This window comes from Pteronotus mesoamericanus, unplaced genomic scaffold (genome assembly GCF_021234165.1).
Source record: "Pteronotus mesoamericanus isolate MK-2021 breed Mesoamerican mustached bat unplaced genomic scaffold, CSHL_Meso_final contig_105, whole genome shotgun sequence".
Classification (NCBI taxonomy): Eukaryota; Metazoa; Chordata; class Mammalia; order Chiroptera; family Mormoopidae; genus Pteronotus; species Pteronotus mesoamericanus.
Window position 1 is genome coordinate 16,189,138 of NW_026555006.1, and position 115,820 is coordinate 16,304,957.

Sequence of the window (115,820 nt, forward strand, 5' to 3'; positions counted from 1 at the left end):
TAGTAAGAAAAACGACAAACAAATACAAATAGGCACAAGATTTGAACAGACTGTTTACTAAAGAAATACAGCAAATAAACACATGAAAAGATGGTTAAGAGCCACCATGAGCCCCCATTAAAATAAATACCTAAATCCTGATTTGCACTGAACTCTCCATCAATCTCATCTCCACTGTCCAAATTCCTGAAAGATTACCCAATGTCTTCTTGTTTATTTTCTATTCTGATTCACTGCCATCTCGTTTCTACCTCCATTTCTTTTCTGAAACTGTTCTCAGGGAAGCCTGACTATTGCCAAATCCAACACTTCCTTTTAGTTCTTATATGTAATCTCTGATCATTTCACACTGACCACACACTACTTAGATCTTTTCCTATCTTTTGGGTCAACATTTTCGGGTTCTGACCACCCATTCCTTTCCCTTATTGCTCTGTGTGTTCTCTCTGAGTCCTCATATTCTAATCTTAGTTCAATATTTTTGACATGCTGAAATCATCTGGATTTAGATCTCTAGCTCAAAACTTTTCTCCTGAGCTTACCAAAGTCTACAAGAGCCTACCAGATAGTTCTTTCTCAATATGTGATAAGCACATCCAAATCAATATACCCAGAACCAAATTCATCACTTCCCCACCATCACACCTCCTTCTGTGTGTTCAATAAATGTCATTATCTACAGGGTCAGCAAAACTAGTCAAGTAGAGTCATTCTTCCTGTCCTGAAATCTTAACTATCCACACACGTTGTTGACTGCACATTCCAGAAGTCACCATTTCTTTATTGGTCACAAATGACTGTCCAACCTGCCTCCACATAGCTCTCAATTCTGTTTTCTCCTCTCAGTTCTTGCTGCTTTTGCTTTGCTTTGGGTCTTCATCAGCTTTTGATTTTTAATAGCCTCTTAACTGGGTTTTTCATCTACAGTCAATTCTCTATGCTATAATTAAATTATATTTCTAAAAATCCAATCCAATCATGCTATTTCTATTTGACAATCTCTGCTATCTCTTGACTGACATCAACATAAAGGTTAAACTGCTTAGCAGGTGTAGAAAGCCCATTGCATTCTGCCATTGACCTAATTTTCCAGATCAAATCTTATTCTTTTCACCCTGGAAAAATACTTGCCAGTCCCAAAACATCAACATTACTTGCACATTTTGTTCTTGGTATGTGAAATGTTTTCCCACACCCTCTTCTTCACAGGTTAGAAAACTGTTACAAATCATTAAAACCCACTTGATAGTCATTTCTTCTGTGTGGTCTTCAAAAACAATCTTATTTGTATATTACAGTGATTCTCTCAACTCTGGCTGTTCATTATATCACCTGAGGGGGGTGCATTTGAAAAATATCAATACCCAGCCTCCACCCACAGTAATTCTGACTTCATTGTCTAGAATGAATCTAAGCATAGGAATATTTCAAGTATTCTTCCAGAGTATTCTAATTTGTGAAGTATTAAAGACATAAAAATAAAAAAGTGTGGATTTTCTGACTTTAAGAAGTTTGCTATAGAGAAAACAAGTAAATTAATTGTAATTTATAGTAGGAAGGAATGTCTATAGTGAAAGATAAGCATGTAGTACAAAGAGAGGAGGCAGGAAGGGAACATATGCATGGAAAAGCCCCTGGAGATGCCTACTATAAACCAACCAAATATTTGGTAAATTTTTTTATTTGTATGTAGAATCTTGCTGAGCTGTTCATGGTAGGTCAAAGCAACCAATCTATAGTTTAATGACTGTACACAATACAACAAAGAAGCTGATACGTAATCAATCATCATTATATCCTTAACACCCAGAACAATACCTGGCACATAGTACTGAAAAATACACATTAAACAAATTAATGGTCAACAGTAGCACTTAAATTTCCTTTTCTTAAGAAACACATTTATGATTAACATCAATGTTGGCTGCAAATTTAAGCCAAGCATCATATTCTTGGTGTCAAAGATTTTGACCAAGCATGTATATGTTTTCTACTTCTTGAATGAGACAGGTAATTTTAATTTAAGCTAAGGGGAAAAAAAAGTACTGACAAAGCAGTTCACTTTCAGTAATCTGGGTTTTCCCAAAAAGTGACAAAAGAGCCAGTCATTTTGAACTGGACAGTTTGAGTTCCTCTTCAAGAATCTGAAATGTAGGTCAAGGCTTTGCTGACATTTCCATTTGTCTCATAGCTGAAAATCTGAAGTGATCACTGAGAGGCAGGCAGTGAGGAGAGAAGACACAGATATGATGGGCCAGGCTCTGAAGTGGAATTATGTGCTTCAAACAGATTGAAAGGTAAAGAGAAAGCGATCTTCCAAATACTTTAAAGCAGCTGTATTTCTTTTTGAAAATATATGGGCAAAGTTATTTTCTCTTATAAGTTCTTGTGATATTTTACACAGCAGTTACTGATGAAAGTTGAATCTATAATATTATCTGACATCACGTCACCTTAAATAATAATCATTGTGTATATTCTATCAGATGAGTAGTTAACTTCTGACTAGAAACATTTTAGGATTTGTTTTGCCTGTTATTTATAAAAAGAAGACCTACTATTGTTAACAACTATCAAAAGAATCCCTATATTCAAGAGTCATGAGAACACCAGTTTTTAAAAATGTTACCAGATATTTTATGCTATTTGATGAGACATGAATTTTTTTGTTTGTTTTATATGGAAGGCCCAAGTTTTACTAAACAGATAAAGTAAGTGAATAATGTCGATTATTGAATAACTGAATTATTAATAATGTAAGAAACTAACTGAATAATGTAACTCCAGTTATAAATTCATGGAAATTTCTGGAAATTCATGGAAATAACGTGTTTGTTTTGCACTTTTTTTTATGGATGAAAGAGCATTCTATAAGTTTAACTGGTGATAACATACACAAATGTCTCACTTCATCTTTCTTCATTTTAAATGCCTTTTCTCTGGGGACCCTGAAATTTCTGGTTGTTCCAAAATTTTAGTCATCAAATTCTGATATTTCTGGAGATTGGTAGGTGCATAACCTGGTCAGGAGGAAAATTCATCATTAGGAATTACAGCAGAAAGATATTTCTGATGAGAGAGACTAGATAGGAGAAATGTACTATATCAAGGGTCAAAAGGTCATATTGAGGTAATTCATAGTGGTTTTTGAAGGGCATAAAATGCCATTCTTCTGCTTTACTTCTCAACCTAATTATACCTCCACACACACCAGTGACTTTTTACTGTTTTCTTCCTTCTTTCCATCCTTCCTTCTTTCCTTTCTTCCTAATCAAAGGTTTTCATCAGAAGATGATAATAACTGTTAAAAAATTGCAGTGCCTTTTAATATTTTATTAAAATATTACAATTTAAACATTTTTCATATTTTTCCTAGAGGAGAACAAGGAGCTTTGTCCTGCTTTCAGTAATGAATCAGGTCACAATTCAATGGGATGTGGTGATAGCTCTTTACATATTCTTCAGTTGGTGTCATGGAGGTATAGTATCTGAATACCTATTGTTATCTTTTATATCTTTTATTCAAATAAAGCAGAGTGTCTAATGTTCTCGAGGTATGTTAGGATCTCTGAAGAATCAAAAATTGTTATATTGGGAAAAATTATATGCACATAAAAAGTACGTGGAATGAAATAAAGAAGTCCGACCTCCCTCCTAACGCAGGGCTCCTTCTCAAGTATCCATAACGGGCAGACCTTGAACTCATGTCTAAACGTTTCCATGAAGGAGTGTATTACTCTGAGCTGGCACGGTCTATCTCTGAACTATTACAACTGTTATATGATAATCCATCAAACATTTTCGATTTAATTTAATTCCACAAACCATATGTTGATGGTTACTCTGTGTCAGGAACTGTGCTAAGGTTTTTATTCCTCACACCAACAACTTTGTGCAGTAGTATTATGTGTTACTATTATTCCCATCTTATAATTTACACAAACATCTGGCACTATGACAGACATAAACATTTTTGAGGACTCCAGGAGAGGGATCATCAGAAGTTCAGACAGGACAGCCATTGGCATTTAGGAGGTTTATTTATTTATTTTTTTATTTACAGATTTTATTTAATTTATTTTTAGAGAGGGGGGAAGGGAAAGAGAAAGAGAGGGAGAGAAAAATCAATGTGTGGTCGCCTCTCATGCACCCCCTACTGGGGAACTGGCCCACAACCCAGGCATGTGCCCTGACTGGGAATCAAACCAGTGGCTCTTTGGTTCACAGGCCGGCACTCAATCCACTGAGCCACACCAGCCAGGGTGCACTTAGGAGTTTCTATTGCAGGCAATAGTATCCTGGGTCAATGGCAAGGACACATTTACTGAGTGACATACAAGATCAAGGCAGGGCTCTTGACCTTGAAGAAATCTTTGCAGATGATGCAAGTTACTCAGAGTAGTGACAAGTGCAAAACTTCTCTACAGGTTGGGACACAATTATGTTAGAGATATAGAGATAGCTTCATCATCAGAACTAGAATCCCTCCAGCAGGATTCGGGACACTTCCAGAGTCAGGCCAACACTATCTAAGAAAATTTAGGGGAAATAAGTCACCAGTTACTTTTTTTGGCTTCTTGAAAAATGTAAGTAATATGGCATTAGAGATCTTTCAGCTGTCCATTAGAAATTATTTTATATATTTTTTGTTCAATCTGCTATGAAAAAATTAGTATCATCCAGAATACCTCTTCAAAGTTTTCTATTAGAATGCTGTTACCCTTTTTCGATAGCTTTGCTGAAATAAAAAAAAAAATATATATATATATATATAGTACCATGTTTAACATTCCTCTGTTCAATCCAAGAACCCTATGAAGAAGAGAAATTAACATATAGAAATATGACTTATTCTTATGTAATCCATGTTGACTCCTTCTGATAACTGATTTTTTTCTATGTACTGAAAAATTATTGACTTACTAATTTATTGTCATTATAAGTCTATTTCTCTTTGATTAACCCATCTATTCATTTCTAACATTGAACACAATATGTTGTTTTGGAAATTTTTAACCTAAAAAAATTCTGAACATATCCCATATTATTAAATTAAGGATGAATTTTAAGTGGTTACCAAGCAATAGATTTTTGTCACAAGTTAAAAGTATAGTTTTATTCTTTAAACTCAGAATTTTCTGGTAAAAGTGGCTTTTATCTACCAAATAATGAATGGTGACCTATTGACCGATAGCTAAAGAATGGAGTTTGGATTGTATAGTGTCAAATGTTATGTCTAATCTTACCTTTTAAAAAAGGTATATCCTCATAATGCATAAATTGTCTTCTCTGCTATAAAATAAAACAGCTAATTATATTTGCTCTTTAGACAGAGAAACTTAAAGGCTGACACTAGTCTTATATCATGCTGCTGAATCTTAACAGCTGCATAGTGAAAATACATAATAATGAACTAATCAATTTAAAGATACACTTAGTCCCAAAACTTTTCCCAATGAAACTCATTTAATTAATAGAAAAGAATAAATTTTAAATGTAATAGTCTGTTCTTTTAAGTCTCTTGTTTTAATGTTTTACATGGAATTTATTGCTTTAATCTACTTATTTCTAGGAATTACAAATATAAAATGTTCTGGCCACATCTGGGTAGAACCAGCCACAATTTTTAAGATGGGTGTGAATATCTCTATATATTGTCAAGCAGCAATTAAGAACTGCCAACCAAGCAAATTTTATTTTTATAAAAATGGCATCAAAGAAAGATTTAAAATCACGAGGATTAATAAAACAACAGCTCGGCTTCGGTATAACAACTTTCTGGAACCACACGCCTCTATGCATTGCAGTGCTGAGTGTCCTGGAGATTTTCAAGAGACACTGATATGTGGAAAAGACATTTCTTCTGGATGTAAGTGTTGGGGGTGCATTCAAAGTCCAAATGAAAGCTGGTCTAACAATTAACTGGTAATCACCAACTTGTCTAAAAATAGAAGTAAATTGATATAGTTCACTTCTTATATTAGTTTAATACAAGAGTTGCAAACTGAAACATCTCCACGGGCCAAACTGGTGAAAAATACGGTTACAAAAACTGGCGGGATCCGTGCAGAGAGGAAAGCACATACATGGTCTGCAGCAGACAGCCACTGCCCAGCTCCCACATTGTGAGGGCTCAATGTTCCTAGTTTTTTTGACTCTTCAATAGAGGACAGAAATATGGATTTTTAATGTAAACTCTACAAATTTTACATTGTTACCAGTGCATTCAAACACACAATTTTTCAACACCTGCCTGGCCAAACACAGCACACACAAGAGACAGCAACCTCAGGTCGTAAATGTCCTTTTCATCTGTTTTTCACTTATGTTTTTTGTTTTTATTTTTCCAAAGTAATATCATCAATCTTGAAGCAGATCTTACTGTGAAATTTTGAGGTTACGATTTAGGGAGAAAAAAAACAGTTGCAAAACTAACTCTGTGCTCCTGCTATATACCTTACCAGTTGTGTGACCTTGGGCAAAGTGCCTAACTAATCTGAGCCTCAATTCCATATCTGTAAAATGAGGCAAATTACACTGACTGTGGTAAGCACTCAATGTTAATAATTTATTGTAAAGCATATTTTATACTGTAAAGTACAATGCCAATGTGTCTAAACCCTTAAAAATACATCCTTTGGATTCTGATATAATTCCCTGATTCTAATCTCACTGCCCCAATTGTGAATCATTGTGTTTATTACTTTAATTACTAAGAGATAGAATTTTCAAGTTCATCTTAAAAATATTTGCTAAAGTCAATTTGTGTTCACAGTATTATGAAGATGTTTAAATTATTAGAGTAATATAGGCTGATTTACTTAATTATATATTTAATTATTGTATCTGCTATTATGAAGGATAGATCAGTAAGTTCAGCACTGTTCTCTTCCTCCATACTTATAAGAATCAAATCTGAGTTCCTCCTTCCTCACTTTCAGAACTTACCTAGTAAAAGCCAAACCACTCGGCCTCTAGAGTGAATAACTGAAAAGCATAAAGCCTCCTTGTTTTAAAATAAGGCCGTTGTCCTACTTAACTCTGGTTACCTGATTTTGCAAGATTTTCAAAAGAGAGAAGAAATATGGAAGGTAAACTGAGGAAGATGTGTAAGTAGTAGAAAAGAAAGTAGAAGTTTTGGAGTCAAAGAACAAGGTTGGCAAATGTATGATTAAACTGATAATAACATGCTAAATTTGCCCTAAATTGTGGGAATTGAAACCACAGGCAGAAGTCTTATCTGATATATGAGGACTCCTTACCTGGTCCACATCCTCAGGAAATATAAATAAGCTTTGATGCTTACTTTACTATATTTATCATTTGGGGTGAGGGTGGGGGTGCTGAGATACTATACAATTTTTTTGAAGGGCAAATAAGCAACTTCCACAGTTATGATGAAAGGTTGGTTTTTAATTTAAACCTGAAGAAGAAAGGAGGCAAAAGAAACGTCGTCTCCTTCTCTGCATTGCAGTTTGGGTGAGACATTACTACCAGTAGTTCTCCCAGTGTGGGCTGAGGGCCTCTACCTCCCCCCACCCCCCAAAAAACACCACTGGGTAGCATTTTAGGTCAGGGAATAACCTTTTGCTCTCCTTCTAGGACAATGTAATAGAAGCACTTATTTTCTGCATATGGATGCTTAGAAAGAACATCACTTTTTCCATTTATTTACTTTGTGAGTTGTAACTTCTCATATAGACCTGTGGTTATGAGTGTGAGATTGTAACTGCCAGGTAAGAACTTACTCAAACCCCTGGATTCAAGAACCCTTGGGTTCTGCATTCTTAGCAAAGCAAAACTTCCTATTTAAGTAGGCCAAAAAAAGATTTTTGAGGGTTTTTGTGGTACTCTAGAAATTATATTGCTTTCATTGGGTTACTTTGATCACAGGATACTCGTCCTGTGAGCTTCACTATGTCAACTTATTGTTACTGTTTAAAACAAAATGATTATATGTATATTTTAAAAACTGGAGACAAGTCATAAAAGAGAGAAGATAAATGAGTCATTGCTTTCCCTGAAAAGTTATCCATATATATTTAAAATGGCCGGTCCTTTAATGCATAATTTGTGAAATACAAACTATTATTATCTCAATTTTCATTTTTAGTCATAATTTTAAACATTTCTTAGATTTTTATCTGTGATTAAATGCATGCTTATTATGGGAAGTTTGTTCTATCAGAATAACACCAATTATAAATCAAGCACTATTAGATGTCTTTATGCATTTAAAAATACCAAATTAAAATAAACCATACATGGAACAGTCACATTATCACTTAATCATTTATTCAAATGTTTGAACATCATTGACTTAAATTTTAATCATCTTTGATCTCTCCTTATCTTGATGAAGCAGGCTTGTTATCCAGTTAAAGGTCTGGATATTCATCTTTAACATTGCTTAAGTATCGTTGCTAGCACAATTAGGTTGATCTGTGCTCTCCTTTGATGAGAAATGAAAGAGTGATCTTTGCCAGAAGCGTAGGGTCTTTCTTCATTTTGTCTTATTATTATTATTTTATTAAGCCAATCAATTCATGAAATACACTTTATTTAAAGTTTGCTATGCACCAAAAGTGTGTTAAACGCTAGAAATTCAAAAAAGTGGGAATCTCAGGTTCTGCCTTCAAGAAGCTGTCAGTAAAAAATGATCCTTGGCTAGACTCTGAATTAATAAAAAACATGGCCTTTGATTAAAGAGTGCCCAGTAACAGGGGAGGGAAGACATTGACAGGAAAGAGCAAAAACTTAAGCCTCATCTGTGTGTATTTTGGAGTATTCTCTAGTATCTGGCTGTAGAGCAAGTTTCTATTCTTGAACATTGAATAACCTGGCAATGAGATCTAACAACAATTTGGTCTTACTCTCATTACCATACTCACATTCCCATCTTTATATAGCTTCACATTAATATTACAAATATTGTATTTATTTGCATGTGTGTATATAATCTATTTGATCTTCTGCAAAGGTATTTGGTAACCACCAGATATTTATAACCCTGAGCATTCACTTCATATAGAATGCTATGGAATAAGTAACATATCCAAAGGATTGACAGTTGTCTTTCATGATTACTAAATTAATGATACTCTCTATCTGAAACCAAAGAATAAAAATAACTACAGCACAAATCACTGTAATCATCGAGTGACCATAATTCAATCGATATTCAAAACAACTTAATGTGTTTCCACAGCTACCTCCTTTAAGGCACAAATAAAACTTAAAGATTTCTTTATACTATTTGGTGTCATGTTTCTCCCCATTGTAACTCAAAGCTACAACTCACCAAAATGTTATAAAGTGTGTTAGCGCATTCCTACTGTTTGAAAATAATTTTTAATTATAAAATCAAATTACAGTCAATGCATAAAGACTTAAAAAATTTAGACCAGCAAAAAGAAATACCATTTCTATAATCCCATAATCTCACACTAATAAAATTCCTCTTTAATAATTTAGATTATGTCTTTCAAGTTTCAGTCTCTCTCTCCTCTCCTCCCTCCCTTTCTGTGCCTCTCAAATGAGGCCACTCTACTACACTATTTTACAATTTGCTTTTTTCACTTTATCATATGGCCATTACTTACTAAGCTAATTAAACATATACTTAACTTGCAGTCTACATTGTTTAAGGATTCATTTTAGCAGTGTATTATAGTTTATTTAATCTTATTTTGGGGTATTAATGTTGTTTCCAATTTTTTTTTATTATAAATGATAATTTAAGGGGCACATTTTTAGCCAAATATTTTGTGTATTTATAAATATTTCATTAAGGATGCAATCTTGGATGTAAAATTGCTGGGTTGCAAGGTATTACTCCAGCTTTTAAAGACTGTGATATGTAAAGTGTTCTCCATAAAGGCTGTGGCAATTTGCACAAGTGTGTTAGAAGATTTTCCTGAATCCATTCCAATACTGGGGATTACCATTTTTCAAAATCATTGCTATTTTGCTAGGTGTAAGTGATATCTATTATCATTTCAATTTGCAATGAAGATACATTTTTTTCTATATATGTATTTCTTATTTTATGAGTAATTCTTGGTACCTGATTTGCAGGTGAAGTGCAGGAGTATATTTAGATTTAACATGAATCTTTGGTATGACTTCAGATGCATAAATGTCTGTACTTTTATTCTTTATGAGCCTCCATTCTGCTATTTGTTTGGTCGTTCTCTGAGTAGCCTACTTTCCCAGGGAGGACTGCACAGGTAGGCACAGTCCGAGAGAGCCACACCAGAAAAGCTAGTGTATAATTAGCAGTTAGTATTTCCACACTTCTTTTTTAAAATCTTTTTCTTGGTAATTTATTATTGGAAGATGTAACTGAAAATTCCAAGTGCTATTCCATAGTTGTTGGTGTTTCATCCGCTCCAGAGGCCCTAAGAGCTCCAACCATGTCATCTGAATTCTCTGATCTTTTCCCATCTCTTGGGTTTTGTTTTCCCCTGTATTAGCTTTATTCTTAAACAGACAGTTTCACTATGACAGCAAGATGGTCACCAGCAACTCATAGCTCCATGTTACTCAGAGATAACAATTTCAGGGGGGAAGAAACTGCCTTTTTTACAATGGCTCCTGAAAAACTCCTTTGGAGAAATCTGATTGGTTCATCCTGAGTCATGGGTTCATTCCCAAGAGAAATGCGTATTTGAATAATCAGCCTAAGTCAAGCGCCTGTTTCTCTGTGGAGCCTAGTGATTGACAGCCCTTGGGGTAAAGAGGGGATGAGGCTGGAAGTGAGGGAGATGGCGGTTTTGAAAAGGGGAAAATGTGAGCAGACAAAAACGAACAATGTTCTCTATAATATGGCCACTCAGAGAAAGCACTGAGAAGGGTAGGGGAAGGGAGATAATCTTGAAATAGTATTTTGTGATTACTAAAATTTAAAAAAATTTTTTTTTCTATGGTAAAATAGACACAACATAAAACATGCCACTTTAACCATTTCTAAGTATACAGTTCTGTGGTACTAAGAACATGGTCGTGCAACCAACAACATCATCCATCTCTAGAACTCTTTCATCTTGCAAAACTGAAACTCTGTACCCATTAAACAGCAACTTCCCATTCCTTCCTACCCCCAGTTCCTGGCAACCACCATTCTACTTTCTGTCTCTATGATGGACTATTCTAGATATCTCATATAAATGAAATCACACAGCATTTGTCCTTTTGTATCTGACTCCTCTGTGTTGTAGCATACATCAGAATCCCCTTTCCCTTTATGGCTGAATGATACTCTGTTGTAGGTATGAACACTAACCTTTTACTTATTTATTTTATTTAATCTTTATTGTATTTCTTCCATCGTCATATAGTCCCCTTATTCCCCCCCCCCGCCCCCAGCAATCGCCACACTGTCGTCCGTGTCCATGAGCCCTTTTTCCCTTTTGCTCAATCCCTCATCCTCCCCCCACCCCAGCTCTCATCCTGCTCTCCATCTATGAGTCTGTCCCAATTTTCCTTGTAAGTTCAGTTTGTTCATTAGATTCCACATGTGAGTATTTGTCAAATCATATGCTATTGTCTTTCTCTGACTGTCTTATTTCACATAGCATAACATTCTCCAGGTCCATCTACACTGTCACAAAGGGTAAAATTTTCTTTTCTTTTCTTTTTTTTTTTTACAGCTGAATAGAATTCCACTGTGTAAATGTCCCATAGCTGTATTGTCCACTCATCTACTGATGGATACCAGGGCTTCTTCCGTATCTTGGTGACTGTAAATAACACTGCAATGAACATAGGGGTGCTTATGTTCTTTCAAATTTGTGTTTTGGGTTCCTACAGATATATTCCCAGAAGTAAGATTGCTGGGTCAAAAGGCAGATGCATTTTTAATTTTTTGAGATATCTCCCTACTGCTTTCCACAGTGGCTGCACCAGTCTACATTCCTGCCAACAGTGCAAAGAACTCTAAATGTTTAAAGTGGAATAGGAGCCAGAGGAGAAGAAAATCTGCCATAGTAGCAGGAAAACACTGTGGAGAGCTCTTGCACAGGAGCCGAAAAGCACAGAGGTTTCAAGAAGCGTGTGGCTAAAATACTAAATGCTGCAGATGCCAAGGTCAATAAGGACTGAAAAGAGATCATGGGATTTATTGATGAGAAAGTCATCAACGACCTTAGCAACGGTGTTTTTGGTGGAATTGTGGACCAAATCTTGGTTGTTAAGGGTTTAAGAGTAAATGTGAGATGAAGAAAAAGACCGGTATAATGATTTTTTTTTTAACGTTTAGCTATTAAGTAAAGGAGAAAGATACAGTGGTAGATGAGAGGAGAGACTTAGGGGTTTATATTTCTTTTTTTGATGGGAGGCATTTGATCAAATTAATATCTCCAAAGGAGTAGAAAATATAGAAAAATATACAAAGGAAAGGAGCAACGTTTGACACAGAGTGGGTTGCAAGGTGAGGTGGTAGGGAGTAAATGAGAGAAGTGCTGAATGGGGATTGACCTGTTCTTCCAAATAAAATGGAAAGTTTACCAACTATTTTATGAAGAACTCAATGTTTCTATGGTAGCTCCTAAGTGATACATTTTGTTGCAGATCCACCAGATGTCCCTGACAAGGTAACCTGTGTCATTTATGAATATTCAGGCAACATGACTTGTACCTGGAATACTGGGAAGCCCACCTACATAGACACAAAGTATGTGGTGTATGTGAAGAGGTAGGTTCCTTCCCCAGCACTTTAACATGAGCAGTTCTGTCGCAGTTCAGCCAGGGGTTTATCTCCAGCTGGGAGCCAAGAAATGAGCCTCAAGCATTAAGCGCACACTCTGATTATCCCCAGCTCCTTCGTTACGATCAGTGACGTGACCAAAACCTTTTCCAAGCTGTTAATATTTTCACTCTGGGGGACAAGTTTTTCTATAATCTTCCTAATTCATCAGTAAGGAACTAGGGGCAGGGTCCTAATGGTGACACAGCATGACAGTTAAAGAAGGACATTTGCTGAAAAATCCCAGAACTATCTTTCTTTTAAGGTTTAGGCAATTTGCCTAATTGCCTTCTCCAAATTACCTTCTCTTTATCTTTGAAATGGGCCTAAAACAGAAATTATTGCAAGGGTTTGTTCTAATTATTTATGTGGATTTTGGCTTTTAAAGTGTGTATCACAGTGCTAGGTTCATAGTTAGCACTAAATTCATGAAAGCTATTAGTATTAATAATGATCTCTCAAACTTAAATTTAGTGTCTATATAGGCTGAGCAACTTTCCTGGTTTGCCTGAGTCTAAGAAGGTTCCCAGGACACAGGACTTTCAGTTTTGAAACTGAAAGTAATAATTGAGTGAGAGTAACCATTTTCCACGTGGAGTTGAGAAGGGCTTTGTGGAAATGCTCTTTCGTTATGTTCTAACAATACCCAGACTACAGGAGCCAAGAAGACCATGCAGCCAAAATCTCTTAACTTTTATGCTTAAAGACAAATGGTTGATCATAAAAGTTACATTACTTGATACTAAATTAAATTTTGGAAAAATGTACCTTTAGTTTCTACTGTACGGAAACTGCAAAATAGGAAATGGTTGACATAAAAAATCCCTTTCTGTTCCTCAGTATACATAGTTCAAATATTTCTAAGTTACATTTAAACTATATCCATGTATGCCTGTTTGGACTCCTCTGATAGTGTTAAAGATGGAAATAAAAACATTAATTTGAATAAAGTAGGCACATTGGGATAAGTTGGTCACCTTATCCATGTTTCTTGTTTTCTTTTTTTTTCTTTTTATTGTTGTTCGGTTACAGTTGTCCTGATTTTCCCCCCATTCCTCTCCCTGACTCTACCCACCCCCACCTCCCACCTCCCACATTCAATTCTCCCCCCACCCCCAGTTGTCTTTGTCCATGGGTCCTATAATTTATAACTGTTTGTTGATGATCCTTCCCCTTCTTTGTCCCATTATCCTTCTCCCCTCTCCCCTCTGGTTATTGTCAGTTTGTTCTTTATTTCCATGTCTCTGGTTATATTTTGCTTGCTTGGTTGTTTTGTTGATTAGATTCCACTTATAGGTGAAATCGTATGGCATTTGTCTTTCACTGCCTGGCTTATTTCACTTAGCATAATGCTCTCCAGTTCCATCCACATTGTTGCAAAAGGTAGGAGCTCTTTCTTTCCTTCTGCTGCATAGTATTCCCTTGTGTAAATGTACCACAGTTGTTTGATCCACTCATTTACTGTTTTCAGTATTTCGCTATTATTGTTTTCTTTGTTTCTTAAAAAGAATGCCTTCAGTAGTATATTTGAAGTACCATTTTTTCTCTCAAATAATTTCACAAACTACTTATTTTAAAAACATTTATTAGACCATTGCTGTTTGCCAAGCACTGAGCCAAAAGTTTTATATGTGTTACCTCATTGAGTTCCCTCTACAACACTGTGAGGTGTATAAAATTATTTTATCTGATCTTCTTAAGCAAGGCTACTGAGGCTCAGCAAGGTTAAGCAATAAATATGTCCAGGGCCACAGCGCTACAGAGAGGGCTGGCTTGATTGCCTTATATCTAATCTAGTTATTTTCTGCTGAAATGGTGTAGAGAACCAGATCACAGGGCATATTTAAAAGATGCTATCGAGGTCTTATCATGAGGGAAGAGAATAACCTTCCAAATTTGCTCCTCTTTTCCACCTGTTAGATGTGTGGAATAATTGTGATTAAATGAAACATAAAAAGTAACACCTTCATTCAAGAAATTCTGGGTAAAAACTAGACATTTTTATGAGCACATTGCTAAGCCAGGCTTCACTAGCTCTGTGCCAGGAGCAAGAAGCTCACACCTCTCATTCTGAGCAGGAGTTAAACAGAGGAGTGGCCAGGTATTAAAGGGATGAAGGTAACACTGAGATCAGAAATCGGTTGCACTGGCAAATAATACACAATATGCTAAGCAATGTGCTCTGTATGTAGTTCATGTGCATTATGTCTTCAATCCTCAGCCTTGTGAGGTAACTATTATTACTGTTCCCATTTTATAGATGGCTTAGTGGGCTCATATGGTCTCTCCAAAGTCACTTGGCTAAGACCTGGGGAGCCAGGATTCTAACAAGGGTCTGAGAGTTAATCTCTACCCTTTGCCTCTGAGGTAAGATAGTCTCCATGAGATGAAAAAAAGGTCGTGAGAACAAGACAACTAGAGTCTCATTGCTAAGTCCACTTTAGGAATATGAAAATGAGGGTACTGTAGGAGCAAACCCCACAGTTCAAGCTCACTAGGAAGTGCCAGATTGAAAGAGAGACTGGAGCCTTGAGAATTTTTGCTATTTCCTGGACCTCTTCACTATCTCTGGGCTGATTGTGGCTTGCTGGTTACTTTTAAAAATATAGCAGTTTTGTTGAGTATAATTCACATACCATACAATTCACCTTATATAAATTATATAAATCATTCAATGATTTCAGTATATCCACAGAGTTGTGCAACTATCACCACAATCAATTTTAGAACATTCTCATCATGCCAAAAAGGAAGCCCTTATCTATTAGCAGTCATTCACCTTTTCTCAACTTTCCCAGCCCTGGACACTCTGTGGATTTGCCTATTTTGGAAACTTCATATAAAAGAAATCATATACTACATAGTCTTTTGTCATTGGCTTCTTTCAGTAGTCATATTTTCAAGGTTCATCCATGTATCAATACTTCATTTCTTGTTTCAGCTGAATAACGTTCCATTGTATGGATATATCATACTTTATCCACTCATTAGTTGCTGGAATTTAGGTTGTTTTCACTTTTCAGCTCTTATGCATAATGAACAATGCTTCTATTAATATTTATGTACAATATTTTGTGTAGACATAGGTTTTTGTCTCTTGGCTCTATAGTTAGAAATAGAACTGCTGTGTCATATGGTAACTCTGTTTAACCTTTTAAGAAGCTGCCACACTATTTTCTAAAGCAGCTGCATCATCTTACATTCCCACCGGGAGCGTATGAGTGTTCCAATTTCTTCACATTCTTGCCATCACTTGTTAGTATCTTGTTGGTCACTCCCATCTTAGTGTGTGTGGATTAATCCTCTCAGTTCCCACTTAACCTGCCTTTACAGCTTCTTGACAATAAAACTGCATTGTTAATTTGGAACAAACGTAACACAATTTGAGAAAATATATTTGTTAGCAAAAACTTACCAACCACCACTTAATTTCCTATTTAATGTCATAAAAAATATTCTCCAAATAGCTGATAAGATTATTTATTATTGATTTCTTTTAAAATTCATTAATGCATTCAAAATCATGTATGTTTAAATTTTTTACATGTGTTTTTTTGTTTTAGTTACACATGGCTTTTGAGGGACACATCTTCTTTATAAATTGAAGAATACCAGTAGTTGAGTTATGAGTACTGAGACTGTTTCATCAGAAAGACCAAGGACTTAAGAGTTTTACATTTGGTTTCCAGTTCTGAGACTTGCCAGTAAGGTGTCTTTTTTGATGCAAATATGAGAAAACCCAAATGCTGTGACTTGAACAGATGCAGCTTTATTTATATCAGGTCATAGGTGAAGGTAGTACAGGGCTGGCATAATGACTTAATGAGAGCCAAGGAGCCAGGCTCTTTCTTTCTCCTCTACAATCTTGTGCATTGGCCTTCGTCCTCAGATGCTGGACCTCCAGGCTTCTCATCCAAGTGCATGGAGCTTAGTGCTGTTATCTGACATTATCAACCATAGTTGTTAACTGTGGGATCTTGGAAGTTATTTAGTTTTGTTGAGCCTCAGCCTCCTGTGAGAGGAGGATAAGTAATACCATATTGGGTTGTTATAAAACTTATAATGAAGGAAATTATAGCAAATGGTTTGCAAATAGGAAATGCTTAAGACACTAACAACAAAAAGGTAATGTTAAGGTATTATGGTAACACTCAAGCTTGACCTTCTAGCTTATTTAATTTGGTCTTACATCAAAACCTGACTGATTTGGGAGAGGAGTTTAATGTAAAGCCATTTTTAAAAAAATGGTCATTTATAGAATATTATAAACAGTAGTATTTTTTACGTTCTTTCCAAGTAACAGTAATTCTGGACAGATTACTAGAAAGAGATGTTAAATATCTTCTAATAAGTAAGACTAATTTTCTGACTGTTGTATATATGTCAAGAGCAAATTCACTAAGTCATTCAAACTAGAACGTAAACTCAATATGGGCAATAATTTGTTTTGTTCACTGATGTGTTACTTGAGTCTAGCACATAGTAAGTGCTCAATAAATATTTGTTGAGTGATCATTCCGATAGCTAGAAATAGACATTTCTTTTATTTCCCCTTCCCCATCTAGTTAAATAATAATAATAAAAGGTCACATATTTTTTTAAGATTTTTTTCACTCTCTTTCCTGAAATACAAAAGTAAATTACAGCCAAAATCAAATAAACCTAACCAAAATTTTAAATTAATGGAGTCCAGATTAATGGGATTTTATTATATTTTAAAAAGGACATAAAAGATTAGCATAAACATGAATATTCTCTAGCAAAATCAAAGAATGACCTCTTTAAGCACAGCCAAATATCTGCTCATTTTATGATTAAAAACGCACCCATGAGTTGAAAAAAAATAGAGAAGACAAAAGTCAATTTTTCTAACGAGAAAAAGGTCTTATCTCCCAGGAAAAAGCTGACTTATAATGAATTTTGTGGTTGAAATAGTAAGAACCAGGTTTAAAAGGGCTCTTCTTGATCCTGAGTTCTTAGTGTATTTTCCAGTTTTGCAGATAGGTAGAGATCAGCATTTGCAAGGTTTCACTTCCAACTCGTGTGGTTCTGTTTTCCAGTAAAATCACATATACTGGCAGGCATTTCATCTCAGCCCACCCACTTGTTTTACCAGTGGCAGAAAGGTGGCATTTCCTCCACCTTTTTTGCTTTACCAGAAAGAAGCCCTGATGGCTTCCTTCTGGTGTTGGGTTGAAGTTATAAAGTAGAGGAATTGTCTGTATTACCTAAGAACTTTCTTTCTCCACAGCATCTTTATAGTGACCCCATCAGCAGAGTTGCATGGCCATTCACACACCCTCCTGTACCCTTCTGTGTTTTGCTATGTATGGATGGGTAGTGATAGAAAAAAAAATGAACCTCTGTTAATAGGTGCCTACTGTTGTCCCAATACTTGCAACAAGTGCGTGTAAATATGTTCTTTCTTTATCTTGGAAGCTTTTGTAATATCTGACACCGTCCATTCTACTCATAAATATTTGTTGAATGAAAATTAATGAATGATGGTGTCCCTTCATTCCATTCCATTAAAGTCAACTTAGCAAATATTTATTTAGCATTTCTTTGTTTTCTTGGCATTATGCTCAACTCTAGAGATTACAAAAAAAGAGACACTGCCTCTGTGCATGAAAAGCTCATAAATTTTTTAGGATCACTAATGCTAGAATTTTTAGGCGTCATGAAAAACCAATAGGGCTCTTATTTTTAGATGATTTATGAGAGGGGACCTCTAAAAGCCAAAGTTACCCTCTGGGCGGGGCAGGGGGGTGGCCCTTGTAGTACAGGCTTCACCTGTTAGGTGAATGCTCTAGAAACCCATCTGTATCAGTGTACCAGCTGGCTTTATTGTGAGAGGTTGCGTTCGGCTTCTGTGAATTTTTTGAAGATTTAATGTGTTTGCCCATTTCATGATGGGTGATTTATGAGTACACCGGCCTACACTGTGCTGAGTGTTCTGCAGTTTTTGACCAAAAAACAGCATGACCCTCATACCCCACCCTCCCTATTCATCCAATCTCGCCCCCAGTGACTTTATTTTTGTTTCTCTGGATGAACTAAGTCCTCAAAGGGAAATATTTCGCTGATGTAAAAGAGGTGAAACAAAAAAGAACAGAAGTGCTAAAAGGCATTAAAATAAATGAGTTCAAAAACTGTTTAAGCAGTGGAAGAGAAGTCTTGATAGTGTACTGCATCAAATGGAGAGTACTTTGAGGGTGACTGAAGTTTAAACATATAAGAATAAATACACAATTTTTTAAAAATAAATAAACAAATAAATAAATTTCAGGGTTTTTGGGGTCCCCCCTCATATAATTTCAGACACTCTAAAATCATTTATTTTGCCAGTTCATAAGATCTGCTTGTTTTGGCCACATTTTCTTTATCATATGCATATTCCTAACAACCAGAAAGAATTCTTAAGATATGATTCCAAATATTTTTAAAGCTCTGATCTTATGTTTCAGTAATTCTTTTAGGACTCGATGAAGAATTTACATTTTTTTTTAAACATCTTATTTATTTATTTTTAGGGACAGGGGAAGGGAAGGAGAAAGAGAGGGAGAGAAATATCAATGTGTGGTTGCGTCTCACGCTCCCCTCACCGGGGACCCGGCCCACAACCCAGGCATGTGTCCTGACTGGGAACGCAACTGATGATCCTTTGTTTTGCAGGCCGGCACTCAGTCCACTGAGCCACACCAGCCAGGGTGAACAGTTTATATTTTTAAATCCCTTTCCTCACCAATTCTTCACCTGTACTCAGAAAGCTAATTGTGGCTGGGGCAAACACAAACTATTGATTGATATTACTTCATATTCATGACCACTAACCTGAACTGAGCCCAGAGAGCCACCCAGCAATGTCACTGCATTTCACTGGCTAAGTCACTCCCCTACTAAGCCAAATAATTATTTCATTATGTTTTCTCTCATCTCTGGTCTCCAGCATCTTTCGTTCTCTACTGATGACCTGTTTCTTATTTCTTTGAGAAAATAGGAGCAATGAGAAATACCACAATCTCCCTCATCTGCTGATGCATTGACATCTGAACACACACATTTGGTCTTCTCTTCTACTACTTTGATGAAATACCATTGCCTGAGGCCATATCTGCACTTGCATACTAGATCTTCCCCCTCCTGCCTCCTGGAGGAGGACACTGCTCCAACAATGTTCCTCTCCTTCTTCTGTTCTGCATCATCTTCTTTTCAATCTTTCCTGGACTGTTCCTTTCAGGTTTAAAACAGGTTATTGTATCTGCCCTCTTGAAAAATACAAGCCTCCCTTGGTCCCTCTTCTCTACTACCCCATTTCTTTGCTCTTCTGTGTGGCAAAACACCTCAAGAAAAGTTGTCTGTATTTTGTCTCTGCCTCCTCTCTTCTCATTCTCTTTACTCTAGTTGAGTCAAGTTTTGCCCTCCGCTGAAACGGTGCCGCTCTGACTTCCCCATTGCCCAACCCAATGGCTTATCCTTAGTCCTTATCTTCCTTATCAAGAACATTTACTATCAGGAGCATTTAATTTAGCTTTTCACTTCCTTCTTCTGGCTTCCAGGACAATACCTCTTTTGGTTCTCTTGCTACCTTCCTGCATGCTTTTTCTCTGTCTCTTTAGCTGATTCCTTTTCATTTCCAGTAGCGTAATAGCCATCCACAGCACTATCCTAGGATCTCTTCTTATCTCTTTTTAAAACTTTTTACATAAAAGATCTCACCCAAATTTATGGTGTAAAACTCCCTAATTTATATGTCTTCAAATCAGACTTCTCTTCTGAACTGCAGCCAACATATATATATCTAACATCTTACTCGATATTTCCTCTTAGAAATACAAAAGGTAACTCAAAGCTAACATTTTAAAAATCAAACACCTTTTCCTCTCTCCAGGCTTGCATTCCCCTTTTCAGTAAATGGCAGCTCCATCCTTCACATTATTCAGGTCAAAATCATTGACCTCCTTCTGGATTCTTCTTTACAAATGATCAGCACAATGTATTGGATCTATCTTTAATATTTGACCTGTTTTTACTGGCTACATAGCAAACCTGGTTCAAGCCACACCATCTCTCATCTGAGTTCATACAAGAAAGTCCTAACTGGTGCTCTAGCTAGCGGTCTTCCACAGTTCACTATTCACAAGTAGCCCGTGTAATCCATTTCACATGCAGGTTAGATCCTGTCACTCCTCTGCTCAAAATCTCCCATTTCACTCAGAGATGAAAACCAGCATCCTTCAATGCCCAATGTGTCTTCTCAATCTCCCCCTTCTCCATAACTCTCTGATCTACTCTAATTACTTCCCATCTCCCTCACTCTACCAAGCCTCCTTGACCTCCTTACATTTCTTTGAACCAGACAAGCAAGGTCCTGACTCAGGATCTTTGCATATTGCCTAGAATGTTCTTCCTACAAAGAGCCACAAGACTTGATTGTTTTCTGCTCTAATGTCACCTTCTCAGATACGTCTTCTCCATCTCCTGAAAACAAAAAAATTCCCCCACCCTTCTAGCACTTCCTAACCCCTTTTTGCTTTATTTTTCTTCTGAATATATATCACCACAGGACATACTATATATTTATTTGTTTCTACCAGAACATATGCTCCACTAAGTTTAGGACTTTATCTGTGTTGTTCATTTTTGTTCATTTATATAGTATTTTAATTTATAGATGCATCTATTACTTGGTAACATAAAGCTGGTTTTAAATGAAACCTTCATTTAAAATAGTGCTTTGTAATCTAGATGCTAATATGAGGGGAGGTTTTAAAAGAAAACTTAAATTACCTAGTAATCATGGTTAATGTTGGTTAAAGAATCCATTTTCATTGTGACTTACATTCTTAAAATGTGCAGTAAAAAAACTAGCCACAAACCATTTAAAAATATGTATGTGGTTTCTCTAACTGGAAAATATTTAAAGATGCCCTACTTACTCTTACACATAGTTGCCATTTTCTTATTTTCACATTTTAAACCTTTTTTAGCATGAGGTTAGCGTAACTTATAACAAATTTTCTGCTAATTTATTTATATATTCCACCTTATTTCAGAAAGAATATAAGGCAACTATGTAAACACTTGAATTTATTTATTTTCTGGCTTTCCAATAATGCCATAAAATTTTTAATTTGTGGCTCATTTCTCTTTTTTTAATTATTGTTATTGTACTTTTTCCCATTACCATTCAGTCCCTTTATATTCCCCCTCCCCCAGCAGTCACCACACTGTGGTCCATGTCCATGAGTCCTTTTTCCTTTTTGCTCAGTCCCTCCACCCTCACCCCTCCCCTCCTTAGCTGTCATCCTGCTTTCTGTCTGTGAGTCTGCAAAAAGCAGATTCATTTTTAATTTTTTGCAATATCTCCACACTGCTTTCCACGGTGGCTGCACCAATCTGCATTCCCACCAACACTGCAAAAGGGTTCCCGTTTCTCCACATCCTCGCCAGCACTCGTTTGCTGATTTACTGATGATGGCCATTCTGACAAGTGTGAGATATCTCACTGTGGTTTTAATTTGCATTTCTCTGATGACTAGTGACATTGAGCATCTTTTCATATATCTATTGGCCATCTAAACACTTGCATTTAATGGCATCTTTGACCTGACCTCACATACAAGCAGCAATATAAAATTTCACTTGTTGAAATATAGCAATGTTTAAAATTTCATTTTTATTCTTTTAAATGTGGAAAAGTCACATGTCATAAGTACCTCGTAAGTCATAATAATAACTGTTTTTCTAATAATACCCCCTTATTATGTGTGAAGGCACCTACCTGCTCCATGCTTTCTTATTTCATTTACTAATGATAACAATGATGTTATTATTTCTGTTTTACAGATGCACATAGAGATTAACTAACTGGCTTTAAGTCTCACAATTTATCAAGGGCAGAGCTGAAATTTGAACCTAAGTCTGTCTCTAAAACCCAAGCGCTGTGCTTTTCATCACTATGATATGTCCTTCTTGTCCTCTCATGGTGTTCATAGTGACTTCCTTGCAGGTGAGAGAAAAGAGGCAGTGCTGGAAAATATGCACTGAGAGTTAAAAACCTGGGGTGAACTAGGCAGAGTAGCTGCTGCCACCTGCATGCTATATATCCCCTTTATCCACCCCCTACGCACCTTTGTCAGTCTTAGAGAGGTTTCTTGATTCCCTGCTGAGGTTGTCTTGCTCTGCTGGTGGCCGTAAGTTTAAAAAATAGAAATATAATTTATGTAGGATTTTGATTTATAAATGCATGTACTACTTGGTAGTATAAGGCTGCTTCCTCCTTTCTTCCCTGGAGTTTTGTGTCTTAGCAAGCAGACCACTCTGGATTCCAACAAATCTAAGTGGCTGGCAAGTTGTAATCGTGGCTGGGAGACGGTGAGGCTGGAGAAATTCGGGAGTTGCTGTGTAGACACGTAATAGAAGCAGGACCTGAGGTGGAACCCTAGAGATGAAAGGCCAGTGATTTTATAACTGTTTCTTCCTCACAAAGCCTATCAAGTCAGTTCCCCAGGACGGAGAGCAGTTGATGGTATTAGATAAAGAAATCGAGCCCATGCTTCCCTCAGAAACACAGATACTATAATGGGGACAGTGCAGAGAAGATGGACATGACCTCTGAACAAGGATGACATACAAATTTGTGAAGTATTCTATTCACTGAATATAAGAATGTAGGGTACTTGTCTTTTCACTGTTGTTCAAATTCCAAGGTTATATCCCTTCTAAATTAGAGTATCAAGTTAGGTTTCAAAATGCAATATATTTACTTAAGAATCTACAAGCAACATACCAAACAGATAATGAATATAGAGATAGAACTAGACCATGGCCACAATGACCAAAACAGGAAAGAAAGATAAAATAAGATAAAAATATTTTTAAAAATGCCATACCTTCTTTAGATGTCTCTAAGGGTGATGGAGAGAAAATTATTAAAAATGGCAAACTGAGTATATCAGAAAGACAGCATGCTGTTGACAATAATGGAGTTACTGGCAAGAAATTCTGATTTTCACGGAAAGATAATTTAGTTGGAAATGTGCTATCATTCTGGTTATAGACATTCAAGTGCAGCGTTCAGTGAGAGGGCCGATATGTGGTAGCCACACAGGTGGAATAGCGACTGAAGCCAGGGCAGTGAGGGAGCTGAAGGAAAGAGCTAAGGGAAAAGGCAAGGGCCAAAGGCCGACCCTTAATTTGGTGGGGTAAGAGGAGGGAGGGGAACCCAGGTGGCAGGTTGGAGGAGCGACGATGTCACCAAGCAGGTGTGAAAAAGAGATATAGGAGCGCTCACCCAGAAGATAGTACAGGTCTAGTAGCCAAAGGAGGTAAGAATTTTAAGTAACTAAGAAGGACAGATGCTAAAAAGAGGATTTAGAAAACTTCATCTTGGAAAGGATACCATTTTAGAAGAGTAGTTTTATGGGAAAAGTGAAGACAGAAATCACAACGAAGGGCTTAAAAAAACAAGTAGAAATGGTAACTTGGATGTAGTAACCCAGGATGTAGAAAATCTGGCTGAGAAACTCAAAAAAGGGAAATAAAAGGGGTTGGCAGTTCAAAGCGTTCAAGAAATGTAAACTTAGTGAAGTCTAGTGAAAACACTTCATGTTATGATAGGTCCTGATCATAGGTCATGGAGTGTTAGAGTCTGAGGGGGCCCTATATTGACCTCAGCAGATTTCCCTGAGCTCTAAATCAACTGAGAGGAACCACAGAGTCAGGTGGTGAAATAAATGAGGGAAGAAACATTCCCCAGTACCCTCCTCTCCACTATCCCCAACTCCTACGCCCTTAAAATATTACAGAGTAGATGTTTTTAAAAGTCTTAAAAGAGAGGCTCACACTTTTTGTTCAAAGCTAATGCCAGTTAAAAAAATTTTAAGTTTTAGCTTTAACAAATAACATTTGAAATTTTACCAGGTTTAATTGGTGGGTTAGAGATCTTCAATTACTCAATTATAAAAACTTAGATAAATATACTTTGAAGTAATAATTTAATAACTCTTCTTGTCTCTTGTTCCAAACTGGGTCTCTCTACTCTAACTTCTCCATCCTCTTCGGCAGTGACGGACTTCCTTTTCCCTCATCCAATCAGCCGCCAGTCCCAGTCATTTCTACTTTCAAAGTCCATAGAAGGCCTTTTTGATTTGGTCTGCCCTACCTCAAGTTATTTCCTATATTTTCATGCTCCAGAGGATTGAACGTGTTGAACTTTCTCAAAAATGGCATGTCATTTCATTTATTTGTTTCAGAACATGCTGAGTTTTTTTCTATCTGGAAGGTTAGTCTTCCCCTACCCTACCAGATCTATACCCCATTACGACTCCTCATCCCAATCTTACCCCCATTCTACATCTCGTAGAAATGTCTCACTCAAAGCCCTTGCACTGAGCCTACACATTGCTCCTTCCCAGCGACTGCTCATTTGTTTCAAGCTACGTCCAGAACCGACTTATTCAATGGACACAGTAGGCATAGTGCCTAAGACCCACAATACTTTCAGGAGTCCATCAGAATGTTTAATTTAATTTAAAATCAAAAGGAAAAAATGAACTGTAAGTCAGAGAAAGTGTTTTAAATGTGATATTAATATATTTGCCTTTATAGCAACAGCTGTAAAGCATCATAAAAGCATAGGTATGTACGTGTGTAAATAAACATATACACCATTTTTTTCTCAATGGAAGGATTTCATGAAGGCAAAATTGCTTAGGGCCCATGAAGGTCACACTGTGGCCCTAGATAGTCTTAAATTTGTTTTTTTAATTCTCAAAATAAAATAAATTTTCATCCATTTTTCAGTAAATGTTGCATTCTGAAAGCAGGCTGAAAATGTAGCATCAAAAAAAAATAAGGAATAATTAATTCAAGTCAAATGTAATTGGTAATTCTAATTTTTTAAAAAGTTTAGAGACAGAAATGGAACAACAATATCTCACCTCAAATTATATTAACATCTCCACTGAGTCACTACAAGGAGGCAAGAAGTATTTGGTTTGGGTCCAAGCTGCGAATGTACTCGGCATGAAGAAGTCAAAACAACTGCAAGTTCACCTGGATAATATAGGTATGGAATAAGAAATTCTACCATATCTTTGCAAATAAAAACCAATTTGTGTTGACCTAGTTAAGGGAAGTCTAGATCTGAAAGGACTTCCGTGAAAGTTCCTGTAAATCATGATAAAGAAAAAAAGATTTAACAGTACCTATAATTTCTACATGGGTGTATGTGTTTTAAAAAATATTTATTGATAACTTTCTATGTTCAAGCATTGTTCTAAGGGCTAGGGGGAATAAGACAGACAAGGTACCTACTGTTCTAAATACCTTACCATCTACCAGAGAAGATGAAAAGAAATAAGAATTAGGATGAAGTGTTATGAGTCCTATGTTGTGAGAAGTGCAGTATAATAAAGAAGTCTTCGGTATGCACTGTTGTGAAAGCTATGCTTTTATTTTTATTTTGATAAATTTTATAAAATACATAGAAAATTGTGGAGAATTATGTTGACATCACTGTTTATCAGCCAAGTTTAATAAACGTTAAAATTTTTTGCTTCAGATATTTTAGACTTTGCCTTTTTAACTTATGTATAGAATAAATATTTCTATTAATATGCAGTAGTATTTTTAATAAATGTCTTTAACAGTCACTTATTGTTGGAGATTTAGACTGTTTTCAAATTTTCACCATTATAAACTATTGCCATAAACAACCTTTTGGCTGAAGTTTTGCTTGTAGTTGGTTTTCTCCTTAAGATAATTCCAGAAAGTAACAGCCTTTTACAACTACACCCCAGCTTAAAGCCAGAGGTCATCCAAGGGCACAGTCACCCTCTATGTGGAGATCCCAGTGTCAATTATTCCTGTTTTTATCACAGTAGTCCACGCTTATTTGTGGTTTTGCTTTATGTGATTTCAATTAGGCTTGGCCAACAATGGCCCAAAAACATTAAATAAAAAATTCCAGAAAGAAACAATCCATGACTTTTGAATAGTGTGTCATTCTGAGTAGTGTGATGAAATCTTGAGCCGTCCTGTTACACTCTGCCAGGCTGCGAATCATCCTTTTGCCCAGTGTATCCACCCACTGTGAATACGCCACCTGCCTGTTAGTCATTAAGTAGCCTTCTTGGTTATCGGATTGACGGTCGCAGTATCACAGCGTTTGTGTTCAAGAATCCCTTAATTTACTTAATAATGGCCCCAAAGCACAAGAGTAATGATGCTCGCAGTTCAGATATGCCAAAGAGAAGCTATAGAGGGCTTCCTTAGAGTGAAAAGGTAAGTATAGTCCAAAAAGATACTATGAAAGAAAGAACACACATTCACATAATTTTTATTACAGTAAACTATTACTGTTCTATTTTATTATTAGTTATTGTTGTCAGCTTCTTACTGTGCCTAATTATAAATTAAACTTTATCATAGTTGTGTATGTACAGGAAAAATCATAGTATACTTGGGGTTTGGTACGATCCCTGGTGGCAGGCACCCACTGGAAGTCTCAGAAACCATCCGCCACGGACAAAGTGGGGCTACTGTGTGAAGGATGATTTCAGCAAGCTAACATTTATGCAGCACTTTATTCAGTGCTAATTGCTAGTACATACATTATCTTATTTAACCCTCACCGTGGCCTTATTTTGTAGAAGAGATTATATGTATATAGAAGAAAACTGAGGTCAAGTTCCATTAAGAGATTTGAGATTGCAGAGCTAGGGAGCTTCTAATTCCAACATCCTCAACTCCTATCCTCAGTTTTTATTTAAATGCACATGACAATGTGACTGACAACTTCCCTGCTGTCTAATGATTTAGGGGATGTGATGCCTTCTTTTGGCACACAACACGGGTATTTTGGGGAGATCACTAGGGTCTTTAATTGGAACTTATGTTTCAACCTCTGTCTTGACTAAAAGCAACTGTCTCAAATAACAGGATTGGTCTAAAATTCCATCATCATGCTCTGAATATTGGATTTGAAAAAAAACACTGCTGACTATGTTGGTGAAAAATAATTCAATAGTATTGTATATTCTGGAAATTATCGTTCTCTTGAGCATGCCCTGCACATTTTTGTAAATTTACATTTTGAGGTAGGATGGGGTAATATGTCCTTTTCTTATAACAGATTAACCTTGATGGATTAATGCTGATTAAAGTTACCATGTCTACTCTCTTTTTGGCAATATCATTTTTAGTAACTAAATTATTATTAGTAACGTTACTATTATCATCATTGTGATGTTATTATGATCTCAGTATTATTGAGTTGTGTTCCAGACAACAAGCACGTCGCATTAAATTCTGGAAACAATCATATGTGATATGTGTCTATTTTACAGATGAAGAAAGAGATGAAATAATTTGCTCAAGGTCACATAGCTAGTAAGGACAGCTAGATTTCATCCCAGACTTGTTGACTTGCCATAGTCAATTACCATCTCACTTTCCATAAAAAGAAAATCTCATCTGGTCACCACCTGTAAATCTGACTTCTCACACTGTGAACAAGGGAGCCTCTTGTTTGCAGTTGTTATTTCTCCTCCTATTCCTTTCTCTTCTCTTTCTCCTCCTCCTCTTTCTCATTATCCAAATAATTTAATGGTGTAGGGGACTCCACCCAATAAAGCCACCAGAATATTAATAGATGGGCTATTTTCACTTGTGACACGTTAAGAATGAAACATTTCAAGTTAGATAAATGAACTGTTCTGTGAAATTGAGGAATGTGGACTCTCCTGGGAGCAATTTCCACATAACAGCTATGGATTGGGCTTTAATTAAGTCAGAGAGGCTGTGCTGAAAGGCAGGGCTGAGTTAATAATGTAGTAACATTATGCCAAAATGACATGTGAGGGTAGTGCTTAAACTTCTCTTGTAGAGAAATAAATTTGAACAGAGGAAGTGCAGTGTCTTCTTGCTGCCATTTTGAATATTAATCCTCCCAATGAATAATTATGGGTGAATTTTTCATGTCAGTGGAAAGATACCAAGAACTATAATCTGTTTATTTCAATATAAATGGAAACTTTAAATATGGTATCTATGATGATAACAATTTTGGGAGAATCTTTGCTTTTTTTAAATAATGGTAGGCAAACCTGAATAATATGTTGTTCATAGATAAATACATATGATGTAAAAAAAATTAAATGAATAGAATTATTACCATACAGTTAAGGACAGAAGTTACATTTGCAGGGGAAGGGAAAAGAGGTTTGGGAATGCTTGTTCAACCACCAATTAATGTCTTTCATAGGACCTAATTTAGTTTGTTTTCCAAATGGACAGTCAGTTATTTCATAATGTTTTATCATTTACTTCCTATTATAAATATCTTTATGGTTTTATCATATAATTTTTTCATATGCTAAGTTCTCTTTTACAGTTGGGTCTTGATTTGACAGTTCTTTTAAAAATGTGAAATCTGATGGGAATGTTTGAAGCCTAAGCAACGACAGCAAAAATTTAACACTTGAGTCTTGTTTAACAAACAATATGTTCAAGTACATGTTATATAACATATTTATTTGAAAAAACACAAATTCATTCACACCTAAAGGCTTAGATCTCTACTGTGTTGGCATACTCTATGCTAAGACTCTATCTTAAATCTGACTTACTGTGATCTGCATTTCTCATAGGACTAAACAGGATTTTGGTTCCTTCCCAGGATATTTCTTTCAGCAAAAGAATGCTTGTGCTGCTATACGAGTGGCAGGCCAAACTTAGAGGCAGGAGGCAGGAGAGGGTGAATAACTTACAGCATTGAGGGTGCTTGAGTGGCTCCAAGGGGTCTCAGAGCCCCCAAAGAGGTCCGCTTCCCTGTATAACGTTAGCTTGCTCAACGCCTCTACATGGGGTCCACTTCCCTGACTCTAGAAATCTCTGAATACTGATTCTTCTCACAAGAAGCTTATACTGGTTAAAGGAAATCAACTGTAGGATTCAGATGATAAAAGTTCAGTATAGTAAGCTCTTTAATTAGACTAATTTTGCTAACTACTACTTCTGTCCTATGCTAGGATTAGCCCAAGGATTTTAAGACTGTGTTACTGGAGAACAAATTTCTAATTTTCATATTTCTCTATAAACTATATACCTGTGCACATAATTTTAGATAATAGTTAATAATAAAATAACTTTATTATTAATAAAGTACTTACTTTATTATTTATAAAGTAAGGATTACTTTATAAATTTAGAATAAATGAAAAGAAATTCATAGAGGATATTACACTGTAAGAATGGTCCTTAAAAATACACATACAGGCTCTTGAGTTCTTTGTTAAATAACACATCTAGCAAAGTCATAGGTTTTTATTTTTCTAAGTGTGCCTATAGGAGAAATGGAAAGTGCCAATTATTCTATTTTGTTCAGACAGAACCCACTTGTAAGTATTTATACAGTTTAGGAATATAGGAACTTCAGTTACACCTTACTCCTAGTACAACAAAAGTACCATTAAGATAACCAATCAGAATTTTAGTTCCATTCTGAAAGTTATTATCATAGAACAAATCAGTAATTGGTGAAGTCTTAAAGAGTATTGTGAGACTTGCTTTGTTCAAATCTACTTTCAAGTACAGATTTGTTTAATGAAGAATAAAACAAGTTAGCAATAAATGTAAAGATTCATACAAATTTCCATGTAATACCATAGAATAAAAATATTATTGTAAAAGGTTTAAACTTAACAATTTACCAAATCAATCTCTGAACTAAAGTTAGGATGCAAAATCATCTCTCCCTAAAGAGATGCAGGAAAAAAGAGCTATCTCCTTTGTTTCTATTTTATACTCTGTAAATAGGCCAGGCTCTGGAATTGCATTAGGATTGTAAGGTGTTGGAGGTGTCAGGGAAGACAAGATTGTTAGAATTCCTTTTAAAAGAAATGAAGAATGGGCTGAATAGAATTTAACTTAATACCCAAACTTTTCTCCTACTTAAAGAATAGAAAACCAGGAAAAAAATAATTAATTATTAATTAGATCACAAAATTGTTTTTTTAGTACTTTGAGTTTTAACATGTCTGTAGATTGATGAAAAGTTACATGTTTCTCCCTAGGTAAGTTTTAAATTGCTGGGTTTCTGTTTTTGTTTTTTTTCTAGTGATACCTTCTGCAGCCATCATTTTCAGGGCTGAGGATATAAACACTACAGTGCCCAAGACCATAATTTATTGGAATAGCCAATCAACAATTGAAAAGGTTTCCTGTGAAATGAGATACAAGGCTACAACAAATCAAACTTGGAATGTAAGCTATCTTTCACTATTCTTTAACATGTAAGTGAATGAAAAAATAGCCAGCCAGCAGTCAGCAACCACACTGGGCTTACAATGATCTCTTTTACATGTTTTTATCTGATTCTTTGTGAAATATTCAAACCACTCTAGTTTTAATAATGATTACACTATGCTTCCAGAGAAATGTTTTCTGAAAGGGTCCTCGTGCCTTTGGTAAACAGACAAATGTCCAGCTAAGAGATTTCCATCTATTTACTTCCTTGTACTTCAGTGTCCTAAGGTGAAATGTATGTCAGTGATCATAGATATAAAATTTAAGGATCCTATGCTAAAATTTAACAGGCAGCCAGAAAAATAAAAACTGTTCAAAAAGAAAGTCAGATTTATGGGTGTCTCTTTTTAAATTAAAAAATGTGCAATTCAAAATGTAAGATTTGTAACCAGTACAGGCCTCAGGCTTAGATAAGCATAAGGTGAAATAGTGAATATCTAGACAAAATAATCACCCTTAAATATCAATGGCAGGTTACCAAGTGTCTTAGGAGAGACATAGGTAAGACGTTCATTAATAAAATCGTATCACATTACAGCATCTGTGAACGTCAATAAAAACTCATGAATTTAAACTACAGGGTAACACTAGCCTGAGAAAAAAGTTCAAATTTGAAAAGAAATGCAATTTTTTAAAATTACAATTAAATGCCATTTAGTCAAAATAATTAAGAAATGGAGTTATCTGGCTTTGCTTAATTGAGAATTACTTATCATGTATGATGGATACATGGATTAAAAAGATGTGTAATATATATTCAATGGAATATTACTAAGCAATAAAAAAGCATGAAATCTTGCCATTTGTGACTACATGGGTTGGCCTAGAGGGTATTATGCTAAGTGAAATAAGTCAAACAAATATACCATTTCACATATGTGTGGACTCTAAAAAAAAAATAAAGAAAACAACACAGAAATAGACCCATAGATATAGAGAACAATCTGATGTTTGCCAAAGAGGAAGAAGTTGGGAGATGGGAAAGAAAGAAAGAAAGAAAGAAAGAAAGAAAGAAAGAAAGAAAGAAAGAAAGAAAGAAAGAAAGAAAGAAAGAAAGAAAGAAAGAAAGAAAGAAAGAAAGAAAGAAAGAAAGAGAAAGGAAGGAGGGAGGGAGGGAGAGAGGGAGGAAAGGAAGGAAGGAAGGAAGGAAGGAAGGAAGGAAAGAAAGAAGAAAGAAAGAAAGAAAGAAAGAAAGAAAGAAAGAAAGAAAGAAAGAAAGAAAGAAAGAAAGAAAGAAAGAAAGAAAGAAAGAAAGAAAGAAAAGAAAGAGAGGAAGGAAGGAAGGAAGGAAAAAAGAAAGTTCTGGGTAAAGATGGTAGATTGAACACACTCAGCCAAATAATATAAAATAATCCCCTTTCAAAAACATAGGTATATATCATGTATGAATTTACAAGTTTTCAGGAATGAAAATGACATGTATTTAACACTAATCTTTGATGACTCCAAAGCCGTCTTCTGCCTCAACCCAATCATTCTTAGCACCAGTTTTGCTGTAGAACAGTGTGCTTAAAGAGTGTGAAGATGAGGGTCAAACTATACTGACTTCATGACAACCCTTTAAAGATTGCTCTTTAAAAATAAATTCCTGATGTCAAGTTGTTTATTTACCTTTGTTCATTTAAATCAGAAATGTGAACTTCAGAGTTGTTTAGATTACTCTTTGGCGCAAGTCCATGTGCTGCATCGTGGTCAGTAACCAATTGGCGATGCCATCGGACTCCTTCACTGAACAATTGTGGCTTCTGTGTTGCACACAGTAGCCCTGGTCTTAAAGACTGGGACAAGTGAGGTAGACACTAAACAAAAATCCAAAGACAGTCTTTTCTTATGTGGAACTTAGGTGAATTCAAAAACAGCCTGAATGAAATTCTTGAGTTGAAATTCTTGAGTCTTAGATTTTGAATTAACAGTTTTGCTCACAAAGGACATCTGGGACCCTTGTGTAGTGTCACAGTCATAGGATGATGCTGAGAATATGAAACTCCCTTATTCTGTATAGCCGGAGGCGGTAGTAGGCTGTAAGAATGTTTAGGAAACATAAAGGATTTACATTGTAAGTATCTCTGAACAGGTTTTCAGCAACCAGCTGCTTTCCGGAAGAAACCTTTGTTCTTTGCTCCCCCTGGTGGAGCTACAAGTGCCATTGTGAGAAGGGGTAACAGGTACATTTGAGCTCAGTTTTCAAAACCTTCTCTTCAGTCAGGAGCAGGCAAATGAAGGAGCTGAAAGAGTATTTGTTATCCCATTTAATCTTCATGACAATCTTTTGTGGTGGGCAGTATCAGCTCCATTACAGAATGGGCTCAAAAAAGTTTAAGTCAGGTTCTCCAGACTTTACACTCTTAGTAGCTAGGTGCTTACATAGTTTGAGCACCCCAAAAATATTTGGAAAATGAAAAACCCAGTTTCAATCCAAAACCCCTATCCTATCCCTTTTACTATGATTCTTCCAAATGTAACTACTCACACACAAAAAGGTGAATTATTATGACCCACGTCCAGTCAGTAATAGCCAAAAGGATGTTTTGTGTTTTACATTTACTACCCCACCAATTTTGTCTGGGTTATTCATAAGCTGTTGTCTTTGCCTCCATGTAGAGAAACAGGAAGTTAGAGTCAACAACAGCGGGAGGACACAAAAGATTACAGATTTGCCCTTCAACCTTGGCTCTGTTTCCATCAGATATTGCTGGAAGGAGTTTCTTTATTTCAAGTGACAGGTCTCCACCAAGAAAGCCTTGTGGCTCAGCACACAGGCTCTAGAGTTCAAAGCCTGGCTCTGCTTTTTTAGTTGCACAAGCTTGAACAAGTTCTTTATCTTCCCTGTGCCTCATCATTCCCATAGCTACAATAGGAATAAAATAAGCACTCACCTCATAGCCTTGTGGGGACGATCAAATGTTGTGTGAAGATAGCCCAGAGCTTGGAATAGAGCTAATATCCAGTAAATGCTGGCTGTTAGTGTTACGCTTCATCCTAACCTCCAGGGAAGCTGTGTGCTGGCTTAGTAGAGCAAAGGAAGCCCACCTGAGAATCAAATCAATACATTGAGAATGCCTTTCAGCCCCTCTTAGCTAAGCTGCATATAGGCTGTGAGGCATCAGCCAGCCCTTCAGGCAATCCTGCAAGGCTGATACCATGGGGAAAATATTTACCTACTTGATTATCTTCATGGACTGTCTCCCTGACATAGCAAATGTGTGTCAAAAATTGAGCTCACAATCCTCAGCAGCAGCCCTTGCCCCCTGCTGTGTGCCCTGTCTCAGGACCATTCACCACGTTGTATATACTTACCTGTTTACAAGTGTATCCCCCATCCTTTAACTGTAAGCTCCTAGAAGACAGTGCTGTACCATAATATTTTTGTATCTACACTCATTCTTGTAATGCCTACTTCACATAATTTTGAAACATTAGCTATTAGTATTATTATTTGCTTTGAAGAGTGCCCAATAGCAGAGACCGTAATTTAGGGAAATCTTCCCTGTAAGTTCGAGTAATTGGATTAACGGTGACTCATTTCTCTAATTACACGGGACCAAAGTATTGGCAAACTTTATTCAAGAGCCAAACAGTAAACATTTTAGGCTTTGCAGGCCATAAGATCTCTGTCTTCACTACTGATCTTTTCAGTGCAGCATGAAAACAGCCACAGACAATAAGTGAGTAGACATTGTGGCATTCCAATAAGATTTTATTTTTGGACACTAAAATATGAATTTCATATAGTTTTCATGTATCACAAAATAGTCTTCCTTTGATTTTTCTTCCAACTGTTTAAAAACTGTAAAAACCATTTTTAGCTCTTAGGCTACACATAACCAAGCATTCATTCTCTTCCTGGAATTGCAAATAGAACAGTGTCCAGAGAGCAGAGGGTCAAATCTTGGCCTTTGCATTTCAAAAGTGTAAATGCTAGTATAAGACAGAAGACTTGGAAGAACATGTGATTAGTCATGACTATGTTTTCCAATAATCATGCCCCTTCCCCGCTCCACCAAACTCTAGATAAAGATTACTTGAACAGAACAAGAGGTAAGGGGCTGGGGTAAGAGGGATGAACCAAAAGAATTAAGACACCAGTGAGTCACTGAGAAGGACACCCTCACTCTGGACTGTGTCCCATCTTCGGAGATGGGGGAAGTCAGGGTTCTAGAACTCTGAATTAGGTTCAAGATTCTCCTTCCCTCCACCCAAGGATGCTCCCAGAAACTTAGATATAACCCTAAAAAAAGAGGGACCTCACACTGATGGAGATGAAGTTTCCATGCCTCCACCTGCAGAACTGACGGTCTAACTAGAAATGGACTGCTATAAACAGTAAAGTCCTATTTCTTGTGCTTGAGATCATACCCTAGCCACAGGTACTCAGTTAAGTCTAGCTCTCGATGCTCATTTCATCCTCTGAAAATATCATCTAGAGGTATCATCTTGGGGTTGCAAGGCCCTAACCAGTCACCTGGCTTGTCTCATGGTAGAAACAACTGGTAACAGTTCTAAAAAATTCTTCTTTCTAATTTAGAATTCTGGTTGTACTTCAGGGTATGTCTTTAAAAGGACTTATCTATAAATGTAACGGCAAAAAACATATTGGAGAATAATAACTCCCTTTTGAGAGCAGCCGATATGAAACAGAATGCATTTGAAAGTCAAACTTTTGGCACAAGTAAAATCTCTCCTTGGTTCCAGGAGACCCTAGACGTGGCCAGTCATATTTACGTAGCAGAAAATCCCAAGGGCTATGGGTAGAGACGTGGCCCATGGAAACTCTGAATGGTATCTTTCAGAGAGCATGACATTTTCCACTACAGATATTTTCAAGAGTTTTACATTTTCAATGCATTGCAAGTTTTAAAGATGTATGTTAAGATTGTTCTTTTTTTAAGATTGGTTTTTAACAGAAGAATTCCTAAACGTGGATATCTTGCTTTTTTTAAAAAAGAAATTTCAATAGCTTCAACTATCTCTTTCATGAGTGTCTAGTAACTGTTTACTCCAGTATAAATGTGTTTCTAGATGTATTTTATGTATATCTTTCAGTCATGCTTCACTTTTTTCAGTAAGTCCATTTATCACAACACTCTGGAGGTGCTGTATAAATGTCTGGCTTCTCTCTCCCACCTGAAGCAGCTTGTTTGGGGTCATTTTTCATTATGTTTTAGAGCAGGTTGTCGTGACCCAGAAAATGATTTGCAAGTTTATACCTCAGCTATTTTCCTACTTCTCTTCCTTTGGAGTTTTACAGTTCAACTTTCTTAAGTGTTTTATTTTATTTTCTCTCTCACACATACATATATATAACAGGTCTTACAGAATTTGAGTAACTCTGCAGTAAGGACCAATTTAACAGCTTAGCTTATGAGTAATTTTTTTTCTCAAAGTCATCATTAACAAGTGAAATTATTTCACCATTCATGAAAAATTATTGATCTATATATCTCACTGCAAAGAAAGAGAGAGAGATGGAGAGAAATAAGAGACTTAAAAGAAATTGCTATTAGGTCCCCTGTTTCTTCTACCCCATTATAATCAGCCATTTCAAAATTAAGAATATATTACATTTGGATTTTCTTGAAAATTAAAACCTTGAGCCATGGTTGGTGTGGCTCAGTGGATTGAGTGCTGACCTATGAACCAAAAGGTCACTGATTCAATTCCTGGTCAGGGTATGTGCCTGGGCAGTGGGGCCAGATACCCAGCTGGGGGCGTGCAAGAGGCAACCGATCACACATTCAGGTTTTTCTCCCTCTCTTTCTTCCTCCTGTGCTCTCTCTCTGTAAATAAATAAGTAAAATATTTTTTTAAATTTAAATTAAAATATTAGAATAAAATAAGTAAAATATTTTTAAAAATTAAATTAAAGTCAAATACAATGTGTACTTCATTACTAATGTTAAATAACATGTATTTAATTGCTTATGGCCATGTTTCATATAAAATACTCTATTCCTCTCCATTTTCCCAGGCTCTAGAAAAGTGCCTGAAACATAGGTGCTCCATGCATTTTTGCTAAGTGGAATATTTGGTTTTAAAACACATTGTATCATTTCATTATTATTATTCATCCTTTTTAGGTTAAGGAATTTGACACCAATTTGACATATGTGCAGCAGTCAACATTCTGCCTGGAGCCAAACACTAAATATGAATTTCAAGTGAGATGTCGAGAAACAGGTAAAAGCTACTGGCAGTCCTGGAGTTCACCCTTTCTTCATAAAACACCTGAAACAGGTGAGTGTATTTATACCTTTAATCACTTAGGCTTTTCTTTTGACTTCTGTCTCTCTTCTAACTATATATTTTCTTCTTCTTGATTTCTATCAAAATTGATAAAACTGTTGTAGAGCAGGTGGTAATACTTAAATTGTCATATTGTTTGATTTTGTTAGGTTGACTACAATTTATGTAATGGTTTGCAAACATTCCTGGGCACAAAAAATGATAAAAACCACCTGGTATGCATGTTCGCTGTCCCTGTGTCACAGGCCTCAGGCAGTGGGAGTCGGAGGGTGCTCAAGTGTTAGCATGTCTTACAAACATCCTGGGTGATTGTGAGGCATATAATAACCTAAGCCCTTGATTTGAAAAACAGAACAAAACATTATTAAGGTTACATTCAACTGTTTAGGTCACTCTGGTAAAATATATTCTCCTAGAAAGAAACACAAATCAAATCATATCAGTTAATATTTATTACCTACTATATACTATCAGAGAGTTAAAGCACTTAAATATGAGATTATTTGATTCTTTTCTCAATAAAATCTAGGTGAGCTGTTGTTTATCTTAAGATATTTCTCTGCTCTTAATATTATTAGTTTAATATTCCAGTCATTTACACAGGTAATTCAATGAAATGTTAGCGAAAGACTTTTTGCCATGTACACAATTGTTTTTATTTTTTAATTAGATTTTATTGATTATACTATTACAACTATCCTGATTTTTCTCCCTTTGCCCCCCTCCACTTCACCCCCCATTTCCTCAGGCAATCCTTCCACCACTGTTCTTGTCCATGGGTCATGTGTGTAAGTTCTTTGGCTACTCTATTTCCTATACTGTGCTTTACATCCCCATGGCTATTCTGTGACTCTCTCTTTGTACTTCTTAATCTCCTCACCTCTTTACCCGTTTCCCCACACCCCTCTTCCCATCTGGCAGCCACCAATATGCTCTCTGTACCCATGATTTTGTCTCTATTCTTTTTGTTTGCTTAGTTTGTTTTTTAGATTAAATTGTTGATATGTATTTATTGTCCTTTTATTGTTCATAGTTTTGATCTTTTCTTAAGTCCCTTTACCATTTCACATAAAAATGATTTGTGATGATGAACTCCTTTAGTTTTTTCTTGTCTGGGAAGATCTTTAATGGCCCTTTGATTCTAAATGATAGCTTTGCTGGGTAGAGCAAGTTTGGTTGTAGGTCCCTGCTTTTCATGACTTCAAATATTTCTTGCTAATCCCTTCCAGCCAGGAAAGTTTCTTTTGAGAAATCAGCTGTCAGTCTTATGGGTATGCTCCTGTGGGTAACTAACGTTTATTCTCTTGCTGCTTTTAGGATGCTCCCTTTATCTTTAACCTTTTGCATTTTAATTATGATGTGTCTTAGGGTGGCTTCTTTGCTTCCATCATAATTGGGACTCTCTGTGCTTCCTCAACATACATGTCTATATTCACCCCCAAATAGGGAAGTATTCTCTCCATATTGTGCATCCATATTGTTTGGGACTATCTGTGCTCCCTGGACACTTGCATGTCTATCTCCTTCACCACATTAGGGAAATTTCCTTTCATTATTTTTTCAAATAGATTTCCAATTTCTTCCTCTTTCTCTTCTCCATCTGGCACCCCTATAATGTGAATTTTGGAAAGCTTGAAGTTGTCCCAGAGGCTATGCACACTATCCTCATTTTTTTGGATTCTTTTTTCTTCTTGTTCTGATTAGTTGCTTTTCACTTCCTTATGTTCCAAATCATTGATTTGATTCTCAACTTCATCTACTCTACTGTTATTTCCCTGTAAATTGTTCTTTATTTCAATTGGTGTATGCTTTGTTTCAGACTAGATCTTTTTCATGCTGCTGAGGTCCTCACTAAGTTCCTTGAGCATCCTTTTAAGCAGTGTATTGAACTCTGCATCTGACAGATTGTTTATCTCCATGTCACTTAGCTCTTTTTCTGGAGTTTTGATCTGTTCTTTCATCTGGGACATGTCTCTTTATCTCCTCGTTTTGGCAGTCTCCCTGTGTTTGTTTCTATGTATTAGGTAGAACTTCTTTTACTCTGTGTCTTGGTAGTGTAACCTAACGTAGTAGGTGTCCTGTAGGGTCCAGTGGCATAGCCTCCCCAAACACCCAAGCTGGCTACTGAAAGTATGCCCTTCATGTAGGCTGAGTATACCCTCCTCTTATAGTTGAAACTTGATTGTTCTTGGCAGGTCAATGGGAGGGATTTATCCAGGCCAGTCAGCTTCATGGACTGGCGGTGACCACTCACCACCAACCTCTGCCCTCCATGGAGGATCAGCTGAGCAGGGGCAGGGTGGTGGCACTCTGATATGGTCTGTAGCAGTAGCAGTCCACTGGGTGCACTGGCCATGGGTTATCCCATCTGGTGCAGACTAAGGCCAGCTCCCGCCTGTGTTTTGCCTAGGGCCACCCTGCCTGAGCTATAAAGCAATCTGAGGTTGCTGCTACTTGTGCTGAGCTTGGAGATTCCCAGACGAAGCCAAATTGTGAATCTAGCCTGGCTGCTGCTAGTGCTGGGCCTAGGGCTCACTGAGGCCAACTGTTGCTTGTTTGATAGGATTTAGGAAGTTGTGAAGCATGAGCCAAGACCAGCCATTCACATGGAAAAGCAGCTTGGGCGGGGGGCATAATTTGGGTGGGAAGGAGTCTCAGGGGATCTCCTAGGTGGAATAAACAGTGTTAGCCAGGTTGATGGCTTCTCAGAACTGGCACTGGCCTGCTATCTCTATGGCTCTGCAGGGGGAGGGCTCAAAAAAGGGACAATAGCCTCTGCTCACCTTGATGCCAGACACTTAAGTTTCCTCCTGTATACCACCGGTGCATTTCAAACTGCTAGGTGGAGCTCAGAGAGAGTGAGTCTGAGTAGGTGAGTCCATGTGTGGGTTCTTCAAGAAGAACTGCTTAGGGTTCCAGCAGTTTCTTTCACCAACTCAATCCCCACAGATTTTTGCAGCCAGAAGTTGTAGGGACTTATCTTCCTGGCACTGAAACTCTGGGCTGTGGGTCCTATTGTGAGTCTGGGATATCTCGCTCCTGAGACATTCCTCCTGAATTTTTATCCATCACATGTGGCTGAGAGATCAGCCCATTCTGTATCTGCATCCCTCCTACCAATCTGAGTGGAGGTAGTTTCTTCTTTTATTCCATAGTTGTCAGATTTCCATTCAACTTTGTTTCTGATGGTTCTGAGTGATGGTTGCTCTATATTCTAGTTGTGATTTTGATGTGGTTAAGGGAGGAGGTGAGCCTTGTCTGCCTATGCCACCATCTTGACCAGAAGTCCTCACACAACTTGCCAAATAGATTTTAGTTGAAAGCAAGCAATAAAACAAATCTATTGCAGTTGCCATAATATTCCATAACAGCCCCATTATCCTGAAGATGTCTCCCTACTATAGGTAGTTTATACACTAGATTTAATTTTTACTTTTCAGAACTGATCTTAATTATAATCACACTATTGTTAATATTATCTTTATTATAATATAACATCTTGGAACGTGTTTGATGTTTTCAAAGCAGTTTAACATACATTATAAATATTGATGATCACCAGCCCCTAAAGAAAGCTAAGAACCAGACTGGTTTAAAAGTTCTTTTGGTGCCCCGTAAAGCCCAAATATGAGAAATACATTATTATATTTTAAAATCATTTTTATTTTTCAATTATAGGTGATATACATTAATTATATTAGTTTCAGGTGTACATCCAGTAAATAGACATTAAATAACTTACTAAGTGATCATCCTAATAAATCTCACATCCATCTAACAAAATTATTAATGTATTAGTGACTATGTTCCCTATACTGTACTTTACATCCCCATGACTATTCTGTAATAACCAATTTGTACTTCTTAATTCCTCCACCTTTTTCACACTGCCCCCCCCAAGATTCTTCCCATCTGTCAACCATCAATATGTTCTCTCTATTTATGAATCTGTGTCTGCTTTTCCTGTTTATTTATTTTGTTTTTCAGATTCAATTGCTGACAGATATGTATTTATTGCTATTTGATTGTTCATAATTTTGATTTTTTTTCCTTTTTCTTCTTAAAGAAGACCCTTTAACATTTCATATAATACTGGTTTGGTGAGATCCTTTATCTTTTTCTTGTCTGGGAAGTTCTTTATCTTTCCTTCGGTCCTAAATGATAGTTTTATAGCGTAAAGTAATCTTGGTTATGGGTCCTTGCTTTTCATAAATTGAATATTTCTTGCCAATCCCTTCTGGCTTGCAAAGTTTCTGTGGAGAAACCACCTGACAGTCTTATGGGAACTCCTCTCTGTAACGAAGTACTTTTCTCTTGCTGCTTTTAAGATTCTCTCTTTGCCTGTACGCTTTTTCATTTTCATTATGAAATGTCTTGGTGTAGGCCTCTTTGGGGTCATCTTGTTTGAGATTCTCTGCACTTCCTGGACTTGTACATCTATTTCTTTCACCAAGGTAGGGAAGTTTTCTATCAATTTTTTTTTTCAAATAAGATTTCAATTTCGTGCTCTCTCTCTTCTTCTCCTGACACCAGCATTATACAAACGTTGGCATGCTTGAAGTTGTCCCAGAGGCTACTTACACTATGTTCAACTTAAAAATTTTTTTTTCTTTTTTGCTGTTCTGATTGGGTGTGTGTTTTGCTTCCTTATATTCCAAATTGCTGACTTAATTCTTGCTTTCATCTGCTTTACTATTGATTTCCTGTAAATTTTTCTTCATTTCAGTTAGTGTATCCTTCACTTATTTCTTCTTTTTTATTGCTGTTGAAGTTCTCACTGAGCTCATTGAGCATTTTTATAATTAGTGTTTTGAACTCTGCATTAAGTAGATTACTTGTCTTCATTTTGTTTATTTCTTTTTCTGGAGTTTTGTTCTGTTCTTTCATTTGGGACATGTCTCTTTGACTCCTCGTTTTGGCAGCCTCCTGTATTTGTTTCTATGTATTAGGTAGAGATGCTTTGACTCTGTGTCTTGGTAGTGTGGCCTAATGTAGTAGGTATCCTGTAGGGTTCAGTGGCATAGTCTCCCCTATCACCCAAGCTGTATACTCAAGGTGCACCCTTCATGTGGGCTGAGTACACCCTCCTCTTGTAGTTGAGCCTTGATTGCTGTTGGCATGTCAACAGGAGGGATTTACCCCCAGACCAATCAGCTGCAAGGACTGGCTGTGACCACCAACCACTGTGGAGGATCGTTTGTGCAGGGGTCCACTCCACAGAGCTGGACTTACTTCAGTAGGGCTCTGGTGCCTGATGAGCCCACCCCTTGAGTGTGTTGTTTCTGGAGGAGGCTGGGTGGTGCTTTGACGTGGTCTGAAGCTGTCCATTGGGTGTGCTGGCTCTGGGGCCTCCCAGGAAGTACAGGCCAAGGTCAGCTGCTGCCTGTGTTCTGCCCAGGGCCACCTGGCATGAGCTACAGAGTGATCTGCAGATGGCTGCTACTTATGCTAGGCTTGGAGGTGCCCAGACAAGGCCAATCTGTGAACCAAAGCTGGCTGCTGCTAGTGCTGGGTCTAGGCCCACTTAACAACAGGCAAAGGGCATGCTAAGGTCAGGTGCTGCTCGTTTGACAGATTTTAAGAAACCAGAAGCATGGGCCAAGACAGGCCATTTGTATGAAAAAGCCACTGGACACACTTTGAGTGGGCCAGCAAATTAGGTGAGGCCAGGCCTCAGGGAATCACCAGGACAGGGTAAGCATTGTGAGTCAGGTTGATGGAGTTTCAAATATGGTACCCCTCTGTCAGCTCTGTCAGAGGAGGACTTATCCAAGGAACAATGGTCTCTGCCAGCACTTCTGTCTGGGAGAAAGCTGCCTCTCACCAGCTCTCACCCTGATGCCAGTCAATTCATTTCCTCCCCTTACCGTATGTCTCTGGTGCCTTTCACGCTGCTGCCCTGGTGCTGGAGCTCAGAGGGGGTGAGTCCGAGTACATCGGTCTGCTGGCCCTTTATGGAGAACTGCCTGGTACTCCAGTAGCCCTCTGTCTCCCTCAAACTCAGTTGCCACTGGTTTTTACAGCCAGAAGTTATGGACACTTCTTTCCTGGCACTGTAACTCTGGACTGAGGGACCCGTTATGGGGCTGGGATATCTTGCTCCTCAGGGGGTACCTCTGCAGCTGAGATACCCCTCCCAATTTCTATCTGCCACACATGGGTGTGGGACAAGTCCACTCCATGTCTCTTTCCCTCCTTCCAGTCTTGATATGGCCTATTCTTTAAATCCCTATTTGTAGGGCTTCCATTCACCCAGATAGCAGGCAGTTCTGAATGATGGTTGTTCTGTATTTTAGTTGTAATTTTTATGTAGAAACACATTATTAAGGGAATCATTTGCAATACTGAGTCTTTTAAAAGTTAGTTTTTAATTGAAAATATTCTGTCAACTTGGTATCGTTAAAAATTCTTAGGACTTTAGATGCCATTTATAATAATTTAGTTGATAACCAAATTATATTTAAAAGAAATATAGAGCCCTAGCTGGTGTGGCTCAGTGGATTGCACACCAGCCTGTGAACAAAATGTCACAGACTGATTCCCAGTCAAGGCATATGCCTAGGTTGTGGGCCAGGGCTCCAGCTGGGGCCGTGCGAGAGGCAACTGATCAATGTTTCTCTCCCTCTCTTTCTCCCTTTTTTCTTCTCTCTCTAAAAATAAATAAATAAAATCTTTAAAAATATAAAAGAAATGTAAAATCATCTAACAAGGTTATCAAAATTGATAACTCACATTTACTTACCACTTACAAAGTACTATTATGTATAATCTTATTTGATTTTTACATCAGCCATATTTGGTACTGTAAATTGGCACCATTTTACAAATGAGAAAAGTGAGACATGATTTTCTAAATCATACACATTGTTAGTGGGTAACAGCACCTAAACTAGAACCCAAGTTTTCTTACCAATAGCTCTCAGCAATCTCATCAATTTCTTTAACCAATTATGTCAAAGTAGAAGAGCAGTTTACTAAAGTATTCTATAAGTTAAGCTAAGGGCCACAAATTTCCTTTAAAAGTGAAGGTCTTAAACCCTACATGCAGGAATAGGAACATCCTATAGGAACAGCTCCCTTGTAACAAGCCTAAATTTCAAGTATTGGTTTCCTGAGGGAAAAAAAAAAAATCACCTGAGGCAAAAATGCCAGTTTAAATTAAGCAATCCTGAAAACTTGCCTCTATACAATTTTAACATGTTAGCTAAGAGGAAACAAACTTCTTTTGGCACAAATTCCTTTCTAAGACACATTAAATGAGAAACAGTGTTAGGGACAGTGATAAGACTAAATCTTTTTGAAAATGTATTTATTTTCTATTTGTAAAAGCAAGACAAGTGTATTGTAAAATACAACCTAGACAAACTGTTGCTTACAATTTAGTGGATTTAACATTAATTTTTCCTATCTGTATATTTTTTAATGATAAGTACTGTAGCACATATGCTGTTTAAATCCTGATTTTCATACTTAATCTACCTTGTTAAATTTTTAAAAACTACTTAATGGCTGTACTGTATTCCAATTTATGGATGTACAATAATTTATTTAATAATTTCCCTATTATAATGCTATCTAGGTTATTGCATTTTTGTCCACTATCAACAAATTTCTTTGAATAGCTTTGTATATAAAATCACCTTTTGTTTTTTCGGTGTTATTGGCTCAAGAGTTAAGCACATTTTAAGATGCTTGATGCAAGTGTCAAATTGCTCATTAGTACAACTTTAATATCAGTTGCTTTTTTAAAAAGTACCCATGAAAAGATATTCACCTAGTCACTCATGTTCATTTAGACTCTACCAGGCACCAGGCACTTGCTAGGGACTTGCAGAACCTCAGTGGGCAGAGACAAAGATCCCTTAATTCTGGAGAAGACAGTCAATTAAAAAAATTACATAGCACTATAATAAAGATATAAATGAAAGCAGTAAAAATAAAACCTCACAACTGAACTTTGAATTATTTCACAATTGAAAAAAATAATTCCTGTAACACTTTCAGTTAACCAATTGTTTGATATGGGGTTTTTTGAGCAGCCAACCCTTCCCAGTAATAAAGGTTTATTTATTTATGAAGAAACACAGCCCTGAGAGCGATGTCCCTCTATGCAAGAATTTCCTGTTTCGTTCTCTGAAATTGTTATGTGTGTGTAACTGAATTCATTCATCTCAAAACAATGTGTTTTCCCCAGGCCTATAACTTCGTAAGTGATAGGTTTTAAGCCAGCCCTGTTCATTGTTCTTTTGCATTTAGGTTAACACACCTTTGAAATACCAGACATAACTCCCCTCCAGGGGGATATTAACCCTCAAGAGAGTATATAATCTGGTTACCTATCCTGTAACCCAAACCCTGCCTTGCTTTCTCTCACCTCTCTGTACATTCTTTTCCTAATTTTAAATGCATAAAAAAGCTGCAAAACTCTTATTCTCAGGAGCATTTGAGATCTTGCTCCTGGTATATGTTGTCAGGTTGGCTCAGATAAACTCCTATGAAAATTCTAAAACATACACACACACACAACAATGATTTTTCACAATTACACCCAGATGGCACTGCAGGGCAAATCGTGAAGTAGGTACAGCCCCTAGTATTCTTTTTTATCACTTTCTCTCTGGATAGTGCCTTTCCTTAGCCTTTAAAAATTGGTCTTCAAAAGAAACCAGACAAACTCATTTATAGCAATGGTTAAATGACTTATAATTTTCTTTTCCTTCCTCAGAGTGTTTAGACTTTACTGGAAAACAAAGACTTATAATAAAAGAGAATAAGAAAGAAATCAACCTCAGAATATAATGTTAGGCTTTAGCAAACACAAAAGTTTCTCTGGGTTAGAAACTCATATTTTCCTATGCTGGTATAATAGTGAAAGTTTAATTACGTGGCTGGATGCAGAGGGACTCCAGGACAATAAATACTAGCTAACACTTGTTGGATGCTCTCTATGGGTTGGGCACTGTGATAAGCATTTTACATATGAATTGTCCTTTACTCATCACTGCAGGAATGTAATTATTATTCCGATTGAGTAGATGAAAAAGATATGAGATACAAGGAGATTAAGCAGTTTTGCCAAATGCTACGAAGCTGGTAAATGGTAGAGCCAGGGCATAGCATGGGCTGCAAGATCCTAGCACAGGCACTGTAGCTCTGCCGCCTTCTTCCTCAGAGACCTAGGAGGGAGGGCCCTGTGTCAGCACCCCTCAGCCACCCGACCAAACCCTGCTCTACACATTAGCTAAGGATGGAACTACTCCAATAGCACTTCATTTTAAATGTAATATTTCCTACGAAAATGAAAATACATGATAAAAGAGTGAACCGTAAGATACTATCAATTATTTCTACTTTGGCATGAATACAAGATGTGGAAGCAAATTTGGGTTAAGGTGATGAGAATGAAACTGCAGGGCTCTAGGAACCTTGGATAGGACAGTGAGAGATGAGGACAAGGTGGCCTTGGCCAAGACAGGAACACCTCAGGGCAATGCATGTGTTTATCCAGCTGGTCCTGTTCAGTCAAGTGTCCAAAAAGCAGTGCTTCCCAGAGTGAGATGTGTTGACCACCTGCATTATAAATGCTTGGAAATTAGTTTAAAATCAGATTCTTCATTCTCTAGCCAAGTGATACTTCTGCAATAACGTGTAAGAATCGCCACATAAAAAGGTTAGACTTGCCCTTTAAGCAGGACAAGTGCCATGGACAATAATCTTGGGTGTGGGCAGGATATGCAGAAAGAACTGAACAGAACTAAAGAACACATTCAAAAGACCATATACCACGATCAAGCAGGGTTTGTTTATCCCTGGGATGCGAGAATGGTTCAACGTATGCAAATCAATAAATGTGATACACCACATTAACAAAACAAAGGATAAAGATGATATGATCATGTCAATAGATGCAGAAAAGCCTTTGACAAAATTCAACATCCTTTCGTGGTAAAAGTTCTCAACAAATTATGTATAGAAGGAATGTACCTCAACATAATAATAAAGGCCATTTATGACAAGCTCACAGCTAACATCTTACTCAATGGTAAAATGCTAAAAGCTTCCTCTTAAAGATCAGAAACAAGGCAAGGATGTCCATTCTTATCACTTCTATTAACACAATACTGTAAGTCCAAACCAGAGCAATTAGACAAGAAAAGGACATTTAAAATATGCAAACTGATTAAAAAAGTAAAACTCTTTTTTTTGCAGATGGCATGATCTCCTATACAGAAAACCCTAAAGTCTCCACCAAAAAACTATTAGAACTAATAAGCAAATTCAGTAAAGTTTCAAGATAAAAAGTCAATATACAAAAATCAGTTGCACTTTGATATACTAACAAGGAACTACTGGAAAGAGAAATTAAGAAAACAATGTCATTTACAATAGCACAAAAAACAATAAAATACTTAAGACTCATTTAAACAAGATGGAATACTTATCCACTGAAAACTATAAGATATTGATGAAAGAAATTGAAGAAGACACAAATAAATGAAAAGAAATTCCATGTTCTTGGATGAGAAAATATTAACAATTAAAATATTAATATTAAAATATTAAAGGTGGTTTTGAGGGCAGGGGCAGAGAAGAGTTGGCATGTGAGAACCTCACGCCGTTATCTCCTGTACTATCTGGTTACCTCTCTGCTTCCTCTTCCTCCTTCCCCCTGTTCCCAAGTCACTAATCACGCCAGTCCACTTCAGGAGCCCCAGAGTCCCCAGAAGCAGGGGGTGGAAGACCATTGTCCCAGGGAACCATCACACCCACAGTACCTTCTGCCTAGACTCTGCCCTGCCTCTGGATGTGAGGTTCCAGCTGGGGCTCTGAGAACCACTGAGCATTGCTGCAGGTGGAGCTTCAAGACCACCAAGTAAAAATTTCTGGGGTCATTAAGCAGTACAGAAAGAGCACCAGAGGGGAAAAGACAATTTGTCAGCATAGAAAATGAATGTTGAGAAAATGGGAAAGTCAATTCCTTAAATTCACCACTACTGAGGTGAAAAAAAGGTGAAAGGGGGCTGTCCAGGCAGGAGTGTTTTCAATGCCTGTAACACGGATCCTTTTGTAAAGAAGAAAAGGTGCAGGCTCTGTAATCTTTTTAATGACAAGTCAGAGGCCTGAGGGAAGGGCCGTCACAGTTCATAATGACTAATTAACTTGCTTGAATTGCTACTTGCAGTAGAAAAGTTTCCCAGAGAAATCATATTCTTCTTCTACTTCCTCTTCTTTTTTTTGACAGTTCTCCAAAGGAAGGCAAGTATGAGCAAGATATTAAACCACTTTGTATTTTGTTCTTACAAAATTTGGTTATTGCATTAACAATGACTCCATAAAGATTCTTACTCACTTTTTAGGATTTTTAATGACTAAGAGAAAAAAGAAGTTATATCAATGCAACTAAATATAGGTGATATTAAATATAATGAAATTAGAGCGTGACACATGAAATGCACTTTGCAAAAATTCTGCTGTTTGTCATTAGAGATTTCTTATTCATTCATATGGAGATGGATTATAAGTTTGTAGATTCATGGTTACTAAACTGGGTTAAATACACAATGTCCCTTAACATATTAATCACTTTAGACTCTGTCTACATTTATTTCTTTTTCTTTGGGTTCTGTCCCTAATAAACCACCAGAGTTCTGTAGAATGAAAGAAAAACTCAAAAGAACTTCACAATTTCTCTGAGGTTTTCAACCTGCTGATAGAGAATAATGAGTATGCTTTTCCATGAAAAAGTAATAATCTCCTGTATTAGTATCCTGTTTCTGGTATAAAAAGTTATTGCAAACTTAGTAGCTTAAAAACAGTACAGATTTATTATCTTATAATTCTGAAGGTGAGAAATCCAAAATCCACATCACTGGGGTGAAAATAAGGTATCATCAGCAGAGTTGTGTTACTTCTGGAGGCCTTAAGAGAGAATCTGTTTCATTGCCTCCTCCAGTTTCTAGAGGCTGCCTGCATTTCTTGGCTTGTGGTACCATCTTAAAGCCAGAAGCATAGCATCTTCCAATCTCTTTCTCTGACTCTCCTGCCTTCTTTTTATAAGGACCTTGTGATTTCATTGGACTCAGCCCTATAATGTAAACTCCCCAACTTAAATTCTTTTTGCCGTATAGGGTAATCTCTTCAAAGGTTCTGGAAATTAGGACATGGACCTCTTTGGGGGATCATTATTTGTTTGGCCACATCTTCTCTCCTATCTGCCCACTACCTACTATTGCAGTTTCTACTATTCATTGTGATGAGGTGCAAGCAAAAGAAATCAAATCTGGTTCTTTTAAAGCTGAAAGAGAATTATTGGGGAGATAGGCAGAAATCAGGAGAAAGACTGGCAAAATGGTCACAAACAGTGTCCAAGGGACATTAGAAGCCAGAACCATGGCCAAAATTGCAGCCTAGGAAGAATCTTATGAGAACCTACAGTTGGCACTGTGGTCACTGTCACTGCCTGCCCTGTGTCCTGGGTACCCCATTGGTGCTACTGTTACCAGACCCTGGACATAGCTGTTGCACTCATATTGGATTCTTAGTGATTATTTGGAGGTGTTTGTTCTGTGTAAGTGGCGGGAGGAGGGCATCTGATGAGCTGAGCTTAGGTCATCGGCTTGTAGCTACTTAATGGCTATAGGGGGAGGGAGTCTCTGCTCCGCTGAGGTATCCACAGTGGGAAGCCCTACCAGCCTCTTACGTATTTTAGGATGCCCGCAAAGAAGAATGTCCTGGTACTGGACAACTAAAAAAATGGCAAATGTCAACTAGACTCTTCAGACTCAAGAATAGTCACATGCCTTGGCCAGGTAGCTCTGTTGGTTAGAACATTGTCCCCATACGCCAAGGTTGTGGGTTTGATCACCGATAAAGGCACATACAAGAATCAACAAATGAATGCATAAATAAGTGGAACAACAAACTGATGTTTCTCTCTCTCTCCTCCTTCCTCTCTCTCTCCCTCTCTAAAATCAAAAAAGAACAGGTACATGCTATGCTCAAGAGCAAGGCTACACTTCTGAAGAATTTTAAATCACTAGGTAAAACTTGGAAGTTGCTCATTCCTGCAAATAAAGTTTTGTTACACTTTGACATCAGGCCCTCAACTCTGTATGATCCATGCCACTTAGGAAAATTTCCTGGGTGGCTATTGCTTTTTTACCTTTTCCTCTTCTTATTCTTTCTCTTTAACAATATGATTGCCATACCTATATTCCTTGCTTTCTTCTTCCTCTTTGTACCAAGTACATACAGTCTAGGAATATAAGCATAAAGATAATCCCTTGGATATGTCTAGGCATACCCTCCTATCCTTAATATTCAAGGATGACTCTATATCCCATGGAATGATTCATCGTTTGACTTGTTTTTCAAGGTGTGGTAATGAGTTTGTTCTGACAGATCCTTTTCTCTGCCCCAAGCATCTGGTACCTATTTGATATATCTGGCCATGGCCTTTTGCTTTGCCATTGACATGAACTGCAGTCAGATCTTTACCCTTGGCCCAATAATGTTGAATTCCAACCGTAGAGCAAAACTGGCCTGGGGAGAAAACACTTTGGTGCTATGAAACAGCGGAACTTGTTAGAAGAGGGAGTTTAGAAAGAAACCAAAAGGAGAAGTTTGTGCTTTAAGAAAAATAGGATTTAAAAAAACTAATACTTTGGAAATCATATCCTTTGTCTCTTGAATATCTAGAACCTCCTGAAAGAATGGTCCCTGTGTCAGCTCTGGTCAAAGCCTTTATGGCACAGACCTTGGTTAGTGTGTCTTTGACAGCAAGATTGGCAAGGGAAAAAGTTAATAAAGGAGACTTATAAACGTCCATATATTTTGGCCCAGTAATTCCACTTATAGAAATCGAGTCTTAGGAAATAAACAGATAAAAGAGATTTATGTACAATAATATTTATCCAAAGCTAGTACTAATAGTAAGAATTTGGAATACAATATAGAAGCCCAAAAATAGCAATAGCTAAAACTTACTAAGCATTTAATTTGCATAACACTTGGTACAAAGTGATTTATATGAACTATCTCAACAAACCTCATGAGTGAAGTGCTGTTATTATCCAATTTTACAAATGAAGAAACTGAGTCACAGAGAGGTTAAGCAATTTGCCCAGGGCCATGCAACTCAAAGTAGTGGAGCCAGTACTTAAACTGAGTTTTGTCTGAGTCTAAAGCTGGTGCCTGAAACCATCAAGCTGTACCAATTCTCAATAGGGCAATAACTAAACAAGTATAGAACAAACATGATGAAATATTAAATTGTCATTGGTATGATGGCTTTGAACAATTTTTAATAAAATGAGGAAATGTTCATGATATAATATTTAATGAATAAGAAAAATAAGGCAGTATTTAGCAAAGAGCATGAGCTCCACTAGGATACACAAATACACAAAAGATTGTTAACAAATATAAAAATAGTTTCCAGTTTGTGAATGAATATAAAACTGTATTTTCTTTTACACACTCTTATACTTTTCAAGCAGCCTACAAGTAGTATGTATTGCTTGTATAATCAAGGAAAATCACTGGTTTTCAGTAGAAAATAACTCTAGGCTGGAAGATTCTTATAATGAGCGCTAAATGGATTAGCCCAACCATAACCCAATGTGGTAGGGTTCAGAGCTCTGCAAGGACAGGCAGCTCTAACACACTGTGGCCAGTGCCCAGGGGAGCAATGGTTAAGTCTGAGTGTGGGAGAGGCTGCCTGCAGGGCTGACTGAGCTTTCCCATCCTGAGCCACCCTGCTGTTGAAGTGAGGTTATTAATTAATGGAGCCAGTGGCCAACAAAACTATGTGTCAGAACTGGATGGAAATTTTTACTTCGTGATTTCAACCTATGTGACTTTGGGCAAGTCATTTATCCTTTGTATACCTTTGTTTCCTCACCCATAAAATAGGGACAATAGAATTATTTCCCTGATTAAGTCATTGCGAGGATTAAATAAGAGGATGTATGTAAAATCTAGTAGATTACCTGCAACATAATTAGTATTCCATAAAAAATCACTTAAAAAGAAGATCAAAGCACACTTTGCCCCATGGTGGACACGAAGGGAAGGGCTGAGGAGACTGATTTGACATCATCCCTAAGAAACAGATGGAATACATTATTGCTAGAACCAAGTGCTTTTGAGCAGATTTGATTAATTATGCTGGTGTTTGGTGGGCCAAAGAAAATGTAGCTATGTTATGCTTCTAGTTTTGGCCAAGTATAAGATACTACATTTTTTGTTTCAAACCACTCTAAATTCCCTATGAACACATTGACTTCTCTAACTCTAATATACAATGTCAGTGTGCATAAGGTATGTAAAAATTTTTACCAAAATAGAGATGATTTGGATTTTCTGAGTATAGTCAAGTATGTATTGTAAGAATAACAGGCATAATTTAATATTCTGTTGCAGGGATAGAATTCTCATTATGAATGTAACATGACAAACATTAAATAAATAATAAATATACCATGAGATTTTTCTAGCACATTAGACAACACACTGATGATTACAGCTGTTATAGTTTTTCAGTCATAAAAGTTATGTGTATACATCATTCTGTGTTTGTGAATGTTCTTGCATGTTAAAATCCTTGAAAATACTATAAATTAGCCATAGCAGGTGGAGTAAGGGGATGGCATTAGAGATGCTTCTTTTTCTAGCCCCTTTATTTTTTCTGTTAAAATTCTTTTCTCTCATTATAGTTACTGCTTTTATAATGAACAATGTAAAGTATGATTTAAGAAGAAATGACCTAACCACTTGGTGGCGGTATTCCATGAAGAATATAGCCTCTATGGTTTCATTTCAGTTCTACACTTAGCAATTTTGCTACTGTCTTGATTTCATAACAATCTTGTTTATAAGCTGTTTTACTTCAGATACATAATTCTTTGTGAAGTCACTCTCTGACAATTAAGCCTCTCTTTTAAATGACTTTAATCTAATTTAAATTAACACACCTGGTTGATTTGAAACTATGATAACAGAAGAGCCTAAAGGAAGATTGTGCTTATTCCTATTAGGGCTAATAAAGCCGTAGTCAGATATTAAAATTATTTTTACATAATGCAAATTAATAACTAAAGCTTCATTGCTGAATAACCATCTGTACTTTATACAAAATAATTACATTAACCTGTATTAAAAGCCAACAGCAATATATATTCTTAAATAAAGACACTAATTTAAAATCATGAAAGTAAAAAAGAATAACCCAGCAACATATGCTATACACCTATGGTTTTGCCAAATTAAAAGTTGTGTCACATTTTAATGTTATATTTCCCTTAAAATGTCAAACTAATGTAGATGCAGACTCCTGTGTGGGCTCCCTGAGAATGAACATGAGCTTATAAAATACTAGTTTTGATGAATAAGCCTGGCTGTTGGCCATGGGGCATAACCTGGCTCCCTCAGAATAAGATGGAACCAGATACTTGAAACAAAAGACAGTGAGGCACTGAGAGGCCAAAAGGAATTTCTGATTTGTCTCAACTCACTGTGAAGCATTTCCCTCTTGCTGTGGAGAAGCCAGTATAAAAGCATAGCAAAGAAATTTTGACTTCTCTGATGTTCTCATCTTCTAAAATTCTCTACCCATTGTTCTTAGAAAACTACTCTTCGTTTGAGCTTGTGCTGGCACCCAGATCAGCCTTGTTCAAAAATTTCCAAAGACCCATAGGAACCTTTTTATTTGAACACTATATTTTTCTCAAAGAGAGTTGTCTGGGCCACAGAGCTTGTTATACAAGTATGTGATATCTCAATGGCAGCTAAGAACACTTCAAGTTGCAATTTCCCCTTGGCCCCCAAAGTAATTTTTTTTTTTAAAGAAGAATTTGAACACTGAAATCAGAATGACTGAATCATAGGGCTTGAAAAACTCTTGGGGATCCAGGGCTTAGAACCATTTTCAGGAATGTCTTTTATCAGCTGGGAGAATCGTGCCCTTGAAGTCACCCCTGGCAGCTTTTAATTATCAGGAGGAAAGAGATGGGTAAGGAAGCTCCAGGACTCTTTTGAGTTCAGATTGAAAGCAAATTGGCAGCCAACGCTGCTCACACCTTCCTGGTCAGAAGCTTTCATTAGCGTGTCCTGACAACTGTATGACTAGACCGGGCTAGCCAGCATCCTTGTCAGCAGGAAAGGAGCAGAGGGAAGTCATTACTGGCATTCTACCCCCGTGTTGCAACCTCAGTGTCTGCTAATCAAAATTGGGCTTCTTATATGGTGTCAAGATGTTGTTCACTAACATCATCTCAAAGACTGTGCAAAGGCAAAATGACAGATATTGGAGGCTCCTAAGGAAACCTAAATTTTATTGCATCATTTATTGGAAGGAATCAAGTAGAGACCAGTTATTGTGCATTTTGTTTGGCTCAGTGGATGAAATAAAGCTCCTCAGTACTTGTTGCCTAGAAGACTCATGAAATTAGTGGGCACACCTTGAAGTTTCATAAACCCTAAGTAGTTTTTATTGTTTTTTTCAGTGTGTTTTCCTTTGGGATTTACCCAATTAAATAAAAAGAAGAGAAGACACATAATCGAAGGCCCTTGCTTTTATTCCATCTTTCAAGCCTATTAAAGTTACTGGTTTACTTTAATCATCTCTAAATAAGTAAAGAAACTCTCTTAGGAAATTGGGTAACCTGAGTGCAAAATATAAGAAGCTGAAGCTATTTTCTTTTTTGTTTAAGTTTCCCCGGTCACACTGAAATCATTCCAACATGATACTCGGAATTCTGGGCTTCTAATTGCTTCCATCTTTAAAGGACAACTTACTTCTGGTAAGAAAACACAACTTTTTCTAGTAGTTTTTCTAGTAATCTTTACTAATCATTTATTTGAATTCTCGATACTGGGAAAAATCATGTGTCAAGTATAAATTTCTTGATCAGAAGATTTGTCATATGCTTTCTATAGGAAAATAATCGACAAAGATCTGCTTAAAATTGAATTTAAGGAGTGGTGTAGGTGGATTTTTACCAGCTTTTGCTCTGGGTTGGGTACATTTTCATTTCAGTTAATGCTGGGATTCAAGACTCCAAACCTCCTTTCTAAAATATTCTATTATTTGTGTCTACATTATACTAGGGGATTTGTACACATCATCTTTGCTTCTTTAAAAAATTGTTTATTGATTTAGAGGGAGAGAGAGATTACTTTGTTGTTCCACTTGTTTATGTATTTATTAGTTGATTTTTGTATGTGCTCTGACCGGAGATCAAACTCTCAACCTTGGTGTATCAGGACAATGCTCCAACCAACAAAGCTACTGGCCAGGGCAAAAAAAAATCAACTTTTTTCTATCTTCCAAACAACCTGGTGAGAAAAGTCCTGTGTGTATATTTTACAGATGGGAAACCTAAAACTCAGGGAGACTGAGGAACCTGTCCAAATTCACACTAAGTGACAGACTAAAATTCAAATCCTGTTTTTCAAATTCTGAAGTTTCTGCACATTCTCTTGTACAATAAAGATCCTATTTTATTTGTTAGTATGACTCAAAATCTTCCATTGATGAGTATACCTAAATATTTTAGGCATAAAAAGATGCTAGATTAGGTTGTATAATGGCAAATACAACTCTAAGTAGAAATTTCAAATTGAAAAACTTTGGGCATGACTATTTCACTACTGACTACTGTAGACCACTTACTTCCTTGCATAGAAATCTGACAGGAATAATATAAGAATTTTTGCAGATTATCTTGACATTCTTTGGACTTCTGCTTATTTATTTGACAAATACTCATTAAGCAACTATTATGTGCTAGGTACTGTTCTGGATGCCAGGGAATCAGCAGTGAGAAAAATGAACAAAGCCCCTGTCTTCATGGGGCTAATAGATAGGGGGAGGTGAGAAAACAAGTAACAAAACAAGAAGAATAAAGTCAAGTGGTGGTAAATGTCATAAAGAGAGGTATGAGCACGCTCAATTTGTACATGTGAATCAATTATAAGCCAAGTGGTTAGGTTTAGTACAGATCCCTAATTACAGATGCCTACACAGGCCTGCACCTTGATATTTCTGTGGGAACTGTGGAGGCTAGGAACTCCAGGCAGCTCTATTAGATAGGTATTATTATCTCTATTTTACAGAAGAGGAAACTTGAGCTTCAGCAAGGTTATAATTACACCCTGAGGTTACACAGCTGATAGGTGGCAGAGTCACTTCTGCCAGCTTTCATCAGCTTTCAAACCCAGGTATGTCAGTTCACTCTGCTCTATCCCTGGTCCCCTCTGCCCGATCCTATGTTAACATGGGGATTTTCTGTCCTCCTCCATGCACTAGTGCCCACGTGTATGTGGCAGTCAGTACCTTCCGTAAGTTGCATGAAATCTTCAGTAATTTCCTTTTAGTCCTAGGAAAACACTAATTTCATATCCCACTGGAACTTTGGAGTGATCTAAGGCCCTGGCCACCAATTGGCTTTTGGAGAGGGGCTGGACAACCTGGAGACCCCCCAAATGTATTGTAGGCACAGCTTGGAAATAGCTAGGGAAGGGCCAATGCAGTGTCTACCACATGACAAGTATCTGATAAGCATTTGCCAAAGGGAGGAAGGAAGGGAGATGGAATGAAGGTTAATATCCAGCATGGCTCAGAACAAACTCCAGTGTGATAAGTCATTCCTCAATTACAATCTATATTTGAAAATAAAAAATAGTGTCTTACATATATATTAGGGAGAAAATGTGATGATCCTGGAGGTAACACATGTTGAATATATTATATTCATTATTTAATGATTTCAGGGGATTAATTCAACTTCAAAATATAAACAAAGATTGTTAGCATTGTTTTTTAAACAGTATTCTATTTATTTTTTAACATTATTTTTACTGTATTTTTTCCATTACCATTTACCTGCCCTATACCCTATTCCACCTACCCCCACCCCCTTCCCCCAGTAATGCATTGTTTTTTCAAATAAAATGCGAGTGCAAGATATATAACAAAAAAAGTCTTTTACAACATATATTGTTTTAAGTAGAGTGAATGTCCTTCTTCAGCGGAAAAAATTAATAAGTTTTGAAGAATGGTGACAAGTTGTATATAACTTCTGTCTCACACCAAAGATTTTAAAAAAAACAACTAGAAACTAAAAACCCTCAGTCATGATTATGGCCAGCTCTGTTACAAGCAATTAGAATTCCGCACTTGTGTCAGAAAAACCAAATGAGTTTCATCACTAAACCTTTTTATATAAAATATGCATGCACAAGCTCAAAAAATGTCCAATACTAACCACATTTGCTATAGATGCACTTCTAGAAACCCACTGACATCAGATACATGCAACCTGATTTTCTCAAACAAAAAGTATTGTTCTGCAGTTTGGAAAGGCAGTCACTTCACAGCTCGTTAATTATGTTTCCCTCTTTCTCTTTTCCTTTAAGATCAGTCATCTTTGCTTTGAACAGAATAGGGAGAACAATGATTCTGACATCACATGGACACTAAAGTTTAGCTAAAATTATTTTTCTTTCCTCTCAGACAACAGGCAACAGGACACTGGACTTTTGTCGGGAATGGTCTCCTTTGCTGTTGTGTTGTCAATTCTTTCTTTGATTGTGATATTTAACAAATCTCTCCGAAGTAGGTAGGTTTTTGCAGAATTTCTGTTTTCTTATTTTTACCATATATTTGTAGCACCAAAATGTAGTCAATTAAGTTATTTATGAGAAAAACCCATCAACATTTTTATTCAGAGAAAGGAAAAATACCTACCTATGCCAAACTGTTTACAAATGTCTTTTATTTAATCATCACAATGACCCTACCGGAAAAGCTCTATGGTCTAATTTATACAAGGCTTGCAGAGGTTAAGTGATCAGCCAAAGGCCACTAGGCACTAACCAGGAGTCCAGACCGGGCTGAACTCACAGCCCATGTATTCTCTTCCATTACACAACTTTCTCACTGTGCCCTCAAGTTTATCTTCAGTGTCAGGATTCTTGGGAGTGGTTATGTCTTAATCTGCCTCAAATTCTACCCAAACAAATCCCAGTATGAAAAGAAGGGGGGCACCATCTGAATTAATCACTTTGATATCCATTGTACCAGTGTTTTACATGCAGCCCCAAGGCCCATTCTCCTTGGCCTTCTTCAATCATTTTCCCCAATATGATAATAATAAAGATCTATGCCTAGTTATTTAGGAAATGAGACTGAGAAAGATAAGGCCTTCGATTTCCTAAATTTTACTAGATGCACTGAAGACATATTTCTTTTTTAAAATATATTTTATTGATTATGGTATTACAGTTGTCCCATATTTTTTTCTCCTGTTTATCCCCCTCAGCCCTGCAACTCCCCTGCCTCCAGCATTGACCTCCCTCCCTTAGTTCATGTCCATGGGTCGTACATATAAGTTCTTTGGCTTCTCCATTTCCTATTCTATTCTTAACCTCCCCCTGTCTATTTTGTGCCTACCAACTATGCTTCTTATTCCCAGGACCTTTTCCCCCCATTCTTCTCCGTCCCTCTCCCCACCTATAACACTCCATGTGATCTCCATTTCTGTGATTGTGTTCTTGTTCTAGTCGTTTGCTTAGGGTTTTTTTTTTTTTAAGTTCAGTGATAGTTGTGAGTTTGTTATTATTTTACTGTTCATAGTTTTGATCTTCTTTTCCTCAGATACGTCCCTGTAACATTTCATATAATAAGGGCATGGTGATGATGAACTCCTTTAACTTTACCTTATCTGGGAAGCACTTTATCTCCCCTCCCATTCTAAATGATAGTTTTGTTGTATAGAGTAATCTAGGTTGTAGGTCCTTGCTTTTTATGACTTTGAATACTTCTTTCCAGCCCCTTCTTGCTTGCAAGGTTTCTTTTAAGAAATCAGTTTATAGTCTTATAGAAATTCCTTTGTAGGCAACTCTCTCCTTTTCTCTTGCTGCTTTTAAGATTCTCTCCTTATCTCTAATCTTGGGTAATGTAATTATGATGTGCCTTGGTGCATTTCTCCTTGGATCTAACTTCTTTGGGATTCTCTGAGCGTCTTGGACTTGCATGTCTATTTCCTTTGCCAGATTGAAGAAGTTCTCTTTCACTACTTTTTCCAGTAAGTTTTCAATTTCTTGCTCTTCCTCTTCTCCCTCTGGCACCCCTAGGATTCGGATGTTGGAACATTTAAAGTTGTTCCAGAGGTTCCTAAGATTCTCCTCATTTCTTCAAATTTTTGTTTCTTCATTCTGTTCCAGTTGAATGTTTATTTCTTCCTTCTGTTCCAAATCATTGATTTGAGTCCTGGTTTTCTTCCCTTCGTTGTTGGTTCCCTGTATATTTTCCTTTATTTCACTTTGTATAACCTTCACTTCTTCCTTTATTTTGTGACGGTACTCATTCATTTCTGTGAGTATCCTGATTACCAGTGTTTTGAATTCTGCTTCTGATAGGTTGGCTATCTCTCTGTCACTTAGTTCTTCTGGAGTTTTTATCTGTTCTTTCATTTGGACCATATTTCTTTGTCTTGGTGCACCTGTTATGTTGTAAGGAGTGGCACTTTGGGTATTCTCCAGGGTGGGGAAACCCACTTCACTGTCCTGTGGTGCTATAAGTGGGGGAGGCATCAGAGAGGGAACAATGCCACTTGCTTGGCCTTTGCCCTGCTTTCAGTCACTTCCTGCAGTTCCCAGAAGTGACTTGTGCCCTTCCAGGTACTGATTCCCAGGTGGGTGAGCTTGTATACATTCTAGGATCCCCTCCAACAGACTCTCCTGTGAGACTGAGTATTTCTCCCACTGCCACAGCCTCCACAGATTTTTACAGCCAGAGGTTTTGAGGCTTTAGTTTCCTGCACTTGAATGCTGGGTTGCACTGTCTCTCTCACTCCCCAGTTGTTCCTTTCAGCTTATCTGCTGGAAATGTGGGACCTCCTGGTCCACCAGCTGCTGCTTTGCCTGCCTGGTCTGCTGCCTTGCTGAGCATCCTCTCCACCCGGCTGCCTGTCTCTGCAGCTCTTACCTGTCTGGATGAATGTTTCTTCTTTAACTCCTTGGTTGTTGGACTTCTATACAGTTCAATTATCTGGCAATTATGGTTGCTTTTTGTTTTGAAATTGGTTGTTATCCTTCTTTTTGTTGTGTGAGGAAGCAAAGCATATATATCTACTCCTCCATCTTAGCTGAAAGTGCTGAATATATGTTACTAATGTACTGTTTCATGTGGCAATCTCCTGTTTCATCCATTGACTTACTCATGTGATAATAATCTTTGTTTCTTTTAAATTTATAATCACAATGCAGTAGAAAGATTTAGAATGAGCTGTTCTAAATGAAGTATACTAGTGATTTTAAAAATTTATGTAGGCTTTTTCCTCAGAACTTAAGTATATAAATTACACATTAATAAATATATCCCTGGAGCCCTTGAGAGGAAGGCAAGTGAATATGGAAATTTATTTTAGGCCATTTTAAAATGTATTTGATTATAAAGCCCTTTGAAATATTTTAATGTTCAAACTTACACCACATAAAAATATTAATATTTATGTTTTTATCCAAAGAAGTCTAAGTTAGTGTGAAGTTCTAAGTAACATTAAATTTGTTACTAAGAATAATCTAAGATTAACTTCCTGTTGTTAATGAAAAATTCTTCGCTAATTTAATTATTTAAATAAATATTCTTGTTTAAAAAGTAAAAGAACAAGAGATAATTCCAATATAATGATTATACATTTGAGCAGATACTATTATTTACTACAACTATACATTATTTAATAAGCCTTGTTTTGGATATAGATCTGGAAAACAGAGGGTAAAACATTTTAAATAATGAAACCAAAAGTAAAATATGTATATTTTATATATTTATATACATATAAAGTAAATGCATATATATTCTCACTCTTTCAGCAGCTGTATAAAAACTTTCCTACAATAGCATGAACTTACTAATTTGGTCTAATTTTGGGGATAGAAAGAGAGTGTAAATTAGTACCAAAAAAGCTGAATCATTAAACATTGCATAAATATATGTAAGGGAATTATATTTACCCTACAATTCAAGGTAAAATTGGACTAGCAAAGTGCATTCAGCCATTTTGGTTGTTACTTAGGCAAAGTCCATAGAGAAGCTGCTTAAACGGGTAACAAAGTCTGACCTGCTGTTAATAGATGCAACATTAAATTGGAAAAATGTGCCTGAGATCAGTTTAGTCTCTTCTAAACTGGTTCCTGGTACAACCTCTTTGTTTAAATCAATTTTACTGTAAATGCAGAAAGTGCTTTCAATGCAGTGGCAGTGTCAAAGGGTAGCTTTGGGGAAGAAGTGGGTCATACACAGCTTCTCCATCTTCTTTCCATCACCCCACCTCCATGACCCTGAATACGTACACAGCCTGAATTAAACATGGTGTCCTCACTGTGCCACAATGGTGGCAGACAACTTGCCCTGTCCCACATTCCTTCCACATAAAAAAAGTCTGGAGTCACCACTATCATCTTACTCTATTCGGAATCATAACAAATTCAGAATTAGAGAAGCTTGAGTTACACAATTTTATTATATAACATTCTCTCTTTTAGTATTTTTCTGTGGTATGGTCGCCTTGGAAAATTCTACAAAATGTACCTTAAGTTTTCTAAACTTTCCCATGCTGAGGTCTCCTGCTCATCATGCTTTGCCATATCTAAAGTATATGTGGTTTTCACTTCCAGAGTAGTTCTCCCACTTACATTGAATCTAGAGTGAGTGTTTTTGAAATGTTCCAGCTCATTAGGCAGAGGAATAGAGAGAAGAAAAAAATCTGGCAGGTACTGAATCAACTTCCCACTTAATTATTTGAAGTAGAAGATGGAAATCTTAGCTCCTCCTTTAGAAAGTTTCATTTTTATTATGCTTTCCATTCTATATAGTTGATTTGCTAATTACCCATGTGATTGCCTGCACTAATCTTAAAGTAAAATGCTTCTTTGAATGTGCTATTTTTGTGTTTCAGAATTAAAAGAAGATTCTTATTGCTAATACCAAAATGGCTTCATGAAGACATTCCTAATATGGAAAAGAGTAATGTTGTGAAAATGCTTCAGGTAATCAAACACCATCAAATAAAAGATAAGTGGTGGCTGTGACCAAGAGTACAGTTCAGTAGTGGAGGATTTCCATTTCAATAAATAAATGTGTGTGCATATTAGCTTAACTGTATAATCATATGTAGAATCAAAATTATACATATTTCAAATTGTCCTTATGAGATGAGAGAAAGAAGATAGGGAAATATGAGATATAAGAAAGAAACAATGCTATTCATAAAAGAAAAGTGAAGATTGCAGGCTAGCTGTCAGAGTCACCTGGTGGCCGCAACTGGTAGGTATCTTCAGGGACTGTAGAAAGCGAGCAGAAAAGCTCAGTTGAATAAGCCTCGAAGACACAAAGGGACTCCTGTTTTACATTAGATTCAAGAAGCAGGTGGAGCCCAAGGAGGACACGACTTCACTCCTGAGACCCTATGGAATTCGAGAAAATAAATGTGTGAGGACTGTGGAGATGATGTCACCAAGGGTGGGTCAGGTTTCCACTTCAGCAGAGAAGGGTGAGCCAGGAAGATCATGAGAATATATGGAACTTTGCTGGTTGTGGAGGAACTGCTGATGATTATGAATGAGGGGAAGGAATCTGCCATGTGTGCTGCTCCTACTTTCCAGCGCTCTGGCCTGGTTGTCAAGCAGCCCAAAACCCAGTTGACAGGACAGTCTCATTATCCAAGCATTGTGATGCAGTGATGTAAGTGCAGAGACAGAAATGAAACCAAACATGACAGGAATGTAGAGGAAACATTGAAAGATGAATAGGAGTTGCTCAAAAGAAACAGAGGACATTCAAAATAGAGAGGACAGCATGAGCAAAAGCACAGAGGTGAGAAGATCATGTTGGGTATTGCTTTATTGAAAAACATTACATGAAGAGTGGCTGGAAAGATGCTGGAATGGTGAGTGGGATGAGATCACAAAAGGTCTTGTTGCTATGGAACTTCATTCTGTTAACTGATACTTTTCAAACTTTAAAAAAAAATCTGTATTTTTAGTCTAGGATCCCTATTTGGAGCTTTGGAAAGCCCTTTAATCAACTCCTTCCCCATCTCCAAAGAAGTCCTTAAGGCATAATGTTGTTGCATACTAGAATCCTGATGCCAAAGCCCATTCCAGGATCCCTGTGGGGAGACCCAGGCATCAGCACTTTCCAAAGCTTCCCAAGTGATTCCACATGCAGACAATGTTGAGAACACTGTTAAGGGATTGAAGACTACTGTTAAAGACAATGAGAAGCCAGTGAGAGGTTTTTGGTTGAAATAGATATGGTCCTAGGAAAGAAGCAGATTTAGGAGGGTCAGAGAAATGAGCATGATGAGGTGTGATCAAAGTGTCAAGAAACAAGGATTCACAGTGCTGAATAATTTGTAGAGGGTCTATAACATAAGGAGTGAATGAGTCCATGGAATGTGACAAGGAGCAAGTCATTGGTGGTCCTCGTCCAGAGGCTCAGCTGTGAAGTGAATGGAGGGGGAGGAAGCAGGGAGAAAGAGTGGAGACATCTTTTGATGAGTGTGGACTAGAAGGGAAGTGAAGGAGGGGCTAGGCTGACTGTGGTGAGCTCTCAAATGCTTGTGGAATGAACGAGTAACAGTAGCTCCAGAGGGGTATGGAGGCAGGAACATGTTTGCACTAAACTGGACAGGCATGAGAAGGATTATTACAGAGGGGGGATGTGAACTTGACTGAACAAGACTGTGAAGAAGAGGGAGGGGATGGTCTAAATGAAAGAGGTGGAAAGTTCATCCTGAGCAGGAGGAGGGATCTTTGTCTCTGGATACATAAAGGAGAGAAGGGGTGTGGATATGGCTGATTTTGAAGGAGATAATGTTGATTAACAATCGAGGGATGATCTAGAACAACTGACACATGTATGTAATGAAATATGTAATTAATTAACAGAAGGACAAGCATACATTCACCAAACTACAGATAACAAATACTTTAGTCTTGATATTCACTCCACTTAGTAGTTTTATTTTGCTTCCCCATTAATTATACGAGGGAACTGGGGACTCTTTATGGTTCAAAGAATTGTCTCTGATCTCATTGTGATCAGACTCTCTTCTTCCTTTATGGTCCTCACACTGGATTAGTTCCTGTTGGTCTTCTGCATCCTTCATTGTGGTTCGAAACCCACTCACTTCTCCACTCAATTGCCAGCCTGGGGGGGAAAACACCTCCTCCCTCAGAACATAGCCATCTTACATTCTTAGTTTCCTATTGTAAGTACAGTTCCTTTGCCTTCCTCTGACCTTTAACTACAGTGGTTCCCCCTTTGTCACGGTTTTACTTTTCCCACTGTCAGGTATCTGCCATCCAAAAATATGAAATGGAAAATTTCAGAAATAAACAATTCATACATTTTAAATTGCACTCATTCTGAGTATTTGTCCAGTGTACCCAACCTATGTACGATACCTGCCCATTAGTCACATAGTAGCCATCTCAGTTATCGGATTGACATTGTACTCAATAATGGCCCCAAAACACAAGAGCAGTGAAGTTGTAAATGTGAATATCCAAAGAGAAGTCATAAAGTGTATATATATACAGGAAAAAGCATAGTATATACAGTCACGTGCTGCTTAAAAACGGGATATGTTGTGAGAAATGTATCAGGCAATTTTGTCCTTATGCAAACATCAGAGTATATTTCCACAAACCTAGACGGTATAGCCTACTACACACATAGGCTCCATGGTATAGCCTATTGGTCCTAGGCTACAAGCCTATACAGCATGTTACTGTACAAAGCAACACAAGACTAAATCAAGTATGAGAAAAAATGATGCAATCGTGAGACATGATAAACAAAACATGTATGAGGGTGCTGCCAGAGTAACATGGCATACTGTTTTACAGAACACTGTTTTCTTATAAGTAGAAAGAGAACTCTTTAAAATAATGATAAAAAGTAAATACATAAACCAGTTTATAAGGAGGGACCCAAAAAACACTGGAATTTATTTATAAAAAAACTGTTTATTCTTACATGTTGAAACTTCAGGCACCTTCAAAGCATTCTCCATCTGATGCAATACACCTAAAGAGTCATTATTCCCTCTGCTCTAAACAGGATTTGAACTCATCAGTTTTGATGCCTTTTAGTGCTTCTGCCATTTTTTGTTTCACCCCTTTCACATCGGCAAAATGTTTCCTTTTGAGGACTTCCCTTATCCAGGAAAGCAGACAAACAGAAAAAAGTCACTGAGGGTGAGAGATCGGGTGAATAAAGAGGATGGGGCACAGGAGCCAAGCTGTTTTTGGTCAAAAACTGAACACTCAGCACAGTGTGGGCAGGTGTGCTCGTAAATCACCCATCATGAAATGGGCAAATGTGTTGAAAGAGCCTTCAAAAAAATTCACTGAAGCTGAACGCAGCCTCTCACACCAACACCAGCTGGTACACTGATAGAATTGGGTTCCTAGAACACTCATCTAGCAGGAGAAGCCTGTACTACAAGGGGCCCAATCTTCAGAAGATAATTCCATTTTTGGAGTCCCCCCTCATATTATGCACATAATTGTATGTGCTATACTTTTATATGGTTGGCGGTGCAGTAGGTTTGTTTATACCAGCATCACAATAAACAGTAATGCATTGAACTATGGCGTTATGATAGCTATTCTGTCACTAGATGATCAGAGCTTTTCAGTTTCATTGTAATCTTATGGGTCTACTACCATAAATGTGTTCCTTCATTGACTGAAATGTTACATGGCGCATGGCTATATAGGGTTAGGTAATATCTTGGTTTCAGGCGTCCACTGGGGGAGAAGGTTGGAACATATTCCCTGTGGAGAAGAGGGGGCTACTATACACACAGCTGTCCATCCCAATCCAAACCTTCTAAGTTTCATGGGGAGGCTGAGCCTGAAGAAAATCTGCGCAACAGTTGTGCTGCTTTATTCAACATATTCCTTTTTGCCAAACTTCCTTCCCATTCTGGGGTCTTGAAATTAGAAGTGAACCTTAGAGTTTCCTTTAGATGAGGTTTTGTTCTAGTTAGCTCAGGCTGCTATAATAGAATACCATGGACTAAGTGGTTTAAACAGCAAACATTTATATATCACATTCCTGGAGGCTGGGAAGTCCCAGATCAAGATGCTGGAAGATTTGATTCCTAGTGAGAGCTCTCTTGCAGACAGCTTCCTTCCTGCTGTGTCCTCACATGGCAGAGGGAGGAATCATTTTCTGCCTGTCCAGGATTTAACCTCATTCTTGAGGGCTCCATTCAAAGACTACTTACTCTCCAAACACCCTACCTCCTGATACCATTATATCGGGGGTTAGGGCTCGACATATGAATTTTGAAGGGACACAAACATTCAGTCCATAGCAGGAAGCTATAATGTTATAATTGTGTTGGGTGGGAGCCAGCCGTCACCTGGAAAGCCTTGAGATCTCATCCTACCCAGAAGAATCATCAGGCCATTATACAAATAAAAATCTTGTTCATCCAACCTCCTGACCATCACAGACATGTCTAAATTGTGAGCAGCTGCACACCTTTAGACCCTCAGCTCAAAGCACTTCTTACCTTAGTCTCAAATGAAAGCAACAGGATTCTCCCCCTACCCTTTTCTTTCATTTAAGCAACCAAATATTTTCTTGCAGTAAGTATCCATAATATTAACAAGTACTTCAACATTTTTCAAAATCCAAATTTTAAAAGGCCCTGAAATAATATGCAAATTAATATGTAAAATGCTTCTTTGTCTTTAAAATTTTTAAACCAAGTATGTGCTTAAAACATGCATTATTTTTATTATTTCTTTCCTTCTGTGCCCTCATGAGAGAATTTAATAAGGATTTAGACTTGAGCGGGAAAACAAAGGAAGAAATCACATGAGAAAGTAAACAATATGAGGAAAAGAAGAAAGGAAAGTAGAGGGAAATTAGAATTCCAGACCTTTTTCAGTGTTCCAGCTGACACCTTTAATGTTTTGTGTTTGTTTTTTTTGTTTTTGTTTTTTTTGTAAAATAAAACAATGTCTTTTCTTTCTAGGAAAAGAGTGAATTTATGAATGATAATTCCAGTGAACAGGTCCTACATGTTGATCCAGTGATCACAGAGATAGAGATCCTTCTCCCAGAAGAACACAAGGCCACGGACTACAAGAAGGAAAAGAATACAGGATTCCTGGAGACAAGAGACTGCCTGCAAAAGTCACTACTCACCAATACTACAGTTGTGTATATTCCTGATCTCAACACTGGGTATAAACCCCAGATTTCAAATTGTCTCACTGAGGAAAACTATCCCAGCAATAATGATGAGACGGCTTCCTCAACTCTCAAACCAACAACAGTTGATTCCTTAGACCTGGGGAAAAATGCCCGGTTAAAAAAATATCCTGATTTTGCTCTTTCTGTCTCTAGTATGAATTCGCTAAGCAATACACTATTTCTTGAAAAATTAAGCCTCATTTTAAATCAAGGAGAATGCAGTGCTTCTGACATGCAAAACTTGACAGAGCGGGAAAGCACAATGCTTTTGGAAAATGCTTCATCCAATGAAACAATTCCAGAACAGACCCTGCTGCCTGATGAGTTTGTCTCCTGTTTGGGGATCATGAATGAGGAGTTGCCATCTATTAATTCTTATTTTCCACAAAATATTTTGGAAAGCCACTTCAATAGAATTTAATTTTGGGGAAAGTGTAGTCAAAATTAATGTGAGAAAGCTGCCTTGTAATCTGAAGCTGAATTTCCCCCTCTACATAAATTTAATTCTGCCTTATTTTTTAAAATTAGAGAATTAAGGTCCAAAGATGGAACATACTTCATGGTCACAAAAGCAGCAGCAATATTACGGATACCTCCTGCATTTAAAAAAATAACTATATTCTTTTTAATTTCCTTCATTGAAAGACACAGAACAGATCTTTCTGTTGTGTGAAGGATAAATAATACAAAATACATGGTAATGAAATAAATGCTGAAAACAGTTATTTAAAATCAAGACATTAATATTAGCTTGCAAGGGGAGAATTAAGTTTAATTTTCCTTATATTGCTTAAAATTATCTTGAGTAGATAAAAACATAGCCCCCAACAACAAAATAAGGGAAGAAACAGAGGAGGAATTAATTAGCATGTTTGTTGTATTTTTTTTTTTTACTACTTTGTATTCAGTTGTTAGGGATTTGATCTTTCCTTATTTTGATTATGGACTAAGAAAGTTACAAAACAATGATATGTGGAAATCATGAGATTGCTATCTTCATTCAATGGTGTTCTCCTGTGGCATAGTTGGTGTATTAATTACACTATAGTAGAATTAATGAGGTAGCAGATGCAGGATCAGCAAGGCGTAATTTTTTTTATAATCAACTATGTACTAGATATATGTCAAAAAATTACTGTTAAAACAGATATATGTCCAAATTTGGGATAGTAATACTTGCCACCCCTTCTATTGCTCCATAGCCCATATCTTCCACAGACATCGCTAAGTGATCACCGCATCTTTCTGTTGAGCCCTAAGGTGGTCTCAGAATCAATCATCTTGACACAGCATTTGTGATAGCCACAATTAATAATGGCTGAGACTAGAGAGGAATTCTACCTGCCAACCAGGTCAATACTGAAAGGTGGGTGATCTTAAAAATATGAAATTCATATTTTAAGCTGAGAAATTCCGATTAAGTTTTCTGATTAATTTTTTAATCAAGGATAACAATGTTTTAATGATCAGAACAATTTGAAATAGGGTAGCTTACCCACTAAATTTCTCTTTCTCTTTTAACAGTTGTCAACAATAACTTATATTCAGATTAAATAGTTTAATTTTATTATAACAGATCAAGCAGTTAATAAAAAAAAGGGCCAGTTGCCTACCATGTGCTTAGCACATGAGCAAGCCATTTTATTTTGGTTTTGGCTTTTTTTTAATAAAAAGGGAGATGTTTAATTTTTTAAAAAAGCTAAAGGCAGTTTTGTTGTCATTAAGTGTCCCCATAAGGAGGATGACTATACATCTTGGTTTTCCCATATTTTGTCCAAGTATTAAGTATCATGAGTGCACCCTTTCACTCTCAAGCATCTCATTTGAATGATAAATCATGTGGTCACTCTATCTGCGAAGACTGTTCAATGTCCAGCATGTAAGTAGTTTATCACAAGTCATCTCTTTTTTTTTCTTTGCATTGACAATCCTCTTTATTTTACTTTATATTATTTACTAAAGACATTCTGTTTCAAAAATGGAAAGTTACTATTCAAAGTACAATAAACATATCCCCTGCTGTGAAATTCTATTTTATTTTTCCTAAATTATGTATATATTAGTTGTACTTTACATATTTTGAAAGTATATTTTAATCCCTAATGAAATGCCAATATTAAATATCTTGATTTCTAAGTGATCATATGCCTTTGCTTTATTCTTCTCCAAAGGGAAAATATGTATAATGAAGCAAAAACACAGGTAGTATTTGAGACAGAAATAAAAAAGACTGAGATGAATCTTTGATGTTTACCAACATGGTGACCTCTGTTAACATGTGAAGCATATATTCTTAGTGTATTTCAATATAATTGTAATCTGCTGCACATCATAAAAGCTTTTGTCAAGCTTAAAAGATTGCAGCATTAGGTCTGGCTGAGTGGCTCAGCCGATCGGAGTATCAAGGTTGGAGGTTTGATTCCCAGTCAGGGTGCATACCTAGGTTGCAGTTCGATCCCTGGTTGGAGTGCAATTCGATCTCTAGGTCCATCCATACTGTCACAAAGGGTAAAATTTTCTCTTTTTATGGTGAAGTAGCATTCCACTGTGTAAATGTCCCATAGTTGTTTTGTCCACTCATGTACTGATGTGTGAGTGGGCTGCTTCCCTATCTTGGTGATTGTAAATAATGCTGCCATGAACATAGGGGTACTTACGTTCTTTTAAATTGGTGTTTTGGGTTCCTTCGGATATATTCCCAACAGTGGGGTTGCTGGGTCAAAAGGCATATCCAATTTTAATTTTCTGGGGTATCTTCATACTGCTTTCTACAGTGGTTGCACCAATCTGCATTCCCACCAGCAGTGCAAAAATGTTCACCTTTCTCCACATCCTAACCAGCACTCGTTGTTTGTTGATTTATTGATGATAGTCATTCTGACAGGTGTGAGATGGCATATCATTGTGGTTTTAAGTTGCATCTCTCTGATAATTAGTGATGTTGAGCATCTTTTCATATATCTTTTGGCCATCTGTGTCCCCTCCTTGGAGAAATGTCTATTCAAGTCCTTTGCCCATTTTTTAATTGGGTTGTTTGTTTTTTTGGTGTTGAATTTTGTAAGTTCCTTATTAATTTTGGATATTAACCTCTTATATTATCAAATGTACTGGTAAATATATTCTCCCATTCTGTTCATTGTCTTTTTATTTTGCTGATGTTTCCTTTGCTGGGTAAAAAATTTTCAATTTGATATAGTCTTATTTGTTTATTTTTTTCTTTTGTTTCTCTTGCCTGGGGAAATATACCCAATAAAAAATTGCTGTGAGCAATGTCTAAAATTTTGCTGCTTATGTTTTATTCTAGAATTTTTATGGTTTTAGGTTTAACATTTAAGTCTTTGATCCATTTTGAATTTATTCTTCTGTGTGGTATAAGAAGGTGGTCTAGTTTCATTTTTCTGCACATATCTGTCCAATTTTCCCAACACCATTAATTGAATAAGCTATCTTTAGCCCATTGTATGTGCTCGCTTCCTCTGTCAAATATTAATTGGTTATAAAAGTATAGGTTTATTTCTAGGCCCTCTATTCTCTTCCATTGATCTGTGTGTCTGTTTTTATGCCAGTGCCAGACTGTCTTGATTACTTTGGCCTTATAGTATAGTTTGATATTAGATAGTGTGATTCCTTAGACTTTGTTCTTCTTTCTCAGGAGCACTGTTGCTATGTGGGGCCTTTTGTGGTTCCACATGAATATTTGAAATATTTGTTTGAGAAATATGAATATTTGAAATATGTCATTGGAATCTTGATAGGAATTGCATTGAATCTATAGATTAATTTGAGTAGTATGAACATTTTTACAATGCTAATCCTTCCTATCCTTGAACACAGTCTGTGCTTCCACTTATTCGTACCTTCCTCAATTTCTTACTTCAGTGTTTTATAATTTTCTGAGTGCAGGTTTACATCCTAGGCATTTTATTCTTTTTGAAGCAATTGTACATAGGATTGTTTTCTTAATTTCCCTTTCTGTTTGTTCATTACCGGCATATAAAAATGCAACTGATTTCTGGATATTATTTTGTATCTTGCTACTTTGCTGAATTCGTTTAGCAGTTCTAGTAGTTTCTTGGTGGACTCTTTGGGGTTCTCTATGTAGAGTATCATGTCATCTGCAAATAAAGACAGTTTTACCTCTTGCTTTCCAATTTGGATGCCTTTTATTTCTTCTTCTTGTCTGATTGCTGTGGCTAGGATTTTCAGCACTATGTTGAATAAGAGGAGAAAGCGGACATCCCTGTCTTGTTCCTAATCTTAAGGGAAACACTTGTAGTTTTTGCCTGTTGAATATGATGAGGGCAGTGGGTTTGTCATATATGGCCTTTACTATGTTCAGGTATGTTTCATCTATTCCCACTTTGCTGAGAGTTTTGATCATAAATAGGTGCTGGATTTTATCAAATGCTTTTTCTGAATCTATTGATAAGATCATGTGGTTTTTATCTTTCTTTTTTTATGTGATGAATCACATTTATTTATTTGCAAATGTTGTACCAACCTTGCATTCCCAGAATAAATCTCACTTGATCATAGTGTATGATCTTTTTGATGCATTGCTGTATTAGGTTTGATAATATTTTGTTGAGGGTTTTAGCATCTCTGTTGATAAGGGATATTGACCTATAATTTTCTTTCTTTGTAGTGTCTTTATATGGTTTTGGAGTTAGGATAATGCTAGCCTCATAAAATGATTATGGGAGTCTTCCCTCCTCTTGAATTTTATGAAATTGTTTGAGAAGGAGAGGTGTTAGTTCTCCTCAGAATGTTTAGTAAAACTCATCTGTGAAGCCATCCAGTCCAGAGCTTTTGTTTGTTGGGAGGGTTTTTTGTTTTCATTTTTGTTTTTTTTTTTTTTACTGCTTCAGTTTCACTAGGTGTAATCTATCTATTCAGATTCTCTGTTTCTTCTTGATTTAGTTTTGGAAGATTGTATGTTTCTAGAAATTTATCCATTTCATTCAGGTGGTCCAGTTTCTTGGTATATAGTTGTTCATAACATTTTCTTGCAACGCTTTGTATTTCTTTGGTGTCAGTTGTTATTCCTCCTCTTTCATTTCTGATTTTATTTATTTAGGCCCTTTCTCCTTTCTTCTCTTGATGAGTCTGGTTAAAGTTTGTCAATATTACTTATCTTTTCAAAGAACAAGCTCTTAGATTCATTGATCTCTTGTATTTTTTTTTTAGAGTCTATTTCATTTATGTCTGCTCTGATCTTTATTATTTCCTTTCTTCTACTCACTTTGGGCTTTGTTTGTTGTTCTTTTTCAAGTTCCTTTAAGTGTAAAGTTAGAGTGTTCATTTGAGCTTTTTCCTGTTTTTTGAGATAGGCCTGAAATGCTATGAATTTCCCTCTTAGGGTTGCTTTCCCAGGAGCCCACAGATTTTGGATTGTCGTGTCCTCACTTTCATTTACTGCAAAGTATATTTCAATTTCTTCCTTAATCTCATTGTTGACCCATTCATTGTTGAATAACATGTTATTCAGCTTCCATGTCTTTGTGTGTTTTCCAGTGTTCTCATGATTGATTTCCAGTTTCATAGCTTTGTGGTCGGAGAAGATGCTTGATATGATTTTAATCTTCTTAAATTTATTGAAACTTGTTTTGTGTCTTAACATGTGTTTTATCCTATAAAATGTTCCATGTGCACTTGAAAAGTATGTATATTCTGCTGCTTTGGGAAGACATGCTCTGAAGACATCAATTAAACCATCTGATTTTGTGTGTTGTTTAAGGCCTCTGGCTCCTTGTTGATCTTCTGCCTGGAAGATTTATCCATTGAAATCAATGGAGTATTAAAACCCCCAATTATGGCTGTATTTCTGTCAATCTCTCTCTTTATGTCCATCAAGATTTGCTTCAAATATTTAGGTGCTCCTATGCTGAGTGCATAAATGTTTACTAAGGTTATATCCTCTTGTTGGATTGTCCCCTTGATCATTACATAGTATCATTCTATCACCTCTTACTATGGCCTTGGTTTTAAAGTCTATTTTGTCAGACACAAGTACTGCTACCACAGCTTATTTTTTTCCTTTCCATTTACATGAAATATCTTTTTCCATCACTTTACTTTTAGTCTGTGTGTATCTTTTTATCTGAGATGGGTCTCTTGGAGGCAGCATTTATATGGGTCTTGTTTTCTTATCCATTCAGCAACCCTATGTCTTTTGGTTTGAGCATTTAAGCCATTTACATTTAAGGTGATTATTGATAATACATTTGTAGTGCCATTTTATTGTTAGACTGTTTTCCTCTGGGGTTTTTTTTTTTCCCCCTTTCTCTTTTTCTTCTTCTTCTTAAAGCAAGCCCTTTATCATTTGTTGCAATACTGGTTTGGTATTAACAAATTCCTTTGGTTTTTTTCTTGTCTGGGAGGCTCCTTTTATCTCCTTTGATTTTAAATGATAGTCTTGCTGGGTAAAGTAGCCTTGGTTGTAGGTCCTTGCTTTTCATCACCTTGAATATTTCATGCCACTCTCTTCTGGTCAGAAATTTTTCTGTTGAGTAATCAGATGAAAGTCTAATTGATGCTCCCTTGTAGGTAACTACCTGCTTTTCTCTTGTGGCTTTCAGGATTCTTACCTTGTCTTTAAGCCTGCCATTTTAATTGTGATGTGCCTCAGTGTAGGCCTCTTTGGGACCAATGTGTTTGGGACTCTCTCAGCTTCCTGGATTTGTGTATCTTTTTCCTTCACCAGATTAGGGAAGTTTTTGGTCATTATTCCTTCCAATAGTTTCTCGACCCCTTGCTCACTCTCTTCACCTTCTGGTATTCCCATGATGCAGATGTTTTTATGCTTCATATTGTCCAAAATGTTTCTTAAGCACTTCTCATTGTTTTAAATTCTTTTTTCTTTTTGCTGCTCTGCCTGGGTGTTTTTTACTATCTTGTCTTCCAAATCACTGATTTGATCCTCTGCTTCATCTAACCTACTGTTTATTCCTCCCAGTGTATTATTTATTTCAGTTATTGCATTCCTGCATTATTTATTTCTGCCTGGTCCTTTATTTTGGTTTCTATGTCTTTTTTCATGCTGTTGAGTATCTTTATAATTACTCTGAACTTTCTATCTTATAAATTACTTGCCTCCATTTCATCTAGTTCTTCTTCTGGAGAATTCACTTGTTCTTTCATTTGAGGTCTTTATCTTCCCATTTTGGCTGTTTCATTTTATTTTCCACCTTAGTTGTTAAACTAATCAGCTGTTGAACTGATCTGTTATTAAATTAATCGAGCTGTAATCAGCAGCCTGGCTTAAGCTCCAGAGGGTGGGACAGAGCAATTCCTGTGGGTGGGGGTGTTGCTCAGGCAGATGCCACTTGGAGAGGAGCGCTCTGCCTGCGAGAGATGGTTCCTGCAGTTTGGGGAATGACTCAGCACAAGGATCCTGGGGGCTGTTCCTTCAGTTCTCTCCCCAGAGGCACTTCAAGTGTCTTTAGTCTACTCTGCCCTCCTCCTGCCAGAGCCTAGGATAAGTGGCTACAAACGAAATTCTGTGTGTTGGCTTATTAAGAGGCTTTCTGCATCTCCAGCCACCTCTCCCTGACAGACAGAAACCCTGCTGCTTTTCACAGATGAATGTTATTTGGGTTCTTTTCTGGCTCCTGTGCTGTAGGCTGGGGAGTCTAGCTTAAGGTTTAGACCCCACACTTCTCAGGGGGAACCCCCTGGCTGCTGAAGTATCCCCCCAGGACTTCAGCTGCCAATTATGTGAGCCCAGCCAGCCCACTTGTGCCTCCTCCACATTCCCTACTAGTCATGTTGTGGTGGAGTGGTTTCTTCTGTCTGTTCTTAGTTATAAGGCTTCTCTCCACATAGTGTCCGATTGGTTACTTGGGATGATTTTGCTACAATTTAATTGTAATTCCAGATTGGTTCTGGAAGGAAATTAGTGTAGCTTCCACACACTCCTCTGCCACCTTGGACCTCCAAGTCACTGCCTTTTAAGTAGCTTATATTTTAGTGGGGTAGGGGGTGAAGACATCGAATGAAAAGAAACAGAGAAAAAATAAATATGAAAAATACCAGATAATAAGTGCTGTGTAGAGAGAGGTAAAATGGGATAATGCAGTGGAGAACAATTTGGTGGTCACTTTACGCTGGGTAATCAGGGCAAGTCTCTCCCAAAAGGGGACACTGATGTTGCCATTTGAATCACAGGTAGGGATCAATTATGGGAGAATCAGCTTGCCACTGATAAGTTCCTTCTGTAGAAATATTCTCCAGTGGCTAATATCTCTACTTCTTTCTCTCCTGTTCATGTTGCCTCAACCCCACCCTTGCCATCTTTCCCTTCCTCAGTCAGAATTTTCTGTAGATTTTGTGGACAAGTGTGTATCTTTTCATAAACCCTTGGGCTTATTATTAACTTTCTGAGTCCCACAATCTTTGTAAGTTGCTGTTTTTAAATGAATGTGCTGGGCTTCTTGGTGTGAGTTCAGGAGAAAGAGGAACAGAGAAAGAGGGAGGAAAAAGCCCCTGATGATACCATTGAGAGGGAAGAGGAGAAGAGAAACACAAAGAAAGAAAGGCAGATGAATTCTCAGTAATGCTGAAGCCAAATTGAATGGCATAATTCTGGACACTCCTAAGGAATCATATTTTCTCCTGTTTTAGTATCTTCCTTGTCCCTTACCTCACTCCCTCCCCCACCCCCTTTTTACATAGATGCAATGGAGGAAGCACAGTTAAAGTACAGGGGTATGTGTGTGTGTGTGTGTGTGTTTGTGTATGTGTCTATGTGTGTGTGTTTTATCCTTTTTTAAGTTATGGATCTGTTTTTACAAATTAGAAATAATATTTGATGATATAAGAAGGCTTATGAGTTTTAGCATGTGGTTCTCGGGTATCATGGATTGCTGTTTGGCCCTGCTGGTACAATAAGAGGGTGTTCTCAACTTCTTCTCTTATATTTTCAGCCATCTTCTCTTTGACAGAGGCTGTGCATGACTATGACACAGGGCAGAGTTTTCACAAATAAATTTTAGCAACTGATATGAAATCTGTGACAGAAGCCCAAAATGTAAAACAGGTGAAAGCAGAGGTTGGGACAGAGGTTGAAGTTCATGTCTGAAACAGCCTACATATGCAGAGTAAGAATCCAAGGCTGGGGGGAGTGGTTCTCTCTTCTGCACCTAGGTGATCTGGACTGCAGTCTAGTATTGAGAATCCCAGACCTCAGGACTGTACCAACTTTTCCATCTCAACTTCAGGCTGCCAACCCAGGCTAATGGAACCACAACGCCCTCAAACCTCCCTACACCCTGAACAACTTTGTAACAAGGACCTTCTCTTAGCCTTGCTAATAGAAGCAGTGCTATATCCAATAGTTAACTTGTTTCTTTCCAATTACTTTATCATAAATATCTGGGTTTAGTTCAAGCTTATGTTCTTTTTGTGATCACTAAGAATAAAATATTGTGTTGTGAACATTATTAGATTTTATAACCCCAAAGATTGCTGAATTGTGCTGTGGTTTATCTCCGTATAAAGCAATTATACCAATTACAGGAGGTGATGTTTTAATGGGTAATGTTATCTACTTGGCAGATACTATTGATTTAAAATAAAAGAAGTGATTAAAAACAATTTATGGAGTTCTCTTGGGAAAAAGCATGAAAGCAATATAAAATAATTGGATTCTGATTCATGGTGTGGATTATGTACTATTTTCTTGGATGCCACAGTTAAGGCAATTTTATATAGAACTCTAACAAAGGTTTAATAGGATGTTGTTATATCTCTTTCCCATTGCTAAGATTACACCATTAAATTCCAATTAATATTCCGTGTTAGGTCTCTTAGTCATTTTGCTAATTTCACTTTTCAACCTACTCTGTATTCTTTAATCCAGAATTTCCATCAATTTTTTGAAGATCCATCTCCTTTTTGCTTATATTCAGGAAAACAACTTATTATCTAATTTTTATAATTAGGGTGTAGCAATAAATTAAGAATTTATTCTTAAATGGTTTGTTTTTCTTTGGGATAGTAAAAAGATCCTGGCCTAGCTTTATGAGAAGAAAAGAAAAAACCCTAAACTAAGCAAGTGTTGGAGAAACATAGTACTTTCCTGAGATACTTGGTTCAAAAATTAAAGCAAAACAAAATGTTTTGGTTTTGGTTTCTAGCCATAAAGTCATGTCTAAAAGTAGTGAGTCTGTCAGAGCACAGGAAGGAAATCATAAAGAGGCAGACACTGGAACCCAAGAGTGAGACATGGAAGTTAATGAACCTGACTGTTTTCTTGCTGTTCACATCAGGCCTGAGAATTTTATTAGAGGTAGAATATAACAGTAAAATTTTTAAATAATCTTTTTATTTTTAAGTTACACAGTAATTCATTTTTAAAGTGTTTAAAAAACTCAAAGTGATACCAATATAAATGGAGTGAGGAGTGACGGTCCTCCTGCACATGCCGGCTTCCCCTGTCCCATCCCCATCAGAATAATAATTCTCCATAACTCAGTGTCTCTCTTTCCAGTTTTTTTAATGGTTAAAAATATGGTATTGCTCTGTGGCTTTCTATTTTCATCTAAAAATATTTCTTGGAAATCTTCACATGTTGTTATACATAGCTTTATCTTATTTTTTAATAGTTGCACAGTATTCCACAGAATAACTTTATTATATTTACCTATTCTGGACATTTTGGCTGTTTCCAATTTTTTGTTATTATACCTATACCTGTAATAATTCCTCTTATATACATCTTCATACACATAAGTCATGTGGTGGAGAGAGATAAATGCCTAAATGGATAAGCAAGAAGGGGACTACAAGGTACCAGAGTGGAGAGGCAGGAAATGTCAGGAGGCTTGTGTAGCAAAGAGGAGATCAAGAAACAGGACTAGAAAGGCCCCAAAGCACGCACTTTCAGGTAGCACAGGACTGCTCTTCTTCACCTAGTGAATAACACCCACCCTAAATTCCTATCATACTCGTGCTCTTTTGTTTTAGGGCTCAGAATTTCATAGTAAACGCAAACAAAATATATTCATTGGAGACTGGCTGATGTGATACTTATTCCAAACCTCTTCTTATCTGGATTTAAACAAAGTTCAGTACTCATTTTACTTTGGGATTCAATGTAGAAGATTTATTTTATCTTAGTTGGTGAAATTGAAAATCACTTATACTTTCTTAAATGAGAATATTAAGATCTTAAGAAGCTGCCAGCTGCCAAATATTTGCAAGTTCATTTTCCCCTTTTTTAGTATTCATTGCACATTCCATTCAATGTGCTACTTTGGAGAATCCATTTGATTGAAAAGAGGCAGCATATTCAGAACCCTGCAAGGGATGGGAAGGAGCTTGCTAAAGCCCAGAGTCATGCAGAAAAGCAATTATAATGCATAAAAAAATGCTTTGGAAATATAATAGATGATAGATTCTACCTATCCTCATAACTTTAATGAAATGATGATTTTTAAAAGCACTCTTTAAAACTCATATTTTTCTATTTCATTTCTTTTGTTTTACTAAGCAATGGAAATCCTCATTTAGCAAACAAATTTGCAGGAAAGTATGTAGAACTACAAATATAAATAATGTTGCAATAGGCGGGTTAACCTTTCTCCTTTTACTTTCCATTAAAGAGCTTGAGATAAGATCAAACAATCAGGGGTTTTCGATTTTGAATCTACCACATGCTAAGTGTGTGACCTTGGACAATCACTGGAGTTTGATATTCTTTCTCTTTGTCCTCTTCTCTAGGACAGGGATACTGATTTTGGTGTACTTTGCTAAAGGTTTGACTGAGTTGACTACTCTCTCCTTCCTGGAATATGTTTTTCACTTCACTCCAAGAACGCCCCAAGCCCATGACTTCTTTCTCTGGCCACTTGTTTTCAGCCTCCTCTCTGGTTTCTCCTAGCCCCGCTGTCACATAAACATGGGAGGTCCCCCCAGGTCTTAGTTTCTGCTTTGGTGATCTCTCATCCATTCTTGGGGTTTTAAGTACTATCTATATGTCACGAAAACAGATTATCCTGGCCTCTACCATGAACTCCAGACTCATACATTCAGTTGTCTATCTGACATATCCACTTGCACATCCTCATGGCCTGCAAGACCCAATATGAGATGACCTCTCAGGCCTTCTCCTCTCACAGGTATCCCCTTATCAGTAAATAGTATTGCTATTTTTTCCAGTTGTTCACAAATCTAGATGTCATCCTTGACCTTTTAGGCTATCACTCCTCATGTCTGCATTATTAGGAAATCCAATCCACCCTGCCTTCAATATATATCTAGAAATTAAATTACTTCTTACCACCTCAATTCAATCACCCTAGTTCATACCACCATCACCTGTTGCCTAGATTGTTGCAAAAGTCTCCTAAGGTCCACCTTCAATAGAGTAACCAGATAACTAGATGATCCTGCTAAAACAACGCTTACCCAAACCTGCCAATGGCTTCCCATCCCATGTATAATAGTAGTCTAAGTCACTACAGTAACCTGCAAAGCTCTTTCTGGTTTATCTCTCTCTCTATCCCACTGGCCATATAGCAAGGACCTCAAGGATTTTTCTTGCTCTTCCCCAAGACCACTGCATTGCTCAGTAGCAGATTACCTTTAAGCCTTCCCTGGTCAGTCTATCTAAAATTGCATACTTCCTACTTTCCTCCTTTGCCACATATTTTATACACATATCATGTTCATTCTAATCCACTATAATATCCAATCCAGGAGGGCAGGAATTTTGTCTGCCTTTGTTCCCATAAATCTTTAATGCTTAGAATAGTGTCTGGTACATAGTAGGTGCTCAATAACTTTTTGTTTTAAAAAATGAATGAGGTGCTGGGTAATGGTGACCAGCCAGGATCACGGCTCCCAGACGGGCCCTGCAAGTCCCTCTTGGAGAGCCCAGGTGGGTAATGCATCACTGTGTTACCTGCAGCCAGCCAAAAAAAAAAAAAAAAAGAATGAGTAATAGACAATGGCCTAATCTATTAATTCAAATCTGCTTCCAAAGAGAAGTAAAACAGTATTACACAAAAGCATCAAAGAACTTTTGAGACCTCAGGGCTTTTTCTACAGTTCTTCCATAACACTCTACTATTTTATCATCATGATTGTTGTTTTTTTTTAAACTGCCACTGTGTAATTGATGTGAAAGCAATGATACACTGTAAAAATATGCATTTTCTATTCAACTGCACACTTTTATTTCCTTGGATCATTTCAGCATGACAGTTATTTTCAACCACCATTTTTCTTTTGACCAAAACCTTTGCTTCAAATAGATTCAAATGGATTCTAACTCTTCAAACAGATTCAAGAGTTAATAACCCTTGAGTGGACAAACAGTATCTTTCATTTCTTCAGCAAGAAATGTTTGTAGCCACCACACTAATTGGATAGCTCTCTGGCTAACAGGGACAGAAAAATTGTGTAGTGTGTTAAAGAAAATGACCAAACAAACAAGTGTAGTCACTTTAATAGAACATTGGTTAAATAGCATACTAATAAAACACAATAGCTAAATCTAAAAGACCAAGCATTCTAATAGTTGATAGGAACTTTGGTGCAAAGATATTTTGTTAAAATCTAGCTAAAACAGTCAAATATAGGTAATTCAGACTACTTATTTATTTATTTTTGTTTTCAATGCCATCTACTTTTGCTTCAATCTAACCTGTTTAATTTTCTACATGAAGTGGGGTTGGCCAGGTGGTATGTGCAGAGGTAGCAGAGCTGGGGCAGACCTCACTTTCCTGGCCCCCAGCCCAGATCTCTGTCATGACCTATACCAAATCAACTGCTGAGAAACGGACCAGTAGTTCTCTCCTGCCTGACCATTAGAATTACCTTTAGAACTAAGAACAACAACAAAAGACTACTGAAGGCTTATCCCTACTTCCAGCCTCATTGATCGTTTTTAGAGCTTTATCAGGGGTATTTTATGTACTGCCAGGGTTGAAAACCATTAACTTAGTTGTTCCTCCTTGTGAAAAGAAACTTCTTGCCTTTATACATTAGTATTTATACTGCCAATCCTTCCACCACCTCTTTTTCTCAGGGGCACGGAAGCCCCTTCACCTTGTTCCTCCACATCCACAGACTTACTTTCACCCATCCTGTTTCCTTGCTTTCATAAAATAAAAGAGGTACACCTTTCCCTTCTCAGGATAGTCCTTTCCCCTGGCACTACACTCTCCCCCTCATCTTGTGCCTCCTTAGGGACTGGTTGTAGTTTTCTGTTTACATGTCACACTCATCTTGTTCTCATTTACCAGTGTCTGACTCATAGTAAATGTGGCAAAGACTTCTAATTTTCTATTCAGCATCCATTCTCATGTTCGTATTTACTAACAGAACCTCTATATTATCGAAACATCAATGGACCCCACAGAAAGACACATCTTCTAGTCATCCCTGCCACTAGGCGTGGCCACGTGACTGACTTCTGTTCAATGAAGTATACTTAGAAGCTGTTAGAGGGACTTCCAGGAAGTCTTTTTAAAAGTCAAATGGAGGGCATTTCCCCCTCCCCCTTCCTCCTTCCTGATAACTAGAAGTGGACATGATACCTAGAGCCCCAGCAGCCACCCAGGACCACAGGTGACGTGAGGACAAAAGCCATTCACTGAGGATAGCAGAACAGAAACATGGAAGAAGCCCACATCCCTGGTGATTTTGAGGAGCTGCCCTGGAGCACTTTTCTCTAGATGAGATAAATGTTTTAAAATCATTGTTGTTGATCATCCTGTTTTTGTATCTGAATTAATCCTCATGGATGCAATCAGTAGTCAGAAGTTATTTTTTCAAAGTAGGAATGGAGTACACCCCTATGGTGCTCACCTATTGTCTCCCCAGTTCCCCTTTCCTGGGAACAGCTCCTTTCCTCCTATCCATATTCCTCGATGCCACCTGGCCAGCTGCCTGCAGTTGATTGGTGTGAGGCATCCTAATAGACGCTCAGCCAGTCAAAGGCCTTCCACAGGATTTGACTCTGGTTGTAACAGTTGGACTAGAGGTGCACACCTGTCCTAAGCTGGACCAGTCAAAGATTTCTCCCAGGAACTTTGGAGAAACAGAGACTCTCTCTAATGAAAGAATTTTAGATACAATGTTCTGAAGCTGTCAGTCATGTTTTTCTCCGTGTGGCCAGAATAAAAGGAGGATGGCCTGCACACAGAGCAGGAAGAATAAAGAGATGAACAGAAAAAGGCAATGAGAAGAGATGGAATGAGAAGCCTAAAGGCATCTAAGTACCTGGTTTTAATTGTTAATGAAGTTCAATCACATTTATGACTTACAGTTAATGAGAAATCTTTATAATAGTCTTCTTTTTGCTTAAGCTATTTTAAGTTGCCTTTGTTATTTATAATGGAGAGTCCTAAGTAATACATCCACCTAGACTTAAAAAGAAAACAAAAAAGAACTTTGTATTTTGCCCCCAAAATTTATATGATTTTCTTCTAATAATGATTAGCAATAATGATGTTTGTTTTTATCTTGTATATCAGTTTACCAGAAATTGAACAGTAGCTACTATACAAAGATATATTTGTTGTTGTTTTCAGTAAATTGTTACTGGAGTTAAACCTCAAGCCATCCTGACAGCTGCTCCCTACGTCAACCTCTTTGCAATTACAGACAGAAGAATTGGCAATAAATCTAATCCAGCTTTAAGAAAACACCATGTATTTTTAAAAGCCTATGAGAGCATTGGATTGCACTATTAACTCACTATGCATACTAACTGGAAGTCTAAAATGAAAACAAAGTTTTGATATTTTTATTTTTAAAAATGATTATAATTGTCAGGTCTCCATCTCAATAATTATACCTCGATAAAGATATTGCACATTATCTGGGAAGAGGACAATCCCTTTAAATTGGATGACTGACTTTCAAAATTTGAGTAAAGTATGGCTAACCAAAATATTCAAGCGACCAGATACAAATCCTTTCCTATAACTACGTAAACAAAACATCTTTTGCATGGCACCAAGTTTTATGTGGTATAGTATGTAAAATATAAAGCCTCTTATCTGTGTTTCTGAAGAAACCAGGTAACCTTGTCAGGAACTAGGGAAGAAATGACTCAAGTGTCACCTCCCACATTTCCTGCTGTGAACAGACTTAAGGGCTCCTGGGTGTCATAACCATTAACACACAAACTTGTCAGTAACTAAATCTCAGTGTACAAATTGAAGAAAAAAAGTGTCTGTTATACATGAGTTCTATGAACTCATACCTGGCTCTTTCCATACATTACTTAACTCCCCAACAACTGGGGCATATTCTTTGCACTTTTACACTGAGGAAACTGAGTCAGAGAGATGAGGCATTTTGCCAGGGTACCTCACTCCTACCATGTGCCTTTCTCAGCACTGCGCTGTACTGTGAATTCCTCAAGGTATGGAAGCTGCTGTTTAAATAGTTTCTTCGGATTAACTTTTGCCATGCAAGACTAGAATCTTGGTAGTAATAATGTATATACGCTAAGAATACAGCAGTTTACCAAGAGTCTATTAAAGTTAGCAGGTGTGTGTAATAGAGGAATTACTAAAGCCACTACTGTGAAACATTTTCAGATTCAGCAACAATAAATCATTTAAAATGGCTTGAGCACCAGATGCAGCACATGATCCTGGAATGAATTCTATGCCATGGGCAAGTATAAGGGGAGATTTTCTCCCAAGACTATTATTGGGACAGTCAACAAAATTTTAACATGGGCTGTAGATTATTTTTTAAAATGCTGTGTCACTGTTAATTGTCATGCATTTGATACCTGTGCTGTGAATGCTTAAAAATATATCTTTATTTTATATGAAAACACACTGGAGTATTATAGCTAAAAGGCCATTATATATATGCAGGCAACCTCTCTCAGATAACTTAGTAAAGAAACTATCAAGAGGTGGGGGAGGGAGAGAATGAGAGAAAAAATGAAAGTGACAAAATGTTAAAGAAGAGTCTGGTAAAAGATATACAATTCTTTGCATGTACTGTTTTCAAGATTGTTGGTATGTTTGAAATTACTTTAAAATACAAGGTTAATTTTTAAAAAAAGCACTAGATTTAGACCCAGGAGTCCTGGATTTCCTATTACCCATCTAAGTGACATTTGTCATTTCATATGACCTCTCTGGACCATGTAAAATACAGAAATTATTTGTTTTAACTGTGGATTGGCATTCCATTAGATGAATAAACCTCAGCTCATCCATTCTCCTACATTGGGTAGTTTCGACTTTTTTTCATTACACACAGTGCTGCAGTAAGTAGCTGTATATATTCTTCCTTGTGCTCATGTGCAAAATTATCCTAGAGTTGATCTACATGTATGTATGGAGATAAACTCAGGAATATAAGATTCAGTGAAAACAACACAGTGCAAAAGTATACATTACTATGATTCCATTTATGTAAATTTTCAGGCACTAAAATGCATGATAGAAGGACAAAAACATACATTGGATTCATATACACAAACTTCACCAGAACTTACCACCAGGGAGAGGAAGAAGGAAGAGAATGCTAAGATGGGCTTTAGTTGTATCTATAATATAATGTTTTATTTCGAGGGGATAGGGTGGGGAGCCAAATCAGAGTAATGAAAGAGTTCAGCTAAAGAATATCTCAATCCCTCACAGCCCTAATGGTCCATATTCGAGTTAGATTTGTAATCTTAAACTTTATAACCTGTAGCCTGTTTATGAGTGTGTGTAGACTTAATTTAACAGAAATCAACAAGTACATATTAAGACAATACTTAAGCAGAGCACTGAGTTACCTACGAGGTAGTCAGAGATAAATAAAACATGGTTTGGAATGCTTTGAAGGAAAAAGGACTCTGATGTTGTATTAAAGAAAAAGCTTGGTTAATCATTTCCTTGAGATAATGGAACTTAAACAACAATTAAAGGAGGTAATGAGCATGGAAGTAAGGGTGGGTTTTAGTTAGAAAAATGTGTTTAGCTATTTATTCCTGATGTGAAAACAGGAGCTTTTCATTCTTGGCATTGTTGGCTCAGTGAACCGCCTAAGGAAGTTACACCCCAGAGGGAAACATGTTATTACACATTGGGATTGACGGGCTCTCCATTAATAGCTACAATGGAATTGCATGTTTTGAGACTGCAGAAAAACAGAAGCAAAGAGAAATATTTTCAATCCAGGACTGGTATCATTTAAAGTAAAACAGTCGAAATTTGGCAATTATCCAGTGAATTTCTGCAACTCGATAACTAAACTGGTTAGTTCAAACAAAAAGTGCATCCATTGTTGTATAGATGCAATGACAGCCAATCAGCTCTCTCTAGCTGGGAGGGTTACTTCATGTAAACATGACCAGAAGAGGAGCTTATCTATCGCATCTCTTTTGGATTAGAGTAGAAAGCCTGACTCAAATGAACTTAAATGAAAATAGGAATTTACTGGACCAAGTAACTAAAAAATTTAGGCATAGATTGAAGTTCAACCTTGACCCAGGAGCTAAGCCTATGGCCTTGATTCAATTCCTTCCCATCCCCTGGTTTGTCCTTTGGCAATGCTGGTTTCATTTTCAGGCTTTACGTGGAGGCTACAACAACTCCAGACTCAGGTCACTCTTACTACGAGCAGTCCCAGCGTTTAAAAAGATGGCCTCGGCGGAGTAGTTCCTACAAAAATTCCAATATTCAGAGTACTTGGCATAACCTGTGTTATCTGCTTATCTCTAAACTAAATCTCTGTTGCCAGGGAATTCTCATTGGCTAGGCCAAGTCGCATGTTCACTAGAGGAGTCAGGGGTAGGGATAGCTCTACTCTTGGCACATATGGGGCATGAGGTGTTCTCAATGAACACTTCTCACATTTTAATTGCATTAAACAACCAGGGGAACTTTTAAAGTTCAGATTTGATTCAGTGGGTCTGGAGTAAGCCCAGAGTGTCTGCATTTACAAGAGTCCTGGCCATGTGAAACTCCCACGGGGCATGAGAAATTTCTCCTTAAGGATCACAAGTATAGTTAGCTGCAGGCCAGAACTGCTACAAAAATTAAACAGCCTAGTGCAAAATGAAAATATGGAGCCCCTTGTTCAAATATTAAGAATTTGAAGAAAATGACCGCGGAGCATACAAAGCCCAGAGCTTTTCTAAGCTTGAGGCCTGTGCAAGTTCACAAGTCACACACCCACAAAGCCAGCCCTGAGTGCTGGATTCTGTTCTGATGACTTTGTGGCCAGAGCAAAACTGCTGTGAACAGCAGGAGAGAGGCTGAGGCAAACCCTGTGGTCCTCCTCCGCTCTTCTCCCAGACTGACTCAGCATCATTTGAACAAATGTTGAATAGTTACTTAAAATCTATCTCCCTGAAGCTGTACCTGCTCATGGAGCCTATGTATCTCAGTCTAGCTCTCACCAGAACAGCCTGAAATGCTTACCTTTCTCCTTAATGGCCATTGATTTTACTCCCATGTTAGGCTGGATATGCTTGTTTTATGCCCCCAAAGCACCTTATGTTTTCACAATCATAGCACAAAGTGCATATTATTTCTGTTAACAAGTTTAGTTGTCTGTCCTATCTTCTTGACCAAAAGTTCAAGGTGGGTAGGGACAGTATCTGTCTTGTTTATCTTTGTGGCCCCTTTTCTCTAGAATGGTGCCTAGGACAGTGTTTTATACATATCTACTAATTGAGTCAACAATTATAGTAATAATTAACGCTTCTGGCATTGTCAAACATTTAAATTTTATCCACTCTGGTGGGTGAGTGGTGGTATCCTATTTGGTTTTAATTTGCATTCCCTGAGGACTAATAATAATAAAACACCTGTTTTTCTGTTTATTTGTCTTATAAATACCTTCTGTATTAGGTGACTAGGGCTGGTATAACAAAGTACTATAGACTAGGTGGCTTAAGCGACAGAAACTTATTTTCTCAGAATTTTGGAGGCTAGAAGTTTAATATCAGTGTGCTAGCAGGGTTGGTTTCTTTTAAGGCCTCTTTCTTTGACTTGTAGATGGCTGAGTTCTCACATGGTCTTTCTCCTGTGGTGAATGTATTCGAATCTCCTCTTCTTTTAAGGACAGCAGTCATCTTAGATTACGGCCCTCCTACTGACCTCATTTTAACTTAATTACTTCTTTAAAAATCCCATCTCCAAACATGGTCATGTTCTGTGGTCCTGGAGGATAAGACATCAACACATGAATTTGGGAGTGGGGCATACAACACATCTATCATCTCCCATATTTAACTTTTTCTTTTTTGGCGGAAACATTTCAGTTCTCTTCTCTTAGCAAACTTCATAATACTCAACCTATAACAGGCACTGAACAAACTATCATTGATGGAATGGATGCATGGGACCTGAGGAAGGACAAATGAGTACCTTCCTAATCTGACCCACCCTGCATTTTAGCTCACTTCCTAGTATTCCGTCCTTATGGTTCCTTATGAATCCTTATGTTTCACAAAAATTGCTCAAACCTTTCAAGCTCAACTGCCACTCTAATGCCTTACTTCAAACCATACAATTCCATCTCCCTCAATGGTCTTTCCATATTCCTTTGGGACTGCAAAATTTCTATTCATTCTTCCAGGCCCACCTCGACTGTCACACCTTGTGTGACACTGTGCTGATCCCTCAGAATGAGTCAGTTTTCTGATTATTCTCAGGACAGTGAGAACCTTCTAAAATTTACTCTTGCACATATGCTGTTTTTTTTTTTTTTAAAAAAAAATATGTTTGTATGTTTTCTCCACCAAAATGGGAAAAGATTGAGGACATGAAACATCCACCTATCTTGGTATTGTCAGCAATTAGTACTGTAAATTTAACAAATGGTTGAATAGCTAGACAAATGTTCAAATATGGTCTTTAGGAAGATTAAATTGGCAAAATAGTAATTAGGAATATAATACAAAGGCAATGAAGACCTGAACTAGAATGCTAGTAGTAGTGATGCAGTACTACTAAGAATATCAAGGTCACAAAGTTAAAAGAATTTGACAACCAAGCAAAAGTTAAGGAGAGATAAAAAACAAAATTAACTCTGTCAAGTTTATTCAGTTATGTACCCTTTTGAAAATCCAAAGAAAGCTAAGGACTTTCATGCCTGGAAAAAACAAAACAAAATACATATGCTCATTCATAAAACCTTGTTGCATATTGAATCAGAAGATTCCTTTCTTAAACATCCTTCACTCAAGTTCACACACTATTCCTTTAAAGTTGTAAGATTGACCAACCTGTGAACAGCTTGAAAAATAGCTTAGAGGAGTGAAAGGAAATTGGGTTTTGAGAATACGGAAGACCTTATAATGGGCATGGTTTTCACTCTAGAGAGACCCTTGAGGAGCATGACACGTGTAACTTCTAAGGATGCTAAAGCACATTTTAATCCTGAGGCACTGTGATATCACAGCAGGTTACTTAGTTGTTAGTCAGCTGAGTGCATAGTAAATGAAATTCAACCAACTTCTTCATACACTGGCCCTGACAACGTGAAAAAGATCAGCTTGTGGAATAGGTTTATGCAAATTATGAACCCAAATGAACATTTCCTTATGTGAGAGTTAATAGATACATTCATTCGTCTTGAATTGCAAGTTTGCTGTGTTGAGTTTGAAATCCTAATGGGCCATCGAGGCAGAGATACACATTAGATGATTGAAATGATTATTGGAAAAGAAACTGAAATCGAGATGACGATTCAAGAATCATTCCAGTTGAAGAGTGAATGTCATAAAAGTAAGTATGAGATTACCAAGTGCAATAGGCAGAATTATAAAATAACCCCATGATTCCCCGATCCCTTGTACTGATATCTTTGTGTAATCCTCTCAAGTGTAGGTGGAACCTGTGACCTGTTTCTAACCAGTAGAATATGGTAGAGGTGATAGGATATCACTTCTACAATTATGTTACATTATATGGCAAAGGTGAAGGTATTTTGCAGATGTAATTAAGTTCCCAAATCAGTTAACTCTGAGTTAATTAAAAGGAGGTATCTTGGTGGACCTACTCTAATCAGATGAGCTCTTTAAAAGACTAGGGCTCTGCCTGAGTTCAAAGAGGGCCTCCTCCTGGCTCTGAAGAAACAAGCCACCATGAATTCTACAGTTGCATGGAAATGTACCCTCCCAACAACCCTGTGAGCTTGGAAGAGGACCCTAAGCTTCAAATGAGGTCATAGCCCTGACTGACAGCTTGGCTGCAGCCTTGTGAGACTCTGAGCAGAGAACAAGCTGACCTGTGCCTAGACTCCTGACCCACCCAAACTGTGAGATAATAAATATATGTTGTTTCAAACTGCTACACATGTGACAATCTGTGATGTGGTGTAGAATACTAATATACTAAGGAAAAAATGAATATGAAGAGAACCAAAGAGGGTCAAAAACTCTGACATATACACGAGGTCTGTCCAGAAAGCATATAGCCATGTAATATGAAAAATAGAGACATTTATAGAAGAAGATGCAAGATACAAGAAACATTGTACATAGGACAATGATGCCTCACTCCTCTTCAAAGGAGGCACCATGGGACCTCACACATTAAGCTCTCTTAGTCACCATCAGTTGCCCTGTCATATTTTCCTGAATCTCATCTATGGTGTTAAATTTCTTCCCTTTCAGAGGTGAGTTTAGTTTTCAGAAGAGCCAGAAGTCACAGGGTGTCAAATCTGGGCTGTAGCGGGACTGAGTCACCTGAGTGATTTGATGTTTTGCCAAAAAACTCTGCATGAGATGTGATGCATGAGCAGGTGTGTTATCACAGTGAGGCTGCCATCACCAGCTGCCCATAGCTGCAGCCTTCTGAAGCATCCAATTAGTTTCCAAGGAGGAATGTTCAAACTTACCACAAAATTTGATGCAGATTCGTTGCCGTACTGGCTCAGTCATTTTGAATGTGACAGTCACACAGTACACATGCTCACTCAATGGTGTCTACTGCCCCCACTGACTAGTACAGTGAAGTCATCATCATTCACACATGTGCATTGCTGTCCACTCTCCTTGGCTGCCAGGTTACATCGATGTTGCACAAACCATTCTCATTATATTAACAATGGCTTGACTTCTTCCAGATAGACCTCATGTATACCTGCATTTGAGTAACTGGGAAAGGATATAGATTCAGTAATGGGTATTTAAAAAGGGTGGAGGTCAGGCAATGTCTAGTTGGGGCTGCTCTAACAAATGTACCAGAGACTTAAACAACAAGGGTGCTTAAGTCAGAGTGACTTAAACAACATTTATTTCTCATAGTTATGGAGGCTGAAAGTTTGAGATGAAGTGCCAGCATGGTCAGGTTCTGGTGAGAGCTCTCTTCTTGGTTTCCTCCCAACAAGAAGGAAGAGCTTGGGTCTATTCATCCCTTTTTAAGGGTAGCAATCCCATCACGGGGGCTCCACCCCCATGGTGGAAGTAAACCAAATTACTTCCCAAAGACCCCCGCATTCAGCAACATAACATATGAATTCGGGAGTGACACAAACACACTGTCCTTAGCAGATGGAGACTTCTAGATAGTAATATAGAAGCTGATACAGGAACTGTTTCTAACCCTAAACATGTAGAAATTATTAATATTAAAAAATTGTTTAAAATACAAAGCTGAGCCAAAAGCAAGAATGAACAACCCCATTTGCCAGAAATGAAGAGAAGTCCAAACTAAGAGCATGAAGTAGGGGATAACACAGAACAGTTCACAGGATAAAGGAAATAATTATAGACCTTTGGTACTTAAGTTTTAGTATTGTACTTCCGAGGAGAATAGCAAAGAGTCTCATGCCCATGTGTGATGGTGAACTTGAATAATCCTGACCTGTTAGTAAAAATGGGGGGAAAAAAACTCCACCAAACCAACACAACAAGTCAATAAAAAATAAGAAGTATAAGAATTAGAAATGAAGAGACAAATGCTTTCATTATTTTCAGGTGATACAGTCATTTAAAAAACAAGATAAACTATGATAACAAGATAAACTATTATAAAATGTTGTTATAATAACTTACCAGAACAAGATCAGTGTGTAAAAATTATTACTGTCTCTTGATTCCAGCAATATCCAATTAGAAAACATAATCAAAAGATTTCATTTATAATAACAATGAACAATAAAGTTGGAATTAACGTAATAAATAATGCCAGGCCTTATCTAGAAAATTTTAAGTAAAAATTGTTTATAAAATAACCTTAGCATACATACAGTTCAAAAATTTTAAAATACAGAAAAAAAGAATATTATATAAAATTCCCTCCCACCCTTCCCCAACTACACTATTCTTTTCTCCAAGGACAGCCACTCCTGATTTCTAATGCATTCTTTCCAAGATATCCTAGGCATACACATGCAAATATGTATTATTCTTATTTTTTTAAACAAAATGATAGCATAGAAGAATATTGCTCAGCAACCCCCTTTCCTTCATATATCATACATCTTAGAAATAATTTTATATCAGTACATATGAAATTGCCTCATTCTTTTAAAGTGTGCCACTGTATCATTTACATAACCAATCTCATATAAATGGAAATTGGTATATGCTACTGTGAAAATCCCTCTACATAAATCAGTTTCCACATTTCCATGTGCCTGAGAGAGAATCGCAGGTTCAACTTGCTAGAAGAGGAATTGTTAAATCAAAGAGTATGTGCATTTCAAATTTTGACAGAAAAGCCAAATAGGCCTTCATAGAGATTGCACTAATTCACATTCCTACCAGCAATGTAGGCCAGTGCCTATTTTCTCCCAATATACTTTCCATCCCAGTGGCGTTTTTTCCCCAAAATTTGATCTTCACCAATATGATACATAAAAAACGGTCTCATGCAAATGAAAACCACAGAGATACCATTTCACATGCACTAGGATGGCTATTATAAAAAAGATAGATAGTAAGTATACACTGCTGATAGTAGCAATTTTAAATGATGCAGCCGCCTTGGAAAACAGTTGGGTAGTTTCTCAAAAACTTAAACACGAAGTTACTATTTTATCCAACAATTTCACTTTTAGAAATATACCCAAGAGAAATGAAAACAGTAGCAGGAGCAGGAGTTGGAGGTGTCTTCACAAAAATTTGTATATGAATGAATACTCCTAGCATCATTACACCAAAATACAGAAACAGTTAAAGTATCCATCAGATAATGAATCAATAAACGAAATGTAGTATCAATACAATGGAATACCATTATTTAACCATAAAAAGGAGTAAAAGTACTGACACATGCTACAACACAGATGAACCTTGTAAGAGGCCAGTCACAAACAACTGTATATTATATGATTACATTGATGTTAAATGTCCAGAATAGGCAAATCTATGGATACAGAAATCAAGATATTGGTTGCCTAAGATCAGGGAAGATGAGGGGTTAGAGCTGATATCTAAAGTTTATAGTGTTTCTTTTGGGTGTGATGAACACAGCCTGAAATTGTGGTTATGGCTATACAACTCTGTGACTATACTAAAACCACTGAATTATACATTTAAAATAGGTGAGCATATGGTATATGAACTATGTCTCAATATATCTCAAGCTGTTAGAAAAAATGTTCTTATTTTACTTGTCATTGCTATTATAAAGAGTGAAGTTGAGCATCTCATCATATACTTAATAGCCTTTCCTTCTGTGAATGGTCTATTTATATTCATTACTAATTTTCTATTCCTTTTTCCCTTTACCAACTTGTAGGGGTTCTTTGTACATTTTAGCTGCACTGAGAAGTTTCAGGGATTGGAAAAATTAGAAACCTCTTGTGGTAGATAGAAAAATGACCCTCCAAAGATATCTGCATTCTAATCCCCAGAGTCTGTGAATACGTTAGGTATGGCAAAAGAGGTCACAGATGGAAATAAAGTTTTTAATCAGCTGATTTTGAGAGAGGGAGATTCAAGGGTCTTTAAATGTTAAATAGAGAGGCAGAAGAGGGAGTATCAGAGTGATATAATATGAAAAACACTTGATTGGCCATTGTTAACTCTGAAGATAGAAGGGAGCCATGAGCCAGGAACATGAGTAAACTCTAGAAGCTGAGAAAGGCAAGAAAATAGATTCTCTACTAGAATTTCCAGAAAAGAATGCAGCTGTGCCAACATGTTCCTTTTAGCTCAGTAAGACACATTTTAGATATTTAACCTTCAGAACTGTAAACATGTTGTTTTGACTCACCAAATGTGTAGTAATTTGTTGTAAAAGCAATAGAAAGATAACATGATTGATGATACAAAATTTTGAAAATGGTCAGGAAAAATAGGTACATTCATGTGTCACTTGTGTGAGTGCAAAATGATGCAGCCAATTTTGGAGAGCAATTTTGTAGTACTTAGTGCAATTGTTTGTGTGCATCACTTATGATACAACATTTATTTCTGGGTATACACCTCAGAGAAACATCCACATACCTGTGGATGTGCATTCATGAAGGTATTATTTGCAGTAGCAGGAGTTGGAGGCAAGCTGGAAGCACACCAATATAAGCATGATTGTAGAAATATGGGTTATGCTCTTCACAGAATGCTTTGGCAGCAGTCTGAAACAATCAATGAAAGCTACTTGTACCTACATGGATCAATCATAAAAACAAGATATTAAGAGAGAAATAAAAGTAAAAACAGTATTGAATTTATAAAATGTTACCATTCTTTAAAAATTATATAAAGTTAAATATTGATTACAGATTCCTATTTTTGTACATAAACACATAAATGTGAATTGGAAAAATGTATATTATGTACATGAGAGTGTCACTGGGGTGGGAAGAATAGGACTGAATATAAAGCATAAGTAATGAAAGAGAAAATGTAATAAAAACAAAAAGTTTAAATGAACTTGACTCACTGAAGCGGGGGGGAGAGAGAGAGAGAGAAAGACTCAAATAAATAAAATCAGAAACAAAAGAGGAGATGTTACAACTGATACCACAGAAATACAAAGGATCATAAAAAAACTACTATGAACAATTATGCAGCAACAAACCAGACGACCTAGAAGAAATTAATAAATTCCTAGAAATATACAACCAACCAATACTGAATCATGATAAAATAGAAAATCTGAATAGACTAATTACTAGTAAGGAGATTGAATCAGTAAGAAAAAAAAAATCCAACAAACGGAAGTCCAGCACCAGGCAGCTTCATTTAGCTTCACTGGTGAATTATACCAAACATTCAAAAAAGAATTAATACCAATCCTCAAATTCTTCCAAAAACAGAAGGGGAAGGAACTCTTTCAAACTCATTTATGATGCCAGCATTACCATAATACCAAAACCAAACAAGTATATCAGGAGAAAATTACAGGCCAATATCCCAATGAACACAGATACAAAAAATCCTCAACAAAATATTAGCAAACTGAATTCAACAATATGTTGAAAAGTTCATACACATGATCATTTATCTCTACATGGGATTTATTGTAGAGATGGAATGATGATTTCAACATCTACAAATCAATCAATTAGATACATCACATTAACAAAATTAAGAATAAAAATTTTATGATCTCATTAGATGCAGAAAAGGCATTTGACAAAACATACATTCATGAGAAAAAACTCTCAATAAAGTGAGTGTAGAGGAAATGTACCTTGACATAATAAATGGCATGTATAACAAGCCCACAGCTAAAATCATACTCAGTGGTAAAAATCTAAAAGCTTTTTTTTTTTTAAGGTGAGGAACAAGATAAGAACACCAACTCTCACCGCTTTATTGAACACAGTACTGGAAGTCCTAGTCAGACCAATAAGCAAAAAAAACATATAAAAGACATCTGAATTGGAAAGGAAGAAATACCTACTTGCAGATGATATAATATTATATATAGAAACTCCTGAAGATTCCACCAAAAAGTGTTAGTACTAATAATCAAATTCAGTAAAGTTGCAAGATACAAAAATCAATGTGCAATGGTCTCCCCTTATTCATGGGGGATACATTCCAAGGCCCACAGCTTGAAACCATGCCTGAAGTCATGGATAGTACCAAACCTTATGTATATGTTTTTTTCCTATATATACATATCTATTATAAAGTTTAATTTATAAATTAAACTTTAGACATAGTAAGATATTAACAACAATAATTAATAATAAAATAGAATTGTAACAATATACTATGAGTTATGTGAATGTGGCATTAAGTAAAATAAGGGTTATTTGAACACAAGCACTGTGATACTCAGGTAGTCAATGTGATGACAGAGATGGAACTAAGTATCTAACGAGTTGGTAGCATATATACCATGGATATTCTGAACACTGGGATGATTCATACCCCAGCAGGACAGAGCCACGTGGTGTGGGATTCTCTTATGCTACACAGAATGTCAAGCAATTTAACTCTTATGAATTGTTTTTTTCTGAAATTTCCTATAGATTCAGACTGCAGTTGATAATGAGTAACTGAAATCATGGGAAGTGAAACCATAAATAAGGGGGAACTAGTATATAAAAATCAGTTAGTTTCCTATATATTAGTAGTTAATTATCAGAAAGAGAAAGTAAGAAAAAATAATCTCATTTACAATTTCATCAAAGAGAATAAAATACCTAGGGATAAATTTAACTGAGGAGGTGAAAGACCTGTACACTAAAAACTATAGGACACTGAAGACAGAAATTGAAGAACATACAAATAAATGGAAAGATATTTCCTATTCATGGATTGGAAGAATCAATATTGTTAAAATGTCTATACTACACAAAGCAATCTACAGATTTAATGCAATCCTTATCAAAATTCCAATGGCATTAAAAAAAAACCTCTAACATTTGTAAGGAGCCACAAAAGACCTTAAATAGCCAAAGAAATCTTGAGAAAGAACAGAGCTGGAGACATTACGCTTCCTGATTTCAAACATTACAAGCTATAGTAATCTAACAGTATAATATCAACATAAAAAAAAGATACATAGATCATTGGAACAAAATAGAGAGTGCAGAAGTAAACCCATGCATATATGGTCAATTTATTTATGACAAAGGAGCCAAGAATATACAATGGGCAGAGAATAGTCTATTTAAAAATTGGTATTGGGAAAACTGGACAGCCACAGGTAAAAGAAGGAAACTAGATGACTGCCATACACAATATACAAAAATTAACTTGCAATGGAGTCAAGACTTAAACTCAAGACCAGAAACTATAACTCCTAGAAGAAGATATATGCAGTTAGTTCCTTGACACTAGTCTTAGTAATGATTTTTTTGGGTTGGACACCAAAATAAAAAGCAACAAAAGCAAGAATAAACAAATGGGATTACATCAAACTAAAAAGCTTCTGCACAGCAAACAAAACTGTCAACAAAGTGAAAAGACAGCCTACTGAGTGGAAGAAAATATTTTCAAATTATATATCCAATAAGGGGCTAATCTTGAAAATATATAAAGAACTCATACAACGCAAGAGCAAAAAAAAAAAAATCCAATAAAAAATTTGGCAGATATGTGCAGAAAGGGAACCCTTGTGCATTGTTGGTGGGAATGTAAATTGGTATATCCACTATGAAAAACAGTACGGGAGTTCCTCAAAAAATAAAAATAGAACCATCATATGATCCAACAATCCCACTTTTGGGTATTTATCTGAAAAAAAAGAAACAAAAACACAAACTTGAAGAAATATCTGTACCCCCTTTGTTCATTGCAGCATTATTTACAATAGCCAAGGTAAGAAAGCAATCTAAGTGTCCCCTGATAAATGAATGGATGAATAAAATGTTGTGTATAGAGGCAATGCGATATTACTTGGCTAAAAAAAGGAGATTTTATCATTTGTAATACTATGTATGGACCTTGAGGGCATCTTGCTAAGTGATGTAAGTCAGACAGAGAAACTCAAATACCATATGATCTCACTTACATGTGGAATATAAAAAACAATTAAACAAACAAAAAACTAAGTTCATGAATACAGAGAACTGATTGCTGGTTGCCAGAGGTGAGGAAGTGAGGGGTGGGAGAAATGGGAAAAAAAGTGCAAGCTTCCAGCTATAAAATAAATAAGTCATAGGGTTGAAATATAAAGCAAATAGGTAATAATACTGTATTATAAATTTGAAAGTTGCTGATAGTAAGTCTTACTATCTTTTTCATTACAAGAACAACAATTGTAAATGTGTGATGATGAATATTAACTAGATTTATTGGGGTGATCATTTCACAATATATACATATATTGAATTATCTTGTACACCAGAAATTAATATAATATCATATATCAATTATATCTCAACTGAAAAACATTGTAAACCTGCATTTTTCCTGATGCTCAAATTCTGCTTCCAAAATATATCCTATAAAATAACCACATATCTTCAGAAATAAGTATGTAAACTATATAAAGTGTATTTCTTGTAATATCATGGGTAATAATAGAAAGCTACAAGATAAAATGTTCATTAAAATGGAAATCACTCATGAATTATGGCTTATTTGTACTGTAGATGTGATAAAGTTGTTTACAAAAATTATGAAGTTGACATATATGCCTTGACATGAAAAGAACTCCAAGATCAATAATGCTAGTAAAGGAACAATATTTAACTATGGTCTCAAATACACCCACCCAAATAAAGGTATATGTTTGTGAATACAATTAATAGAAAGTGGGTATAAAGATTAGAAGTTGTTAGCAGTAGACCCAGTTCATAACTGTGCTTGCTGTGAATTTTTCATAAATTGAAAAAGTAGAAAGTGTCACTATCAAAGACGGATGTAAAAAGACTGGTAGAGATCATGAGAGGATAAGAAATCTCCCTAAACCAAAGGTTGACAATTGTTGAATTTGTGATGTGGATGGAAAACAAAGAGGTCTGTTCATATTTTTTTCTCCACTCTTTCATATTCTTGACTCTTGTCCAAAAGAAAAAAAGTACTGATATATTAATTGTGAGAATAAAAGAGGGGGGTAGGACAATTGCTTACTGTATACTTAACACTCAACATAATTCTATACATCAAGGGCAGGATCAACAAACGTTTTCTGTAAATGACCAGGTAGCAAATATTTCAGCCTTTCTAGGTCACGTAACATTTAGAATCTCTGGGGTTCACTTAAAAAAATGACTAGCTAGGCAAAGAAGCACAAATAATGTGATTCATAAGTATGAGAAAATTTAGGCAATACAAATAAGCCCAGAAACAACAGAGATGATAGAAATAGCAGACAAGGACTTTATTACAACTTTATAAATGTACTCAGTAATTTAAAGGAAAAATAAATAATAAGGAAAAAAGGAAACTATAAAAAATAACCAAATGAAACTTCTGTAGCTGATAAATATTTTAAAATCTTACTAAAAAGAACAACTGGAGGAGAGATCCAAGGTGGGAGGAAGGATCCAAGGTGGAAGGAGAGATCCAAGGTGGCAGCAGAATAGGTGGAAGCTATAGCAATCTTCCCCCAGAGCCAAAATGGAATTCCAACTAAATTATAGAGAAGTCATCCTGAATAACCAACTGAAGACTAGCTGGAGAGAAGCCTTATAACCAAGGATTTACAGAAGAAACCACATCAACACAATGAGACTAGTAGGAAGTGCAGAGGTATAAAGGGCTGGCTGAGCTCCCACGGGCAGCAGCTGAAGTTCCAGAGGAATATTTCAGTGGCTGGGGAGTTCCCCTGAGATGTGTGGATCTAAACTCCAAGCTGAGCTCCCCAGTCCAGAGCACAAGAACCAGGAAAGGAGCCCATATAACATCCAGTGGAGAAAAGCAGCAGGGTTTCTGTCAGCCAGGGAGGGATGGTTAGAGACTCAGAGAACCTATTAAAGAGCGAATACACAGAATTCCATTTGCAACCACTTATCCTGTGGTAGAGGGAGGACAGAGCTGACTAGAGGTGTATGAAGAGAGTCTGGGGTTGGTGGCTGTGGGGAGAGAGCTTAAGGGTCATTCCCCATACTGCAAAAGCCACCTTTCTCAGGCAGAACACTCCTCTCTAAATGGCATCAGCCTGAGAGGAAGCAATGGCCCACCAACAGGTATCCCTCTCAACCCACCCTGCTGTGCTTAAAAGCCTTGCTGAGGAGTACAGCTGGAGGCACTTTCAGTAATTGAGACTAACAGACAGCCTACAGACAGAAGCAGATCTCTGGTGCTCTGAGACTTTTGTTTTGACCCTCCTCTTGGTCCAGTGCTGGTAAAAGCCAGCCTTAGTGTATAGCTTGGTCTTTTCCACAAGCACCCAGGCCCTGCAGAGGGAGCCATATGCTGTGCATCACTGATAGTTCCAAACAGGTTGCCCAGGGTCAGGCACAGGCAGCATCTGAGATAGGTCTACCTAGCATCTGACATAGGTCTGCACCAGTCTTTGTAGATCTACCTAATACATAGAAACAAACACAAAGAGACAGCCAAAATGGGAAGATAAAGAAACAGGCCCCAAATGAAGGAACAAGAGAATTCTCCAGAAGAAGAGCTAAACGAAACAGAGGCAAACAATTTATCAGATACAGAGTTCAAGGTAATGATTATAAGGATGCTCAACAGCATGAAAACAACATGCAAACCATGAAAAAAGGGCCAATCGGAAATAAATAATGCAATATCTGAAATAATACACTGGAAGGAATAAACAGTAAGTTAGGTGAAGCAGAGGATGGAATCAGTGATTTGGAAGATAGAGTAGAAAAAAAAACATACAATCAGATCAGCAAAAAGAAAAAGAATTTTAAAAAATTAGGATAGTTTAAGGGACTTTTAAGAAAATGTGAAGCATAACAACATCCACAGCATTAGGTACACCAGAAGAGACCAAACAAGAGATAAAAAACTTATCTGAAGAAATAATGACCAAAAATTTCCCTAACCTAGTAAAGGAAAAATACACACAAGTCCAAGAAACAAAGAGAATTTGAAACAAGGTGGACCCAAACAGGCTCATACCAAGACACATCATAATTAAAATGGCAAAGCTGAAAGACTAGAAGAGATTCTTCAAAACCATGAGAGAAAGGCAGTTAGTTACCTACAAAGGAACTCCCATAAGACTATCATCTGAGTTTTCAACAAAAACATTTCAGACTAGAAGGGATTGGCATGAAATATTCAAAGTGATGAAAAACAAGGACATACAACCAAGGCAACTTTATCCAGCAAAGCTATCATTTAAAATTGAAGGAGAAATAAAGAGCTTCTCAGAAAAGAAAAAGGTAAAGTAGTTTGTTGCCATCAAAGCCATATTGCAACAAATGTTAAAGGGCTTGTTTTAAGAAGAAGAAAAAAGGAAGAATATAGTTTAAAAAATAAAATGGCAATAAATACATATCTATCAATAATCACTTTAAATGGAAATGGTTTAAGTGTTCCAATCAAAAGACATAGGGTAGGTGAATGGATAAGAAAACAAGACCCATATATATGCAGTTTCAAGAGATCCACGTCAGAATGAAAGATACACATAGATTAAAGTAAAGGGATGGGAAGGCATATTCCATGCATATGGAAAGGTAAAAAAGCTGAGGTAGCAATACTTATATCTGGCAAAAACTAATTGAATGCATTTAACAAATTTGACACTACAGAAGCAAGAGCAATACATTTGAAGACAGCATTAGAAACTATCCTAACTGAAGCAAAGAAGGAAAAAATAGCAGGAAAAAATATCAGAGCATTAATGACCTGTGGGGCATTATAAAGCCCTCTAAAATGGTGTACTTGGAATCTAGACATGGAAGCAGAAATAATGTCTAAAATTATTTTTAATTTTTTAAGCACTAAAAAACCCCACAGATCTAACAAAGTCAAAAGTCCCTAAGTAGAATAAATACCAAGGAAACCACACCAAGGCACATCATAGTATAATGTTGAAAATCAGTGATAAGGAGAGATCTTGAAAATATCAAGAGGAAAAAAAGACATTATATACAGGAAAACAAGATAAGTGTTCCGCTGACTTCTCATCAGAAACAATGCAAACCAGAAGACCATGGAATAATATCTTTAATGTGGGGGCGGGGGGATTAAACCTGTCATTTTATATGCAGTAAAAAAAAGAATTCTTCACAAATAAAGGTGAAATAAAGACATTTTTAGACAAACAAAAGGTGAGAAAATTGTCAATAGCACACCTGCACTGTAAGTAATGTTAAAGGAATATCTTTAGGCAGAAGTTAAATAAAACCCAGTGGAACCTTTGACCTAAACAAAGGAATTAAGGGGAATGGCAATTATAAATATCAAAAAATGTAGATAACTTTTATTTTCTATTTTTAAATTTCTTTAAAAGATAGTTAAAAGGAGCAACAATGTATTGTAGAGCTTAAAACATGTATGAAAGTAAAATGCACAAAGGAATAGCACAAAAGATATGAAGATAGCCCTATAATATAAAGATCTTACGTTATGAACTATTTGAACTAGACTGAAATAAATTAATAATACATATTTGTAAAAACTATAAAACATATAAAAAGATGTTCCTGGTCAAGAATATACAGTTTAAAGCAATGAGATATCATTTCTCACCTGTTAGATTGATAAAAATTACAGAATATGTATAGCATTCACTGTTGGTGATAATGTGGTAAATTAGTAGGAGTGTAAATTACTAGTTTGGATAATAATCTGGCATAACCCATTAAAGTGAAAAGTTTATACCTTTTAATTCAGCAAGCCACATGTGAGATTCTATTATATACAAATAAAGCACCATCTATTCATACATGAATGTTTTTAGTTTAGTATGTTGTATTTTTGTTTGGGAGGAAATTGGGAAAAACTTGAAGAACTCTAAATAAGATAATGGTTGACTAAATCTTAGTACATACATAGCAAATATGGAATACTTGTAGCTATTGAAAAAAATGAGTTAAATCTATTATGTATGTTATGGAATAAACTTTATGCCATATGGTAAAGAAAATTAAATGATGGAAAGTTAGATGGGGCACATGGTTCAATATTTGTTCAAATGCAGGAAAAAACTCTCATACTTTTACATATCTATAAAGACATGAAAAAATATGAAAAGATTTTCACAAAACTATCACTTTGGGGAAAAATGTTGGAGGGGAAAGGAGAAATTAATAGAATTTATTATTATTCTTCTGTGTTTCAGTTGTAGAAAAGTATACTTATTTGAGACACATGATGTCTCAGTTTTAGCAGAGGTCCTGTAGGCTAAAGTCAAAAACTCTAATAAATCACCTATCAGACAGTAGTGCTTCAACCTGTGACTTTTGGTGTCCCACATTTTTCTCCTTTCCAAGATGGAGCATTCATTGTTCCCATTCCACTACTTTCCATTGTGGGTGAGGGAATAAGGTGCAGGTAATGTACGTTTGGGGATTATAAGCAGTAGACCAGAGTAATCATAACCCCCCAGTGGCCGCTGCTCACTACCCAGAGAGCTTGACTCTGAGCAGGATGCAGTGACAGGACAGGATTTTGGGTTGTCTCACTTAGAAAATCAGAGAGTATTTTGTATGTATATGTAGCATGGAGCAAAGGGATATTGGAGCTTAAAATACTGAACTATAGAAAAGGATGTCCATGCTCACCAAGCACTCATGTTCCAGAATTCTCTTCATTAGGCTTTCACTGAAGGGTTCTATAACAAAATAAATTTTAAAATTAAGGAACATATGTGTGGTTTTCTGTAAGAATTTTTGTGACAGATTTGTCTTTTATGTGAATCATTGTCCTCTTTATAAGAACCTATGAAATACTCTCCTGGGCCACCTAAAGTCCTGCCTCTGATGACCAGGTTATAAGCCATTATATTATGGAATCTGTGACCCATGACATATGTCTCTTAGATTGAGTTTTTGAGAATAACAGAGCCAGACCATGAATCAAGTTTATATTGTGTGTGACTCTTTGGCTGTCAGTGTTTTAAATTTGCTTCATGCTCTTATTTTACACTTTAATCTTTATTTTCATTCAATAAGGCCTCTGGCAACCTAAAAACCACTTGGAAATGCATTGCTCCTATCCAAGATGTGGCATTTTCCATGCAGTTTGTTAATCTATAAACGACACCTATGCTTGCTGAATGTCAGTTGTAGAAAAGTTACAACTCTGAATTTTAAAACTCTTTGGGGGTTATTGATAATCTAAAAATTTTGTACTACACTATATTATATAAACCTTTCAACACATGACACAACAAGTATATTTAATAATTATATTAGTGTCCTATAAATGTAACACTTTAGACAGATGAGTAAAATTAATAAGAAATAACTTTTAGAAATGAAACTTGTAAAGTGAAGCAGCAAAGATGCATAATCAGTCTTAGGTTCTGACCACCTTAATATAAGTAAAAGCTTAAATAGTATGTAAAATCATCCTACCAAGCTTAACTGGGGCCAACATTTGTCTGGTGCCCCAAATCATTATGTTGGCAACCATCTCTTAATATTTATTCTGACAAATGATGCTCAGTTATTCACAGCAACCAGTGTGAGTCAGTATGTTCAGGACTTTGAGTACCAACAATGACCAAAAGAGACATTTAAAGGAACAGGAAAGTACCAGAAATGGAAACTGAACTAGTATTTCCTAGAAAAGTCTTTGTCATTGTCAGTGTGGTTTCACTTAATTGAGGTTTTGGTTTCCAAATATATTCATCTTGCTATAGCTGTACAGAAGGCTATCTCATACTCATAGACCTAAAAATAATCATCCCAACAATCATAGGATGGTATTTTGATTTGTATGTTAGGTTCTAGCTTCATCAGGCATTCTCCACTGTCTAGAGCTTGTTCTCTGAAAACACAGAAGCAAGATTTTCTTTTTCCTAACTAGAAGGCAACCACTGACAAAAGCCATGCATCTGCTAGGAAAACTCCCCAGATATTAAAAGAATGAGAAGGAGAAAAAAAGGGGGGGGGAGAAAATAGAAAGGCCTCTACAGATTCCATATGGAAATGTCACTGACTTGCTAAGAAAAACTTACATAATTTCCAAACTACATTTGTAAAACTCTGTTGAAAGTTTTGAAGATTCAACATCACCTATTACCTTGGTTGACCAAAAACAGTGAGATCTCTCCAGAACAAGTCAATTCAACTCTGTAAATGTTTGTCAAGCATGGGTCCTTTGCCATTCACTGTGCCAGATGCTGGAGATAGGGGAGCAAACAAGGCAGATCTTACTACACAGTAATGTTAAAATTTTACAATTTAAAAGATTTATTTTTATCAAATTGTCCACATAAATTAAAATTTTACATCTTATCTTATGCCTACTACCCAAATAGCATGGTAACATAATTGGCTCTGTACATGCTCAGCAAACCTGGGTTGGTTTTAATGGACTGGAAGAATATCCCAGAGATATTAATTGGACACTCTTTTAAGAAATGCTGCCTTAGACCTCCAATCAAGATGGTGACGTAGGCAGACATGGCTATCTTTGACTCTTTGCACTGCCACATCAAAATAACAACTAAAATATAGGACAACCATCACTCAGGAACATCAGAAATCAAGCTGAATGGAAGTCTGACAACCATGGAATCAAGTTTAATGGAAGTCTGACAACTACAGAATTAAAGAAACCACATCCATCCAGACTGGTAGGAGGGACACAGTTGTGGAATGGGCTGGTCCCACACCCATGTGGATAAAAATTTGGGAAAGCTATCTCTGGAGTGGGGAGTACCAGACCCATACCAGAACCCCAGTCCAGGATTCCAGTGCCAGGAAAATAAGTCCCCACAACTTCTGCCTGCCAAAACCAGCTGGGATTGAGTCGGTGGAAGAAACTTCTGGAGTCCCAAGAAGTTCTTGAAGAACCCACACATGGATTCACCTACTCAGACTCACTCTCTGAGCTCCAGAGAGTGGGGTAGAAGTTTGAAAGGTATACCAGTGGTATACAGGGAGAAACTGAAGTATCTGGCATCAAGATGAACAGAGGCTGTTGACCCTTTGCTAAACCCTTCTGCCCTCTCCCCACAGAGCCAGCAAACTTGTGCCATATCTGAGACTCCATTAACCTGGCTAACACTGTTTGACCTGCCTTGGAGACCCCAGAGGCTCTGCCCTACCCAACCTATGGGCCTACCTGAGTTGGTTTTCCCTAAGAAAGTCTGGTCTTGGTTCCTAAATGCTATCAAACAAGCAATAGCTGGCTGGCTTCAGCGACCCCTAGCAGTGGCCAGATTAGATTCACAGCTTGGCTTCACCTGGGAATCTTCAAGCCCAGAACAAGTAGCAGCCATCTCAGATTGCTTTACAGCTCATACATGGTGCCCCAGGCAAAACATAGGTTGGGGCTGACCTTGGCCTGCACCACTTGGGAAACCCCAGGTCCAGTGCACCCAGTGGACAGCTACAGACTACACTGGAGTGTCACCACCCTGCCCCTGCTCAGCTGATCCCCCACAGATGGTGGAAATTGATCACGGCCAGTCCTTGCAGCTGATTGGCCTGGGTAAATCCTTCCCATTGATCTGCCAACAGCAATCAAGGCTCAACTACAAGAGGAGGGTATACTCAGCGCACATGTAGGGCACACCTCAAGTACCCAGATTGGGTAAAAGGGGAAGCTGTGCCACTGGACCCTACAGGATACCTACTACATTAGGCCACACTACCAAGACACCAAGTCACTGCAGCTCTACCTAATACATAGAAACAAACACATGGAGGCTGCCAAAATGAGTAGACAGAAAAACATGGACTAAATGAAAAAACAGATCAAAACTCCAGAAGAAGAGCTAAATGACATGGAGATAAGCAATCTATCAGATGCAGAGTTCAAAACATTGTTTATAATGATGCCCAAGGAACTTAGTGAGGACCTCAGCAGCATAAAACAGACCCAGTCAGAAATGAAGGATACATTAATCGAAATAAAGAATAAATTACAGGGAAACAACAGTGGAGGGTGTGAAACCAAGAATCAAATCAATGATTTAGAACATAAGGAAGCAAAAAACAACCAATCAGAACAACAAGAAGAAAAAAGAATCCAAAAAACTGAGGATAGCATAAACAGCCTCTGGGACAACTTCAAGAGGTCCAACATTCTCATCATTAGGGATGACAGAAGGAGAAGAGAAAGAGCAAAAAATTGGGTCTCTGTTTGAAAAAATAATGAAAGAAAACTTCCCTAATTTGGTGAAAGAAATAGACATGCAAGTCCAGGAAGCACAGAGAGTCCCAATTATGATGGCTGCAAAGAAGCCCACTCCAAGACACATCATATTTAAAAGGCCAAAGATTAAAGATAACGAGAGACTGAGAAAAGAAGTTCGTTACCAGATGGTTGCCAGATGGGAGGGTGGAGGGGGAGAATGGGTGAAGAGGTGAGGGGACTAAGAAGTACAAATAGGTAGTTACAGAATAGCCACGGGGATGTAAAGTACAGTATAGGAAATGGAGCAGCCAAAGAACTTACACACAGGACCCATGAGCATGAATAATGGTGCCTGAGGAAGCAGGGGGTGCTGGGGGGAGGGGGGAGGGGAGAAAAATCAGGACAATTGTAATAGCACAATCAACAAAGTAAAACTTTAAAAAGTTTCTCAGTTATGCAGGAGAGGAAAAAAAGAAATGCTACCTTATTAATATTCTTATATCACTGGGGATAATATTGGGGGAAAAAAGTGATTGAGAGTGTTGGAATCTGAATGTATATAAAGAACACTTTAACCAGTTTTTTCTTATACATAGTTTCCTTTTTCTTTTTTGAATGAATAAGAATGATAGATAATAAACATATAAAAAATAAATCTAAAAGAAACACTTCAATACATAAAAAATTTAATGAAAATGTTCTAAGTGATAAGAAAGCATTGTGTTTATGTGACAGTTCTTTTAACTTCTTACTGGTACATTAAAAATGGATCTCTTATAGTTGATGAATTCCTATATTCAATGAAATATTTTCATAAATAAAGGCACCGGTGTCATACTCACTGCATATTCTGCAGTTTTTCTTCTTCCCTCAGAATCTTACTTATGACATATAGAACACAGGGGCATTTAGGGTCGGTGTCATGCCATCTATTAAATGTTCGCTTTTTCATTACTCTTTAGAGAGCAAACACAAATGAAAGTCCTGATGTTTTCTTCTCACCCCAGCCCTGCACACAACCCACTTTGGAGACCACAGCCCTAAGGTGTGGTAAGAGCTGGGCGCTCAGACGACACAGAGGAAGAACAGCGCAGGAAAAGTTCTGTAATTAGTGCCGACAAAGTGCCACTCCTCTGTGGCTGCGAAAACCCATAACACGACTTTTGTCGTACTCATCACAACTTTGGTGCAGAATTCACCACGCCAACTCAGTCCTCTCTCAGTCTTACGAGATCGGCTTTGCCCTCCGCCTTCTCCGTACGGGGAAACGGAGGTGTGGGGAGACAAGCACCCTGCTCAAGGAGACGCACGACGGCCCGCAGAGCGGAACGGCTCCCTGGCCCGCTTCGACGGCGCCGCGCACACCACAGGCGCTGGTGGCCCCAGCCTCGGGCAGCTGAAAGCCCCCGCCGCTGTCCCCGCGCCCGCCGCCCGCCGCCCGCCGCCCTGCGACCACCTGCGCTCGGGAGCGTCCACCCTCGGGTCTCCCAGGCGGCGCGGCGGGCGTGGCTGCCCGACGTGGGCGCTGAGAACTGGGACGCCCCGAGCGCCCTCAGCGAGCGCAACGCGTGCGTCGCAGAGCACCCGGGCCGGCGGGGCCGCGTCGGCCCCCGGCCCGGGCTCGCGGGCGGTCGACGCGCGGTGAGTGACCCCGGAGCTCGGAGGGGCGGAGGGGGGAACGGTCACCCCGGAACACGGGCCGAGCTGGGTGTCTACACGCCCAGGCTTCGGGGCTTCTCTTCTGCCGTGGAACCTGGGGGGTAGCCTCTCCTCATCAAGACCCTCACTTTCTGGGCACTGATGTTCCCTTGACGTGCTGGGTTGGTTGGGGTTTGGCTAGAGGGAGGGGAGGAGACGCTCGGGCGGAGTCCCAGGCACAGAATCAGGGGCGCGTGAGGAAGGGAGGGGGGTGGCATCAGGAAAAGGGCAGAGGGCACCCCCTTAGGGTCCAGCCTCCGCCCAGGCCCATGGGCGTGACTGGGGGCTTGAAAATGGACCTTCTATGAGATACCGAGGATCGTGCTTACTCTTCGTAGAGGGGGGTGAAGTGTTCCTTTTTCGGCAGCTCTTTTCTGTGGCCTCTGTAGACAAGACCCGAGTACCTGCCTGGTCAGTCACTAGCAGAATGCTCTGGGGCGAGCGGGATGGCCGGCCTCAGTGTTCTCATCTGTGAACGGCCTCTTTCAGGAGTTAAGAAATTAAAGTCTTAATGTACTCCCATGTACAATGCGCACCCACGTGTCTGGCCCATACTTTCAGGAAAAAATATTTCGTTTTAATTTGTTAAGTCAATTATTTACTTACTTACATTTAGATACTTGTTTTTTTTTTGCATTATAAAAGAATTTTAGCATTTATTTCTGAACATATTATGGTACAAGAAAATTTATGTAACAAATAATTACAAAACACAAGAATAAATACAAGGCATTCCAAGTACCACCCATGTATAGTGAACTTACTTATTTTCCCCTCAAAAATTGGGACAAAAAATGTGCATTATACATGGCAAAATATTGTCTTTTTATTAATATATTATATATTAAGGTCTAGATAGAGGTCTTACAATAGTAGCCCAAAAGCATACAAAAAGACTTTACCCTGGTATGTCTAAAGAACAGGTTGAAATTAGTTTTTATCTTTAAAAAACAAAAACAAAGAAACTCTTGATAATTATTACAATCCCCTAGGTCTATATACTCTGTAGGTAAAATCTCTGTTGAGCACCTACTATGTACCTGGCACATTGTCATCCAATATAATTCTTAAAAAACCCAATAAAGTGGTTTATTCGTATTCCCATTTTACAGAAGTGGAAACTTAACACTTTCACAGAGATTAGTGGTAACAAGTTTCTGACTCCAAACTGTGTTCCTTGCCTTTTTTGTACCTCTGGCTTAATAACAGTAGAGCCACCTGTACTTGGACAAACAAACATTAAATTCTCATTTCCCTTTAACAAGGAATGGTGCAATGTCTTACTTCTCTGTCCCACATATAATTGAAAGGACTTTAGTGTCTGAGAGGTGATACTCTCCTCCTCATTTTAATGTGCAATCCTCAATTCATTACTATCACTTTGTTAGTAATGAAAGGCTTTGGAAGAGTTTGCAACATTTTTTTCTCTCTTTTGTCATGTTTTATTAATATTGCAATGGGAAAAATTCTAAAGCACATGTAAGTACAGTAGATGTTGCACATCATTTATCAGTTGTGGACTTTTTTTTTTAGTACTGCACTTGCATTGTTCTCTAGCCAATTATTTGTCATCTGTGTAATTACACTCACAGCAGTGTTCTCAACGCCTATATGTAAACTTGTGCAAACTAACCTGTAAAGAAAGCCAAATATGCCCCTTTTCTATCCCCCCAAAGTTATCCAAATCCCAAAGAAGCGTTGTCAAATATACTTTGCTCTGAGAACCTTGTGGTGCTCTTTGCTAGTGGTAACAATGTTTTGTTTCATTTTAATATAATTATGTATTGACATCTGTTATGTTCAGCACATTGTGCCGGTCACTGAGGTGAATATAAAGAAATGTAAAATCCAGTCCCTGTTGTTTCCTCAAGAAGTTAAAACTCTTTGGGGAAACAATAATTATGAGTACATTTACTTTTCATAAATGATAGGTGGCATAAAGTCACTTATTATAAAGGAGGTATGGGATCTAGTTTTAATCAAATTAATCTCTCACTGGTGAGCCGCACGAATGGGCAAAGAGGCCAAAAAGCAAGGCTGTCTATCTTAATTCTGACAATATCCTTAAAAAATGATATTATCTTTTTTCCTATAATAATAGCAGATGATAATATTTATTGAGCTATTGATATATACATATATACCAGACACTCTACTAAGAGCTTTTCATTTAACCCCCATAATAATCCTGCAAGATAGGGGCTATTTTAATTTTCATTTTACAGATAAGGAAGCTCAAGCATGGAAGGCAGTTCTAATTAATCTAATTCTAAATTTCCTCCTCCTCCGTCCCCCTCCTCCTCCTTCTTCTGTATAATCTTGGTCACCTTGCATATTTCTCCACCTGTACAGTAGAAATACCAATAGTTACCTTATATAGAAGACCAAATATTAACAACTCAATTATGTGCTCTGAATTATGATAAATTGCTAAGTAAATGCTCATTAAAGGTTATTAAGTTAGAATCTTAATTTACATGTCTTTTGCAGTGATGTGCAGAGGGAAAGGGAAATATTAAGTAAAATGTCAGGCAAAGATGCTGAAAGATGGAGTTGTTAGTATAGAGACTTCAGGTGAATTCTTAGTTTAAATAAGAAACTTTGAGGAACATTGCAGGATAGTGATCACTTGTTTGAGTCCCCACCCCATCCCCATGAGGGAAAGTGGCTTTGAAATGTGAAGTCACTTGCAATGGTGAGATGGTGGCACAGGTAGAAGTGGAGGAAACAGAATGGCACCAGGTTCTCTGGCCCCAAACACCATGCTCTTAGTAGTTTATCATCCTTGCCAATAGAAGATGGCTTATTTTATTTATAGCTCCAGAAGGATGCAGAGGGTGAAAATGAGAAGGCTGGGTTGTTAAAACTTAACTGAACAAGCGTCGTCAGTATTGTGGGCTTGTGGAGCTAATCAAATAAAGAAAAGATGAAACAGCAAACAACATCAGTTGATTTGAAAGTACCTTGTTTCTTCAAGACTCCATTCATGTCTTCCTTCTTTCTTTCCCTCCCTCCCTCCTTTCCTTCCTTCCTTCCTTCCTTCCTTCCTTCCTTCTTTCCTTCCATTTTATTTCTAGTTTACTGTTCTATTATAGGGAGCTTGTTCAATTTATTAGGCAGTTCGCAGTACAAATGACTCAGGGATCCAGGCTGGATAAGATTCCCTACTGCATTTTAAACATGTTTACACACATTTTGGGAGCCTATTGTCCAGTGTGATATTTCTGACATGAAAATGAAGACAAGTAGAATTGATAGAATATTTCAGAAAAAAAGAAGGGAGGAAATTATGAGATCTTTGTTAAGAAAAATAATAAAGAAGGAAAGAAGAAAACTTTGTGGTTGAAAATTTAAAAAATACCAAAACTTCAGAAGTCTCCTGAATTTGGGCAAGAGAGGAACATTTCTGTACATGGTAAAATTAGGACTACTAACGCTTACCAGTGGGGAAACTCGAAAGAACCTCAGCAGCTGTGTAAGAAAGGAAAACAGGTGTGTGTCCAATCTTGCACATGTAAAGGGTGATTGTGCTATAGGGTAGAAAGATAATATAGCAGAGAGGATTGATGTGTTGTTACCTCTTCTTCCCCTTCATGTTACGAAGGGGCTGATTTGATTGAGGACATTTGTCTCTGTTATAGCTTGTTAAGTTTTTCACCAAGTGATAAACTCAGTAAGAAAAGGGGGACATGCTTCAGTCACAAGACTGCTCGTTTTCATGACATAGATCAAGAGAAGTCATGAAACAGAGAAGGTTGGCTTGAATGGCTAGGTTGCAAGTTAGGTACTTGGTGGATTTGATTTTCTTTTTACATCCTCATAGTGGCATGGATCATTAGAGATGGTTACATCTTGTATATGTGTGGGGTTTTGTTTCATCCTCTTTTGAGGGGGGTGGGTATCAGAAATAATAACTCAAGCTCCTGAAGATTACATGCATTAGGTGTTTGTAAGTGCTTTACTAGATGGGTATGATAAATATTGTGTGTAATGTGCACAGTGCCTGGAACAGATCAACAAACTGCAGCATTACTATTAAGGGTACTATTAACATGAGCATTATTTTTAGTATTATGTTGCTACTGTTGCTACTGATTAGAAACAGTTTCACGTGCTAGAAGTAATGTTGGATTAGAAATCTGGAGACCTACGTTCTAATCTGGATTCTGCTATTAATACGACCTTCATCAAGTTCCCTCTTTTCTCTAGGCCTCAGTGTATCTCTGGAAAATGGGGAAGGTAGAAGAGGATGACCTCCGAAGTTTGTCTTTATACTGATCTTGCACCATTAAGACACACCTGTAAGAAGCGTTCCCAGAGGGGAAGTAGCCTGCCTCATTGAGACAACTGGGTAACTAAGGGCATGCGTTTGTAAGACAATCAGCCTTGCTGCACACTCAGAACAATCACTTGGTTGTTCTGCAGCCGACTAGACTCAACTGTCAGTTGTTGGGAGGAGAAGGGGGCAGCAGGCACATGGTATTTACTAGTAAACTTTTGAGGTTCCTTCTTCCTCTGATTTATTAAATTATCTAAGTGTTAAGAATAAAGAATGCCTAACATATCATTTTTTACTTTATGTACTAGGACTGTATGTTTTATTCTAATGAAACATACAATTTTAGTACATTGAAAGTAATGAGTGATTTTGAAAAGAAATAAAATAAAAAAAACAGGACACAGAAGGGAAAATGGGAACTAGCCTAAGTGTAGTGCTGTTTTGTGCTAGGTGTTCTTCAGGCCATGACACTGTCACATTACTCTTCCCAAAACTTTGTCTAGGTACCCATTGCATGAATGAGGAAATGGTGCTCTACGGTTAATAACACAAAGTGGAACTGCGATTCACTAGCCTTTTTTCCCCCCTACAATAACGTGCTGCCCCGTGAACTTAATATAGTGCAACAGAAGAAAAGTAATATGGAAGTAGAAAGTGTTTCCGCCTACATGAAATTATCACCTGTGGTAAGGGTTTTTCCTAGCCTAGTAAAATAAGATTTTGAAGTAGTTGCATACTGTGTGCTTCTTCCTGGAGCAACAGGGGAAGAGATTCACTGAGAGGTAATTGTTGCCTCTGCCACCTGCCAGTGGCTCTATTTCTGGCTAGTCCCCACCCTCCTCATTGAGACGCCGTTTTCACTGTCTGGAAACTGTCACAACTGGAGTGATGAGTCAGTGACATAGCACATTCTTTGTTTTTCTGATTCAAGATAGAGTTGTAGTTTTAATATAGACCCTTCAGGAAGGCTGTATGAAGGATGTTTACAGTTGATAGGAGGTTTCATTTTATTGTAAGATACTTCATTTACTTGAAGGTCTTTAGGGTTCTGAGTTTCTTATAAATGGAGAAGCTATTTTACCTGGTATTCAGAGAAAATGAGCAAGTTTGTGTTTGGATCATGGTGCCATGTAAACTCAAATTTATCTTCTGTTTTGCCTATTTCATATACAGGTGTGTATATATATTTCATATATATACATTTTTAAAGTTATAATACCCAATTGAATATTTTACAGTTTGGAGAATGTTACAGCTTCATAAATTGCAATGCACATTGGAAGATACCCTGTAGATATCCTTTGCAGTTAGGAAGCAGAAACCTATTTAATCCCTATGTATCTGTCCATTCAATTATTTTCTAGTTCAATTCTTAATTTCCTTTATAGAGAATATTCCAAATTTTAATGAAGCAACTAGGGTAACTACAATAAACAAAAACTTATTAATGACATGAGTCACAGTGTAGCAGAATAAGAGGTAATGTAGTTTTAATTACATTAAACTAAACTAGAAGTAAATTAGAGGAACACAGAAAAACCATTTAAGTTTCATTCAGTTCAGCACATGCCTGCTGTGTGTCACAAATTGTGGCCTCTGTCCATGAGGAGCTTTCAAGCAAATGGAAGAGACAGGTAGATAGGTACCTGAATATATTAGTTCCACTTATGGCAGGTGCTGAGATAGGAGGGTGCAAGATGCTATGAAGACACTACGAGGAGGCTTCAATCTGCCCTGAAGACATAAGTAAGGCTTCCTGAGATCTGACAGCTTCTTTCCATCTCTACTATTGAGCTGGCCAAAAAGTCCATTTAGGTTTTTCCATAAAATAAGACACTTTTTTTTTTCATTTTCACCAATAACTTTATTGATTTTGACATTTTGAGTACATCGGCTATCTCCTGCATGGTATAATGTTGATTGTTCTCAGTTAATGTCTTGATTTGATTGCTGTCAACTTCAACTGGTCTCCCCAACCATGGAATATCATCCAGGAAGGAATCTCCAGCACAAAACTTCGCAAACCACTTTTGACACATTCAATCAGTCACAGCACCTTCCCCATACACTGCACAAATCTTTTTTTGTGTTTCAGTTGCATTTTTACCTTTCTTAAAATAATAAAGCATAATATGCCAAAAATATTACATATTTTCTTCCATCTTCAATATTTAAATGGCTACACGAAAATTCATCGGTTTTGATCAGTTTTTTTTTAATGCATGCTGATATGACAGCTGTCACAATACAATCTGACAAAATTGATTTTAGTGGTGTTAAAGACAACTAAGTGCTACTGGAGCCATCTTATGGAAAAAAACAAATGAACTTTTGGGCCAACCCAATACTATAACTGTGGACCACATCACCATCACTTCCTGCCGGGGCTCTGCAATTGCTTCCTAACTGGTTGGCTTGTTTCCATTCTGACCCCCATACAAGCGGCCAAGGCTAGTTTTTTGTTCATTTGTTTTTTGGTTTTGCATATGTGTATTTAGTGTAATTTATATCTTATAACACTCCCAATTAAAATCCAGTTAAATATATGAATAAAAATTCTAATTAAACACCAGTGGTTTCCAAAAGTTTGGAAGGTGAAATCCAGGCTCCCTTCCATGCCAAACAAGTCCATGGTAGGTCTGGCTTCTGCCTTCTCCAATTTCATTTCATGCTAATCTCCCCAAAATCACTTTCCAGAGCCACCCTGACCTTATTTCTGTGCCTCATGCACAGCAAGCTTATTCCTCTGCCTCTGGCTTTGCACTCGTCATTTTCTCTGTCAGGAGAATTCTTCCTGAGTCCTTACTTGGCCTGCACCAATCTCAGCTCAGACCTCACCCCCTTGAAACACCTTCACTGACCACCTTCTCTCCTCCCCCAGTTCTCTCCCCATTTAGCCTTATGTTCTGCCTTTTATCATTATCTGAATTTGTTATTTATTTCTTTTTCTCCTCCCTGTCTGCTCCAGAATGTTGGTTCCATAAGAGCCAAAACCCACTGTCTCTTCACTCTATCCCAAGCCCGGCACATAGTAACAGAGAGGGAGAGAGAGAGAGAGACAGTGAGAGAAATCTCAGCCTGAGAGACTCAGCCAGTCTGAGAACAGTGGAAAGTAAGAATAACGTGAACAAAGATACAAAAACATGAATTGGCATGAATGTGCAGGGAACTGTAAATAGCTCAGTGTTACTATGCAGCTGAATGTCAGTAGACAGTGGTGGAAATGTGGCTGGTGATAAAA

The 115,820-nt window shown here is 37.2% G+C and overlaps 1 protein-coding gene and 1 non-coding gene across 2 annotated transcripts; both read left to right on the top strand.

The window, feature by feature from the left end:
* Nucleotides 1-3,409: 3,409 nt before the first annotated feature.
* On the top strand, nucleotides 3,410-68,010 carry IL23R (interleukin 23 receptor). The gene is made up of 10 exons (XM_054572667.1): nucleotides 3,410-3,479; nucleotides 5,573-5,869; nucleotides 12,571-12,694; nucleotides 25,657-25,817; nucleotides 30,870-31,015; nucleotides 37,135-37,291; nucleotides 55,012-55,101; nucleotides 57,816-57,921; nucleotides 62,266-62,356; nucleotides 67,369-68,010. The coding sequence occupies exons 1-10, from the start codon at nucleotides 3,410-3,412 to the stop codon at nucleotides 68,008-68,010; spliced, it is 1,884 nt and encodes a 627-aa protein (XP_054428642.1).
* LOC129071505 (U6 spliceosomal RNA) lies at nucleotides 23,303-23,407 on the top strand. Its single transcript, XR_008529265.1, has one exon. It is a non-coding gene; the product is annotated as a U6 spliceosomal RNA (small nuclear RNA).
* Nucleotides 68,011-115,820: the final 47,810 nt, after the last annotated feature.

Bases quoted from the DNA above. Each gene is read 5' to 3' on its own strand.
- IL23R (XM_054572667.1), top strand. From the start codon at position 3,410: ATGAATCAGGTCACAATTCAATGGGATGTGGTGATAGCTCTTTACATA. The intron at 25,818-30,869 runs GTATGGAATAAG...TTTTTTTTCTAG, and splicing joins AGTTCACCTGGATAATATAG to TGATACCTTCTGCAGCCATC. The intron at 55,102-57,815 runs GTAAGAAAACAC...CTTTCCTCTCAG, and splicing joins TAAAGGACAACTTACTTCTG to ACAACAGGCAACAGGACACT.